This window comes from Bos javanicus, chromosome 19 (assembly GCF_032452875.1).
Source record: "Bos javanicus breed banteng chromosome 19, ARS-OSU_banteng_1.0, whole genome shotgun sequence".
NCBI lineage: Eukaryota > Metazoa > Chordata > Mammalia > Artiodactyla > Bovidae > Bos > Bos javanicus.
In genome coordinates, this window is record NC_083886.1 from 56,393,861 (window position 1) to 56,500,872 (window position 107,012).

General features: G+C 51.8%; 1 protein-coding gene and 1 long non-coding RNA gene across 4 annotated transcripts; one reads left to right on the forward strand and one right to left on the reverse strand.

The window, feature by feature from the left end:
• Window positions 1-2,539: 2,539 nt before the first annotated feature.
• MGAT5B (alpha-1,6-mannosylglycoprotein 6-beta-N-acetylglucosaminyltransferase B) lies at window positions 2,540-69,279 on the reverse strand. 3 transcript variants are annotated; one of them, XM_061392718.1, is made up of 18 exons: window positions 69,120-69,279; window positions 68,147-68,230; window positions 65,227-65,339; window positions 56,030-56,177; window positions 45,637-45,752; window positions 45,066-45,139; window positions 43,924-44,094; window positions 43,059-43,223; window positions 42,200-42,369; window positions 25,251-25,382; window positions 23,786-23,919; window positions 19,435-19,565; window positions 12,255-12,410; window positions 11,103-11,249; window positions 10,803-10,919; window positions 5,115-5,189; window positions 4,478-4,734; window positions 2,540-4,075 (listed from the first exon to the last, which is right to left on the reverse strand). In XM_061392718.1, exons 1-18 carry the CDS (start codon window positions 69,185-69,187, stop codon window positions 3,877-3,879), a joined length of 2,457 nt encoding a protein of 818 aa, XP_061248702.1. In that variant the 5' UTR covers window positions 69,188-69,279; the 3' UTR covers window positions 2,540-3,876. The 3 variants fall into 3 exon arrangements, with proteins under 3 accessions (XP_061248702.1, XP_061248703.1, XP_061248705.1); XM_061392719.1 differs by lacking the exon at window positions 68,147-68,230; XM_061392721.1 differs by lacking the exons at window positions 65,227-65,339; window positions 68,147-68,230 and having other exon boundaries at window positions 69,120-69,209.
• LOC133232825 (uncharacterized) lies at window positions 18,089-19,891 on the forward strand. Its single transcript, XR_009731480.1, has 2 exons — window positions 18,089-19,048; window positions 19,428-19,891. It is a non-coding gene; the product is annotated as an uncharacterized LOC133232825 (long non-coding RNA).
• Window positions 69,280-107,012: the final 37,733 nt, after the last annotated feature.

The following is a 107,012-nucleotide window of genomic DNA, read 5'->3' on the forward strand; positions in this document are numbered from 1 at the left end:
AGACCTGGTGTGCTGCAGTTCATGGGGTCGCAAAGAGCTGGACACAACTGAGCAACTGAACTGAACTGATCTTCTGTTTGCTTTTTTAAAAATCTCTATTTCATTTATTTACTCTCTAATCTTTATCATTTCCTTCATTCTGCTGACTTTGGGGTTTTTGTTCTTCTTTTTCTAAGTTCTTTTAGGTGGTAGATTAGGTTGTTTATTTGAGATTTTTCTTGTTTCTTGAGGGAGGCCTGTGTCTCTATGAAAGCTCCTCTTAGAACTCCTTTAGTTGCCTCCCATAGATTTTTGTTTCCATTGTCATTTGTCTCCAAGTATTTTCTGATTTCCTCTTTGATTTCATCGTCAGCCCATTATTTTTTAGTAGCATGTTGCTTAGTCTCCATGTAATCTTTTTCTCTCTCCTTTTTCTTTCAGTGGTTGATTTCCAGTTTCATACAATTGTGGTCAGAAAAGATGCTTGAAATAATTCCTATTCTCTTAAATTTGTTGAGGCGTATTTTGTGTTATACCTTGTGGCCTATCCTAGAGAATATTCCATGAGCACTTGAACAGGAAAAAAGTTATTTATTTATGGTTGTGCTGGGTCTTTGTTGCTGCTTGCAGGGCCAGGTCTTCATTGTGGTGTGGAGGCTTCTCACTGCGGTGGCTTCTCTTCTTGCAGAACACAGGCTCTAGGGCATAAGGACTTCAGTGGTTTTGATGCTCGGGCTCAGTAGTTGCTGCACAGGCTCAGTTGCCTTGCAGCGTGCGGGATCTTCCTATATCAGGGATCAAACCCGTGTTCCCTGCACTGGCAGGCAGATTCTTAACCACTGGACCACCAGGGAAGTCCCCATGTTATGTCTTTTGAGAGCATTTAGTCCATTGACATTTAAAATAGTTATGGACAAGTGTGTATTTGTTGCCATTTTAAACCTTGTTTTCTAGTTGATTTCATAGTTCTTCTTTATTCTTTTTCTTTAGTGTCCTGATGGTTTTCTCTTGTACTGGGCTTGAGTTCTTTCTTTCTAGTTTTTGGTGATTCTTTTGTATGTTTTTGCTCTCTGGTGACCCTGTGTAAACTGTGTGAATCCAATGTTTTTGGTGTGAGGGCTGTTTTTGGTGTGGGTGCCTGCTATGTCTTTCCTCAGGGTGTGCTGGCCATTGTCCTCTTGATGGGGAGTGTGTTTGGTGTTGGGGAGACCAGAGCCTACACTGGATGTTGGGTGGGGCAGCCTCTTTGCTCTGTGGTTGTCACAGCCCTGTTGGGGGCAGGGTCTGCTCCCCAGTCATAGGAGTAAAAAACCCCAGATCTGGCTTTAAGCTTCAGTGTGAGGTAGGCAGGAGTGGAGTGCTCCTACTGGGAAAGAAACCCTTGTGTATTCCTCCCCAGGGGCTGTCAACAGGGGACATGCAATTCTGTGATGCCACCACCAGTGTGTGTACCAACAAAGTCTGCTGCTGCTGGACCCACTCTGGACTCGCCTCTGCTGAGAGAATACTGATAACTGGCTCAGATGTCAGCCCTGCCCCTGCAGTGTATACTCTCACAAAGCCCATGGCCACTGTAGCCATGCGCTGCCTGAGCCAACTGACAGTGGAGGGTCCTGTGGCAGACTCATGGCCCATCTTATACGCGTTAACAGAGGTGGCCTAGACAACATTCTAGGCCCTTTGGGCTGTTTCTGCACAGCTAAAATGAGCCTTCTCCCTGGGTCCGTCAGCTGAAACCCCATCTACTGCACACCCTGTACATACTGGCAGGAGCGTGTTTCAGGCTGGGAAGTACAGCGATGTGACAGCTGTCAGTGCTGGTCTCCCTCTGCCCTGCCTGGCAGCAAGGCAGTACCTGCACAGTCTTCTTGAGCAAATACCAGGCCATTCCAGCTCCCTGTCTGCCCAGCAGGCCTCCCAAATGGCAAAGGGGGTTCCCAGGATGAGGGACCCTTTCCTTTTTCACAGCTCCCTCCCAGGGGTGCAGATTCCATCCTGCTTTTTTCTTTTCCCCTTCCTACCCGGTTACATGGGGTTCTTTCTTGCAGCTTTGGTTGTGAAGGATCTTCTGCCAGCTTTCAGCTGGTTTTCTGTGAGAATTGTTCCACGTGTACATGTATTTTTGATGTGTTCGTTGGGAGATGAACTCATCTTTTTCCTCTGCTGTCCTGACCTCCCTCCCCTAGTCAGTCATCTTATCACGATCCAGCTCAGAGATTCTCATAAAAATGCATTTCTGTCCTCTGACCTCACAGCAAGCACAGCCAGCAGAGGCCAGACCCAGGTGGGCAGAACCGGGTACAGCCTGCTGGTCAAGCAGGGTCCCTAAGGTCACAGTGTTGGGGTGGTCAGAGGGGCCCATGGACTTCTGACACCTGCAGGGATTTCCTCTGAGCAACCTGACATAGCACCAACCTTGTAGATGGAGTGACAATATGGAAGAGGGGCCCACGGGCCCCAGATATCTGCCCCCAACCCTGGGTGTTCACACCCCACTCCTCCTCCAGGCCTGGGCATCCCAGGAAAAAGATGAGAAATAGCACAACTCCTCCTCTGCACCTCACATCCCAATAAAATATTTATTATTTCAAGAAATAAATCTTTAAAAAAAGAGAGAGAAAAGAGTATCTCTATTGCTTTCCCCCGACAGGTCAGGTCCTTGGTGACTACTGAGTTTCTGTGGCCACAGGGGCCACCCCGACCGAGAGGGCTCTCTGATGGGAGGGGTCCAGCCTCAGGCCCACAGCGGGGCTAATCCCCCCTCTCTGGACTCAGGGTCCTGTGGCTGCCTCCGCAAAAGGGTGGAGGGGCAGGCCTAGGTGGGTGGGGCAGGTTGCCAGAAAGGGAGTGGGATTAAAAACCAACTGGGGTTGGGTGGCAGTGTGTCTGAAGTCCTGGTCTTTTTCCTCAAGCAGGGCTCTGGGCTCAGGCTGAAGGGGAAGGCATGCCACACAAAGATGGACGGACAGCTGGATCCAGAGGAGGTGTGAGGCTGGAGGAAGCTGGAGGTAGGGACGCAGATGCAGCACTGATGGGGTGGGAGGGCACAGGGGGTAGCAGGCCTGGGGAGCCAGGAAATAGGCCAGATGTGCTGTGGGTGGGGCTGAAGGTCCATCCCAAGCCTGCGAAAGATGCCTGGGGGTGGGGCAGGGCCTGAGGCTTTGGAAGCAAGTCCACGGTCTGGAGTCGCAGTCATGCTGGGGGAGGTTTCAGGAAATGCCCAAAGTGAAGAGAGTTGGAACAAGCAAAAGGGAGACAATTCAACCCAAGGTCCAGGTGGTCCCTGCAGCCTCCGACCATAGTCCCCAAGGGTGGAAGGGAGAGGGAATTTGGGAAAGCTAATAGGAGGCCTCAACAGGGTCCCCCAGCCTGGCCTTCCCTCAGGCCCCCCACCCTTTCTGCCCACATTGCAAACAGCTCCAGAGGGACAAGGTTGACCCCTCACACATCACTCCCCACTCTGTGGACCGTTCAATGGGCCATCGAGCAAGTATCACCCTGCTTCCTCTGTCGTATACCCAGAGGGCCCCTCCTGGTCCCAAGAAGGACAAGAGCCCTCTCTCCATCTGGCTCAGATCTGGTCTTGCACAGAGCAAGGGACCTCTGACCACCTGCTCCTGGGCCACTCAGTGGGACCCTTGTACCAACCCCCAGCTGTTTGGCCACTGTGCTGCCATGCGCCCCTGGGAGGAGCATGAGGAGCCTGCCTGGGGGGGGCACCAGGTGCTTGGCAGAGTCTCCCCCCTCCCTAGACCTACACACCAATCTGCCCTGCCCATGTCCCGGTCAAGGAAGAAGGCTTCAGTTCGGGGGCGTCGAGGGGAGGGAGGGTCACTGGAGCTCGGAATCTGCTGGTGCTTTCTCCTGCAGTGGGGAGGGCCAGCCGGGCGGTCACCCTCACAGACAGTCCTGGCACAAGGCCACCTGGCCCTTGCGGAAGTCTCGGCAGGGGCAGAGCCGCCGATATTTCGTGCTGGAGCCGGCACAGCTGAAAAGCAGAGGTTCCTTCTGCAGGAAGCACTCCTGGCCGGGCTGGGCGAAGGCCGGGTACAGGTGGTTCATCTCTGACTCAATGCCGTCGCAGGGCACCTGCAGCCTGGGTGGGCACCACCGGAGGCGGTCACTCAGTGGGCACTGCCCATTCCCCCCACCCTGGCCCACCCATTCTGGACCCAGGGATGTTTCTAGGAGGCGCTGGGATAAACGCTGGGGTGGGCAGCTCCTGACAGTGGGCAGGAGGGCAGGGCCACAGGCTGATACATCAGGAGAAATCGGGCAGTTTCTGCAGCCTGGACCTAGAAGATGCCCAGACAGCCTGGGCAGGGGTGTAGAGCTGCAATGTGGAAACCTGCCTGGAAGGTCCCTTCCAGATCCTTCCTCTCTGGGAAGCACTGAGTCCCCCTCACCCTTGCTGGCAGGCCAGGGGGCAAGGCAGTCAAGGGAGTGAGGGGCTACAGGTGAAGTCAGCTGGGCCGGGTCAGGCAGGGGGCTCACTCACTTCTGGAAGGCGTCCTGGCTGTTGAGGAAAGGGAAGAAAGAGGGCTCGCAGATCAGCCCGTGGTCCAGGCAGGCGTCCGTGCAGGCCGTCCCCGCAGCAGCCAGCCAGGCCCGGAGGGAGTGCGCTGGAGGCCAGGCCCCTGGGGCCAAGCTGGCGTTCCGGGCCCATTCAAGGTGGGTGGCGTTGGGAGCCAGGATGAAGGGGCTCTGCGGGGCTCGGGTCCCAGGTGGGGCAGGACCTGGGGCTGCACAAAAGTCCTGCCGGGAGGAAAGCAGAGTTTGGAGGAAAAATGGGGCACCTCTCTCCCGCCAACTCAACCTACTCCCGACTTCCCCCTCACTTGCTACCAAACTTTTAAGCAGCTTTATAATAAAATGAAAAATAAGAGACTTTGCATTTCCGTGCTATGATATGGAGGCTTGGATGCGAGAACTGGGGGTCCAGGAGAGGGGCGCTCCAGGCCTGGTCTCTGAGCAGTACTGCTGGCCCCTCAACAGTCCATCTCCACCCTCCGCAGGGAAGGAAACAGGCTGGAGAAAGACGGGGGGGCTAAAGCACCCTGCACCCCGGGCAGAGGTGGGTCCTCAGACTCTGGAGCCGCCCCACCCCAGAGACCGAGAGTGGGGGACCCACACACCTGGTGCTGGATGTAGGCGTGGATTCGCTCCAGCATCCCCTCACACGTGTACTCGTAGGGCAGGTAGGGGTCCACCTGTGGGAGAGACAGGCAGACACATGGGTCAGGAGAAACCCTGGGGCTCCCCAGACCTGGCCGCTTGGCTCTGGGAGCAGAGATCTGGGGGCTCAGGCATCCTGCACCCAGCTAGCTGACCACTCCATCCACTCAGATGCCCTGCTCCCCAATGCCCCCCACAGTGGCCCCCAGGGGCTCAGGACAGCTCATCTCTCCTTGGCTCCTTTCCAGCTATACCAAGTTTTCCCTCTTTCCCTAAAGCTCATTGTTCTATCTCCACTTGGGCTGTGATGTCTGCTCTTTCCGAGCCAAACCCTGGATTCATCTTCCCCTTCCCAGGTGGCTCAGGGGTAAAGAATCCACTGACAGGAGACATGAGTTCAATCCCTGGGTCAGGAAATTCATCTGGAGGAGGAAATGGCAACCTTCGCTAGTATTCTTTGCTTCCCTAGTCGCTCAGTTCAGCTGGTATAGAATCCGCCTACAACACAGGAGACCCCAGTTTGATTCTTGGGTCAAAAAGTTCCCCTGGAGAAGGGATAGGCTACCCACTCCAGTATTCTTGGGCTTCCCTGGTGGCTCAGTTAGTAAAGAATCTGCCCACAATGCGGGAGACCTGGGTTCGATCCCTGGGGTGGGAAGGTCCCCTGAAGGAGGGCATGGCAACCCACTTCAGTATTCTTGCCTGGAGAATCCCCACAGACAGAGGAGCCTGCGGGGCTACAGGCCATGGGGTCACCAAGAGTCAGACACGACAGTGATCAAGCACAGCATAGCTTAGATGTCACCTCCTCCAGGAAGCAGACCCAGAGTAACACCTCCTGTTTAACTCCTGTTAAAAGACCACTTTCCTTGGCCCTCACCCCAGACCTCCCCAGTGTAGAACTGGCTCCTGTGTTATCATTTCTGATGTGTCCCTTGTCTCCCTCAGGTTAGGAGCCCCATGCACTCTGGGACCATGACTTGTTCACCATTGAATCCCTGATGCCTCACCCACTGCCTGGTACCCAGTCGTCACTGGGGAAGTAGTCGTAGAATGGAAAAGCATCCCAGCTCTGCCTGTGTCCTGCCCAAGATGCGGAAGGTTCACGCAAAGGAACCCAGAGCATCTCTCAGCCTGATGGAATGAGATCACATTTGTGAAGCTTCCTGCCCAGATCAGGCACCTGGGAGCTCTATGAACTAGGTGCCCCAAACAGAGACCACACACCGTCCATCTAAATATCAAAGTTACAGAGCAGCGCACACTGGGGCTGATGGGAGCAGATGGATTAGGCAGCTGGGGCCCGAGCAGTGAAGGGAACAAAGGGAGGAAGCGATGAGGGACCTGCCTCCTGGGAGTGGGGACCCGCACCTCTCCTCCACTCTTCCTGCCTGGCCACCCCTGCCCTGTTCACACCAACCCCCCGGGGGCCCAGCACACAGCCAGCCTGGAGGAAAGATCGGCCAGGTGGGCAGGAGGCAAGATCAGGCTGACATGGGAGACAGTCCATCTCAGACTCAGAGAAAGATGTTTTAGCCTTCAACACCCATGCCCAACTCCCCGTGTGTGTGTGTGTGTGTGTGTGTGTGTGTATGTGTGTATGTGTTGGCACCACACCCAGCCAGCCCACCTCCTGTTAATGCCATTTTCCAGCCAGCAGCACCAGGAATCAGGTAGCTTCAGCCCTGGTAGTGAAATCCTGCAGGTCTGCTCGAGGCCACACTCCCCCTGCACCCGCCCTTCCTCATCATCAGAGGTGGGTGGAGTCAGAGCCCAATCCTGCCTCCAGGAGACCCCACCTCGAGGGGCTGCAGGCCCATCCTGAGCCCTCTGGCCAGGGGGATATGCCTGACATCAAGCTGAGGAGGGTCTTGAGAAGCAGCAGCCGCCACCAGGACCAAGTCTCAGGACAAGACCCCTCCCATCTGACCTTGCCCCAGTCCTCACTTCACCTGCACTGTGAGCCGGTGTCCTTAATCCAGGGGCAGTTCCGGGGTCCCAGAGAATTCCCTGGGTCCACACCCAGCCACATCCTTCACAGTCCATCGACCAGCACAGCTTTTCAGCCCTGAGCTCTGCACGGTCAGTCCCAGCCCGAGCTGCTGGCCCCCGAGGCCCCAGCCGCCAGCTGCTGCTCTAGCAGGTCCCCAGTTGCCTCGGGTACAAGGCTTCAAGTCCTGGTTATAAATAAACCCCCCGGAGAAGAGACTTCCCCTCCAAATGTCACTGCCTGCTCTAGCAGCAGCCACCGAGTTATCCCCCTCGTGGTTTGAAGCCCATCACGCGGTGATTCAAAGCCATGCACCCCCTGAATGAGGGGACATTTCAGAGCAGCCACGTCCCACCTGCCGTGAATCTCCCACCAGACGAGCCAGCCTGCCTGGAAATTACCCCCATTAGGTCTAATTACAGGTGTGCACAGTGATCCGTCTCACAGAATGGCAGGTGCTGGTCCTGCTGGAATTACCGGCCTGTGATAATGAGAACGGCGGGCGGGGAGAAAGCGGGCGTCCCTCCCCCCACCTCCCTGTCCCTCCTCTCCCTCCCCTCACCTCGAATGGCCTCACCCTGGACAGAGAGATGCTTGAAGGGCAAACCCAGCGAGGCTGAGAGGCCTGAAAAGAGCCCCCACCTGGAGCCTCCTCGCTGCCTGTTGTGGGGGTGGTGGCAGGCAAAGGGTGGGGGCCGCCGGGCTGATGCCTCAGGTCCCTCTCGGTCCCTCCCCTTCCCTCTCCCCGCAAAAGGCCCACGACTCGAAGAAGAAGCTGTGTCCCCTGATGGCGGCCCTCATTCGCTCTCTGAGCTCCTGCCAGCTATCTCTGTTTTTTAAACTAGGATGATCAGATTTACCCAGGGGGCTTGTTTAGAACGCAGACTCCAGTCCAAGTTCGATGCAGGAAACAGGGCACTCAAAGCTGGTGCTCTGGGACAACCCAGAGAGGTGGGATGGGGAGGGACGTAGGAGGGGGGTTCAGGATGGGGGACACATGTACACCCGTGGCTGATTCATGTCAATGAATGGCAAAAACTACCACAATATTGTAAAGTAATTAGCCTCCAATTAAAATAAATTAAAAAAAAAAAAGTAAAACGCAGACTCCAAGCCACACCTGTCCTTTGAAATCAGAAGCCGGGGACAGGCCCAAGAGTCTGCCTTTTAAACACCTTCCAGGCTAACTGGGAGGTGGGGTAGGAGTGGGGGTGGTTAAAAGCAGAGGGGCCTCGGGCTGGTTTGGAGTCCAGCTGCAAGAGTCAGCCTGGTGAATCTGCAATACCTTAGTTCCCGGACCCTTACGTTCTTGTGATTTTTAATTAACTAATTAACACAATTAAACAGATGTTCATGTTTTTAAAAAATCAAGAGAAAACAAGGCAAAGGAAGTTTTCCTCTGACCCCAGATGCCCAGACCCCGCCCGGGGGCAGCCACGTTATCAGTTTCTTGTGTGTCCAACCAGAAATAATGTGTGAATAGATGAACGGGCTCACACGCACAGACCACCCCCACCCCATTTTTATTCTGCAGCTGGGAACACCATCTCCACAGGGCTGGGATCTCACTGAGTTTCTCTCGAGGGAGGGATCCTGGAGGTGGGGCCAGGCCTGTGGCCTGGAGGTGGACAAAAGCCTTCGGAGGTCCCCCTCTCACCCCTGCCTCTGTCCCCACCTCCAGGTGGAAGCCTCGGATGACTGATTTGGCAAGGGGTGGGCAGAGGGAACGGGAAGGGGGTGGTGGTTTCCTCCAGGATAGCATCCCACAGCACCCTCCCCCATACCTTCCATGGAGGTACCTCTTCAGCCCAGTGTTGAGAGCTGACCCCCTCCCCCACCCCTCACCCATCCAGCGATGGATGGAGCTGGGGGATGAACACCTCGATTTCCTCATTTCTCAGGTAGGACAATTCGGGATCTGAGTACCCCACCTCTCAGAGGTCCCCGTTAGCACTGGACACCAGGTGCCTGCAGGCAGGGGTAACCTCCATAACACACCCTGACTCACTGTCCCTCTAGAACCTTCCTTCTTGGGATCACCCCCCAAATAAACTACTTGTCGTCAAATCCCTGTCTGGGGTCAGCTCCTGGAAGAACCCAGTCTCAGTCTGTGACCTGGAGGAGCTCCCAACAGAGGAGGATTTGCTTAAGTGGATGCTTCAGAAGGGGCAGAGGGCTCTCCCCGCACCACTGAGGGAGGGTCCCGAAGTTCAGCCACTTCCAGGTCAACCTGGCCACGTCTGCTACAACTGGAGGTGTACCTAGGCCGTAACATGGCAGTTTCCTGGGCACCTTCTCTAAAGAAACAATCACAGCCGCTCAGGAGGGAAGGACGAGGGTGTAGTGGGTAGGGGCAGGGAGCGGGTGCGGGAGGCAGGGACTCTCTGAGGCCATTTGCTGAGAGGGTGGGCTAAGTGGGGAGAGGGCTGAGTGGGAGGGGACTGATCCATGGGATGCAGGAGAGTGTTAAAAAAAATGCCAACCTGGCAGTCCAATGGTTAGGACATGGGATTCAATTCTTGTTTAGGGAACTAAGATCCCACAAGCCACATGGTGTGGCCCCCCCAAAAAAGGAAAAAGCAAACAAACAAACAAACACAAACCTGCCTATAGTCAGGACAACCAGGCAGAACTCTGGACCCAGAGCTAAACATTTAAGACCATAGGGGGATCTATGCCTGCTGGCCTCTGTCCCGAGCCTAGCAGGGCCCCCAGCTCCCCGGGCAGCTGGGCGTCCTCCTGAGCATGACTCTCCCTTGTAGAGCCCCTGCTCCACATGCTCTGACTCTGCCACAAGCCCACCCTGAGCTGCACATCCCCCCAGGGACGGCACAGGCAGTGAACAAATAACATGGTATTGGGCAGGGAAGAGGACCCAGCAGGAGTGGTTATTTTGGCTCAGCCTGGAGTCTGAGCTACTGCAAGAAGTAGGTCCAGAGGGCCTGTGGCGAGCAGAAAGCCCCCACCCCCACCCCGTTCACACAGTCTGACCTCTTCTCTATATACAGGGACCATGAGAGCACACAGGGGGCTCTCAGATGCCAAAGGTGCCAGCAGAGGAGGTGAGCTGCACAAGCCCCTCCCTGCCCCCTCCCATACACAAGCGCATCCCCCCCCACACACACCAACACTTACTTGCTGGAGGAAACACAAATGCTCCACCCACTTGCTACCCAAAGGTGGCGCCACCACCAACACCACAGATCTGGTTTGAAAGGCAGGGCTTCAGCCCCACCCAACCTGCTGAATCTGAACCTGTGCTTTTAACAAGATCCCAGATGATCTGTGGGCCCTGAGATGTGCTGCCCAAGGCCACAGAGACAGCAAGAGTCCAAAGAACCTTCACACATTCATCCTGGAAACCACCCTGCACCTAACTTGTGCTAACAGGACCTGGCCTCCTAAGACACTCAATAAGTGATTCCGGATCCAGGGCTGCCATGTAAGGTTGTGCAGGCTGCCCACTGCACAAAAGCATATTTCCGCCTCCACTTCCTTGACAAACACACACACATCCAAGTTGGTGAGTGGGGCCCCTGCACAAATTTGCCAATCCAGGCCTGCAAGTCTGAATTCACCAAGAGGAGCATCTTTTTCCAATTATAGCAAAGACCCAAAGTATAGGATATTGGCGGTCCTGACTGGATCCGAGCCTCACCTGGGTTGTCATGATGGCTTGGATGGCTGCTTCAAACTCCTCTGAGTTGTTGTAGTCAACGGTCCACACGTGGGGCTTGCCAATGAAGTTCTCTGCATAGGGATGCTGGGAGAATACCTACCCAGGGCACAGAGACAGGCGGCTTCTCCCTGTGCTGCCAAGCTGGGCTGGGTGAAGGGGAGGTGCCCCCACCCATCTGGGCCATCTCTCCTTCACCCCAGGCTTCATGCTTCTCCTTCCAGGAACTTTGGGGTCCCATCTCAGAGCCCCTGGATGTGGGCTCAGGCCCTTCCCACTCACCTCTCTGGAGGTGGGCTTGCCCCGGAAGAACTCGTGGTTGAGGGAGCTGTGGGGCGGGCTGAACCGGGACTGCAGGAAGACACAGCCGTTGGCGATGGCCTCCAGCGGGGCAGGGCCCTCATAGGGAAAGCCAAACCCTATGAAGAGCTGCAGAACCAAGGTGGCATGATGATCAGGGAAGGTTGGGTATCACAGCCCAGGAGCCCCGAGAAGCTGGGGGTGCGGTTGGGGTCAGGACATTCACAGGAGGCAACTGGGGCAGTAGAGAGCACAGGCCAGCTGTGTGCCTTGGCCATCGTGAAGTGAGGAGGTCTAATTAGGTAATATCAATGGCCTCTTCCTGCTCCAAAGACTATGCCTTGGAGAGGAAAAGAAAGAGCAAGGGTTCCCAAGCTTACAAGGCTTCAGGCCACTCCTACAGTTGACCTCAAAGGACCTTTACTCACTCACCCAAAAGACATTCATTCTGCACCTGACTTGCACTAGAGGAGTGCTCATAGGGTTGGCCCCTGGAAGATGATATAAGTGATTCTGAATCGGGTTGCCACGTAAGGTTGTTTGGGTTGCTCACTGCACAAAGGTATCCTCTTTCTACCCCAATACATACACACCACACATACCCAAGATGCCTAAAGAAAGGAGCTATGGTCAGATTAGGAAAGGACCTAGCAGCTGGAAAGAGACCCTTCAGGTTCAGCTGACACTTCAGGGCCCACAGCAGGATCATGCTCCAAGGACACAGTTCAGGAACCTCCAGAAGCAGTCAGATGGAACTCTAGCCTGGCTGCTACTCCTCCTTTTGCCCCTGGCCTGTCTTTCTACCCACTCAGTGGCTCTGAAATCCACCGCCTGACCCAGAAGTCGGCTGGACTGGTGTTACGGGGCAGCAGGCGGGAAGCCCAACTCTTTTTTCCCATCACTGAACCCCATCCAGCTCCCTTTCCCTGATGGGTAGCTCTATCTCTAATCTTGGCTCCGACCAGCACGTAGGAGGCCTGGACACGAGGTTCAGGGCAGCAGAGCATGCTGGGGCATGTCCACACGTAGAAGGGGGCATGAGCGACAGTGGCAGATGTGGCAAGCATGAATGGGCAGCCTCCTGGGCGTCTATGGCCAGGCTGGGGTAAGGATGGAGGAGGGGGTGGGGCTCACTTTGGCCTTGCGCAGCAGCTGCTGGAACTCAGGCTGCGGCAAGAGGCCGTGGTTCTTCACAAAGGCCGGGACTTCGGGGGGCCGCTGGCTCTCGTAGTACACGGTGCCGTGGATCTCCATGTACTTGTTCAGAATGCTCAAGAACTTCTCCTTCCCCTGGAAGAGGAGGAGGAGGAGATGGGGGCCTTGCTCTGACCACAGATGGCAGAGCCCACTGAAGAGACATCACTGGTCGGGAAATCAGAAAACATGGGCCAGTTTCAGATTGGTCCCTAATCAGCTGTGTGACCTTGAAGACGCCCCCTCTCCTCTCTGGACCTCAATTTCTTTATCTGTGAGTTGCCGAGGTTGGACTAGACCAGGGGCCCTAGGCCTGTTTAGCCATGGACCTGTTATCTTCCAAACGTCTCCCATAGAAACCAACATCCAATTGCATCCAAAAGTTTGTATTGTCAAAGCTATGGCTTTTCCAGTAGTCATGTTTGGATGTGAGAGTTGGACCATAAAGAAGGCTAAGCACCGGAAAACTGATGCTTTTGAATTATAGTGCTGGAGAAGACCCTTAAGAGCCCTGGGACAGCAAGGAGATCAAACCAGTCAATCCAAAAGGAAATCAACCTTGAATATTCACTGGAAGGACTGATGCTGAAGCTGAAGCTCTGATACTTTGGCCACCTGATGAGAAGAGCTGATTCACTGGAAAAGATACTGATGCTGGGAAAGATTGAGGGCAGGAGGAGAAGGGGACAACAGAGGATGAGATGGTTGGATGGCATCATCAACTCAATGGACATGAGTTTGAGCAGGAGACAGTAAGGACAGGGGAGCCTGGCGTGCTGCAGTTCATGGGGTCACAAAGAGTCGGACACACTTAGTGACTGAACAACAAATGGAGCTACTTGGCCTCCTCTGAACCCTGATGACCTCTGCAGTGGTGTGCAGCATGGGCGAGTAGATCACACCTCAGCGCCTGGGCGCCCATCTGACCCTACGGCTCAGGCTCTGAGCTGGGAGCTGCAGTCAGTGTAGGATCTCAGTAGAAATAAGCATGGGATTGGCTGCTGGGTTCTATTTTTTAGTTTTTTTTTTTTTTTTTTTGAGGCTTGCAGAAGAAAGGAAGGGATAAGTTGAAGGGAAAGTAGCTACAAGATCATGAATCAGGGTAGGGCTTGGAGCTCTTTTCAGGGAGTGTTGGTTCCCAGCAGATCAGTGGGTCAGAGGAAAAGAACCCATGGTTCCCCATGTCCTACCAGCCAGCATGAAGTCAGACCACCAGAAGCTCCAGCCCAGATTTAGTTTATAAACCACAGCTCTTGAAGAATGTTATCAACAAATATTAAAATAATTAACAATTCACATTTTGAAACTCAAAGTGCATAAATTTTTTACAAAGAGGCCTTTCAAATTGGGTAATGCAGATCAGCCCTGTCTCTGAGAATGATCAGGAAATACAGGGAAAACACCTATGATGGCCCTGAAAATCTAACAAAGAATGAAAAAATTTGAGGCCAAGACCTGGGAGAAAGAAGAAAAGAGATTGTTGAGTCCAGTGCTGGGTTTGGTTTTCCTCCTGGGGGGCCCGCCCGCTGATTCCAAGGGCAGGATCCAGGCAGCGGAGCAGACCTGGGAGAGGAAAGTCTAAGTTCAAGGCCTGCTAAAGATAGGAAGCGTTGATGGAAACTATACTTTGGGTTGGAATTCTGAGGAATTACATCACGGATGAAAGGGTGGACCAGAACTAGAAACACTCTTGCTGCTGCTGCTGCTGCTAAGTTGCTTCAGTCGTGTCAGACTCTCTGAGACCCCATAGACAGCAGCTCACCAGGCTCCACTGTCCCTGGGATTCTCCAGGCAAGAACGCTGGAGTGGGTTGCCATTTCCTTCTCCAATGCAGAAAGTGAAAAGTGCAAGGGAAGTCGCTCAGTCGTGTCCGACTCTTCTCGACCCCATGGACTGCAGCCTACCAGGCTCCTCCGTCCGTGGGATTTTCCAGGCAAGAGTGCTGGAGTGGAGTGCCATTGCCTTCTCCGAGAAACACTCTTAACAGAGGCTAAATTCTTTCAAAATGGTCTCAATCACTATCACTGATTAAGGTGATCTAGGGGACGTCCCTGGTGGTCCAGTGGTTAAGAATCCACTCTTCCAGTGCAGGGGGTGTAGGTTCAATCCTTGATTGGGGAACTAAGATCCCATATGCCATTAAGCATGGCCAAAAAATTAAAAAAAAAAAAAAAAAAAAAGACGATCTGGGATTGCAAGATCAGTTCTAAGCCAAGAATAAAAGAAAATCCTCTCTGGAAGAAGAGAACATTATTCTTGACCTCAAATTATTTCTACAATTTTTCATATTCACTTTCCAGAACCACCCCTAACTCAAAAAGAAAAAAAAAAAAAAAAGGAACCAACGAAATCCCGATCAAAATCCCAGCAGGCATTTTTATAGAAATTGACAAGCTAATTCTAAAACTCATTTGGAAATGTTGGAAATGCAAGGACGTAGAACCGACAAAATAACTTTGAAAAAGACAAAGAAAGTGAGCAGACTTATCTGATCTCGAGACTTATTACAGAGCTACAGTAATCAAGACTGTGATGCTGGCATCTAGTTAGACAGATAGATCAATAGAACAGAAGAGAGAGCCCAGAAACAGACCCACACATGTGGGGTCAATTGATTTCTGACAAAGACGCAAAGACATTTCAGTGGAGGAAGGGACAGTCTTTTCAACAAATGGTCACGGATCACTCGATATCCACATGCAAAAAAAAAAAAAAAGGAAGGGGAAGGGGAAGAAAATACAAATTAAAAAAACATTTTTTTTAAGGAAAGGGGAAAAAGTACTTCAATCCGTACTTCATATCATATATAAAAGTTAATTCAAAATGGATCACAGGGAATTCCCTGGTGGTCCAGCGGTTAAGACTCTGACTTCTAATGCACGGAATGGGTTTCAATCCCTGGTCGGGGAACTAACATCCCACAAGCTGTGCAGATTGGCCAAATTTTTTTTTAAAGAGGAGAGACATTGGGGCAGAAGCTATATTTAAAGAAATGGTAGCTGAGAATTTTCTAAAATGAGTGAAAGTTCAAACTACAGAGCCAAGAAGATCTACAAACTCCATGCAGGATAAAAAACCAAACAAACAATGAAAACCACGGAGGCTTCTTTTAGTGAAACTACTGAAAACCAAATAAATAGAAGCCTCAAAAGCAAGCAAAGGAAAACACACGCACACAAATCACCTTTAAAGGAACAATAAGACCCACACTGACTTAGCAGAATGACAGAGGGCAGAGGACAAGCTAGAATTTGTACACGATGAACATAACCACCAAGACATTTTTAGAAAAATCAAAAACAGCAAACCCAGACTAGGGTGTTTTCTTCTAGAGAAGGACAATGATCCTAAATGGAATCTCAGCGACGTAGGAAGGAACACAAATCAATAAAAAGGACAGATGTGAGTAAATGTAAATAAACACTGACTTTATGAAACAACTGTAATACTAATATATTGTGTGGTATACAATATTTGGACAGTATTAAAATACCATAAGAGTATATCAGCTGGGGAGAATAGAAATAAAACATTTAAAGATTCTTTTACAACCCCATAAAAGCTCTAAAGTATTGACTTATATTAGGCTTTGATAAGTCAAGGATGTATGTTATAACCTTTACAGTAGCCTAAAGAATATAAAAACATTAAGAAAATCAGAACCTAAAGAATATGAGAACATAATTAGCTAAAGAAAGGTGGATTTTAAAAAGTACATCAATGTAAAAGAAGGCAAGAAGTGAGGGGGGAAAACATGGAACGGCTGAGAAAAAGAAAAAGAGGACTTCCCTGGTGGTTCAGTGGTTAAGAATATGCCTGCCAAAGCAGAAGACACAGGTTCGATCCCGGGTCCGGGAAAATTCCATGTGCCCCAGGGCAACCAAGCCTGCCTGCTGCAACTAGAGAAAACCCTTGCGAAGGAACAAAGAAACAGCCAAAAATAAGTAAATAAATATGTAAATTTTTAAAAAACAGAAAAGAAAAAAGAAACCAACTAATAAAATAGTAGATTCAGAGTCAAATAGTATCAGTCATCACACCAAATGTAAAAAGGATTACTTATTATAAATCAACTCATGCCCCCAGAAAAATATCAAATCAAGGATGTAAGGTGTGAAGAAAATGTCTCTAAGGCCCCTGTTCAACTTTCTGACCCCATTACCAGAGCAGCTGTTGTTAACGGTTTCTCCTGTGCCTTCCTCAGATCTTTTATGCACGATAAGCGGATGTACATTTTCTTTAAACCACACACATACATGCACAGATGGGTTCATGTCACATGCATTGTTCACCAACTTTTTCTCACCTAATAATATATATATACACATATGTGAGTATTTATGTGTGTAAATGTAAAGTTTTACAAAACAGTACTTACCCTCGATACATATAAAGTCCTCTGATATCCTTTTATTCTCTTGTTGCTATGCTATCCCACTTCATTTAGAAAGGCTAATTAAGACTCAGAAAAAGAGAAACTGTAGGATCTCACTAATCTCTTGAAGAGAGTCAATCTCATAGAAACAGTAGAATGGTTAGTGTCAGGGGCTGGGGGTGGGGGAAACGGGATCATGGGGGTCAAAGCGGACAAACTTTCAGTTACAAGATGAATAAATCCAGGGATTTAACGACCGGCCTGGTGACTACGGTTACTCAAACTGTACTGTACACTTGAAATTTTCCCAGAGAGTCGACCTTAAGTGTTCTCACCACACAGACACACAGCATATAAGGTGATGGACGTGTAAAGCAGCTTGATGGTGGTACTCATTTGACAATGTATATGTATAGCAAGCCATCATGTTGTACACCTTAAATACACACAATTTCTCCTTGTCAATTATACCTCAGTAAATCTAAGGAGGAAAAACAAAACAAAAACAAAACAAAGCCAAGTTGCAGTTTGAAAAGCCGAGCTTAGGTCCCCCACGTGGCACTTTTGATGTCCGGAATGATTCCTCCAGCAGCAAGGCTGGATTGGCCTGCACCTGGATAAGCAGTCTTTTACCCATCCTCTCACTCCCAGTCCCTGGGACAGACTCTCATAAAATAGCAGTATCTAAGCCTTAGCCTCCAGCTCTAGGGACCCAGGATAAGACAAACCTCCTCGACACAAAAGTCATCAAACCCTCGCCCTGATCCCGGCTGCCGCTCCCCTAAGGATGTGACAACCGCGCCTTCTCCTTCCTCCTCCGCCTCTGCCACCTGGTCCCCTGAACTCCGGATGGCATCTGTCCTAGGATGCTGCTGTCATTCCTTTCTTCACCCGGCCGCCTCTGCCTGCCTTTGGTCACAAAGACCAGAGCACAGATGTCTTTTTTTGGAAGAAGCTTCTTTGAGGTCTCTTGCTGTACAGCATTGCTCCTGGCTATCCCAGAAGCTCCTGAGCCTGAGATAAACCCGTTCTCTTCCCAGATCTCATGACCTCTCATTCTCTTGGGGCAGTCTCTGAACAGTGTTCTCTGGCACAAGCAGACACTGTCTGTGCTCACTCCCTTGCCCAGTGCCCCAGGCATCCTGGCAGCCAGCTTGTCTGGCATCATATGAAAATGGGCCCTTGCTTCTGTCCGCACACCCCATGGTGGGCAGTGACATCTCAGCCAGGTCTTGGACCCTTAGTCCAGCCTGCAGAGCTTCTCTCTGCCATCATCCAAGGCATCATAAAAAAGGAGGCTATTAAGAGTCTTGGCCCTAGACTTAGATGTGGGTTCTAATCCCAGCCCCGCCCACTTAACTAGTTGGCCACACTAACCTCACAGTTGATGGGCAAGTGAGAAAATAATGTGAGTACCTGGCAACAGTAAGCTCTGGCTGGATGAGTATTAACCATGGCTGCGACCTCAGAGGGTTGTCTTGGCACAGATCACGAGATGTCCCTTAATTCCTCCCCCTTACTCAGTCACAGAACTCCAGGGCTAAGCTGGGCACACATGGCTAGAGCACATCTACTTCCAACGTCCCCTAACTGTGGCTTTGGCCTTGGGACTGAGACCGAGCCACGGGGCCATATGGCGCAGAGCTGTGTGTAACCTTCAGGAGATATGCTAAACCTGGCCTTCCTCCTCTTCCTCCTCCAAAGCCCCCGACCCAGCACCACCTGCTGAAGGGCAGATGTAATGACTGCACTCTGTGGTCATCTTAAACCACGAAGCAAGACTGCAGATGGCAACTAAATGCAGCGAGTCAACCAGGGGAGAAGAGCCCCAGGGGTCAACCCAACACTGACAGCTCCAGGGCTTGTCAACAGGAAAGAGGACACACTTCCCTCTTGTCTCAGTCACGGTTAGTCAGGGCTTTTCTTTGACAGCTGGACCTAATCCATACAGCGTAAGAATCAGTCATTAAGATGGTCATGTGACAGCTCGACACGGAGTATGGGGGCTGCCCGATGGTTCCCACGATGGGCATCTTTATTATTAACCTTTAACCTCATGTCACCTGCCTTAGGTCAACTGTCCATCCTAGGAGCTGCCCTGTTCCACACCGAGCTGGACCCTGACTTCCAGGGCCCAGAAAGAGCCCACCTGAGACCCCATGTCCCCATCACCCTCCTCCCACCTTGGTCTGGTCATCTACAGTGCTACCAAGCCCAGAAAGCCCAACTTGGGAGCATCCCCCGGGGAGACCCTCTGGAGCACAGGGAGCAGCAGGACGTGGAAGGAACATGCGGTAGTCACCATACCTGGAGCTGCCTCGTTGCCAGGGGGGCAGAGAGAAAAGAGGAGAGAGAACAGGTCAGTGGCCAGGTGAGCGGTAACATCCCACACAGACGGTGCTTCTTGGAGGGACTTTGCCCTGAAGCTGGGGTCCAATCCCTAGTCCTCTCTTATTTCTCCCCTGCCTCCCACCCCCCAGAATCCCCACATGTAGCCTAAACCCCTTTGGTGAGTTAGAGTGTTTGTGGATCCACCCGAGCAAGGGCGGGGGATGAAGCCGTTTGAATTTGTTGCAAAGAGTGGAGGCAGGGAGGGGAGTGAGGCAGGAGTCCCTGGCCGGTATTTCCAATGGCATTTCTTTTTTGACCACTAGTGGGGGCCGTTTCCACCTTCCAGGGCTGGGGGTTGGGAGCTTCCTGGGGGCCGAGGGTTGGTGATGGGGTCTGGGGGCCGGCAGGTCTCACCTTCCAGATACTCGCCTCCTTGCCGTACACCACTGCCATCTTGCTGGCCTTGCCATCTTTGATGAGCTGCTTCTCTGTCTCATTGAGCTCCTCGGACACGAAGCCCATGAAGGAGTTGTCCGGGGTGTGAGCTGCAGCCAGACCACGAGGTCAGGAAGGGGCATGCCCTGGTCTACCCAGACTGGCCCCATTGGAGGGGACACCCGTTTGGCAGGGAAATAGAAGGGGGTAGGAGGTAAGGGGTGCGGTTTGGGTTGGGCGGTGGGGAGAGCATCCATCCATCAGGGCCCCGGCCCCCTTCCGCGGCATCTCTCACCGCCTCCCCTCTCTCTTTCCATGCAGATCTGTGCTCACAGGGCTCTGCTGAGAGGTCTTTCCTGACCCCAGCCCCTCTCCGTCTCCTTTCCCTGCTTTATCTTTTGCCCCAGAACTCACTGATCAGACACGACAGTACATAGTGATTTGTTCGTCTGTTACTGTCGGAATCTAAGAGGGAGGGAGCTGTCTGTGTCCCCGGCCCCTGGGAGCTCCTGGCCCGGCTGGTTCACGCATGCGCGGACCCATCTCCGCGTTCACACCTGCAAACTTCTGCCCCTGCCCTTCGCTTAAGCGCCCACCGCCCATTTCCACGATAAGAAAACCATATTCCGCTCCAGGGCCCCACTCGCACGTCACCTCCTCTCCTCCCAAGAGCCTTCTCTGGTGCCCTCCCTTTGAGGGCCTGTCTGCCGTCCTTAGGTCTCCGGCAAAGCGCGGATTCGCACCCTGACTCACTTCCCAGAACCCAGAGCACCAGGGTCAGGATGTGCGTTTCAGCTGCGTCTCCAGTTCCTCGGCCAGGCTCCAGGCATGATTAGCTCGTCTGCCGCGGCCGGCTAAAGGAGTGGGCACAGGCGCCATCCATCTGCAAGGAACAGGGTCTCTCCTTTCCATGCAAAGGACCTCGAGCAGAATGCCTATGGAACCCAATTACACCTACTCTGCCTTCCTGGTGGGAGAGGTTGCATGTGGGAAATAGGTTGGCAGCAGCCATATGCCCTTGATTTCCCAGAACAACCCTGAGGCCAAACACCCCGTTTCTTCATTTCAGATGCACGTTTTTCATATTTTAGCATTTCTGTAATCGGGATATACTTTTTTTTTCCCCCCCTTTTGGTGGTGCCACCTGGCGTGTGTAATCTTGGTTCCCCCACCAGGGATCTAAGCCGCGCACCCTGCCATGGAACCACGGAGTCTTAACCGCTGGACTGCCAGGGGAGTCCTGGGATGTATACTTTAATCAAATGTGTAGATGTGACATGGTATGTCCACCCAACCCCCTCAATACCCACAAAATTCTTAATCAGTATCTGGTGCATCTTAGAAGAGGTGGTGGTTTTCTATCCAGAAAGCTCATGGATTCTTGAGTGTGAAAATCTGACCATTGTAAGGACAAGTCTTTGCTGGCTGCAAAACAAAATGATCTCCCCTCTGGGCTTCCCTGGTGGCTCAGCTGGTAAATAATCCACTTGCAATGCAGGAGACCCCGGTTTGATCCCTGGATCAGGAAGATCCCCTAGAGAAAGGATAGGCTACCCACTCCAATATTCTTGGGCTTCCCTGGTGGCTCAGATGGTAAAGAATCCACCTACAATGCGGGAGACCTGGGTTCAATCCCTGGGTTGGGGAAGATCCCCTGGAGGAGGGCATGGCAACTCTCTCTAGTATTCTTGCCTGGAGAATCCCCATGGACTGTAGCCCGCCAGTCTCCATTGTCCATGGGGTTGCAAAGAGTCAGGTATGACTGAGCGGCTAAGCACACACTAGGGTTTCAGAGGCTTGGGGGTGGCGGTGGTGGTGGGGGTGGGGGATAGGGAGGGGCTGGAGGCCAGGAGTTGTTTCTGTGATGCTCAGAGCTCAGGAAGCTCTCCTGTCTCAGGAGGCTCTGCCCAGGCCGGGGAGAAGCCCCAGGAGGGCAGACAGACTCTTCTCCCTGACTCAGTTTCCCTACCTAGCCCCACCCCTGCCTCTGTACCTACTCTCTGGCTCCAGCTGGGGCTGCAACCAGGCCTCTCTCCTGCTCGCCATTTTCTCCCATTTTTAAGAAAATCTCATTCCGCCAACTCCACAAGAAGTGACAGGTTTAGAAAAATTAGCTAAACTAGTAGACAAGGGACAGGGAAGTATTGCAACCAATTAAAATAACAGGGACCATGAAAAAGAGCTCCTGGGGGCAGGGCAAGGTGGGGAGAGGCAGCCAGCCTCCCAGTTGCTCTTTGGATAAATCAACCAGCTAGATGTGGAAAGAGGTCTGCTCATGAATTCCTTCCTGGACTTAGGATATCATTAAGACAGGCAAGTTTGTGTTTCGTTCTCTTTCTTTAATTTATTCAATCAATTAACATTTTCTGAAGACCTCAATAGGCTCCAGGGAAATAAAGCTAAATCAGTCAGTGGCTCCTGTTTGAGTGTTTCCTAATCTATCAGTGGAAATAAATGTATAAGCAAATAACTCATATTTCAATATATGCTTTAACAGAATTAGGTTTAAGAGTTATAAACACATTCTGCCTGGAATAGATAAGGTGATTAGTGAAAGTGTTGGCAAAAAGAAGAGACATTTGACATGGGGTTTTGGAGGATGAGTAGGAGTTTGCCCTGGTTGGGGAACTAAGATCCTGCGAGCAAAGCACAAGCTACATGGCATGACAACAACAACAAGTCTTCATGACGTTCCCTAGCGCAGGAACCTACAGTGACTCTCAAATTACCATATCCAATGTAAACGTGGGAATCTTTGCTAAAGACCCACCTCTGCTCCCGGATCCTGTGTTTTCCCTCTCTGCTGTCACATATGCTGTTGCCATAGTCCAGAGCATCGCCACCACTACCCACCCAGCCCACTCCGATCTCTTGCTGGGAGCACATTGCCACCTGATGACCTGTTAGGACTCTTCTCATGGAGAAGCCTCATACAACCCTGCAATGGGCCCGGGGAGGGAGTCTGGCACCCACAGAACCATGTGACTTCAGACAGGACATTCCACCTCTCTGGGCCTCAGTTTCCTCATCTGGGTTCCAAGGAAACTTCCCACCTTCCCAATCAAGCCATTGGTGGTGGTTTGGTCGCTCAGTCACGTCTGCCCCTTGTGACCTCATGGACTGCAGCCTGCCAGACTCCTTTAACCATGGGATTTCCCAGGCAAGAATACTGGAGTGGGTTGCCATTTCCTTCTCCAAATCAAGCTCGTGTATTATTCAAAAATCTCATCTACCTCTAATGCAGCCTAGAACCTAAACAGTAACACAAAAGAAGTCACTAAACACCCAGAAGGGATGCAGTCACTTGACGGGCTGAGTAAAAATCAGCTACTTTACTTATAAGCAAATTCCTCGGGACCCTGCTTAGAACCAAAGTCACTCTTAACTTAGAGACAATCCTGATGAGGATGCTTGTCTGACTTTCTGACCCACAGCCTTCAAAGAGCCGCCAATTAGACATGCAAGATGCCACGGCAGGCAGATAGCCTAACAACGATTAAAAGTGACAGCTGACAGCCTCCCATCTAGGAGAAAGAGCGCCACATCACACAGCAACAGGACAAGGGGCCCCTTGGCAGGGGACAAGGCTCTGCACACCTCTGCCGGCCCTGCAGGGCAGGCTTCACGCCAGAGAGATAGAGCATTGACCCTGAGTTGTCAAGAAAAGGTTAAATTATTTTCAGCATGCTGCATGGAAGAGGGGAGGTCAGTGTGTACACATTTTAAAGTCTCATTAAAAAATCTTGAAAGCTCAGCTCAAATGGCCTCCCTTGCCTGAAGCGGCTCCAGCCCCCACCCACAGCCTGACTTCTCATCATCCCCAGTGTTGGAGCCTCCTGGAACACTTGCATTTCCAGAACCTTCCATTCTTTCCATGTCCATCTTCACTACATCTGTTTCCTCTGCTTAGAAAGCCTCACTGTGCCGCCCCTCACCACTCATTAGGTCTCCATCACTTTGGAATGTCTCCGGAAGGCCACAGAATCCTGTTTGGTCCGGAACCCTGTGCTCAGCTACTCTCTGAGAGCAACCTATGCTCCAGGAGGACAAAGACTGCATCCTCCAAGTGTTGAGAAGGTCACCACGCCGCCCCACCCCCACCCCAGGCCACCCCTCCCCACGCACACACCACCAGAGGCTCTGTGGTTCACACCTTTGCTGAGAGGGGATCGAGGCTTTCTTAGCCAAGGCCGATGGTTGGATGCATCTCTGTCCTCACACAGACCCCAAAAGGAAGAAAGGAGAGGACAGAACGGGACCTGCCTCCTCCCCACCCCTGGGAGAGGCCCCACCCATCCCGCCCCACTCCATGGGGCGGCTGGACACTCACGGAACATGGTCATGAACTGCTTGGGGTTGAGGTTCCAGTAGCCCCAGTTGGTCCGGTAGCCATGCAGCGTGGCGTATTCTTCGTGGTTGTACGCAGGTTCGGTCCCAAAGGTGTCGATGACCCGGATGCGGCACCTGCCCCCACCCCACGCCCCAGGAACCCAGGTCACCAATCTCCCGGTGTCTCCCTGGGCTGGGGTGGCCCCAGCCATGGGCTCTGGAACCTGAAGCTGGCTGGTCAGGGTAGTGCAATGTGTGGTCAGGGCTTGGGCTCAGACGCTAGCTGGCTGTGTGACCACAGGCAAGTGCCTTAACCTCTCTGGGTCAGCTTTCCCATCGATCAAAGGGGGATAACAACTGCCGAACCATCTCAGAGTCTTACCTGAACCATGGACCACTAACTCAGAAACTGTTAGTTTTTACAGCTGCCCCAAGGGAGCCTAGAAAGGGAGGCCCTTCCTGGAATGCGGTCCCTCCCCACTGCCCAGGATTCACCAGCACAATTGCACTTCCGTGAGCAGGGAGTCCACAGCCCCTCTGCCCAGGAACCTGCCGCCCCCAGGAAGTGCCTGGCCTCTCTGGACTGAGAAGCAGAAGAGAAGGGCCCCAGGGAACCAGCTACCGTGTGCCTCAGAGTCTCCTCTGCAAGAATGGCCACTGCGGGTGGGCCTCCCAGCTGGTGGGGGCTCTGTCCCACCCTGAGGCCAGAGCCCAGAACCTCTCCCTGCATCTCGGCCACCCCGGGAACGGGCACCTAAAGAAAACTGCTGAGTCTCAGACGCCCCTCCAAGGCGCTCCCCCACCCAGAGTCCTTCCAGGTGACCCAGAAGTGTCCGGACTGCTGAGGTCAGCACTCCTCCCCACCCCAGAGAAGGGGCAGGATTGGGAGGAGGAGGCCCCGAGTGCATGGAGAACACGCATTAATAATAAAAGCAATAACGCTGCCTGTCACTTTTTTTCCTAATAAAATCATGTGGGATAGTCAATGAGACTGGAGCACACGTAATAAATAGCAGGGCTCTCTGTGCTAAATTAAACCCCATATCCTGCTGGCTGCAGAGAGATGAAGCGATGGCACTGGCCTTCCTCCCGCCCAAGATGGGGCCGGGCGGAGGAGCGGGTGGGGAGGGGGCTGCTGGGTCCTCACACACAGGGCTCATGCCCGGCCCTGTGCCATGTTCCCTCCACCACTCCCTGCTGTTCCTCTGCCCTCTCCAACGGGGTCAGCTCTGACCTCATCCCCTCCACCCTCTAGCCTGCCCAGCAGCAGAGAGGCCCTGGAGCGCCTGGCTGTGGTTTATTAATTGTCATCCGAGTCAGCCGAAGCCAGGAGGCAGAGCTGTCTGGGAAGGAAGGTGGGGGGTGGGGAGTGGGAGGTGAGCCTTCGCTCTGCCCTGGAACCCGGGCAGTGTAACCCCCGCCTTGGGGACCAGTGGGCAGTCACCACCCTCCCGCTGCCCTCTCACCGGTACTTCCTGAAGGAGAGTCCCATGTGCTGCTTCATCTGCTGCAGGCCATGGTAGTCGGTGTAGATGAGGTCGAACGGCAGGGGCATGGTGAGCGGGCAGTTCCCCCGGCCTGGCGGCACCCCTAAGTTACTGAGAGAAGAACCCTTCAGAGTCTGAGCCCTAAGAGGGACCCACAGACCCACTTTCCCATCCAGCCTTGTGTTTGGGGGATCTGGACCTCGCCCTGGTTCCTACAGGTCAGAATAAAATGGGGAGGGGGGGACACTGTAAAGGAAAGTGAGGTCAGTGCGTGAATCCTGGCAGACTCTTGGAGAGGAAGCCAACAGGGCCTCCACGCACAGTAGCATAGGTTTTTCACTGCACAAGAGGCTCCAGCGAGGGGTAAATGGGACTGAACTCCAGCCTGGGCTACCTTGCCAAGCCTGCACCTGGCCTGGGCTACCTGCCAGAAGGAAGAGAACCTTCTGTTAATTTGCACAAACCTGATCTCCACAGAGCTGTGTCCACCCAGAGGGGGTGTGGACGTTCATTCACAGAGTGCCATGTACACCGTAAAGGTCCTCAGCACAGCTTCAGCATTTGTTTGGAGCCGAAGGGCCCCCAACCCCAAGTCCCAGGAGATACAATCCTGCTCTGCTGGCCACAGAGAAGCCCAGCCCTGGCGCACGGGGGACCCTGCCTGCTGGGTCACTTACTCGCACGTTTTCCTCTGGGACAGGGCTGCCTCTGGTGACCCAGTTTGGAGTCTCTGGGTCATCACACTGGAGCCTGGAGGACATGGCCTCCCTTCTCCCAGGTCCACCTCCCTGGAGACAAGCTTAGAGGCCCCTGCCTGGCCCCCACAGTGCCAGCATGAACTTTGTCCTGCTCACCCCTGCCCACCCTCCAGGAGCCCCTGCTAAGCCTGCCTACACTCCCCCTACAAGGATGATGGGGTTTTTAGATCAGTGACTCACTAAGTCTGTATTGAGTGGCTGAGTCTGGCAGGGAGTAGTGTTGGCCCCCAGGGAAGCCCTCCTTTTTTGGGGGCCCCCAGCAACCTCTCACCTCCCCCTGATTCCTGCCTCCCTTGGATTCGTGGTCCAGATGCTGGAAGGCATCTGCGAGACCTCCCTCCCAGTGAGTCCCTGCAGGGATCCACCCGGCAAAGGGGCCAGGATTATCATCTGTTCCCTGGGTCACATCCCGGGATCCTTGAGACAATTCAAGCAGGCAGAAAACCAGCACCTGGATGTCTCTGCACTCTCCTGCTCACACTCAGCAACACACCAACAGAGGCTCTGAATGCACCGTTCCCCAGAGCAAACTGCCCTAACGCAGCCTTTTCAGCGATGTTTATGACAACCTGATGACAAAGCCATGATGGAACGATGTCAAGGGAAGCTTTGGGAGACGAGGATCAAGGCATCAGGTGGCCTGTGCCAGCAGAGAAGGGCAGCAAGACGGAGGGCGATTTCTCTGTACTGCTCCCCACCAGCCAGTGTACCCCAGCCTCACTCAGCTTCCCTACACTAGCGCCCCAAGTGTGAGAACCTTTGCTGCTAAGTGGGGAGAGGGAAATGCAAAAATGTTATAACTGTTTTCTCCCCATTTCTCTTGTATGTGTGTGAATATGCCATAGTTTATTCATTCAGTGGAAAGGCAGACAGATTGTTTCCTGATTTTTGCTCCTGTTGCCCACTGTCAATATAAATATCCTTATACATACACCTCTTGATGTAAATGTGCAAGAATTTTGGGGGGTATATAATCAGAAATAAAAATTCTGAAGCTCTCAGGTATTTATCCAGGAGTAATTGTTAAATTTAATAGATAATACTCAACTATTTTGCACAGTAGTTTATCTTTAAACTTAAAACTGGCCAAGCTCCCCTACTCCCCACCCATCCAATCTCCAGTGATCCCCCAGACGGCCATAGGCAGGATTCTCAAAGCCAGGACTTCTAAGGCAGGGCCCGCCTCTTCAGCGTTTTTGTTGAAGTACTCAGAAAGTCTAGACCTCAGAGGTCTGGCACTATCACAGGAAGCAGCTCCCATAACCTGGAGACTTTATGAAATGTCTGGCGGTATTTTTTAAGTGTCAGGCAGGTTTTATATTCTACTCTGTGGGAATCTTGTTTTCTTTCAAGGATAGCTGTCTCTCACACACACACCCCCAAACTCCTCCAGTCAGATGGAACATCATTGTTGTCCTGGGTTATAGAAGCTCTGGGTTTAGGACAGACCCTGGTCCCCCTCCCCACTGCCTCCACTCAACTGAGAACCTCAAATAGAAAGACAGTCTTTCAAATAGAAAGATGCCTCTTGCAGAACTGAGGAAGGGGGTGGCTGCTCCTCCCTCATGGAATCTGGGTCTGGGAAAAATGAAGACGATTCTGAAAATATAAACCGTAGGTGGGTCTAGTTGCTGCTACCTGCACCAGTCACATGATTTCCCCACGCTGCCTTTCTGGCTGGTTACCAGGCAACATGTCCCTCTGTAGCCATGAGTAGTACCACAAAGTCATGGGGGGGTCCCTTTGGTTGCCTCGACCCTGACCCTAGCCCCAGCCCCAGACACCAGGGCCACTGGGAGGCCCGATGGACAAGTCAGGGTCCTCTCCTGGGAAGATGACGCCACACTGATGTTCCGGAGCCTCTGTCATCATCTCCGTCACCTTCGTGGCTACCATTCTGAACACAGGCACCATTCCACACGCTTTCAACTCATTAACTCATCAATCCCTTTCATCTGGACAACTACCCTATGAGAGCAGACCCATTCCTAACCTGCTCCCCTCTTTACAGATTAAGAAACAGGATCACAGAGCCAGGGAGGAGGAGAGCTGCGGTTGGAACCCAGGCAGTAGGCTCCAGCACCCACACTCCCACCGGCCGAGCTCTCCTTTCTCCCCAGGCTCACTGGGCATCAGACAATACAGCGGTGTGTCATCAGTCCACGGTAACATCCCGAAATTGAAGCTGCAGGCTACCAGTGGAGACTGGCCCCAGTCCTAGTTTTGTTGCTAACCTTGGAGGAATCATAGCCTCTAGGAGTTTCATTTTTTTCATTGGCAAAAGACAAAAAATGCCTACCTCACCAGGTTCCTGATAAGATCGAGTGAGGCAAGGAGACTGAAAGTTCCACTGATTGTTATGACTTCAGTCATAAGTTTCACCTTCTGAATTGCCAAGTCTGGAAACTCCTGACTCCCACCCCAACACACACACACACCCCTCATCTAAGGCCCCAGTCGTGTTTCAGCTATCTTGAAATCATTTCATTTCTCTTCTGCCTCCCTCTAGTCTTGCCTGACTCTTTTATGGAGAGATCTTTCCACAGCGTCAACCGGGCCAGTCACCCCTGGTTGCATCTGATCCTTTTCACAGCCTTCTTACCTCCTGCTCCTTGACGCAAACCTTGCCTCCTCCTCCAGGAGGGCTTCCCTGGTAGCTCAGCTGGTAAAGAATCTGCCTGCAATGCAGGAGACCCTGGTTTGATTCCTGGGTTGGGAAGATCCCCTGGAGAACGGAAAGGCTGCCCACTCCAGTATTCTGGCCTGGAGATTCCATGGACTGTATGGTCCATGGGGTTGCAAAGAGTCAGACAGGACTGAGTGACTTTCACTTTCCTCCTCCAGGAAGCCTTCCTTGGACCTGTGGACAGAGTGAGATGCCCTTCTCCTTTGATACCCCTGCCCTGGCATCCCACTGCCCTCTCTACCATCCTTCTGCACTGCCCTGAGTCACCTCCTCACAACTTGGGCCCCCCCAGGGTAGGGCTAGATTACCTTTGAAAGCACAGAGCTGGGACAGGATCTGACCCAATAAGTATCAGGTTCATGAATGAATTAACAAAGCAATGAACCCGGTGAACCACCCCCCCTCCCCCCGAGAAAGAACTGTTTTAAAGGTTGAAAATATCAAGAAAAGCATGTTAGGAGAGAAGGGACAGGTGAGCGAGAGGAGCCCAGGGCTCATGTGGGCATCTCCACGGTTTACCAAGACCTCCTGGTCTGTACTGGACACAAGTGGCCCCACGGGTCCCCAAAGGACATCATGGCAGGAAGAAGAGGAGGAGAGACAAATCAGCCGAGACAGCAGGTCCCCTTCCCAGGGGGAGTTAACGAGGAGCCCCACCGCCCCCACAGCCACAGAAAACAAAGATTTTCAATTTACAGTGAGTGCACTGGAAGTGCGTCTGCAGTTTCTTCGTTATTCTCATCAGGAGGAGTCTGAGCTTGTCCAGAGAAGAGCTGAGAGGGTCAGTCGAGGGGAGAGGGGCTATGGTTTTATCACTTGTAATTTAAGTTTACTTTTATGGGCAATTTTACGCTAAGTGGTTGGTTGGAGCAGCGACATGAATTGAAAAACACTCTCCTGACAAGCCTTCAGCCAAAGGTGCCAGGGAGGCTCAGTTGTACAATTCCACCTTACCCGCTGACTCCTCAAAAGGCCCCTGTCCAGACGGTCCCATAATTCCAACCTCAAGTTCATTTCTCTTCTGACTCTTACCCAGAGCTGCGTCGGGAGGGGCTCGGGAAGCCACCGCACCCCCATGGCACTGCTGAGACGGGGACAAGCAGCATCTCAGCATGAAGGGACTTCAGATGCACCCACCTAGTAGCCCCCGTCCGCCTGCCCACGACCACCCCCAGCGCTTGGGAAGTTTCCGTGGAATTGCTAAACTGGGCAGTTGCAATGAACTTCCAAATGTCCCCAGGCCACCTGCGTGGGAGTCTCAATGCAGACGAAGGGGATGGGGGAGGGGTGATCTAGGGACATGGTCCTTATACTGGTCACCCAGTCATCTGGTCCATGTTCCCAACCCAGACTAATCCGTCTATGAAAGCCAACCGGGGGCGGGGGGTAGGGGTGATGGGGAGTCAGGGTTTTCTGGGGACAGTTTCAGTCTGGGAAGATGAAAGAGCTCTGGAGGTGGATGGTGGTGACAGTTGTACAACTGTGTGAATGTATCTAATGTCACTCAACTGCACGTGGTTAAGATGGGTAAACTTTATACGTATTTTACTAAAAGTTTTCTAAAAACCCAAAACCAGATTATCCACACTCACAATGTCCATGTACAGCCCCACAAACACACGCCCAGCACTCTCCCTCCCAGAGGCACGCCTGCCCCATCTTCTACAGGGCCCCCCACAATGGAAGGAAGTGTTAGTCGATTAGTTGTTTTCGACTCTTGGCAACCCCATGAACTGTAGCCCCCCAGGCTCCTCTGTCCATGGGATTTCCCAGGCAAGAATACTGGAGTGGGTTGTCATTTCCTTTTCCAAGGGATCTTCCTGACCCAGGAATCCAACTCATGTCTCCTGCGTAGCAGATAGATTCTTTACCAACTGAGCCACCAGGGAAGCCCCCCCAACAATGGAGAGGGTCAGCAAATAGGCGGAGCAGGATGTATTAGCCACTCTCTTGGCCAAAAGATCAAAAGATGGTGGGACTTCTCCGGTGGTCCAGTGGTTAAGACTCCACGCTCCCAATGCAGGGGACGGGGCTTAATCCCTGGTCAGGGGACTGAAACCCACATGCCTCAACGAAGATCAGAGAGTCCAAGTGTCAAAACTAAGACCCAGTGCAGTCAAATAAATAAACATTTTTAAAAAGAAAAAAGATCAAAAGGTAGGATGCAACAAGGTGGAGAAGAAAAAATACAACCCATGCCCAATAGAAGAAAAAAAAAAAACTCTCAGCTCGGAATCAAAAGGCTGAGTTCTGTGCATATAAATTTTTAAAAGAGATGAGTGAGAGAGCTAACCCTTATCTGTAAGTTTTGAATTTATATTGTTTCTTCCCATGTACCAAAAAAAGAAAAAAGTGCCAAGTTCTAACAGTGAAGAGGATCCCTGGGCGTGAGCTCCAGCATGAATTTGCTGGGTTGCCTTGCACAGACGTAGCAGTGCTCCGGAGTGCACCTCCACTTCCATTCTGTGATACGCGGGCAAATCTCCATGGTCCCTCCAAGGCTAAAAATTCTTCAGGTTTATGTCTCCCTGTACTTGGTCTGTGGCTGGAAATAAGCTCTCCAGGTAGCGCTCAAATTCTGGAACAGACTATTCTCTCTCCCTGTCTGTCTTCTCTGTGTGGGAAGGACCTAATTAAAAAGCATCTTACAAAGTGCTCAAAGATCTTTGCCTTCAAGAGCTAAGAGAACAGGGTAACTTCAGCTTCCCTGGATCCATCTCATTACTGGGAGCACCTGGCTGGGCAACCCGGGACCTCTGTCTCCTCTGGGGTCCGCTAGCCCTCTGATGCCATCCAGTGCCCACCCCCCGAGCACTACGGCATCGACCTTGTTGCTCTCCCAAGGTCCATTGTTAAAGCACCTGCCGCCCCTTCCCCAGAACAGAAGGAACACAAAGAAGCAAATGTAGACAGTTAACTGGGCATCTAACGAGCTGCTGTGGAAGGCAGGTTAGCATCACTAACGAGAAAGGAATTAAATTCTCCTGCAGGTTTTCCTCTCTTGCCCAGCATGGGCTGACCTTCCTGAGCCCGACAAAAGCAGCCTTATGATGCCCTCATGATGGGTCCACCCACAGCTTCCATCTCCTGACAAGACAGTGTCCTCAGAGGGTCAGGAATGACAGCTAAAGGGAATGGCCAGGTCCCCAGTGGAGTCAGGGCTCAGAGGAAGCAGGAATTCAAAGGAAAAGCAGATCGGAGCTGACTCCAGCCATACTTTAGCCAAAGCCCAAAGGAAGTACAGGTGGGAAGACGCTGAAAGGGAACTGGGCAGCGTGCATCAGGCCTGTGGTCCAAAGCCGACACTTTCTTCCCCAGCAGTCCTTCCTAGTGAGCAAACTCAGGGCTAAGAATAGGGCTGCCACTCCCAGGAGAGGTGGCTGAAACCACAGACTCGTTCCTCCAGCTCCCGGGGGGCTGCAGTGCCAGGAACGCATCCCTCTGGCTGTCCCCTGCCTCCTTCCCATTTATGTAACCATGCACGTAAGTGCTGAGCAGGAATCCAGGCTCCTCTCGCCAAGCCAGCCTTTCCGTGAAGGTGGCTCTTGGGCCCAGGCGCAGGTTTGGATCACCGAGGTCTATTCTGGCTCCTGATGGCCAGGCTGGTCCCAGAGGGGCCGCCTCTTCGCTCTCGGGTGGGGCCTGCCCTTGGGATGTTGGTTTTCAGTTTTTCTGGGGATTCTCACATCCTAGGCGCTTTTGCTGTTCTATGCTTGCTGCATGGCTAAGTCGCCTCAGTCGTGTCCGACTCTTTGCGACTCTATGGACCGTAGCCGGCCAGACTCCTCTGTCCACGGGATTCTCCAGGCAAGAATACTGGAGTGGGTTGCCATACCCTCCTCCAGGGGATCTTCCTGACCCAGGGATTGAACCTGCATCTCATGCCTTGGCAGGCAGGTTCTTTACCACCAACGCTACCTGGGGAGCCCACAGACATTCGTGGAAAACCAACCCATAGAGGAAACAAAGATAGGGTGAGACGCTGCTCTCAGCCACGCTGGAACAAGTCCTGTGGGGGATGTGGGTTAAAGACACAGCCCTGAGGTGCCAGCCATGAATCATGTGGGGATCTGAGTCCATTCCAGAAGACCCAGGAAAGAACAGCCTGGTTCCAAGAAAGTCTTCTCTTTACCAGAGCCCTCTGACTATTTTGGGGAAGTTAGAAGGAGCGCTAGGGGTTATTCAGACCATTCTGTCTTCTACCAGCACCCCGACCTGAGCTGGGAGCAGCAGAGTTTTATCCCTCCCGTGGGGGGCATGTCAGTCTCCAGGAAGTTCATCCCACCATCTGCCTCCCTCCTCTCCTGCTGCCATGGGAGAAGACCTTCTCCTGCTCAGGATGCCCCCCTTCCTTTATGAGAACCCATGGCTCCTGAGGTTTGAAGGTGTACTGATGCGTTCCTCCCCACCCCCAGAACAAACCCCACCTCCTTACTTTTCCTTCAAAAGCCTGCAGAAGCCAGCCCTCCTCTTCCTTTCTTCTCTGACTCCCCCCAAGCTCTCCCCAACCCACTGGGTTGCATGAACCTTTCCTGAGAGCCTGTGATTTCTTTTAAATCGATCTTCCTTTGCAACATCCCAGTCCCAATGTGGACCAGACCAGAGCTGGAAAAGGCACCTTGGCCACTGCATCCGTGAGGTCAAGACTTAGGGAGGGGCCTCGATTAGCAAGAAACAGACTCCCACTCTTTGAGGCTCGGAGCAGCATGGAGTGGGAGGAGCAGGGAATCATCTCTCCTGGATCCCTGGGAAGGATGAAGGCTGGGGACCAGGGAGACTTTGGGCCTCCAGCAGCAGAGGTCTCCCACCTTCTGTGGTATCTAGCTGTGCTAAACATGATCCCACTACACAGATTAAAAGGCCTCCTTGGACGAGAAGGAAGGCAAAAGAAGGGAGAGGCAGGAATTCTCTGTGGATCCAGTAGTTAGGATTCCTAACTTTCAGTGCGGGGGGCACAGTTTGATCCCTGGTCTGGGAGCTAAGATCCCACAAGCCACGTGATGTGGCTAAAAACAAACAGAAGGGAGAGGGGAAGGAGTGTTTTATTGTAAATTAGCCATTTGCCTCTTATGCCTCCTCTAGGAAGAGGTGGGGGAGAAAGAACCTCTGTGTACAGGGTCTGCTAAGTGCCAAGCAGAAGCTGGACATGGCTCTTCCTCCCCTGTTCTGATTGAACAATCAAATATTTCAAGCATCCAGAAAGTTATAGAAAATAGTACGATGACATGATGAATATCTGCACTGCCACTTCCCAGCCTCGTCAAGTCATCAGATTTCTGCCATATTTGGTTCAAGGGTTTTGGGGAAGGGTTAACACATTCGAAGTCCAGGGCAGCCTTCGGGGTGTTCCAGTCTCGTCCACTCTCCTTACACCTCCTGCCCCCTCCACCTCACTCCCAGAAGATGCTCATTCCTCCTACATCAAAGATAAAATAAGGAGTTCCTTGTGACACAGTAGTAAGAATCCACTTGCCAGTGCAGGGGACATGGGTTCAATCCCTGCTCTGGGAAGATTCCAGTAGCTGGCGGACCAACTAAGCCAGTGAGCCTCAACTACTGAAGCCTGAGCCCTGCGGCTCCTGAGCCCACATGCTGCAACCACGGAAGCCCGCGCGTACTAGAGCCCATGCTGTGCAACAAGAGAAGCCACTGAAATGAGAAGCCCCGGCTCCGCAACCAGAGAATAGCCCCTGCTGGTTGCAACCATGGAAAGCCCACATGCAGCAACACAGACCCAGAGCAGCCAAAACAAGAGAATGTTCTAAAAGATAAAATAAAAAGCATCGATGGGAAGGCCCCATCCTGTAACCCCATTGGCAGCCCCACTACATCCTGCTCTCTTCCGCTTCCTCCTGGGGGTCACCCATGATAAAATCTTTCCTCCTGGAGCTTCCAACACTCCCTTTTCTGGCTCCTTCACACCAGCATTTAAACATGCTCACAGGGACTTCCTAAAGCAAATCAGTCCTGAATATGCACTGGAAGGACTGATGCTGAAGCTGAAACTCCAATACTTTGGCTACCTGATGCAAAGAACTGACTCCTTGGAAAAGACTCTGATGCTAGGAAAGATTGAAGGCGGGAAGAGAAGGGGACAACAGAGGATGAGGTGGTTGGATGGCATCACCAACTTGATGGACATGAGTTTGAGTAAGCTCTGGGAGTTGGTAATGGACAGGGAAGCCTGGCATGCTGTAGTCCATGGAGTCATGACACGACTGAGTGACTGAACTGAACTGACAGGGACTTCCCTGGTGGTCCAGTGGCTAAGACTCTGAGCTCCCAATGCAGGGTGCCCAGGTTCGATTCCTGGTCGGGGAACTAGATCCCACATGCTACAACTAGTTAGCGTGCTGCAACCAAGATCCAGTGTAGCCAAATAAATAAATATTAAAAAACAAAAACAACCCTGAGGCCTGCTGGGACTGGCAGCTTAGAGGGTTTACTGGCTACAGCTTGGTCAAGCTGGGCTGAGTACAAAGGACAGGATGTGGTCCCTGCCTTCGTCATTCTCCAGGGACCCTCCCCAGCATTTCCCTTGAACAAACATTGAACAAACAGAAAGGCCAAGAGACCAATTTCCACCAGGGCCGGTTCTTGACGTCTAAGAGTCTCCCCTCCTCACCCTCCTTATTTAAACATTCTCCTCTCAAGCTTTCATCATTTGCCAGTTAAGTCAACTAATTTTCTACTAAACCCAATTTCACTCATGGAGGGAGGAAGAGCTCAGTCATTTTTCCTCATGCCATGTACTATTAATGATGCTTGAAATTATGCAAATAAAATGGATGAGCACAGCCGATCCTGGGCAGGCGGGAAGGGGAAAGGCTTCATTTTAAAATGCCCACCATGGATCCAGACATCCCTGGGGACGTCTCAGATGCAGCCAACGGGGGCTCTGGCTTCGTGTCTCCTCCCGCCACATGTGCAGGGCACGGGCAGGACTGCCTGACATCCCTGAGCTGCAGTCTGATCAGAGCCTGTTGTCCTCACGCGCCGCCGGCGCCACTGCCGTCACCCCGGAAACATCTTGCAGAAGCAAAACCAGATGTGGATGCCGTGCACTGCCCCAAACATCATGCCAGTGCATCGGTTAATTAAAACACCAAAACACGAGGAGCAGAGAAAAGCGGTTCGTCTGTCCAGCCTCGTTGTCGAGTCAGTGACCAAGACATCTGCCGTGAACATCTGTGAATAAACTACGACAAATGTACGGGCAGCACCCCCATCCTGCTGCCTTCCCCACGCGCGGCGTTTCGCCGGCCCAGGGAGACGTTTCTGTGGCAGGAGCCCAGCCGCGACTCTCAGAATTCGGGTTATCTGCACATCCTGCTGATCTATTTTCACAAGACCCTGGTGCCTCTTGTGTAGCATGGCTCCGCCAGGCTGGGAGACGGGACCGCGGATGATCCCACCTCCCACGGAACCCACAGCAGCACCATGCCGGTATTCAGTGATCTCTCTGCCTGTGACCCCTTTCTAGGCTCAAACGGTCACCAAATTGTTACAGCTTGGCTTGTTGTCCCCCCACCAAACATATGTTGGAGTCCTAACCCCAGAACCTCAGAATGGGACCTTATTTGGAGGTAGGATTCTTACAAAGGTGACCAAGTTGAAATGAGGTCATTAGTAGGTCCTGATCTCATACGACTGGTGTCCTTATACGAAGGGGAACACTGAACCCAGACACATGCACAGAGAGAATGCCACGTGCAGAAGAAGGCAAAGACGCAGCTGATGTTTCCACAAGCCAGCAAACACCAAAGATCACTGACAACCAACAGAAGCCTCCGAACCAATCAACCCTACCAACACCATGATCTCAGACTTCCAGCATCCAGAAGCAGGAGACCACCCGCTTCAGTTGTTTAAACCTCCCAACCTGTGGCACTTCGTTACAGCAACTCTAGCAAACTGAATCACCTCTGTATGTTAGCGTCCAGTCAAGGAAAGGCCTGCATGTATGTAGCATTCGGGTGGTTCCGGCAGAGAATGAGTTTGGGGAGCTCATAGGCTAGGCCCAACCAGCAAATGTCACCAGGAAAAAGTATATCCAAGAGAGGGCGTGGCATGAAGTATTGGGCTGGCCAAAAAGTTGATTTGGGATTTTCCATACGATGCTACGGAAAACCCCCAAGGAACTGTTTGGCCAACCCAATACATTCCATGTCAGCAGGTTCACACAATGTCCCCGGAGGGGCACAAGAGGCCCTACTCCCCAGCCACCTCTGGGGGTTACCTCCTTGGCCTGCCTCCTCCACTCGGCCCCTGCCCTGCAGCCAAGGGGTAGCACGGGTGCTTTAAAGTGTGCAAAGGCAGGCTCAGGAGGAATTCACACATCTTTTCACAAATTCTCTAGGGCGCTGAGCCCCTACCCTAGGCCTGTTCCTCGGTAACCATTCACACACTGCAGTATCCTAACCGCACAGCTATCCTGCTAAACAGACTGGGAGGTGGGGGATGCGATGTCAAAAACAACATCCTCAACTTTTCTAATTCCCAACCATCACTGATCATTAGATCATAGATCACCCGGGGGAGCTTTGAAACCTTGATAACTCGGCCCCACCCCAGACCAATTAAATCAGAGACACCAAGACACCCGAAGGCCGATAAGTTTCCAAGGCAGTTCCACTACAGCTAGGGTTAAGAATTCCTACCTGAAATGAATTTCAACACAGCGGAGGCTGTCAATTTTATAGACATAACTGTACTATGTCTCCTGGGGAAGGAGATTTTCTTTTTTTAATTTTTATTCTTTAAGTTGTCTTAAATTGTACCTGGTATCGGATTTAGAAAAAACTTTCCTGAGACTGTTCCCTCGGGTGGCCAAGCTGTTTACACAATTCTGCCCCATCTGAGCAAGAGCCTTTGTGGCACCTACACCCCACAGGGAGCCCAGGGCAGAGCTGTCTGGGCACCGCCTCGGGCCTGCCTGCTTAACAAACTGCAAAGTGGAGATGGGGTGACCTCTCTCTAGAGCTCCTGCTCCAGGGAGTTTCAGATCTGCATGGGTGACACATTGGTGGATATGGAAAATACGGATCCTCTGTGGGGGGTGTGTGTGTGCATGGGGGTTACCTGTGTGCATGGATATGCACAAGTGTGCCATGGGCTCAATATCATATGTATGTGTATGTCCATGTGCAAGGGTGTGTGTGTGCAAGTCTGTGGAGGCATGCACCTTCGCTCAGGGGTGCACATACATACAAGGGTGTACATATGTGGTTGTGAACAAGGACATGCGTGCACGCATGAGGGTGCACGTGTGCAGTGAAGGAAATGGCAGCAGGGGTGTATTTCAGGTGTATTTCACAAGAGCCTCACTTTCAGGACTGCCCAAGTGCAGTGACCCCCATCTTTACTGCTCTGGCCCTGGAATGGACATCAGCAACCTCACTGATCACAGGCTCAGCTCCAGTGGGGCCCAGTGAGTGGCCAGAGGAGGAGGAAGTACTCTGGGAAGGTAAGGACTCAGGGTCGAGGTTGGAAGAGGAGACATCCCAGCAGGGGCTGAACAGAACAACTGAGTTAAAAGTCCTGCCTCTTGGGCTTCCCTGGTGGCTCAGTGGTAAAGAAGCCATGTGCCAGGGCAGAAGACACGTGCTCAATCCCTGGCCTGGGAAGAACCCACATACCACAGAGCAACTAAGCCCATGAGCCAGGACTACTGAGCCTGTGCTCTAGAGCCTGTGTGTCACAACTACTGAGCCCACATGCCACAGTGATTGCAGCCTGGGCACCCTAGAGCCCATGATCCACAACAAGAAAGACTGCCACGATGAGAAGCCCACACACTGCAACGAGAGAGCAGCCCCTGCTCGCTGCAACTAGAGAAAGCCCACATGCAGCAACGAAGACCCAGCACAGCCAAAACTAAATAATAAAATAAATGAATACAATGTTTTTTAAATTCCTGCTTCTTAGGGAGACTTGTCAAATAGCTGCTCTCTCACGCAAAGATGGTGCTCTAAGTGTGATGTTGGGCTGTCACAAACGCAGGGAGCCTTCCCATTCCCTGAGGGAGCAGTTAGGAAAGGAAGTTCTCACCTCTCTGGCCCCAGAAGATGCACAGTCAGAAGGGAAGAGTCCAGCTAATGCTGATAAACATGAATTCATCTAACCTAGAGCTGGAGCAGGTGTTGATAGAAGGATGCTTCACACTTGCAGGGGACTTGTGTGAGGCAGCACCTGAGATGCATGCTCTGGACAGTCCCCAACCCCAGGATTCTTCCCACTGCATCTTGGGGTCTCTGGTGACCTGGGGACAAGGGTCCCCAAAGCCTTGTTTACTGCTCTGCCTGAGGCAGGTCTGGCTTCCCACAGCACTGGCTGTGCCATCCTAAGTTGTCTGAGATTTCTCTGACTTCCTGCACCTCAGGTACCTTTTCTCTTTCCTCCTCCTCTTCCTTCGTCCCATCTGAGTTTCCTGTAGGAAGATCTGAGGCCAGGAAGAGAAGCCTCTTTTCATTATTTGCAAATGTCAGTGGCTTCTGCAGTTCTGCTCCACAGTGTAGATGCGTCTCCCCAGCTCTCTGTTCAGAGGGAGCAGGGGCGGGCACAGCGCGGTGAGCAGCAATACGTGCTGGCGGGCAGCAAGAGGGCACACCCAGCTCTGAAGTGGCCCGCACAATGGAAACAGCTTGTCTGACAACAAAATGCCACAGGGTGAGAGCCAGCATGGGGGACGTGCGGCTGGTTCCTGCTCCCAGCCCTGGGTAGCTAGTTTGACAGTTCAGCACCAGCCTCCGGGACAGCTCCCAACCTAGCTCATTCCCACTCAGGTGATTCAACCAGACGGGGCGGAGCTGCTGTTTCCAAGTGGCACCTCCTCCCCCAGAACTCGCTGCTCCTGAGCTGGGATGTGTTTCCAAATGCTGCCATAACCATGCAGCCCCTTCGCCAGGCCCTGTCACCTTCTCCCCCTACAAAGCAGACCGTCTTCCACATCCACACTTACACGTGTCTCTGAAGACACTTTCCATCTTTCCTAAGCCTACTGAAGACAAGCACATCAACTTAAAAGGATGATTCTAGAGGGATGAATTTCAAGCCACGGTGATGAAAACCTTCAAACTACTAGGTCCTTTGGTAGCCTCACAGCACACCCAAGTCTCAGCCTCCTTCTCCCCTGACTCTCTCTGACAACCTGAGTCACTGGCAGACTCTGAGTCACTCACTCTGAGTGGCTGCCCAATGCCAGTGCTCCCTGGGCCCTGTTGACCAAGTATTGTTGATGCTTGGTCCTTGGCAGTATCCTCCTCTATCCAACACTTCTCTGCTACAGAGCATCAGCATTTGTGGTCAGGACAAAATGCCCATTAGAAAAGGAAAAGAGAGAGAGAGATCTAGAACTAACAGACCATCCAGGTGGTGGTCAGGCTCTAGACAGGAATTACATTTTAAAACCACCTGAGAGTAAGTTCATGGGCTGATGAAGAAAAGTCAATTTGCAGGCAAACAGTTTGGGGGCCTTCCTTAGTTATGTGCTTAGTCATTCAGCTGTGTCCAACTCTTTGTGACCCCATGGACGGCAGCCCTTCAAGCTCCTCTGTCCATGGGATTTTTCAGGCAAGAATACTGGAGTAGGTTGCCATTTCCTCCTCCAGGGGATCTTCCCAACCCAGGGATCGAACCTGCATCTCTTGTGTCTCCTGCATTGCCAGGTAGTTTCTTAACCAGTGAGCCACTTGGGAAGTCTCCTTAGTTAGACCCTGAGACAAATTAGGACAGTCTCATTTCAATGCCAGTGAAAGGAATAGAAATTCACCAAGCACAAAATCTCAGGCCAGAGAGAAAATGTTTTGATAACTTTGAATATATTAAAATTAAGACCTTCCGTTCCTTAAAAAAAAGACATAAAGAAATCACAAAGACAAGCCACAAATTAGATTGGGAGATTTTCAAACATATATATCTTACACAGGATTTATACCTATAATATATAAAGAGCTCCTACAACTCAATAAGGAAAAGATAAACAGGAAATCAGAAAAGTGACAAATGACATGAATGGGCATGTCATCAAGGGGAAATAAGGAGAGCCGAGCATATGACTAACTGCTCAGCCTTGTCAGTTGTCAAGGAATGAGAGTTAAGACCGTAACAAGATACCACGATACCACTCAACACCCCCAGTGAGAAAGCCCAGTAACACCAAGTGTGCGGAAGGATGCAGCCCCCGGGGAACCTGGAACATGGAAGGACTCGACTGGTGCAGTCACTCAGGGAAACAACTGGCATTTTCTTGTCAGGCTGACTTTTTAGACACCCTAAGTCCCAGCAATTGTGCCCCTAAGTCTATACCAAAGAAAAAACTCAGTCTTTACCCAAGAGAAACTCTGACCCAGGGATACCAGGTGACATGTACAAAAATGTCCACCACAGATAGTATCATTCAAAATAACTTGTAAAAACATAGGGAAATGTCCACAGATGGGAAAAATGGATAAATAATCGTGGTATATTCACACAATGGAATATTATACAGCCGTGACATGAATGGCATAGAGCTACAGGCAGCAACATGGAGGAATCTTGGAAATCTAATAATGAGTGAAGAAAACAAATCTTGGAGGCTACAATCAGTAGGTAAAATTTTTACAAAGCTCAAATTAAACCAAAATAAAAACGAAATCATATATTGTTTATTGATACATGAATTTGTAAAACAACAACAAAAGAACAAATTTATTTTTTAAAGCAAAAGAATGATAAACACAAAATCCAAGTTCCAGGTTTCCTCCAGGGCTGGGTGGGGTCGAGGGCAGAGGGATAGGTGAGAGAAACTCCCAGGTGAACACAAGAGTCCTGGTAATATCCTCATTCTGCAGCTGGGTGGCAGAAGCATAGATCACTTCATTCTTGTGCTTTCTGACATGTGGTACATATATTTTTGTACGTATCAAATATCATATAATAAATATTGACAGATAAAATAAGAAATATCTTACATATTTCTATGCCCCACAAATATAGTGGTTAAAAATGAGCCTAATCATACACACACACACACACAATCCTATCCCCTCTTAACCACCAGTCTCCCACCTCAAACAGCATCAGAGGGACCCTGGGAAAGGCAAGCACTGGAAGGGATAGCACTGGCCCACCTCCCCCCATCCCCAGGTCTTCCTGGCCCCCACGAAGAAGCACAGCCCTAGAAGAGGACCCCTGAGGCTGCACCAAGTCACCCAGGATGGGAGCAGCGGGGACCCTATCTGATGACGTGGCTCAGTTCCACAAACCAGTATCTGTCAGCCCCTGAGCACATACAACAGGGCTCCCCTTAGGTCCAAGACGGAGAACAGGACCCTGTTTGAACAGCACTGAGCAAATACGATTCCTGGTGCATCCCCCAGAATGACGGGGGGGATCAGCGCTGAGGACAGGAGGGTGGGAGGCAGACTGAGCAGGTGGAGAAAGCTATGGGGAATGTCGCCATCTGACAGTAGCTCCCCTTCCTTTCCTCCCCCCGCACTCACCTCTGCAGCTCCTTCAGGGACACTGTGATCCGGAGGCCGTGGCCCAGGACATAGAGAGCAGCCAGGATGTCTGCCCACTGCACCATCTCCCCCAGAGGCCCGCCCTTCAGCACCCGCGGGCTGAACACGTCCCCAGACTCCTCAGTCAGGAAGCCGATGTGGACGAGGATCTGGTGGGGCGGGGGTGGGGGGACACAGAGGGTCAGCTTGGAGGAGCAGCAGCCCCCGGCCCGGCCACCCCCAGGGACACCCGGCCAGCGGAAGACACGGTCTCCCTCCCGGCTGTGCTTTCTGGCACCAGGGCGCAGCGGAGGGACCAAGAGGCAGGGTGACCTCGCTGGAGACACAGGTGAACAGGACGGTCACATCCTGCCCTGAAGGCGCTTATGGTCCAGATGAAAGAGGCAGACAACAGTAAACACAGACAAGAGGTAACTCATGAAATGACAAGGACTCTGAAAGAAATAAACAGGGTGAATGAGAGAGTCAGGTAAGTATTTATTGCATGGATGGATGGATGGACAGACAGATGGAGGAACCAATGGGCCGAGGAACTCCCCCAAACAGGCTACGTTATTCCCAGCATTCCAGGCAAATGACACGACTTTTCTGCCTGATGAGAACAAGACGCCCACAGAATGTAGGATTCCTAAAGGGGAGAGGGTGTCACTCTGCCCCAAAGTTGAAAAGCGTCGACCGACACACGCATCTATCCTGACTCTGCCGCTGCACCACCCCAGCTCAAATTCAAATAAACACAATAAAAGTCTTTTAAGGGTAGACCCAGGGTGCCCTTGGCAGCCTGAGGCCCCGGGCTCACTAAGCTCAGCTCCTTGAACACACTGGGAGGATGAGGTACCTGCTTCTGGTCCCTCCGGACGCCCCCCAGTTTCTGCGCCAGGCGCTGGGCGGCCAGTGCCCACTGGGCTGTGAACCGCTTGGTGCGTTTCTTCATGAAGATTAGCGATTCCTTCCCGCTGCCCATCAGCTCCAGGAGGTGGGACAGATTGCTCCGGAAAACTGCCTGGAGTGGGGGGTCCAGACCATAGTTCTCTAACTTCCGGCCAGCAGCTACATCACCACCATCACCCGCCACCCAGGGTATCTTCCCTGTGAGGTTGGGTCTGTTCTAGCTCTTCCCATGAGCCCCGCTCTCATCCCCCCAACATTCACTCCCCAGCCGCGTCTGTCTGTCCCAGCCCAGCTCCAGTCAGCCACTGGTCCTGGGCCCTTCAGGAGGGGGTCAGCTGTGACCTGTTCCCAGGATCCCAGCTCTGACAAGGAGGCAGTGAGGTCGTGGTCAGAGCCTGGGCTCCAAGGGCAGAGAAGCCAGGCTGCCTTTCAGCGGAGCCAGAGTATCTGTATGCCTTAACGAAGTTAACTCAGCTCTCCAGACCTCAGATCTGTCATCTGTTAAATAAGACTGTGTAAGGACTGCTGCGAGATTTAAGTACAAATAAAGTGTCTGCCACACAGGAAGCCTTCAATGAGTGACAGCTATTATTACTATTATTCCAGTCCATTAAGGGAGGTGCCTCCAGGGCCCCAGCCTGCCCCTCAAGTAGTTTCAGCTTCGCAGCATCCCACAGGAGTTGGGATGGGCACCCACAGGCTGGCAGGCAAGGACCAGCCCACCCACCAGGCAGAGCCAACTGGCCTTATCTTACCCAGGGGCAAAGTGTCCCCTGCTCCCCAAGCATGACCCAGCCACCTCCCATGCCTACCTGGACCTTGGGGAGGGGCTTGGGAGCCCTCCGGGTGGCCGTCTGGTTCCTCCAGGGCAGCGGGGGGCAGAACCACTCGACCTCACTGAGGTAGATGAGGAAGGAGCACTCGGTCCCGTCCACCCCGAAGAAGGCGTAGCAAGGGTCAGAGGTCCAGCGGGCGCGCATCCACTGTGGAGAGGGCCAGCCTGCGCCAGGGGGCCAGTGCCAGTCCCTCATGTGCCCTCGGGGCCCCCGTGCGTGCATGTCCTTGGGGACCCCTAGGTCCCCCAGGAGAGGGTCCCTGGGGCCCATCCTAAAGGTGCAGCAGGGCCAGAAGCAGAGAAGAGAGACTGGACCAGGGGCCTAGGACCCAGCCCTGTGTCTCGGCCACTGAGAAACTCAGGGAAGGCCAGACTGGACCACCACCCCCCAGGCCCAGAAAGAGAAGGACCCGGCGGGAACGAGGCCAGGTCAGGACACATGCGGTCAAACAGTGGAGGTGCAGCAGCTGCAGGCCTGGCGGGGCCTCATCATTTGTTCTCCATCCACAACCAAGAGCCGCATTTGGCTGACGCCTAGGTCAGGTCGCAGGGCTGTGGCCAGGGCAGGACTCATCCACAGTGGCCCCCACGTGGTCCCCAAGAAAGGGTCTGCAGTGCCACTGCCCCCACTCTTAGGGATTTCAGCACCAGTGAGGGGCTGGCTTTTATGCCTGTGAACTGGCTCCCCAGATAGACAGGCTCCATGCAACCGGGGTTGGGGGGGTCGCCCTGGGCAGTGGGGAGGGATTCTCTCAGTCCAGCTGGGCTAGAAGGGATGCGGAGAGAGAGTGAGGTCCACTCCTTGTGTGAAATTGAATCAGACTGCTGGGGGTGGCATATGTATATTTAATAGCTTGTCTGCTGTAAGACAGTACTGAAAACCCCAAAATATGACCCGTTCTGGGAAATTCAGTTGGTGGGCCAGGCAGAGAAGTAGTTCCTCTGGGGCTGGCTTCTGCTAGCCAGTGCCAGTGTGAGGGTCCAGAGCCTGGGTGGAGAGCCCCTTGGTGGTGGATATTGCAGCTAGCAGAGCCCCAGAGCTAATCTGGGCCACAGCCCCTGCGGAGGGGCCCACTTCTCCTGGTCACCCCACCCCCACCCCTCAGCCCCAAGCCTCACCTCCACCTTCCCTGAGCAGTCAGGGAACTTGGGGTCACTGGGTGCCTCACACTGGTCCCGCCGGCCTTCAGACACTGCAGAGAGAGAAGGCCAGCTTGCTGAGGACCTGGGCCCAGGAAGGAGCCCGGCAGAGAAAGCGCAAGGCGGGTGGGAAGGGGAAGCGTGGGCACACACACTGCCCTTGACCTGAGTTTTCTTCCCTGAAAGGCCACCTGCCAGCGGTGGCCTGGGCCTGAGTTGCCCCCTCTGCCACCATGCCCACCCTCCTTAGGCGATTCAGGCCAATGAGGAGCTGGCCTGAATGCTTAAAGACCAGTTCTCTGGAGGGGCAGACCTCAGGCACACATCTGAATGTACTCCCGACTTTTTGAGGGGGGCTTCCCAGCCTGATGCTCCCCACATCAGAGGAATGGAGGGGCCACCCAGGGATGGTGGGGTCACCCCACTGAGAGCCCAAGGCAGGACCCCCCAGGAGCCAGAGGAGCTGCTGTGGGGAGAAATCAGGCCCCACCCCAGACTCCCACCACCCTGTACTCTGTCCTGGAGGTCGTGAGGCGCCCCCGGCCCCCACCCTTGCTGTGCAGGAGCAGGCTGTGGCGCAGGATCTGGTCCACCTTCACAGCAATGTCCGAGACGTTCTGGGCGATGGCCTGGATCCGCTCCATGAGGCCAGGCTCGGCAGGGAGCCTAAGAGGGAGAAGCCAGGGTGAGCCTGCGGGATGGCCATCCCGGGGGCAAGGGGAGGGGGGCCCAGCCTTCCCGCAAAGGACTGCAGGGCCCCCAGCACCCAAACGCCAGCCTGCGCTGCACGGAAATGCAGCAACCAATAGTCAGGCCAGGAAATGGAGCCGCTGCTGTCTCAGCCTGAGCTGATGGAGCTCGCTAACTAACCATCAACGTACCCACCTGGCACACCTCTGGGAGAACCCACACCTGCAAGTGCCAGGCCAAGGGCAGCGCTCGGGCTGACATGGGCAGAGGAATTCCCTTCAAGAGCCTGGACGGGAGGTGTTTGGGGAGCCCCAGGTGACGGAAGCCCTTTTCCTGGGCTCAGCTGGCCGCCTTGAGTCTTTTTCTCTATTTTTCTCCTGGGGGGAGGGCTGTATCTTGCCAAAATAAATTCCACACAAAGTGGCCTGGGGACTTGCCAACTATTAAAACCTCTAGTAAAATTATTGCTGGATTCCCAAGAATGAGTTCTCCCAGGACCCTAAACGAGTTCGCTGCCACAAACATCACAGCCCTCCGACTCACCACCAACACTGGCACTGCCTTAATTTCTGGAGAATTTATTCCCTGGTGTTGATCACCACTCCTCTCTCGGAGGAGTTTATTAGACATCAGCTGCACTATTTATCTCACAGCAAAAACTTCTATTGAGACAGATTCCACTCGGCTGGCACGTGGGGCTCACAGCAAGGAGGGCTCTGGGGGCTCCCCCTCCAGAAGGCCGCTTCATTTTTTCTGAAGACAGTAATTCCATTCCCTTTGATTTTCACCACCTCCTCTGGCTTTGCAGGCCATGTTTAAGCTCCATTTATCCCTTTACAAGGACTGGGTCTTCCTTGCCGCACATAATAACAACTACACGAAGGAGGATTTTTCCAACCTGGGCTCCTCTGGGATTTTCAAACCCCACCTCCCACCAGAAAAGGCACAGCGCTGCCCCTCCTCGGCCACCCGCCCCCTTAGGCCACCCTCCCCCCCCACCATTTTCCTTTTTTAAAACTTTGGCTGTGCTGGGTCCTCACTGGCTTCTTTGGTTGTGGTGTGTGGGCTTAGTTGCCCCTTGACATGTGGAATCTTAGTTCCCCAGCCAGGAGTCAAACCCACATCCCCTGCATTGGAAAGCGGACTCTTTTTTTGCCGGCGGGGGGTGGGGGAGGGCGCTGTGTTGGGTCTTCATTGCTACATGGGCTTTCCTCTAGTTGCAGCAAGTGGGGCTACTCTATAGCTTGTGTGCTTGGACTTCTCCCTGCGGCGGCTTCTCTTCTTGCGGAGCACGGGCTCTAGGGCGTGCGGGATTCAGCAGTTGTGGTTCCTGGGCTCCAGAGCGCAGGCTCAGTAGTTGTGGTGCTTGGGCTTAGTTGCTCTGCGGCACTTGGGATCTTCCCGGACCAGGGATCCAACTTGTGTCTCCTGTATTGGCAGGTGGATTCTTTACCACTGAGTCACCAGGGAAGCCCTGGAAGGCGGATTCTTAACCACTGGACCACCAGGGAAGTCCTCCCTGCTCCACTTTCTGTAAGGAGAGGAAGGGCGTGGGGACAAAAGGCAGAGGCGGCAGGAAGCGGGGAGATGAGCCCTCCACACACACCTGTGCACACACATGTACACGCGTGTGCACACACGTACACAGGCAGCCCAGTCCACGCTCTCCAAACTCTCCTGGAAAATGGCATTGCCTTTCATTCACTTTCGGTGGCTGCTGTAACGAATGACCACAGACTGGGGGCTTAGAGCAGTACAGATGTCTTCCCTCACACCCCGGGCACCAGAAGTCTGCAGTCAAGGTGTCGGCAGGCTTGCTCCTCCTGGAGGCTCTGGGGGAACACCTGTCCTGGCTTCTGGGGTGCCAGCGGTCCTCAGTCTCTGTCTTTCCTCTCCCTCCTTCTGTGTGCGTCCAAATTTCCTCTTCTTAAAGGAACACCAGGCACTGGATTAGGGCCCACCCTGATCCAGTATGACCTCATCTTAATTTGACTGCATCTACCAAAACCCTATTTCTGAACAAGATCATATTCATAGGTACCATATCCACAGGCCCAGCGTTTATCCTGCTGCTTCTTTCATGGGAGATGAAGAGCAAACGGGGCAGGGGGAGCCTTTGACTCCTCGTGCTTCTGGGTCCACATTATTTGGAGACTTATTGGAGGGCTTCCCAGGTGGCACTAGTGGTAAAGAACCCTCCTGCCAGTGCAGGAGACGTAAGAGACATGGGTTCCATCCCTGGGTCGGGAAGACCCTCTGGAGGAGGGCATGGCAACCCAGTCCAGTATTCTTTGCCTGGAGAATCCATCCCATGGACAGAGGAGCCTGGCAAGCTACAGTTCATGGGGTCGCAAAGAATCAAACACAACTGAAGTGACTTAGTATGCAGGCATTGGACTGAGAAAGGACCTCAGAGTCAGAGGTCCTGGATTCAAATCCTGGTTCCACTGGAGAGCTGTGTGACTTTGGGCAAGTAACCTAACCTCTCTGAGCCCCAGGGTTAGCTCATATAAAGTCTGAATAATTTTAGCTCCCTCACAGAGTGATGAACTGCAAGGATTAGACATGAAATTGACTGTCAAGGGCTCAGTATACAGTAAGTGCTCAATAAATGCTTGAGACGCTCTCACTCCCTACCTCCAGGAGTCACCCCATCCTTGAGAGGAAGTCTCATAAGTCTAACTTCAGAGCAAAGTACTTCACTTTGGGGGAGATTCAGCAATTTTCATATGATAAGCATTTTTTTTTTTTTTTGCATAAAACATATCACCAGCCTGGGCTTTAAAACAGCGCAGATGGCATCTGTCTGATTTAACAAGTTCAAGTTGTTCAAAACAGAATTACTTGGCGTCACTATTATTATACTGGACTTAGCATTTGCACAGCACTTTCTATTTTCAAATAACATAGGATCAGGCTTCTTTCCCTGGGAAGTTTTTTTTTTTTTTAAATGACAACAAAAGTAGATGTTGTGAGACTTCAAACCACAGCACATCTGTGACCTGGGAAATTTCCGTGGAAAAGAGAAGGGGGCATGTGGATTGGGGACAAGGTGTGCGGCTGCCCACCACTGATAGTGTTGTCACCGTGGGATTGGGGCGGTGGCAGGGCTGGCTTCTCCATCAGGCCAGGGTGGTGCACTGTCAGGGCCACAGTGCTTTTAGGGGTCCACAAAAATGTTTCCATTCCTCTAAACATCAGGACAAAATTGTAGGTCAGGAAAAGACTTTAATACGTAATGTTACTATAAGCATCTTTATGCCAATGCAGTCATAAAATATAATTTTGCTATTGGTTAAATATGCTCGGGCATAAGTGGCTTCCTGGAGCCAGCTGCCCTCCAAGGCTGACCCTGGTGTGGCCAGCCTCTGAACACTGGCCCAGGGTCCCCTGAAGAAGCAACCAACACCACAGGCCACCCACTGATCTCAGGACTCTCTGCCCCTCCACCACCCAGAGCCAGGGGCCAGAGGCCAGAACAAAGCAGGGCACTCTGGCTCCAGCCGGTAGCCACTTCCCCCCAGGACACCGGCTCCAGGCATCACCTCCCATCAGGCCAGGCCCCCAGAAGGCCCTCTTGAGCCTTGGCCCCCTCATTCCAGCCTCATGAGGCCATTACTGATTCCAGTTCTCAGTCCCCTGGCCCCAGCACGAGCGCTCCAGGAAGCCGCAGGAAGGAGGTTTAATTTTGAGTTCCACCCATGATTTATGAGGGTTGCATTCAATTAATGAGATATTGATTTCTGCGCAGCTGGCCAGCGTGCTTGCTGGGAGTTGTTATTTTATTATAAAACTGATAGCTTCCCTTTTAAAACAGAGGGACTCGCATTCACAGGTGCCTGAAGACACATGTACCAAGACACAAACGCTACAGCCAGAAACACGAGCACCGCGAACAGGAGATGGGTTCTCTCCAGGTGTCTGTCTCTCTGTCTACTTCTCACACACACCACACAGAACATAGGAAACCCCCATCCCTGGTGTCCAGTCTTCCCTGCATTTTTTTTACTGCTCTCCTCCTCTGCTCCCCCCTCTTCATTGCCATCAGAGGTCTGATGCCATCAGAGTGCTCCCAGCACATGATCAAGGACCTGCCTGCCCCTCCCTGGTTAACAGCAGAGAGGACGCCTTCTCTCCTGCCCTGAGAAATACATACACACATACATGCACACGTATGTATCAGAAAGATAGGATAGCTAGATGATAGATAGATAGATAGATAGTCTTCCCACTGTTGATAGGAACAGAGCTGGAGTTGGACTGTAGTTTCATCACTTGGGGAAGGGACTGGTACCCCATGGGTGGGCAAAGCCAGGCTATGAGGAACAGAGCCCCCATCCCCACCCCAGAGCCCAGTGTTTCCCTGAGGATTTTCTTTTCTAACATCTCATATGTCTTACTTAGGGCTTCCCAAGGTGGCAGTAGTGGTAAAGAGCCCGCCCGCCAATGCAGGAGATGTGAGAGACATGGATCCCTGGATCGGGAAGACCCCTTAGAGGAGGGCATGGCAACCCACTTCAGATTCTTGCCTGGAGAATCCCATGGACAGAGGGGCCTGGTGAATTATAGTCCACGGGGTCGCAAGAGTCAGACAAGACTGAAGTGACTTAGTACGCACTCATGTTTATTTAAGACACACTGATATCCCGCTATATATGCCTGGTTTCTTGCCTCTTTTACTTGGACTACATGATGAGTAAATACATTGCCAGCCATTAAATATTTTTAATGTATTTTTAGTGGTTACATTTTATTCCATCATGCGTGTCCATACTGTATTGACCTTTTCCCCACTGATTTCTTTTTTAATATTTACTTTTATTTCTTTTATTTATTTGGCTGGGCCAGGTCTTAATCGCAGCAGGCAGGATGGTTAGCCGCAGCCTGTAGGGTCTAGTTTCCCTGACCAGGGATCAAATCCCGGGCCCCCTGCACTGGGAGCGCTCGGAGTCTTAACCACTGAACCACCAGGGAAGTCCTAATAGTAGGACTCGGAAGTATCTTAAAAGTAATGTGTCTATTTGGCTGCATCCTCAGTGATAAAAATCTTATAATTAAAACATATTTCCCAGTTTGATAAGTTAAACAGTTCCTTAAGTGTGGGATTGTTATCAATAATGAAGGAGAATTATTTGTTCTGTTACATGTTCTTTTGCCTCAAATTCTGCTTTGTTTGGTATAAATATTGCCATCTCCACTTTCCGTTTGTGTGTCCTGGATACATTTCCTTTTATTTTTAATTTCTGAGTCACTGGTTTTGAGGCCTGTCTTACAAATGGCGTACAGTGGGATGCTGAGAACCTTTGTCCCTGTTAGGGATGTTTAACCTTTCACATTTATGTCACATTTGACAGGTGCCTGCCCTGGAGTGACTTTCTCAACCAGTCACCAACATCTCCCCCCACCCCCGTATCAGTCCGGCTTCCCCCAGCCCAGAGGCCAGACACACTCCCAGATCTGTCGTGTTAGGAAGGGGCCAATCCAGAGGCTGGACCCAGCACAGGGCCTGTGAGAAGTGGGGCATGTCCTTTAAAACTGAGCCCCAAGTTATCTTAACTGGTAGTATGTCCCCTGTCCTACACCCCACCCCCACACACAGAAGCTATACTCCTGGCACCTGGCCCTGCCAGCACAGAGATGGCCGAGAATGTCTAGAAGCTTTTTATTATTATTATTAGTTTACTTATTTACTTGGCTGTGCCGGGTCTTAGTGGTGGCACACAAGGTCTTTGATCTTGATCTTCACTAAGGTATGAGGGATCTTTAGTAGTGGCGTGTTAGACCTAGTTCCCTGACCAGGGATGGAACCTGGGCCCCCTGCTTCAGGAAGCCAGAGGCTTAGCCCCTGGATGACTGGGGAAGTCCTCAGGAGCATTTTTGAGTTTTTAAATAAAGCTTTAAAAAATTGGGGGAAAAAAAATAAAACTTCAACTCCTTACTCACAGACGATAATTCTGATGGATCTTCCTTCCTGCTATCCCTTCTCCACAGGGAAGGGTTGCTGGCTCCCTCTTCCTAAGGAGTTCTGACACTCTTTGAGGACAAGAACTCTGACTTCTGTCTTCTGGGTTTCCTCCATCCATTCCTGACACCCCAGCCCACAGCCTGCACCCAGTAGGCACTCGACAAATACAGATTGGCTCGAACGCAGACAGCCTCAAGTCTCAGCTGTCTTTGCCACTGCAGAGAGGCCTTATAGAAAATTCAGAGATCACTCTTTGGTTTTAGGATACATAATACGATGCCATTTGCAATAAATCGGCAAATAAACCTGTATTGTGTTTTCCTAGGCTGAATAAAGCAAATTTGCTTTCCCTAAGGATATACCAGCCATGAGTGAGAGGCACAGCCGAGAAGCTTCCAAAGGGCAGAAGCGGGGCAGTGGAGGTTGTTCTTTTTAAAGCCACAGATAATTGCAAAGTGAGAAATCCAAGTGCAGATAACTGAGAGTTTGCTGGAAACACAGCGGCGACAGGGTTCTCACCTGCCAGCTCCATGCTGGACCATCCGGAGTGGGGTTAGGGTGGGGAGAGGACTGCAGGGTTCGTGCCCATGGGAAGGGTGAGCAGGTAGCCTCTGCGCACCCTGGACACACCCACTGCTTCACTCCCTGAAGCCAGAAGCAACAGTGTCCCTGAAATTTATGGCTCTGCCTGTGGGGTTTGATGGGCTCTGCTGGTCATGATGGATTGTTGCTATTTCCTGGGATGAAGCTGGAGCGGGTGGAGATGAAGGGCAGAGCAGGGGAGGGAGGGCGGGCTGGGACGGGAAGAAACCGGAGAGACACTGAATGTGCTGGCAGTAGCATTCCCGGCCCCAGGAGGCAGGCCCGGCAGCCCAGGAACACTTGACCCTCTGCTCTCACCCTGGTGACCAGACCAGTGTGGAAAGAGGGTGGATCTGCAGCCCGGATAGGGGGGAGCACAGCTGGGGCAGCTGGGAAAGTGGAAAGGATGAGAGGCGGGGCGAGGGGCTAAATCAGAGGGGACACAGCAGCATCAGAGAGGGCCACCCTGTGCACACGGAGAAGCAGCAGCCTCAGACCCCAGGGGGAGTCCAGGGGTGCCCAGCACCTTTGCCTCCATTTCCCGTCTCTGCCCCCTGGAGGAGGGCATGCCAACCCACTCCAGCATTCTTGCCTGGAGAATCCATGGACAGAGGAGCCTGGTGGGCTACAGTCCATGGAGTCGCAAAGAGTCAGAAATGACTTAGTGACTAAACCATCCCCACCTGTCTCTGCCCCAGCCCCTCTCACACCCCCCTCATCCAGAGACATCCCTCAGCTCTAAGAATGGGGTCCCAACGCCACCTGCCATCACTGACAAAGCTCTAAGCCACCTGCCCACTGCCCTCTCCCAGCCCCCACTGCGCTCTGCCAGGTGGACCTTCACTGTGGTTTCTTTCTTTCAAGACACCAAGCTTGGGACTCCCCTGATGGTCCAGTGACTAAGACTCCGCACTCCCAATGCAGGGGCCTGGGGTTCGACCCCTGGTCAGGGAACTGGACCCCATATGCTGCAACTAAAGGTCCCGAGTGCACCAACTAAGACCTGGGGCAGCCAAATAAATGAATATTTTTTTAAAAGACACCAAGCCTGCTCCTTCCCCAAGGCCTTTGCACTTGCTGTTCCCTCTACCCCAAATTATCTACTCCCCAGCTCCTCACGTGGCTGGCTCCTCCCGCTCATTCAGAATTGAGCTCACATATCACCCATTCCCACGCGCCTTGACAGACCACCCTGTCTGAATAGCCTCTTTCCCAGTCCTCCACTTTCTCATGCTTAGAGCTTGGCTCAGGATCTCTACATTATCTCATTTTGTTCTTTTTCTCAGTTACTGTCTGTCTTCCCTGCAGGAACGGGGACAAGGCTCATTGCTGTGTCCCCAGCACCGGGAGCAGTGCCTGGCACTTCGGTGGTGCCAAGACGTATTTCAGGAGCAGAGAGATCTCTAGTTTCTTCTGTCAGATGCTCAGTCTCTGGAGAGCCACAGCATGTAACCAGGGACCCCGAATTCCCAAGGGGGAAGAGCTCCCACCAGGAGCTGGGCACTCTGGCGAGCTCCTCACACCCACCGCTGTGTTTAATCCCAGGCTCCAGAACTGTAATTTAATTTATTTTTTAATTAATTTTTTTGGAGTACAGTTGCTTTACAGTGTTGTATCAGTTTCTGCTGTACAACAAGGTCAACCAGTTATCCCTTCTCTTTTTTGGATTTCCTTCCCATTTAGATCACTTAGGGCATTGACTAGAGCTCCCAGTGCTTTACAGGAGGTTCTCATTAGTTATCTGTTTTATACACAGTATCAATAGTGTATATATGTCAATCCCAGTCTCCCAATTCATCCCCCTCCCTACCCGCCCCGCTGTGTCCCTCTCTGTTCTCTACGTCCAGTAATGTAATTTTAGTGCCTACATTTCCCAAAACAAAAAAATTAAAGCAGAGGTCTAACAAAGGATTTGTGTCTCCTGAGCTGCGAATTATTACTAATTGATATGAAAAATCTTGCAAAGGGATAAAAACAGACCCCAAGAAACTGCATATTTAGTGAATGGCCACCAAGAGCTCGGTATTTAGAAGGTGGGCTTCCAGTGGGGCCAGCTGACCTGTACCCTGAGCCAGGCCCAGCTCCTCAGCAGCTGTGCCTAAACAGCTCTGTGCCTCCGTTTCCTCCTCTATAGGATTAAAGCCCCCCGTAAGGCACTGTGGGATTGACGAGCTCTCGGCGGTAACACGATAAGGTGAGCTGTGAGTATCACGCATTAAGAGGACTGTGCTGTGCTTAGTCACTCAGTCGTGTCCAACTCTTTGCAACTCCATGGACTGTAGCCCACCAGGCTCCTCGGTCCATGGGGCTTGTTGCCATGCCTTCCTCCAGGGGATCTTCCCAACCCAGGGATCAAACCCAAGTTTCCCACATTGCAGACGGATTCTTTACCATCTGAGCCACCAGGGAAGCCCTCATGAGGCCAGGGATGATGATATTGGCCGGCCTGACTGGTCACCCAGAACATGCAATCACAGAGGTCTGCTGAAGTAGGGACCCAGGGCCAACTGTCCAGCCCAGGCGGCCTATGGGGCCGAGGATCCCCCACCAGACCAAAGGAGCGGGCTGTGCTTCAGGCTCCCCAGGCCGCGAGCCCTTAAGGACCAGCACTCACCTTTGATCTTACCCAACACCAAACTTCAGAAATGGCTTTGACTTTTACGTACCACACATTGGCTGAGGTATAGCTTTTCCCACAAATTATCCAAAAGTGTGGATTTCAAACACATTTTTCAGCAGCAGAAGAACACTTTTAGCAAATCACATTGGCTGAGGTATAGCTTCTCCCAAATTGTGTAAAAGTGTGGGTTTCAAACTAATTTTTCAGCAGTTAGAACATATTGGGGCTTCCCTGGTGGCTTAGATGGTGAACAATCTGCCTGCAATGCAGGAGACCTGGGTTCAACTCCTGGGTTGGGAAGTTCCGGTGGATATGGGAACAGCAACCCACTCCAGTATTCTTGCCTGGAGAATCCCATGGACAGAGGAGCCTGGTGGGCTACAGTCCAGGGGGTCACAAGGGTCGGACACGACTTAGTGACTCACGCTTTCACTTTCAGAACACACTGAACAGCTCCAGCTCATCGAGAGCCCAGTATCTATTAACAAAAGGTCAAGTGCAGCTTGTCCCCTGGGATGGGTGGGGTCGCAGCCTCGTCTCCTCCACATCCGAGTCTGGGGGCCAGGACTCCCAGCTGGGCCAGCCCTGGCTTCATGCCCCCTCATTCTCAGGGGATCAGGAGAACCTCACACCTCAGACCACCACCTGGGTTCCCAGGGACAGACAGAAGCACGTGGGGCTGCCGCACAAACCCTAGGGGAACTCTGCATGTTGTGGCCTCAGCAGGGGAATGTTTAGAATGCATAAACCCGGCAATTCTTCTTGCAAAGATGGCCCAGGTCCATGGGAAGAAGACAGATGATCACTGAGGTCATTGCATCCCATGCACAGTCACACATGCTGGTCAATACGGACGGAGCTCAAAATTGTCACAGGTAACGTGCCACGGGAAGCCATTTAGGGAAGATTTGCAAAAACCACACACTTTGCATGTACTGTGTGTGTGTGTGTGTGTGTGTGTGTGTAAAATGCACTCTGAGGCGGTATCCCGGGCCCCATCCCCGGTATAGTGGGTACCACTCCTCCCTGATTCCAGGTGCCCCTCCCCCACTCCAGGAGCCCCTCCCACTCCTGGGTCCCCCTCACCTGTCCAGGGCAAAACGCCCCTCCCCGGCAGCCCGGTGCAGCTCACTGCTGTTCTCCAGCCTGGCCAACGTGTCCATGCGCTTCACCATCAGCTCCAGCAGGTCACTCATCTTGCGGAGGACACCACGGGACTCCGGCCCACCCATCACTGCGGGCAGAAGGTGGGCACAGTCAGGCATGGCCCAGGCAGCCCCGAGGCCACCTGAGACCACATGGTGTCTGGTCGGGGGTGGCTCAGACCCCAGCCCCACTCCCTTCTTCTCAGAAAGAGGAGGGATGTATGGCAAAAACCATCACAATATTGTAAAGTAATTATCCTCCAATTAAATAAATAATTTAAAAAAAAAAGAAAAGAAGGAGCCAGGAGAGTGAGCCTGCCTCACCCCCCACTCCTGCAGGACAGGGATCCAGAGAGCCCTGGGCTCACCCTGCTCCCTACCAGCTGTGTAACATCGGGATAATCTTTTAACCTCTCTGAGCCTCGGTTCTCATCTCTGGCAAAATCGAACTTTAGACATACTCTCAAGCCTGTGAGATGACAGGGAAGGCCCAGTAGTGGGACAGGAACCCCAAAGACCCTCACCAACAAGTTCCACACAGAACTCGTGGATCAGGGTTTCTAAAAGTATGGTCAACCATCCAGCCACAGGTGAACCTCCAGCCCAAGTGAAGTCTAGATTCCTGGGCCCTCGTGTAGATCTGCTGATTCAGATCTCCAGGGCCTGGGGCCCCAGACTCTGATTCTGCTTACTCCTCACATGACTCAGATGCACAGGAGAGGCTGTGAGCCTGTGTTCAAAGGGGTGGGGGCCCTGGCCACCTCCCTTTCCCAGCCACTCCCCCAAACCCCACTCTAGAAGACCAGCAGGAATGTGTCCTCTCAAGCCAGCCCTTGGGTTCCCAGAGATCAACTCCAGGGTTGAGGGGCCAGGAGACCTCGTGAAGAATAAAATTAAATGAAAATGAGGTGCTTCAACCAAGATCTCGTTAACCAGCCTGAGACTTTCCACAATTTCCCATCTAATCATTCCTGATCATTAGCACCACACGTGTCAGCATGGGACAGCAGCCCTCACCTTCCTTTTTAATTAGATTTTGTGAAGGTTTTAAATGGCCCCTCCAAACCATTCATTGGTACTCGGTTCCAGGCATGACAGCCCACACCAAGACTGCCTGCAAACCTTAGTGGCCAGGCTCTGAATCTCTGTTACCAACTGACCTGGGTCCATAGAGACCCGGATGCTCCCAGGGATTCCCTAGGCTGCTGGTGGGGGTCGGGTTGTCAGGGGGCACCTTGGGTGGGGATACCCAGAATCAGACCCCCCAGATAAAGTTTTGAGGGCAGGTCATTATGGAGAAGTGAGCCAGGGAAGGGGAGACAGACCAGAGAGGGCATGTCATCACCCTGGGGAAACCAGCTGGTGCAGAAGCAGCCTCACAGTTCTCTCCCTGCGGGGGCAAGGGGACCAAGCATGTATATACCACCTCCTGCCAGTCACTGCTTGAGGGCTGCTCCCTGGGACAGCTATGATCTGGTACTTTCCATGGGATGGCAGTGTCGGCTCCAGCATGTGACGGGACTCTTTGAGGGCTGAGCACCATTAGCATCTGCTCCTCAAGAAAGCCAGGGTCAGGGCCCCGTGGACTCAGAGGGGCTGGGGTGGACACCTGGACTCTCACCTGCCTCTGACAGAAACCCCTCAAGGGGCCATGCGGCCAAGGGCATCATCGTAATATTCTCAGCCTCAGTGTCCCCAGTTCAAGGCAATAAACGTTAGGTTTCATCTGCAACCCAAGTTCAAGGTGCCAGGATGCAGGCAAGAGGGACTGCAGCCAGCCACAGGGAACCAGAAGCAGAGACAAGAAGTCAAGTGGGGAGGGGGTCAGGCAGGGGCCAGTCTCCTCTGCTCCATGCTTGGGACTGAGCCAAAGGGGGACCTAGAGAGGCTAGCTGTCACCCAGGCTACTGGTGACATTTCCATTGTGCCTGTCCCTGTATCCCCTGGTGCCAGGCCCATTCCAGTGGCTGTGGCTGCCTTCTCATACCAAGTCACCTTCTGGCTGGGTTCCCCTGCTTGCTGAGCTGGCATGAGCCTAGAAGGGAGGCCTTGGGGGGCTGGGGGCTGCAGGTTACTCAAAGAGCCTCAGTCCCTGGCTCCAGAGAAAAGAGCGAGCATGAACGAAGGGGGAATGATGTGGGGAGCAGAGGAGAGACACGAAGAGGGGTTGGGTGCTGGAAAAACGGCATCAGAAAGAAGGAAGGAGACAGTCTCCACCCCTCCCCACCTGAGTAGCTGGAAGAGCTAACGGTCTCCCCACCTTCCCCTCTCAGAAAACTGGGTGGATTTTTCCACCAGGATCAGGAAATTTCACTGTAGTGTTTGATGAAGCAAAGTGAGGTCTCTCCCACCACTCAGCCCCTCCCCGCTCACTCATGGCCTCAATCAGTTAGTCCCTCTGCAAGCAAGATATAAATAGCTCCTTCTTTCTTTCAACTCCACAGAGTTGGGGACAGTTGACTCTTTGAAAGTACTCTCATCCAGAGACCTCCCACCCAAGCCTGTCATCCAAATGCAATACCTCACTCTCAACCAGTGCTTGCAGCACAGAGTAAAACAAGAGGGGAGTTTCCATCATTTCAGCTAGAAAAATAGGAGCCCATCAGATGACTGAACCTGGAGCTGCTTTGCACAGGCCCATGGGAGCCACCCATGTTCAGGTTTACCTGGTGGATGTCCTGGAATTGTGCAGTGCACAAGCTGGCTGGCCTCCCTGGGCTGCCCTGATCGCTCACACCAGGGGCTGGGGTGGCCCCTTCCCCAAAGGAGTCAGATGAAAACTGGAAAGTGAGACCACGGCTGGGAACACTCTCAAGCCAGAGCCTGTTATCTGAGGCCGTGCACTCAGGCCCGACTGGACCACAGAGCTTGGGCGGCAGCTGGAACCTGCAGACACAGCACTACAGCAATACTGAGCCACGTCACAGCCCCTGGGGCCGTGTGGTGTTCCCTGCAACGCCTCAGGCCTGCCACCTGCCCTGTCACTTCGCTGCCCTCTCTCCAGGCTCATCCCAAGTGTCCTTTCCCCTCTGAGCTCACTGTCTGCACCCCTCCCAAGATCTCACTGACAATGCCTACCCCTCCCCCACCCCATTACAAAAGCTGCGAAACAGCTGATGGAGCCGATAACCGCAAGGGTCGAAAGAGCCAGACGGAGCTGGACCAAGCCTGGGGGGCAGCACCAGGTCCCAGGAGAGGCCTTGACTCCAGACCTGCACATCCTCCCAGACGGTGGGGGGAGGGGACAGGTCACTTGTCTTCTCTGGGTCTCAGTGTCCCCTCCAGTAAAATGCAAGGGTCTGACTTACTGAGACCCGAGGGTCTAGAGGCTGAGACTCCTATTCCATCTCTTCCCCTAGCTGCCTCCAGAGAAATGGAGGTAATGGGAAAGAAAGGACGTGTTCCTACAAAAGCCTGCAGAATCTCCTTAGGGAGAGAGCTGTGCTTTGTTTTGCTAAACCCCTGGGTGGGCCAGAGCATAGTCTTGATGCCCAGAGCAATGAGACAGAGAGAAAGAAAAATGACTCTGCATATTCAACTAGGTAGACTAGAGTTTCCTGGCCCAGCCTGGGAGACCAGGAGCGAGGACAAGGCCTGGGGACACAGGCAGAAGGCAGGACGATGACTCAGAGGGGCTGGACAGGACAGCAATGCTCCACTTCCAAAGGGATGACCTGTGGGGAAGGGTTTCGGGGGGCTCTGAAAGGCAGGGGTCCAAGAGAGAATTGTCATCTGCTCACTGTGCTGAGCAGTGGTCCGAGCCCCATCCCCAAATCCCCCCAACCATGTGTGAGAGTTTAGGGGTAAGGGGTGTCCTTCCCAATAGGTCAATGTGGGAGACATCCAGGAGGATAATTCAATAGAAGCAGATCAGAGCAAGAGGTGTCCAGGGAGACAGACATAAGCCCCCTAGAGTCCTTGGAGATACCTGAGGGTTCTGGATTGCCCTTCATATGAAGGACGAAGACATCCTGCTTTAAAATTGTCAACAGAGGGACCTCCTCGGTGATCCAGTGGTTAGGACTCTGTACTTCCACTGCAAGGGACACAGGTTTGATCCTTGTTTGGGCAACTAAGATTCAGCATGCCACGCAGCATGGCCACACACACAAAAAAAGTCAACAGAGTGACTCCAGACCAGAGGGCTTTTAAATTGGCTCTAAGAAGACTTTTGAGAGTCCCTTGGACTGCAAGGAAATCCAACCAGTCCATTCTGAAGATCAGCCCTGGGATTTCTTTGGAAGGAATGATGCTAGCGCTGAAATTCCAATACTTTGGCCACCTCATGCAAAGAGTTGACTCATTGGAAAAGACTCTGATGCTGGGAGGGATTGGGGGCAGGAGGAGAAGGGGACGACAGAGGATGAGATGGCTGGATGGCATCACTGACTCGATGGACGTGAGTCTGAGTGAACTCTGGGAGTTGGTATGGACAGGGAGGCCTGGCGTGCTGTGATTCATGGGGTCGCAAAGAGTCGGACACGACTGAGCAACTGAATTAAACTGAAACTGAAGGAGACAGAGTCCCCTCTCGGATGAGTCTGAAGGCCACCTCCATCGGACTGGACGAAGAGCCCAGGATACCCTCCCAGCACATCGAGCATCTACTCTGAGCATCTACAGATGATGCAGGACTCCAGAAGCTCCCCACCCATCGCTTCCCAAGGAGCTCCAGGGTACTAAGCACGTCTTCTGCCCTGCAGGAGGCAGGGGGCAGGTCCCAGGAGGGAAACAGGCCAAGCAAACAGTCAGTGGGGTTGGCAGGCCCTGCCACGCGATGTGCTCCCTGGATGCCGCCGGCCGGGACCGCAGGCAGAGCAGGCTCCCAACGCGCCTTGCCCCGGGTCACCTCCCTGCTCTCAGCATCTGCCAAATTGAAATGTATTTAATGTGAGGTCCCTGGCGACACATCTCAGAAGTCACACATGTTCCTTCCATATTTCCATATCAATAAGGAAAGCTGCGATGCTGAGAGATGCAAAGGGGCCTCACATTTACCGACAAGGGTGCTTCACTGCCCACCGAGGCCCCATCCCTCCCTGATGTGTGCTCTTTCTCCCTCCTGTCCGCCCTTGTCCCCTTTCTCCTCCCCACCCCCACCCTTTCCCACTGGTTCCTGAAAACTGAAGGAGCCCCCACCTCGCCAGATGGAAGAGACCTCCCAGGCACTCGACATGGGAGCCGTGACTTGGTGCTTGTGCAGCTGGAGAAGGGCGTACATTTGTCTCTCTGCACACGGCCACCAAGGAAACCAGCTGGGGCCACGGGAGCTCTGGGCAGCGTGGGGGACAAGGGCAGGCCCTGGCACACCCACCCATCACCAACCTCTGAGAAGAGAAGCTCCGTTAGCACCGAGATCCTGGGCCAGAGACAGCTACGGAGCAGGGCACTATGCCTCTGATATTGAAGTGAAGTCGCTCAGTTGTGTCCGACTGTTTGTAATCCCATGGACTATACAGTCCATGGAATTCTCCAGGCCAGAATACTGGAGTGGGTAGCCTTTCCCTTCTCCAGGGGATCTTCCCAACCCAGGGATCAAATCCAGGTCTCCTGCAGTGCAGGCAGATTCTTTACCAGCTGAGCCACAAGGGAAGCCCTGAGGACTGGAGAGGGAGCATTAAAAAAAAAAAAAAAATCCTCCCACCAAACGGGGCCCAACCACAGCAAGAGGGAATTAGGTTAGCCCTCCTCCCGAGTCCAAGTCTCCTCCGCTCAGCCTCCTGCTTCCCTGCATGTGAGGATGAGTGTGCAGAATAGAGAATGAGATGTCTGTCACACTTCTCTTCCCAAACTAGAGAACTTCATCACAAAATAGGAACTGGCCCCCAGGGGAACCCAGAGCCTCCCCAGGGAGAGGTGATGGAAGGCTCCCCTGTCTTTAGGGAAAATCCTGCACCCTGCCCCTCCCCCAGTCAGGTCCTCGTGGGGATGCGCTCCCCTCACAGGCTTGACAGGCAAGGAGAAGACAGGCCACTTCCCTATTTGTGCTCAGATGGTGTTATTGACCAGAGAAGGGCTTTTCTAAGTTATTTTTTCTATTTTTTTTCTAACCCTGAGTGGACTTCCTTCTTCTAGTTCTGCCTTGGGCCTGCACAGATCCTCGGAATAAACACTATCTAACCCCCAACCCCCACCATGACCTCGCTCCCCAGACCCCTTCCAACCGTCCCCCACTTCCAACACATCCTTCCCCGGGCAGCTCCTGGATAGACAGGCTGGCACCTCCTAGGTTGTCTGCGGGGCTGCCATAAGCCCGGGGTCTCCTCTGAGGTGGCATCTCTTACAGGATCGGGATTCTAAACCCCCAACGCAAACCTGGGGCTCTTCCGAGTCCCTGCTACGGGTCTCCCCAGGCAAATCAGCTCAAACCAAGGGCGTGGAAGACACTGAAGGGACAACGAGAAGGAACAACGAGACCTGGGATGGGAAACGGGTCGGGGTCACCTCCCCGGGGTTCCCAGAGGCCCCCGTCCTGGTCCAGCTCCCCTCTCAGCCTTTCCTTCCGTATTCCAGGCAGGAAGTTCCCAGCCCAGGGGGCCTGGGAGGTGTGAAAAGACTTGGATACATGTGGGTCTGAGAACTGGTGTCACAACACAGAGGAGACCTGCAGCTCCACCCCCAGGTGGACCAGACAGAAATGCCCATGTGTGTCCACCACAGACACATGCTGGAACCTTCACAGCAGTGCAGTTCAGGAACGTCCCACGCTGGAAACAGCCCAGGGTCCGCCCCGGGCAGAGTGGATAAATACATTGTGTTGTAGTCACACGATGGATGCTGCGCAGCAGTGTCAGCAACCACACGCCAGGAGAGGGGTGAAGCTTACAAACGCAATATGGAGAGAAAAAGGCGCAGGCAACTGAACACCTGCCAGGGGGTGCCATCCTCATAAAGTCCGAGGGCGACGCCCCTCTGTGTTATTAGACGACAGGTCCCAGCATCCGAGGGGAAGTGCAAAGTGGAAGGAAGCCTGAGGGTGCTTCTGGGGACGGATGACGCTCTGTCTCTGGATCTAGGTTGCTGAGTGCCTAGACAGGTTCAGTTTCTGAATACTATACTCTGATAGAAAAGGGCTTCCCTGGTGGCTAGGACGGTAAAAAATCCGCCTGCAGTGCGGGAAATCTGGGTTCGATCCCTGGGTCAGCAAGATTCCCAGGAGGAGGGCATGGCAACCCACTCTGGTATTCTTGCCTGGAGACTCCCCATGGACAGAGGAGCCTGGCGGGCTACAGTCCATGGGCTGCAGAGAGTCAGACATGACTGAAGCGACTAAGCACACACAGCACATACTCTGATGGAAAGTTTAAACATGTGCAACACACACACACACACGCCTCTAGTCTAACTGAGGGACCCTGGGCAAGTCCTTTCCCCTTGGTAGCTCTGCTCTTCCCTTAGACACAAGATCTAGGTTGGAGCTGGGCCCCTTGTCCCCATGCTGGGCAAAAATGCATAGCACAGAGCAGAGCAAGACCCTCACAAGCCCTGGTCCTCTGAGCACTGCCAGGATGGGGGCCACCGTCAGGGAGATGAGCACACCCACACACCCCTCCTCCAGCCCCTGATTCCCACCTCCTGGATCCCTGCCCTTTCAGAGGTCAGCTTGCCCAAGCCCCCTGCGGTAGCCCGCCCAGACAGACACGCCCCCTTGCCCACAGTGGCCCCCAGGTAGCCTGAACATCGCTCCTTATACCCCACCCCCGACTCTCAACCTCCCCCCACCCGTCCCCAAGCTACCCCTCATGGGCACCTTCACAACTGCCTCAGCCCCTCCTCAAATCTCAATCCTCAGGAGTCTCCCACGCAGAGATTCCAGGTTCTAGCACCTCCTTGGTCCTCTTCCCTAAACATCCTCTCCTGCATCTCAGACTCAGCACATCCCATAAATGTTTGCAGAGCTCACACTCTCTGCCAGAAGCTGCTCAAGACCCTTCATCTATGTTATCTTCATGCCCCCTCATGCAATCATGGGGAAGTGGGCATTGTTAGCCCCGTTTACCGGAGGAGAAGACGGAGGCTCAAAGAGACCAAGGGACCTCCATGGATCAGAGTAGGGACAGATTCACTTACATTCAGGTTTGAATGACTAATAAATGTGAAATTCCTGCTGGGAGTGTTTTGCAAGTTTAGAGAAGTACATGTTAAACTGAAGGCATGAATCTAAAGAGGAGACACCAGATGGCAGAGTAAGTGCCCCTTAGAGGACCCACCCCAGACAACAACCCGTCCTACTGGAAGGCTTACCAACATCACTGGGAAGAGGGGAGTCAGAAAGATGAGGCCTAGGGATTTGAGAAGGTGGATGTCAGACGAAGACTTCCTGGGGAGTGGGGGGAAGGGGAGAGTCCACAGAGCAGCCCCCTGAACAGTTCCAGAAACCCCCCTTGCCTCAGTTTCCCCACTACGTCCCTCCTTCTCACAGTTACTGGGAGAGCCCCCGTGACACACGAGCAGGACCTTCTGAACCGCTCTCCATTCTTCCTTGAGCAGGATGGAGAGGGGCAGGACCCACCTTCAGGAAGAGGTCTCCCAGACCGTCACCCGGTCACACCCTGCGCCACGTGAGCTCATCCAACCTGACCCCTGAAAACAGTCACTCCTCTCCTTCTCCACGAGTGAGTTAAGTGACCTGGCCAACGGCACACAGCTGGTAGGTGATGAACCAGGTACAAACCAAGCCCATCTGGTCCCCAGAGCCCATGCTCTGAACCTCCATTCCCCTGCCTTGCAAGTATCACGTGGGCAGGGACGAAGGACCACAGAGCTTGGAGATAAGACACATGAGCCCACGGCCAGTCTCCCCTGTGCTGTGGCCGCAGCCTGGGCCAAAGGGGCAGACAGCATGTGTCTCAAAGAGACAGGGGTCATATCCAGAGACCCCAAACTGCCCCACCAGTGGAGCAACACAGGCCGCCCCTTGTGATGCCGGGGAGCTCCTGGCTCAAAGGCCCTTCCTAACCTGGAAACCTGGGCCAGAAGGAGGCTGATGAGTACAGCCAGGTCAAGAGCTAAAGCCCCGACCATTCACACGTCCACCAACAAGGTGGCCAGACCCACAAGACAGAACCCCAGAAAGACTCCTGCAGGGTGAGGCTCAAAGGACCCCAAACCCCTACATCCCTTTCTCCACCAAGATACCTTCTGTGCGGATGGTGAAGGGCGAGTCCCCCGGGCGCCGGGCCGAAAACTGGCCTCCCAGAGACGTCATCAGGAAGCAGAGAGAGAAGAAGCCGATGCCCAGGACAAAAAGCCTGCGGAGAGCAATAGGGCAGGTCAGCACATGCACTCCAATGCCATAAGGGCTTCCTACAAATGAATGAGTGAGGAAGGGATGGATAAATGGAGGAGTAAAAGATCAGGGGGCTGAGCTCCCGGGCCAGTAGGTCTCCCATCACACAGGATAAAGAAAGCTGGACTACAGAGAAGTGACCATGAGCCACACACGAAAAACCACGGAGGACACTGAGACATACAAGGTATGAGGTCGGGCAGCTCCTAGCCTCCAGACAGAAGCTGGCCCCTGACAGCAGAGGTCCTCACAGTGTGGTCCCCAGGCCAGCAGCATCAGCATTAGCTTGGACACATTAGAAATGCTCGTTCCTGGGCCCCAGTCCCCGGCTTAGGGAATCACACACTCTGGGAGGGGGATAAACAGTGTGTTTGAACAGGCTCTCCTGGTCACCCAGATACACGCTCAAGTTTGAGGACCACTGGTATAGGTGAAGACGGCAGAACCTGATGCCCGCTAGAGGGCGAGTAATTGGTCCAGACAAAACCCACCTGGATCCCATCAATCACCTGGAACATGGTCAGCTCCTGCGCACACAGGCCTTGCTGCTGCAACCAGTCATAAGCTCACTTGAACACAGCCTTGTCATGTTCAGGGTTGGGGTAGGGGTGGAGGGGAGGCTCCCGTTACTACCAGATGGTAAGGTCTAGAAGGGCAGGGTCATGTGGCCACCCTCTGTGTCCAGACTCTCCCTAACCCACAGCTTCACCAGGCAGGCACACGGGACCTTGCACCATAGAATGGTCAGAGTAAGTCAACCCCTGTGTAAGGAGTGTCACACAAGTGTGTGCTGTCACAGTGTTCCGGGGAGTTGACCAAAACACAACTGTTTATACTTCAACACATAGCACTTGATTACATGCCAAGTGGCACTAGGGAATCTCCAAGGGGACACCCAGCAGGGAACCCACCCTCACGTCTGGTCAGGCTCCTGCTGCTTCTATACTACATTCTGGGCCAGTCCGGCCTTAGGGCAGCAGAGGTGGAGGCTGTTCTGGGACCTTGAGTCTATTTGAAGACTTGACGAGCTGGCAGAGCTGAAAGGGGAGCTGCCTCCCTCCAGGTCAGGGTGAAGAACCCCACTTCTGGTGGAGCCAGTCTCACCATGGGGAACCCCACAAGTCACGCCAGAGACCTCCATCCCCCCACCTCCACCCCCATCCTCAAACCCCACATTTGTTTGTATCTCTTTATGCATTTTAATCTTCATTATCTGAAACTGGCAGAGCAGTATTTAATTAAAATTTGGTCCATTAAAGAAAACACATAATTGTGGAAGAAAATAAAAGCACAACAAAATTCCCAACCCATATTTAAAGGAAGCTGTTAGAGATTAAATCAGAGAGGGGAGCAGAACGAACCCCAGAGCAGAGATGGAAAAAGGGAGCTTCCCCCAGCTCCCTCACCTCCCAGAGACCCCTCACTGAATTCCACCAAGCCTGGGGGTGGGGCCCTGGCCCTTGGATCCCCAAGATGAAGCCAGGCTGGTCTCAGGCTAGCAGTCAGAGGGACATTGTAGGGGGAGGGTGGTCACACACCCAAGAAGATCCTGGAGAAAAGCAGTTTGTCCCCCCAGCTTGAGGACAAGGATGGATCTCTCCAAGTTTCTTGTTCCCCATCCCTCCCTCCCCTTCCCCAGCTGTGGGGTACTCATATTTAGAACTGGACTGCCAGGGTCCAAAAACCTCCTATGAGAAGGTACCTAGGCCTTTAGCACAGAACCTCAATCCCCAATACCTCATCTGCATCTCTCTGTGCCAGACCCCAGTCCTGGGGCCATTTACAGTAGGTTCAAATTAAGATGATTTTGTCCACCCTCGTATCTATTCAAGCAACATTCCAGAAGTAACTAGGGAGTAAGGACCCTGCCAGAGACTCTGGAAAACCAACAAGAGCAGTCTGCCCTGGAGGATGAACAAATAGAAGTGATATGGTTGGAGGCTGTAAACACACCACCACCACCCCCAACCATGTGAAACGCATTTGAAGACTTCACTGGTGGCTGCGGGTCTCTGGGCAGCCTAGGATTACCCTGAGGTGAAATTACATAACCTGAGGGGGAGGGAAGGGGAACCTAGGCAATCCCACCTCTGAATCCTGTTTCTAGGAAAGAGCCAGAGAGAGCCACAGGGGCAGGACTCCAGAGGGAAAGGAGCTTAAGCGAGCTGGTGCTGTCCGTGGTGCTGCGGTCGGCCACCACCTTCAACCGTGCTGCAAAATGTCCAGCCAAGCTGGGGTCAGCAGCTGGGCTTCCCATGGCCTGGAGGGATAGGCCAACATTGGGTGGGAGAGACAGGGCTGAGGACTGTCTGGTTGGCTAGGAATTTGAGGATTTCCCTGGAGGAACCAAGTCCTTTCCAGAGATGATAGCTTCCCACCCTGCTTTGCAGGGGAACTTTAGTGGGGTGGGGGCTTTTGACATGCCCCATCACCTGCCCAAGGCTCTACCCTGGAGACCCCCGGTTCTACAGTCTTTTTGCATCCTCTGGACACTGTCGGTCCAGCTTGATCCTTATTGCCCTATAGGCTGTCTCCTCAACTCTGCACAATAGGCCGGGGGTGAGGGGTGGGAGCAAGGGGTGGAGGCAATGGGGAGGTGGGAACCACGGTCTCCCCATCTGGAGTGGGGAGCATAGGAGGGGTCCCCTGTCTCCGCCTCAAGTCTGGAGCGGAGGGGCTCAAATCCGGCCCCTCCAGCACCCCAAACTTCAGGCATCTCTGCCTGTACAGTTCCCACCCCCACAGGCTCCCTCTGCACCCAAATCCCACCTGTGACCACATCCGGAGTCAGGCCACCCCCTTCTCCGCCCCGGTCCCGCATCTCCCTCCGTCGCGACCTCCGCCGTCCAGCCCCTGGACGAGATGACACCCTAATTCTGCTAGGCGCTCATCGCTTAGCGCCCCAACCCTGGCTGCAGGCCCAGCTCCGACGGCATTTGGGAGGAGCGGCAGCTGCCCGGGAACCGCCAGGCTCTGAGGGTCCCTGGGGTGGGACCCGCAGAGCCCAGCCAGCCCCTCAGAGTCCATAGCCCTGCCTGGCCTGGACCGCCCAGGTGGGAGTAGGAGGTCGGTCTTGTCTTCCATCCTGCCTCCACGCTCTGGCCACCCCTCCACCCTTCAGTGCCGCCCCTGCCCCAACCTCTCCAAGGCCCGCGATCGGGCATCGAATTCCCAGGTGGGGGGGGGGTGTCTTTGCCACAGTCTCGGGGCCCTCCCGTGGGACAGAGGCCCGCACCCCGCCGAGAGAAAAGGAGTGCGAGCAGGAGGCGGGGTCAAAGAGGGAGGCTCGGGCTGAGGGGGTGGGCGGGCCGGCCGGGTCCGGGTGCCGCCCCACTCCGAGTGCTAACTTTGCCGCGGGGGTGGGGCCGATCGCGAGGTGGGGAAGCACCGGAGAGGCAGGGAAGGGGCGCCCTGGCTGGGGCAACTTCCCCGGCCCAGGACCACAACATGGGTGATTTCTGCCCCCTTTCCCACCTTCGCACCCCGAGTCCGAATCTAGACCAAACTCGGTCCACGTTCCAGAATCACACACCCTCCCCACCCGAACCGGGACCCCAGCTCCACGCCTTTCCCAGCCTTGCTGGCCAGCATCAAGGGTGAGAGCACAAACTGCCCCGCTCTGCTACTGGGACAGTCACAGTCACCCTAGGGACAGGCACCCTCGCAGAGACTGACCTCGCCCACCTACCCCGCGCCCCCTTGGAGAAAAAGCCCTCCCAGCGCCAACGGGAAAGAACTTTACCGAAAGGGTCTCAGGGTGACCAGGCATCTTCTGACCATTATCTTCCCATCGGGGTTGACTGTGATCATTGTTCAAACTTGTCCGGGCTAGAAGCCGAGGGCGAGGCCAGCAGGACGGTCCCGAGCTCGGCTCTGGCCACGTCCTGGCCGCGAACCCTCTGCGGGCCGAAGCCGGGTCCGAGCGAGGCGAGGAGGGGGCGCGGGGGCCCGGCGGCTTCGCGGCCCGCGGGGTCGGCGGGGGCTCGGCGGGCAGGGGCCGGGTAGCGGCGCGGCTGCCGGAGGCTGGTGAGGGCGCCTGGCCGGGCCGTCTCTGCGTCTCCGCCCTCCCCGCTTCACATTCTGGAGGCCGGGAGGCGGCGCGCCCCCAGACCGCCGGCCGCGCGTCTGCCTGCTCGGGCTCTCTCGCAGGGCGGGACGGCGCCGCGACGCGCAGACGGGCTCCCCGCCGCGGGCGCCCTCATCCCCGCCCGGGCCCGCGCCCTCGGTGCCGGCTAGCGGCGGCCCCGGCCCCGCGCCCCGGCCCCCCGCGCCTCCGGGCCGCGCCGCTTCCCGGCCGCGTACCGCGCCGCGCCCATGGCCCCCGGCGAGGGCGCCCCGCGCCCGCGCTGCCGCCCGCTCTCTCCGCTGCCCGCGCTCGAGTGTCCGGTGTCCAGCCCCGCGCTGCGTTACGCCCGGAGGCGCCGCATTGTTTCCTCGGAGGAGGCGGCCGAGTAGCGGCTGGGGCGGCCCGGGAGCGGCCGCCACGCTTCCTCGGCGCGCCGGCGCCACCTCGTGGCCGCGGCCCAGCGGCGCTCTCTCTATGCCCGAGGTGGGGCGCCGGGGTGGGAAGGCGGGCGGCGGGCGTCCCTGAGCCTCCTTCCAGCCCTGCAACTTCCCTAGGCCCCGCTTTCGGAAGCATGCCGGGTGCCACCAGCTCTGAGGGCCGAGGTCTGCTTCAGGATCCTGCAGAGCACAGAGGAGGTCGGCGCTAGGAGGAGGTTGTCCCCTTATGCCCGGTGCCAGGGTCCTCCCTTGGGTCGCTGCCCCTGCCTCTGCGGCCACAGGGGTTCTGCATCGGCCCCTTCACACCCACGATTTCGCTTTGCAACCTTCACCCATCCTTTGGCTCTCTCTGGACAGAGACTGCAGCAGGTCTCCTTTGCTTCCTTTTTTTGAACACGGCCTGTGACACTGAGGCTCTTTCTCTGAGCCCAGAAACAGGAGCAGGTGGGTGCTCTGTAGGCTTGGGTTCCAGTCTCAGACCTTCCGTTAACCAGTGGGTGATACCTGAAAGTCAAGGGAACTCCTCGGTTTCCCTCATCCTGCCCCACCCCACCACATGGCTCAGCGGTAAAAAATCCACCTGCAATGCAGGAGCCGCTGGAGACACGAGTTCGATCCCTGGGTCAGGAAGATTCTCCTGGAGGAGGAAATGGCAACCCACTCCAGTATTCTTGCCTGGAGAATCCCATGGTCAGAGGAGCCTAGCCAGGCTACAATCCACAGGGTTGCAAAGAGTCTGACACGACTGAAATGACTTGGCAGGTACACGTGAGGTTCACTAAAGCTCCTTCCAACTCCAGGAAGCATGCATGTCCTCCCTTCACCCCCACCCACCCTGCCTCCACTTCTTGACCCTGGAGAGGTGTTTGCCTTTGCAGAGAGGGGTCAGTGGCCCCTGTGAGCACCCCGAGCAAGAACCAAGCCTGGATCTGAGGATGATGCTCAGGCAGGAAGGGCACTTGCCAGACCAGCTTGGCCAGGCACAGCCAGGGAAGGCCCAGGCTGGGAAGAGCCCAAGGCCTCAGGCCATGTGAAGAAGGACATGGATGACCCCGAGGGCCTTTCCAGAAGAGGAAACCTCTATATTGGTCCATCCAGTCCTTGTCTGGTCCAACCAGGCCCCTGCCTCCTCCCCTCACACGCCCCGCCCCCTTGCTGCTTGCCTAGCCCACCCCCAGCCCCGATCAGGGCCATTTCTCACCAGCTGTGACTCACAGTCTGCCTTTCCTGCTCCTTCCTCATCGAAATTCACCTGTCCAGTGTTCCATTACCTCATCGCCTTGCTCGCCACTAATGTGAAAGCCAATGATGAATTGGTGTTGGCGGATTAATGTGTTAACTCCAGCTAGGTGACAAATTTGCATTGAACAAGGACGTGCTGACCGGGCCTTGGTGAGGAAGAATGACAAATGGTGGCAGGAAATTTGGGCATCACGGCAGGCTGGCCAAGGAGATCTCTGAGGGCAGGGATCTAAATCATTTTGTTCCTGGACCCTTACGTCTGCTGTGCACTCAGGCAACAACCAAAGCCTTGAATGTCACGGCGAAAGCCACAGCCACACTCAGGCATGAAATGTCCTGCAGATTGTGTGCAAGCTCCGGGCACTTGGTTGGCATTTTAGGCCACAAGGCACAGTCATGCCTGGTGTGGCTCATGGGAGGAAGTGGCCTTCTCTCAGTCAGAAGCCTGATTTCTGAAGGTGACAGAGGGTACCCTCCCACCCTGGGTCTTGCCCTCTTGGACATGGCTTCAAGATGGGCTGTGAGAAAGCACCCACTGCCTTTACAGGCTCGAGCCAGGCAGGGAGGCTGGGGGCAGACAGTGAAGGACACCGAGCCAGACCACCCTGCTGCCTCTTCCTTTCAGAGTCTGTGTGCCCTTTGTCAGCCTCTGCAGCGTAGCTCAGTGTATGTGGCTCGGCTTGCTGTCCACCGTGCTGCAGACCTTCGGAGAAAACTTGTGAGTCCCCACACAGGGGTCACCGGGCACCTCGGAGCCCTCCCAACCGGTTGGCTATGACTTTTCTTGTTATTGTCCACCTGAAGCCGCCACCACTGGTACCTCGGGCTGTTCCCCGGGTGTTCACCTCTACATGCCAGCAGGCACATCGCTGAGAATACATCCCGTGCTGCCTGAGGCTTTCTTCCTGGCCATGGGAATATGCCTAAACATAGGCCAGGTGGAAGTGCCAGGGAATTCCTGCCCCAGAAGCAGCCTTCAAGGAATAGATGCCCACTTCCCCCTCTCAGGTAAGTCCACATTGGTTCCCTGAGTTCCAGCTGCCTGAAGTGGTAGCCCGCTCTGTCATGCACCCCATGGTGCCTTCCTTCCTCCCCTGCCTCACCCCCACTCCTTTTTCCTGGGGTCACTTCCTAAATAAATGTGTGACTCCTTCTCTGGCAGTCCAGTGGTTAAGACACCACACTTCCACTGCAGGGAGCACAGGTTCCCTAATCAGCAAGGAGACAGCAAGGAGATCCAACCAGTCCATCCTAAAGGAAATCAACCCTGAATATTCATTGGAAGGACTGACGCTGAAGCTGAAGCTCCAGTACTTTGACCACCTGATGTGAAAAGTCAACTCATTGGAAAAGACCCTGATGCTGGGAAAGACAGAAGGAAAAAGGAGAAGGGGGCAACAGAAGATGATATGGTTACATAGCATCACCAACTCAATAGACATGAGTTTGAGCAAACTCCAGGAGATAGTGAAGGACAGGGAAGCCTGATGTGCTGCAGTCCATGGGGTCACAAAAAGTCAGACACGACTTAGTGACTGAACAACAAGGGCCATGCAAAGAAGGGAAGGAAGCTATGTAGTCTCCTAGGGATGCTGTAATAGTCTACCACAGACTGAGGGGCTTCAAAGCATGTATATTTATTCTCAGGAATCCCCTGTGGTCCACTGGTTCAAGACTCGGCACTTGCATTGCAGGAGGCCCAAGTTCAATTCCTGGTCAGGGAACTAAGATCCTGAATGGTGTTCAGTGTGGCCAAAGAAAGAAAGAAATATATTCTCTTACAGTTCTGGAAGCCAGAAGTCCTAAATCAGGTGTTGGTAGAATCAGTTCCTTCTAGAAGCCCTGAGAGAGACTGTCACGTGCCCCTCTGCTGGCTTCTGGCAGGACCCAGGAGTCCTTGGCATCCTTGGCCTATAACTGCATCTCTCCAGTCTCTGCCTTTGTCTGTCTCCTTGAAAGAAAATCTCTGACAAACCTAGACAGCACATTAAAGAGCAGAGACATCACTTTGCTGACAAAGGTCCATCTAGTCAAAGCTATGGTTTTTCCAGTAGTCATGTACGGATATGAGTTGGACCTTAAAGAAGACTGAGAGCTGAAAAATTGATGCTTTTGAACTGTGAAGCTGGAGAAGACTCTTGAGAGTCCCTTGGCTAGCAAGGAGATCAAACCAGTCACTTCTAAAGGAGATCAGTCCTGAATATTCATTGGAAGGACTGATGCTGAAGCTGAAGCTCCAATAGTTGGCCACCTGATGCAAAGAGCTGACTCATTGGAAAAGACTGATGCTGGGAAATATTGAAGGGGATGACAGAGGATGAGATGGTTGGATGGCATCACTGACTCAGTGGACATGAGTTTGAGCAAATTCTGGGAGATGGTGATGGACAGGGAAGCCTGGTGTGCTGCAGTCCATGGGGTCACAACGAGTCGGACAGTAGCACCTGCCTGGCCTTGTCTCTGTGTCTGTGCCCTCTCCTCTTATCAGAAGGTCCCCAGTCATTGGGTTCAGGTTCACAGTAATCCCGAATGACCCCATCTTAACTATTTACATCTGAAAAGAATTTATTTCCAAATAAGGCTATCTTCTCAGGTTCCAGATGAACATGAATGGGGGCTGGGTAAGGGGGTACTGTTCAGCCTACCTCAGGGACCTAATAGAAAGGGGCTGGAGTGATTAGAGACCACCAGAAAAACAGAAGTCCCTAAGGAGGGACGTGTCACCATCGCTTTGTGTGACTGTGGGCTGTTATTTCAAGGGGGTTAGAAACCTGGGCTTCTTTTGTGTAGTCACATCATTTACCAATGTAGATCAATATTTTTAGTTTTTGTTTTTTTGTTTTTGCCACACTGAGAGGCACGCTGGATCTTAGTTCCCCAACCAGGGATCAAACCCCAGCCTCCGTCTTGGAAGTGCTAAGTCAACCTCTGGACCACCAGAGAAGTTCCTCAATATTTTAGGTGAAAATGAAAGTGAAAGTCACTCAGTCATGCCCAACTCTTTGCGAGCCCAAAGGACTATTCAGTCTGTGGAATTCTCCAGGCCAGAATACTGGAGTGGGTAGCCTTGCCCTTCTCCAGGGGATCGTCCTATCCTAGGGATCAAACCCAGGTCTCCCGCATTGCAGGCAGATTCTTTACCAGCTGAGCCACAAAGGAAGCCCAACATTTTAGAACATTGTACAAAAACGATAGGATCCATCGGAGGTCTGATGTCAGCATCCCCCTGCAGATGTCACCTGAGGGCAGAGCAGGCAGCCTGCCAGCCCTGCCCACCCCTCAGTCCAGCTTCCCTGAGGCCAGGGCCCCAACCCCAGCAAAGACACAGTTCTGCCCCAGGAAGGACAAGAGTCCTAGTGGCTCTAGGGGCTCCCTGGGGGCTTCCCTGGCCCATCATGGACCCCCCCGGAGCCTCCAGAGACATCACAGCTTTGACCACATACCCACCTGTTCAAGGCTTCCAGGTGGCTTCTGGGAGCTCACAGGGGCCTGGGGTGGAAAGAGAAGAGAAAGAAACGCAAGGTTTGTGGTGTCTGAAATCCCCATTTAATGTGCTCTGACTGCCGCTGCAGATAGCACATTAAGAGGCAATAGGCCATTGTCCTTTGCCGGGGAGCAGAGCATTAATAATGTCATAACACGTTTACCGACACCCTGCACAAATCATCAGCTGCCTTGCCAGGCAGGAACAAGCAGCCGCGAGCCGGCCAGGGCGGCCGAGGCGCGGGGAGAGCTGTTGCTCCAATGCATATTTCATGCTTTCTGTTTCACAACATTTAGGTTAATCCTCCGAAGGAAAAGCAGTGTCTGGGGTTTATTTTTATTTATGCCGGAAGGCCATTCTGCCGCACAGCTTGTGGGAGCCGGGAGCACAGCTATTCTATTTTCTTATTCCTCAGGGAAGTTCACGGCTATGTCTATGTCTGTGCATGTGTGTGTGTGTGTGTGCATGGACAGGCAAGGAAGCCTGGGATGGACTAGACAGGGGACCCTCCCAAGTGGACCCCATCCCAGCACTGGAGACAAAGGCGAGCTGGTCATTTAACTTGATCGTGAGATTCCATTTATTGAGCACCTAGTAGTGCCTAGAAATGATTCAGGGATTCTAAATCTTGTTACCATGGCTGAAAGTGAAAGTGAAAATGTTAGTCATTCATTTCCAACACCTTGCAACCCCATGGACTCTAGCCCACTAGGCTCCTCTGTTCATGGGATTCTCCAGGCAAGAATACTGAAGTGGGTTGCCATTTCCTTCTCCTGACCCAGGGATCGAACCCAGGGCTCCTGCATTGCAGACAGATTCTTTACCATCTGAGTCACCAGGGAAGCCCGTTACCATGGCTACATGGCTATTTTATTTAAATCTTCTTTAGTAGGGCAATTAAAAAAAAATAACCCCTTTAAAAAAAATAGAAAAGGGATTTCTTTGGCAGTCAGTGGTTAAGACTCTTGAGATTTCCCTGCAGGGGGCACAAATTCAATCCCTGGTCAGAGAACTAAGATCCTGCATGCCATGGGGCATAGCCAAAAAAAAAAATGACCCCTTTTCTTTCTGGACAGGTTCCCCAGATGCATCACAGGTCACTGTAGGAATATGGGAGCAGTTATCTGGGGTGAGTAGAATCATGGTCTCTGAAGATGACCATATCCAGATCCCAGGAACCTGTGAATGTGTTATGCTACATGGCAAAAGGAGATCAAGTTGCAAGTGGAATTAAGGTTGTAAATCAGGGATCCTTAAAAAAAGGAGGTCATCCTGGATTATCTGGTAGGCCTAATGTCATCACAAGGGTCCTTAAATATGTTAGAAGGAAGCAGCATGAAAAAGACTCAACCAGACACTGATGACTTTGAAGATGGAGAAAGAGGCCACAAGCCACAGAATGCATGTAGCCTCTGGAAGCTGAAAAGGGCAAAGAAATGGATTCTCCCCAGAGCCTCCAGAAAGAAGACAGCCCTGCTGTCACCTGGACTTTAGCCCCACGAGATGCATTTTGGACACTCAGTCTCCACAACAGCGAAATGATACATCTGTGTAGGTTTCAGTCACTACATGTGTGGCTATTTGTTATAACCACATACTGTCTAAAAAGGGCCACCACTGCCAGATACTGCAAAGCTTGATGCTCGCCATGCATACACTCCACTTCACTGATGGGGAAACAGAAGTTCAGAGAGGTAAAGTATCTTGCTCAAGGGTTCACTGCAGATCTAGCTTTCAAATTCAAGCCTGGCAGACCTCAGAGCCCAGCTCACTCATTGCTTTCAAAACCCTGGTCCAGGGTCCTGGGAGACTAACTTGAGCAGGCATCCTTCAGAGAATGCAGCCCCCAGGAATAAAGCTCCCCACCTCCGAGAGCTGCTTGTTGACACAGAAAACCACCCAGCTGCTTCGGTTTTCCCCTTCTGCTCCCCAAACACCCCTGGATCATCTCAAAAGAACAACTGCCCAAAGGCTCCTCTCTCTGGTTTCTGCTCAGGCAAGGCTGATGCAGAATTTCATGTCTCAGAGGATTTCAAGTTCTGTCTCAGACCAGCTTGGAATCTGTCCCCTTTTAGCAAGATCTCCTAGCATCCAACCCCACGTGAGATCATCCCCTTGAGAGACAACGACCTCTCAACACCTGGGAGTGCGGCAAGGGGTACATGCCCCCTCGTGACTCCCTCCCCACTTCATCAGTCCTCCTCCGCTTCTGCCTCCATGCCGCAGCTTGTGGTGGGAGAGCAGTGACCCTTTCTAGATCCCTGAGAGGTGTGAGGAGGCGGCAGATGTGGGAGGGTAACGATGCACTCCTCCCAACCAGGAGAAGGATTTTTTATCTCTTTGTTTCAACAGTGTGCCCCAAATGTCCTGGACAGTATCTAATACAAGTTACATCCAGTAGAGAAGGGTTTTTTGTTTTGGCCAAGTGTAGCAAGTGGGATCTTAGTTCCCTGACCAGAGATCTAACCAAAGTCCCCTGCTTTGGAAGCTCGGAGTCATAACTACTCACTGGGCTGCCAGGAAAGTCCCTACATCCAGCAGAGAAATTTTGAATGAGTGAATATGTACAGGGACAGGGAAGTTTCTAAGCCCACCCTGACATGTGATCAGCTGGAGCCATCTCTCATTTTGCCTTCTGCACCCCACTTTTACTTTACAGGCCCCCTTCCCTTCATGAAATAGTCACTCCCATGCCATCCAAAGAGTTCCCTCCCCATCTGGTTTCCCTGTGCAAGTCCCCACTCACTCTGAGTATCACCCCCAGGGTCAGCCTCCCTGTGCTGTGTGCATGCTCAGTGACTTCAGTCATGTCTGACTCTCTGCGACCACATAGACTGTAGCCCACCAGGCTCCTCTGTCCATGGGATTTTCCTGGCAAGAATACTGGAGTGGGTTACCATGCCCTCCTCCAGGGGATCTTCCCGACCCAGGGATCGAACCCTCCACTCCTGCGTTTCCTGCATTGTAAGCGAATTCTTCATCAGAGAAGCCCTCTCCCTGTGCTATTCCTGGCTACAGAGAAGGCAATGGCAACCCACTCCAGTACTCTTGCCTGGAAAATCCCATGGACGGAGGAGCCTGGTAGGCTGCAGTCCATGGGGTTTCGAAGAGTCGGACACAACTGAGCAACTTCACTTTCACTTTTCACTTTCATGCATTGGAGAAGGAAATGGCAACCCACTCCAGTGTTCTTGCCTGGAGAATCCCAGGGACAGGGGAGCCTGGTGGGCTGCGATCTGTGGGGTCGCATAGAGTCGGGCACGAGTGAAGCGACTTAGCAGCAGCATGCACACTTATAATGCAGAGTACATCATGAGAAACGCTGGGCTGAAAGATGCACAACCTGGAATCAAGATTGCCAGGAGAAATATCAATAGCCTCAGATATGCAGATGACACCACCCTTATGGCAGAAAGTGAAGAGGAACTAAAAAGCCTCTTGATGAAAGTGAAAGAGGAGAGTGAAAAAATTGGCTTAAAGCTCAATATTCAGAAAACGAAGATCATGGCATCTGGTCCCACCACTTCATGGGAAATAGATGGGGAAACACTGGAAACAGTGTCAGACTTTATTTTTTGGGGCTCCAAAATCACTGCAGATGGTGACTGCAGCCATGAAATTAAAAGACACTTACTCCTTGGAAGGAAAGTTATGACCAACCTAGATAGCATATTAAAAAGCAGAGATATTACTTTGCCAAAAAAGGTCCATCTAGTCAAGGCTATGGTTTTTCCAGTGGTCATATACGGATGTGAGAGTTGGACTGAAAAGAAAGCTGAGCACTGAAGAATTGATGCTTTTGAACTATGGTGTTGGAGAAGACTCTTGAGAGTCCCTTGGACTGCAAGGAGATCCAACCAGTCCTTCCTGAAGATCAGTTCTGGGTGTTCATTGGAAGGACTGATGCTGAGGCTGAAACTCCAATACTTTGGCCACCTCATGCGAAGAGCTGACTCATTGGAAAAGACTCTGATGCTGGGAGGGGTTGGGGGCAGGAGGAGAAGGGGACGATAGAGGATGAGATGGCTGGATGGCATCACCGACTCGATGCACATGAGTTTGGGTGAACTCCGGGAGCTGGTGATGGACAGGGAGGCCTGGCGTGCTGCAGTTCATGGGGTCGCAAAGAGTCGGACACGACTGAGCGACTGGACTGAACTGACGCACACAGCATGGCGCATGGCCTGGCTCCGGCCCGCAAGGGGACAGGCAGCTCAGGGAAGCAGTGAGTCTGCTCACCTGAAGAGCAGTCTGAGCACCTAAAGGGCAGCAGAGTCTGCAGGTTGGGGGCGGTGGTCTGCTCAGTCCCAGATCGCAGCTGCCTCGTTCTGGGAATTCCTTGGCAGTCCAGTCCAGTCGTGAGGACTTGGTACTTTCACTACCATAGTCCAGGTTCAATGCCTGGTCACGGAACTAAGATCCCACGAGTTGCCCCCTCATTCACAGTGTGAGTCTGGAGTTAGAGGGGCCTGTGCTCCAAGTCTGCATTCACAGCCCAACTGTGATCCTGGGCAAGTTACCCTCAGCTTCAGTTTCCTCATCTCTACAGTAAGAATTGCACCTATTGGGCTTCCCTGGTGGTTCAGTGATAAAGAATCTGCCTGCCAATGCAGGAGACATGGGTTTGATCCCGGGTCCGGGAGGATCCCACAAGCCATGGAGCAACTAAGCCTATGCACCACAACTATTGAGCCTGTGCTCTAGACTGCTGCTACTGAAGCTCATCCTCTGGAGTCTGTTCTCTGCAATGAGAAGCCCGCGCACCGCAACAAAGAGTAGCCCCCACTCTGCACTAGAGAAAAAGCCCTCACAGCAATGAAGACCCAGCACAGCCCAAAACTTAAAAATTAAAAAAAAAATTGCATGTTCTATGTAATACAAGGAACTGTATTCAGTATCTTATAATAATCTATAATGAAAAAGAATCTGAAAAAGAATATATATATATGTATATGTACATGTACATGTATATACGTATGTATACAGGCTTCCCTGGTGGCTCAGACGGTAAAGCATCTGCCTATAATGTGGGAGACCTGGGTTCGATCCCTGGATTGGGAAGATCCCCTTGAGAAGGAAATGGCAACCCACTCCAGTACTCTTGACTGGAAAATTCCATGAATGGAGGAGCCTGGTAGGCTACAGTCCATGGGGCTGCAAAGAGTGAGACACGACTGAGCAGTTTCACTGGTTCACTGGTATATACATACATGTGTATGTCTATATAACTAAATCACTTTGTTTTACACTTGAAACTATCACACCATTGTAAGTTAACTACACTTCAATTTTTTAAATGGTTCGACAAATAAAGTGAAGGTTACACCTGAGAACTTCTCACGGGGCCTGATACACAGAAAGTGCTGATCTCTTGTCTGTCTTATTAATATTTTCCATTTCTTGGGCACCCACCTTGCACCAGGTATATATCTCATCCATTTATATGAAGCCTGCAAGGTCACAACTACGATTTCAGGAACAAACCAACCGAGACTCAAAGGATGAAGTAATTTCATTCCTAGGGCTATTCCCAAGAGAAACAAGAGCACACAGCCACACCCACAAGCCAGTTCTCAAACTTTCATAGCAGTGCGATTCAGAACAGCCAAGGATGGGGGACAGCTCAAGCTTGCTTGTTGATGGATGAATGGATAAACTGTGGCATATCCATGTGATGAAATGCTATTTATTCAGCCTTAAGAAGGAATGATCCTCAAAAGATTAAAATAGAATCACCACAGGATCCAGCAATTCCATCTCTGGGTATATACCCCAAGGAATTGAAAGTAGAATCTCAAAGACTAGTGTTATTCACAATTGCTAAAAGAAGCAGCCCAAACATCCATCAATGGATGAATGGATAAACAAAATGTGGTCTATACATACCATGGAATATTATTTGGCCTTAAAAGGGAAGTTCTGACACACACCACAATGGAGTTGGACCTTGAGGACACTATGCTAAGTTAAAATAAGCCAGTCACATAAGAAAAATCTATAGAGACAGAAAGTAGATTAAGGACTTCCCTGGAGATCCAGTGGCTAAGACTTCAGGCTTCCAATGCAGGGAGCTCAAGTTTGATTCCCGGTCAGGGAACTAAGATCCCACGTGCCACAGATTAATGCTTACTGTGGGCTTGTGGGAGGGGAATGGGAGTGGCTGCTGATGGGTAGGGGTTTCTTTGTAGGGTGATAAAAATATCTAAGACTGGATAATGGTCATAGTTGTGCAGTCTTACGGATATACTAAAAACCCTCTGGATCGTATACTCAAAAGAGGTGATTTTGACGTGAATCATACAGGGAGGCCTGGCGTGCTGCAATTCATGGGGTCTCAAAGAGTCGGATACGACTGAGCGACTGAATGGAACTGAACTGAAACCTCGATTTTTTAAATGAAATAAACAGCTTGCTCCCAACTACACAGCTAGTAAGATTTGAACCCAGATTTCGTCTTCAAGCCCGGGCCACTGGTTCCTCCAGGCTCTTGTATATTTGTAGACACAGCACAGAGCAAGCTGTGGACCAGACACCAAATAAATGCTGCTCTGATTGGCAAACACTGAAGAAGTGGAGGATGGGGACCGAGCCCCAGGATTCCCAGCGTGAAGACAGCCCTTGACCCAGACCTGTGACCCACCAAGTCCCTGTGAGGGCCTCTAGACTGTTATTGTAGGTACTTAAAACTTTCCTCTTGAAATATGGGTCATAAGCCTTGTCTCTTCCCCCATCTTCTCTTCTCCAACTGCTGAGAAAGAATCTTAAGCCAGTGCCCCTTGGCTGCTGGTTTAATTTGATAAATATAAAACTAAAGCAAGCTAATAAAGCCATCAGTCATCCCAGAGCCCAACAATTCTCCGAGCTGAGGGCCCTTTTTTTTAATATGTACAAATCAATGTGTAAGATGATAATGAATTGGGTCTTGTTTGGAATACTCGAGAAAGCGGTGGCCCAGTGAGCTGACACTGAGGAAAGAGGAGCTTGTCACCTCTGCATGAAGTCTCTCACAGGACCCTGGAGGGCACACATGTGCCCCCACACCCTGTGAGGCCCGGCCCCCACCTCTCCTTGGGGCCCCATCCCCTCAGCTCGTTCCTTCTTGCAGCTGCCCTGGGGCAGGGTGGGCATGGAAGTGCGCCCCCTCCTGGTCTCTCTCCCTCACATCATGGAAGTCAGAGACATTTTGTGAGACTTTCCAGGAACACGTTGAGCCATCTCAGAGAATCCCGCCCTGCTCCTGAGCTGCACTCAGCCCCACCTGTTGGCACCTGTCCCACAGGTGTGACCTGTCTAGTCTCAGCCTTATCCTCACATCAGGGACGGGGGCTTCCCAGGAGGCTCAGTGGTAAAGAATCTGCCTGATAAGAAGGAGACTCAGGTTCATTCCCTGGGTTGGGAAGATCCTCTGGAGAAGGAAATGGCAACCCACTCCAGTATTCTTGCCTGGGAAATCCCATGGACGGAGGAGCCTGGCAGGCAGTCCATGGGGTCCCAAAGAGTCGGACTAAGTGACTAACACTTCCACTTTTCACTTTCATGACTCTATGTATGCTATATGTGAGTGAACTGATCACTTTGTTGTACACCTGAAACTAACACAACATCGTAAATCAACTACACTTCAATTAAAAAAAAAACTGAGTGAATAAAAACCCCATTTATTTTACTCTAAAAAAAAAATAGTTGGTCTGAGCCAGCTTCTGGGCACTTGGCACTTGAACCATCCCTTCTTCCTTGGCTGAGAAGGCGGGTTCACTGTGCCTGCCCTGCTTGTCCAAACGATGTAGTTTGTGATGACCATCTGCCATGCTCAGAGGACTCTGAAACTTTGATGGTTGCTCAGCATGGACACCCCTGTGACCATTCCCCAGTGAAAACCCTAGGGGCTCAGTCTGTAATGGGCAGACACACTGCGCACATATTACTGCATTTATTGCTGGGGAAGGAGCATGGTCTGCACCCCCACCCCTATAGGAGGAAGGGGCCATCAGAAGCCTGTGCATGGATTTCTCCAGACTCCACCTGCGTCTTTTCTCCTGGCTGATTCAGTTGTGTGTCCTTTTGCTGTAATAAGCCTTGGTCATGGGTACAACTCTATGTTAAGACCTGTGAGTCCTTCTAGTGAATCATTAAATGTGGGGGCAATCTCTGGAACCCCCGACACAGGGGAACCACAAAGATGGGGATTAAGTGGAAATCCAATAAAAACTGTCTCCATCCAAAACAGAAATCAGTTTATGCAATATTGATGGGTTCCCTTGGCAACAAATTGTCTAAAAACTTAGAACCCCTCTGGCAAAATAGTCACGGGGCTGGCTTGGGTGAAGGTTGCAGTGTCCAGATGGGTCAATGCCCAGAGAGGCCTTGTAGGCAGCCAGACCCTCAGAGAACTGTCCAGCGTCCCAGGAGTCAGGCAAGGACTAAACAGTCTGCATAATCCACCCAGGATGGTCACGATGGGGGCGCCCCAGAGCAGAAATCCTGCTCCCCACCCACAGTAAAGTGGGCACGCCAGGCCCTGGGGGCCTGACCGCAGCCGCTGTCTCCAGGCCTTCCCTTTTCCAGGCCTGCATATTCCAATCTGTCCCAAAGGATGTCTTTCTGGTGACTTATCTCCACATCCCGGCTTCTCTGGTGGCTCAATGGTAAAGACTCTGTCTGCGATTTGGGTTCAATCCCTGGATCGAGAAGACCCCCTGGAGGAGGGCATGGCAACTCATTCCAGTATTGGAGAATCCCATGGACAGAGGAGCCTGGCAGGTTACAGTCCATGGGGTTGCAAAGAGTCAAACACAACTGAGCTGCTAAGCACAGCACAGCACATGTCCGCATCCAGCCCCCATCTCTCCTCCCCATAATACAGTCCAGCGCCCATGACTCCTCCTGAGGGTGGCTTCCCTGGGCTGTGCCCCTCCCAAGGGGAAGACTCACCTTGCTTCTCATCTTGACCCACAATGTATCTAGGACATCACGACTTGGCAGTGACCTTTTGAAGGTCTCTAACAATGAGCGTGGCCGGCGGGCATGACTGGGACCTGGGGGGGTGGGAGGGCAACAGCATGACTCAGAGGCCCAGAGACCTGCAGGCGCCGGAAGCCAGCCATCGGCGCCACAGCACTCTGCCCCTGTCTCTGACATCACAGAACAGATGACCCGGGACGGCCATGCCCAAGGAAACACGAGCCGAGTGCGGCGGCTCCTGCCCTGACCCGACACTGATTGATATTCTGACATCCTGCTAGAAACAGCACGCTGCAAAAGCGAAAGGGACAGAAGAGAAAATAAACAAGCGGAGCGATGTCAATCTGAAAAGCTTCTACAAATATAGAACAACTTCTAGACAGCCAAGGAAATCAGCAACAACATGAAAAGGCACCCTCTGAGACAGGAGAATATATTTGCAAACCATGTATCCACTAAGGAGTTAAAAACCAAAAAAACAACAAGGAACTCATACAACTCAATAGCAAAAAAAAAAAAAAATTTTTTTCTTTTATTTTTTAAACTGTGAAAATATGATAACACATTTACAGGAGATTTGGAAAATACAGAACAAGGTTACATATGGTTCCACCATATATTACAATTTTTTCAAGTAGACAAATTAAGATTTTTCAGTTGGAATTTCAGTATCAAGCTCTCAAAAATTAATAGAACGAATATACAGAGAATTAGAAGGATATAGCAGACCTGAAACACACTATGAGCCAATTCAACATAATTAAGATCAAATAATCCAATTTTAAAATGCGCCAAGGGGGACTTCCCTGGCAGTCCAGCAGTTAAACTCCATGCTTCCACTGCAAGAGGCATGGATTCCATCCCTGGTCAAGGAACTAAGATCCCATGTGCCCCATGGCTCGGCCAAAAATAAAAATAAGAAATAAAATAACAATGAGCAAAGGACCTAAATGGACATTTTCCCAAAGAAGACATACCAATGGGCAACAGGGACACAAAAAGAAGCTCAACATCACTAACCATCAGGGAAATGCCAAGCAAAACCGCCGTGAGATACCACCTGAAACCTGTTAGAATGCCTAACATCAAAAAATCAACAGCCAGACTTCCCTGGTGGTACGGTGGCTAAGAACCCACTTGCCAGTGCTGGAGACCCGGGCTCGATTCCTGGTCTGGGAAGATTCTACATGCCTCGGAGGAACCAAGCCCATGAGCCACAACCACTGAAGCCCGCGTGCCCTAGAGCCCATGCCCTGCAACGAGAGGCCACCATGACGAGACGCCCGCGCACCGCAGTGAAGAGCAGCCCCGCTCACTGCAGCTAGAGAAAGCCCACACTCAGCAATGAAGACCAGTGCAGCCGAAAGGAAAACTGAAGAAAGCAAGGAAGGCGAGGCGAGAGCTAAGTGCCGGTGAGGATGTGGAGGAAGAGCTTCCGTGCACTGTTGGTGGGAAAGTAAGCTGGTGCAGGCACATGGGAAACGGCACGGGGGGTGCCTTGAAAAAATAAAAATTTCCATGGGATCCAGCAGTTCCGCTTCTGGAGATACACATGAAGGAAATGAAATCACTATCTGGAGGAATTATCTGTACTGCCATGTCCATTGCAGCCTTATTTGCAATAGCCAAGGCCAGGGAAACAATCTCAGTGTCCATTGACAGATGAAGGATAGAGAAAATAATACATATGTAATGGAATATCATTCAGCCTTTAAAAAGAAAGAAAGCCTGGGAATTCCTGATGGTCCGTCGGTTAGGACTCTATACTTTCACTGTCGAGGACCTGGGTTCTATCCCTTGTCGGGGAATTAAGATCCCACATGGCACTCGGTATGGCCAAAAAACAATCCAAAAAAGAAGGAAATCCTGCCATTTGTGACAACATGGATGAACCCGGAGGGCACTGTGCTAGGTGAAAGACATCAGACAGAAAACCACAAACGGACTTCCCTGCTGGTCCAGTGGCTAAAACCCTGTGCTCCCAGTACAGGGGGCTGGAGTTTGATCCCTGGTCGGGGAATCAGATCCCATATGCCACAACTAAGCCTCAGTCCAGCCAAATAATTAAATATTTCTTTTAAAAAAGAAAGAAAACAAGTACTGCATAGTATCACTCATATGCAGAACCTTAAAAAAAGGAACTCATAAAAATAGAGTGGAAGAGTGGCTGCTGGGGCTGAGGGGTGGGGAAAACAGGGAGAGGTTGCTAAAAACAGTACAAACTTCCAGTTACAAGATGAAGAAGGCCAGTAAGTCTGAGCATCTCACAATACACTGGGATTAGAGCTGATAATCAGTGGTAAAGAATCCACCTGCCAATGCAGGAGACATGGATTTGATCCCTGGGTTGGGAAGATCCCCTGGAGAAGGCAATGGCAACCCACTCCAGTATTCTTGCCTGGAAAATCCTATGGACAGAGGTGTCTGGCAGGCTACAGTCCATGGGGTCCCAAAAGAGCTGGACACACTTAGCAAGTAAACAGCAACAATAACTGATAATACTGTGGTGTATAGTTAAAATCTGCTAAGAAAGTAAAACTCAAGTGTTCTCACACACACACAACAATTAAATATGTAAGGTGATGGATGCACTAATTAATTCGATGGTGGGAAGCCTTTCACAATGTGAAGTGAAGTGAAAGTCGCTCAGTCGTGTCCGACTCTTTGCAACTCTATGGACTGCATAGTCTATGGAATTCTCCAGCCAGAATACTGGAGTGAGTAGCCTTTCCCTTCTCCAGGGGATCTTCCCAACCCAGGGATCAAACCCAGGTCTCCTGCATTGAGGGCAGATTCTTTACCAGCTGAGCCACATACGTATATCAAATCACCATGAAGTAGCATATAAAAGGGCTTCCCAGGTGGCGCTAGTGGTAAAGAACCATCGCCGATGCAGGAGACACAAGAGTCCCAGGATCTGGAAGATCCCATGCAGGAGGGCATGGCTACCCACTCCAGTATTCTTGCCTGGAGAATCCCATGGACAGAGGAGCCTGGTGGCCTACAGTCCATAGGGTTGCACAGAGTTGGACACAACTAAAGCAACTTAGCATGCACACACTTTAAAAATGCCAAAATTTTATTCAACAATTACACCTCTATAAGGCTGGGGGGGGAAGTCTCTATATCTTGATTCTAGTGTTGATGACAAGGTGAGTATGTTGTTGGTATACCTAAAACATGCATTTGAATTTTGCAGGTGATACTTCAATAAAGTTGATTTAAAAAAAAAAAAAGAAAGAAAGGATACATTACATGCTTCATGGGAAGGAGGGGGATTCAGTCTTGACACTCAGTCTTGATACTTGATCCATCTTTCCCGTCTGTACACACCCAACACCAAACACGTAGAGGAGCAGGTATATGGAATGTGTCCTCATGAGCACATGTTACACCTGCATGCGTAGACCGACCGAGATACATAACTGAGCCCCTCCCTCCAATGTCACTGGACTGGGAGGCCAGGCCAGAGGAGAAGGCCCAGCTCTATGTGACCAGCTGACCACAGGCGGGGCCTGGAGCCTGACATCTCTGTGGAGCCTCCTCAGACGGAAGGAACGCCCTTCCTGCTTCACTAGCTGTAAGGTTGTCTCCCCTCCTAGGGCCTGGATCAGGCTCCCAGAGCTGTTATAAAACAAAAGGCCGGGGTGGGGTGGGGTGCTATGCGTGCTCAGTAGCTTCGGGCATGTCCAACTCTTCACGACTCTGTGGACAGCCATAGCCCACCAGGCTCCTCTGTCCATGAGATTCTCCAGGCAAGAATATTGGAGTGGGTTGCTGTGCCCTCCTCCAGGGGATCATCTCAATCCAGGCATCGAACCTGCATCTCCTGTGTCTCCTGCACTGCAGGCAGATTCTTTACCCACTGAGCCACCTGGGAAGCCCAGGGTGAGGTGTTAACCAATATTTATCTTTTCACAATTCTGGAGGCTAGAAGTTTGAAATCAAGGTGTGGGCAGAGCTGATTTCTTCTGAGGCCTCTCTCCTTGGCTAGCAGGACCCTCGGCCGGCGGGGGGGATCTTCCCTCTGTGTCCATCTATGTTCTCAGTTCCTCTTCCTATAAAGGATGCCAGTCATAGTGGGTTAGGGCCCACCCTGATGACCTCATCTTATTTTATCATTTTTAAAATTTTATTTAATTTTTTGGCTGCACCACACAGCATGCAGAATCTTAGTTCCCCGGCCAGGGATGGAAACCATGCCACCTGGAGTGGACTAGAGGAGCCCTAACCACTGGACCGTCAGGGAAGTCCCCATGACTTCATTTTAATATAATATAATCACTGTAAAGATCAGTCTCCCAGTAGTCCCATCCTGAGGTGCTGGAGGCTACAGTTTCAGCATGTAAACACAGGGAGGGGGGCACAATTCAGTCCCCAACAGGTGCCCGCTCAGAAAACTGCCCCCCCACCCCCCCGCCTCCAGAAGCAAAGGGGTTAAAGTTAGAAACTGAGGTGGGGGAGGGGTGGGGAGTGTGTGTGCATTGAGCAGATTAGTGTGAATGCTCCTTGGAGCCTCAGCTATAATTAGAGATATTGAAGGCAGGGCTGAGGCTCTCTCACCTCATAATTAGGGTGGTTCTGCGCTGAGGCTCCCAGGGAGGTGGGTTTGCTGCTGCTGCTGCTCTGTAATAAGGGGAGGGGGCAGCGAAGTGGGCCAACAGCAGCCCAGGTCCTCACATTTAGCTCAGGACAGACCCGAGCCAAGGTGTAAGTGCGTGTTCAGTCGCTTCAGTCGGCTCCGACTCTTTGTGATCTCATGGACTGTAGCCCACCAGGTTCCTCTGTTCATGGGATTTTCCAGCCAAGGATATTGGAGTGGGTTGCCATGCCCTCCTCCAAGGGATCTTCCCAACCCAGGGATAGAACCTGTGTCTCCTGGGTCTCCTGCATTGCAGACATATTCTTTACCACTGAGTCACTGGGCAAGAGTCAAGGTGAGACCATCCTGAAGGCCCTGGCTGCACCCTGGTCAGAGCTCACCCCAAATCTCCCCGCCACCCTCTTAACAGGGGCCAGCTGGCCGCCAGCTCCTACTCATGAGGGCCCTCAGCCCCTTTCCCCAGGAGCAGCTTCATTTGCGCCCTTCATTTGCATTTGTTTGAAACCTAAAGGTACCAAAGGACCCATCCAGTCACTCGCCTGGGTCCAACAGGAAGTATTCCCAAGGATGCTGTGGATGGGATGGGGCCCCATCAATAAGGGAGCAGAGAGGGCCCACTTGACTCAATGAGGCCAAAGCAAGAGCAGCAATTCCCGATCCGTGTGACCGGCCAAATTCTCCTGCTCAAGAATTCCAGCTCCAGGACTTCCCTGGTGGTCCAGTGGTGAAGAATCTGCCTGCCAATGGAGGGGTCGCAGGTTCAATCCCTGGCTTGGGGAATAAGATCCCACATGCTACAGGGCAACTAAGCCCATGCACCACAACTATCGAGCCTGTCCTCTAGAGCCCGGGAACCACAAGGACAGAGCCCACACGCTGCAACTACCGAAGCCCAGGAGCCTAGAGCCTGTGCTCTGCAACAAGAGAAGCCACTGCAATGAGAAGCCCAGGCGAGGCAACAAAGAGTAGCCCCTGCTTGCCGCAACTCGAGAAAGTCCGCACCCAGCAACGAACACCTGGGGAAGCCAAAAATATAAATAAATAAATCAAAATAAAAGAAGGAAAAAGACAAACTCACAGGCTTCATGAGGACCCCACTTTGAGAAATGCTGACTTATATGAAGCCCCTGTCCCCTAGTCTCTGGCACAAACAGGGACTCAATCAACATGCATCCTCTTCCCTGGGCACAGGGCTGGGCAGAGCCCCTGGTTTGGGTTCTCCAGGGACACTGTCAGACTTGTGCCATCCATCCTGTAACTGAGCAGCACCGGGGCAGCCTCGCCCCAGGTCCTAGACGCAATGGGAAGTGACAAGACCGGATGCCACAGGTTGGGAGGTGGTGATGAGAGAGGAAAGAATTGACCCAGAAAAGCAAACTTCGATTTGCTAAAAATATCCACCCGTTAGGCAATCCCCCAGCACCCCCTCCACTGTCTCTCCCAATTCAAATCCACGAGATGCCAAACGCAAGACGCCAAACCAGGACTGAGATCAGACAATTAGACCGTTTAAGATGAGCTTTCAAAGCTCAGACTCCCAGACGTTTCAGTCTCACAAAGAAAATGTGCATTCTGTGGACACAATGAGAGCAAATCAGTTTCCCTTTTTTGTTCCCTTCTCCGCCCCTGCGCAGAGGCAAGTGGTGGAAGAAAATAAGCATAATTGGACACAGACAAGGCAGAAATAAGTTTAGCAACAAAGGGAACATCTCTGAGGGAGGTGCAGTGCTGATGTGTCTGTGTGAGGGTGGGGATTGATGTCCCCCAGGGCTCAGCAGGCTGGGGGGCTGCCTGGCCCCTGGATCTTCTGAGGCCCTAGGATAACAGGGGCTGGGCAGTGCTCTGGGGTGCAGGGCCAGAGCCTGGACAGACACACCACTCTCTGGGGGTCCTTGCTGAAGCCACAGGGATCAATGACGAGGGCAGCACCCCCAGGCTGGGAGGACTTCTCCTCGAGATGAGTGGCCATCCTCTGTAACTGAGCCCCCAAGAGGCCTTTAGGACTCTACAGGGACAAAACCTGCAGGTGGCCACTGAAAGAACATAATCCAATCAGTGCCCAAAGACTCCTGTATCTGACCTCACCCTGGGTCTTAATCAACTTTTGTGCCTTTCTCCCAATCCTGGGAGGCCGCCAAAGGACTTGGTGGCTTAGTCAGTAAAGAATTGCCTGCAACGCAGAGGACCTGAGTTCAATCCCTGGTCTGGGAAGATCCCCTGGAGAAGGAAATGGCAACTCATCCCAGTATTTTTGCCTGGAGAATCCCGTGGACAGAGGAGCCTAGTGGCCTATACAGCCCATGGGATTGCAAGAGTCAGACACGACTTAGTGACTAAACCAACACCAAATGTCAGGGACTATGACCCAATAGTGTCTCCTCACCTCCTACCTCTGCTGAACAACAACCTCTCCCTAAGAAGGATGCATCCTCGTCGATCCAAGGGTCCCAGCCTCAAGCAGAAAATGATACCATGTAATAGTACTGATAGCAGCTGCCACCGGGCAAGGCAGAAGCTCCCAGAGGGGCCATTTGGAAGGCTCTCTGCTCAGTCACCATAACAAAACCCCATAGACTTGGGGGCTTAAACAACAGAAATCTATTGTCTCACAGACCTAGCGGCTGGAAGTCCGAGGTCAGGGTGCCAGCATGGTTGGGGTCTGGTGAGGGCTCCCTGCCTGGCTTATAGACAGCCGCCTCCTTGCTGTGTCTTCACAGGGTACAGACAGGGAGCAAGCTCTGATGTCTCTGCTTGTAAGAACACTGATCGCATCATGGGGACTCCATCCACGTGACCTTGTCTAACCCTAATTACTTCGAAAAGATCTCATCTCCCATTATCATCACAGGGGCATTGAGGCTTCAACTTGTGAGTGTGGGGACAGGAACACTCAGTCCATAACACTCTGTATGGCTCCTTTGCCACTGTGCCCCCACAGGGGACCAGGGAACCTGCTTAGGGCTATTCCAGGGAGGGGATTTCATCAATGTCCTGTATCCCTAGCATGTCACTTGCAGGGAGACATTCCTGGAATGAAATGCAAATCAGAGCAGCGCTCTGTCCTTTCCTTCTCCTAGCGCCACTCTCCCAGCCTCACCAACACACACACACACACACACACACACACACACACACACACGCGTGTAACCTTCCTGTGTCCCTCACTTTCCACACAAAAGAAATGCCCCTTCAGGGACTTCCCTGGCAGTCTAGTGGTTAAGACACCATGCTTCCACTGCAGGGGAGACAAGTTTGATCCTTGGTCGGGGAACTAGGAACCCACATGCTACACAGTGCATTTAAAAATTAGAAAAAAAAGAAGAAAGAAATGCTCCTCCACAATAAGCCCAAATGAACAATCAGCATTCAATATTAGAAGAGAAGTTCAGGGTTTTGTTTTGTTTTGTTTTAGGGGGTAGGAAAAGGGAGGGGAAGCTTGATACTTCACACGTCTGTAATTCTGCCAGACTCTTTGTGTAAATAACTGAATTTTCACACAGTTTCACAAAATAGGCAATATTGTCCTCACTGTATAGAAGGGAAAACTGAGGTCTGACCACTGGCAAGTCATGAGGCCAGAATCACAAAGGGTCTGTCCTGTCCCACATCCATGTACTTTCTACCACATCACATGCCCAGAAGAGCCAAGGGGAGTGGGGCAATAGATGATGGGAGAAGCAGGAAAAGATAAAGAAGCAGAAGTAGGGACTTCCCTGGCAGCCCATTGGTTAAGACTCCGCACTTCCAAGGCAGGGGGCGTGGGTTTGATCCCTGGTCAGGGAACTAGATCCCACATGCCGCAACTAAGACCTGGTGCAGCCAAATAAACAATTTTTTAAAGTCGTCATTTTGGAGAAGGCAATGGCACCCCACTCCAGTACTCTTGCCTGGAAAATCCCATGGACGAGGAGCCTGGTAGGCTGCAGTCCATGGGGTCGCTAAGAGTCGGACACGACTGAGCGACTTCCCTTTCACTTTTCACTTTCACGCATTGGAGAAGGAAATGGCAACCCACTCCAGTGTTCTTGCCTGGAGAATCCCAGGGACAGAGGAGCCTGGTGGGCTGCCGTCTCTGGGGTCGCACAGAGTCGGACACGACTGACGCGACTTAGCAGCAGCAGCAGCAGCATTCTAGTGAAAGTGTTAGTCTCTCAGTCATGTCCAACTCTTTGCAACCCCGTAGATTGTAGCCTGCTAGTCTCTTCTGTCTATGGAATTCTCCAGGCAAGAATACTAGAGTGGGTAGCCAATCCCTTCTCTAGGGGATCTTCCCACCCAGGGATCAAACCCGGATCTCCTGCATTGCAGGTGAGTTCTTTACCATCTGAGCCACCAGGGAAGCCCAGTCATTCTAGGGCTCCCTTTAATTGAATGGAATGGGACTGAGGGCCCTGTAAATTCCTGGGATTCTAAGGTGCTTTAAAACATGTCTTTGTTCAGGAAAGGGAAGACAGTAGCCTTATTCCTGCTCACCCTCCCCCAGTTTCCTTCCCAGTTAGGCCAGCTCAGGGGGGTTGACCCCTGTGGTCAGAGCTGAGCCTCGCCAAGTCATTTTTACCAGCACTGGCAATGGAGAGAACCCTCCGTCTAGAACCTTGACGTCTCCAGGCTGAGCACCATCCTGTGGTTGCATTCATGAGGGTCTGGCTTAGTTGCCCTGGGGGTGAAGTCTCACCTGCCCATCCTTCAGGCAGAGCTCCCATCTACAAACCTACAATGGTTGGCAAACAACGCTTCATCTGATGTTTCAGAGCTGGCATTTTCTTATCCATGCTGCAACCTCCCATTTTACAAATCTGCAATTTGTGAATTTTAACTGGACGCCGTATCGCAGGCAGAAACAAGTTGTTGGCAAAGTGTACAATATGATAAAGTCAAATAAATTAATGGGCCACTGAGCAGGCCTATCTCTTTCAGATAGCCAGAACGCTCCTGACCTATAAATCTGCGGGTGTTAATAGCTCCTGCAGAACCAAACTCCCACGCCCCCAGACACATATACGTTCCCATAGGCAGGCAGCCTCCATGGTGGCCCTGTGATCCTCACCTCCATGTCCTCTGGGGTCTCCTTCCCTGGAGTGTGGGCTGCACCAGGGGACCTGCTTCTAATAAAGCACAGAAGTGATGGGATGTCCAAGATTGGGTTATACAGATTCTGTCCTTGGTCTTTCTGAGGGAAGCTGCCCTAGAGGAGGACCCTTGTCTTTAAAAAAAAAGAATATGAGGCTGTCCATTCCACATGGAGGGAACTTTCTAAGGCGTTTCCGTACAGACCTGCCCCAGAAAGGCACTTCTCTTCTGGTGTTAAGGACTAACTCCACACATCTGATGAGACAGGGAGCATCCCTGAGGCTTCCTGAGATGAAGCCAATCAGAGCCATCCAGGGCCCCACTTCTCCCCAACAATAAACCCCTAGGATGAGACTTCCCTGGTGGACAGTGGTTAGGACTCTCTTCCCGTGCCGGGGGCCCAGGTTCGACCCCTGGTCAGAGGACAGTAAGTGTGAAAGTGTTAACCGCTCAGTTGTGTCCAACTCTTTGTGATCCCATAGACTGTAGCCCACCAGGCTCCTCTGTCCATGGGATTTACCAGGCAAGGATACCGGAGTGGGTAACCATTCCCTGCTCCAGGGTATCTTCCCTAGCCAGGGATCGAACCTATGTCTCCTGCATTGGCAGGCAGATTCTTTAACATCTGAGCCACCAGGGGGATCTTAGGGTTTGGCCAAAAGGAAAAAAAAAAAAAAATCCCCTGTCTTGGAGCATGTGCCCACCCCTCAGAAAGAGGCTCTGATATTCCATAACAAGATCCTGCATTGATTGTTTTGCTTTCTGAAAGCTGGAGAAGAGTTCAGGAGAAACACTTTCCCCTGTTTTCATTAATCTGCGTAGAATTTCATCAGCAGAGCTGCGCCCGCCCTCCAGTGGGCGTGGCGCTTGGTTCTCCAGCACTGGAGATTCCCAGGAAGAAACCTCAGTCACAGGGGAAGGGTGAGGCTGTGCTGAATAAAAGACCCCAGGGCTTCGGGAACCTGGGGCCTCGTTCCCCACCCTCTGGTCTCATCCTCAAGGCAGAATCGGAAGGGACTTCCCTGGTGGTTCAGGGGTTAAGAATCTACTTTGCAATGCAGGAGACACAAGGAACTAAGATGCCCACATGCCTCAGAGTCTGTGGGCCACAGTGAAAGATTCCATATGAAGCAACAAAGATCTGAGTGCTGCAACGAAGAACTGATGCAGTCAAACAGATAAACGTCAACGAAAGAGCAGAGGCGAGAGGAAAGGGAAGTCCAGCTCCCCTTCCCTGGGAGGACCCCCTAGCCATAAAAGTCACAGCACACATGTTGAACCCCACAATCTGATGGTCTCCACAGCCCGCGAAGCCCCCAAGGACCAGAGAAGAGGTGAAGTCGCTCAGTCGTGTCCGACTCTTTGCGACCCCATGGACTGTAGCCTACCAGGCTCCTCTGTCCATGGGATTTTCCAGGCAATAGTACTGGAGTGGATTGCCATTTCCTTCTCCAGGGGATCTTCCCGACCCAGGGATCAAACCTGGGTCTCCTGAATTGTAGACAGATGCTTTACCGTCTGAGCCACCAGGGAAGTCAGAGAAGAGGTACCTTTCTCAAAATCGACAGGTAGCTGGAGAGGGGTCAAGCTGAGAGCCACTCTCCCCAGTACAGACCCCTGGTGGTCCACGTATTCCCAGTGGGAATCTCTTCCACGGCCAGAGGGCAAGGAAGCCTCCAACCCAGGAAATGTGGTGAAGAGATGGAGAATCCCAGGGGCTCCATCCAGCAGCGAAGGTCATGGTCACGGGAGCCCCTCAGGAGGCAGGCCCAGACTGAGACGGTGCAGAACCCAGTGGGAGACCAGGGACACAGACCGCCTTTCTGAGCGGAGGAAAATGGATGGTGTTCCAGGGAGAGTGGTCTTGAGGAAAAGGATCTTCGGTTGGTTTTGTGTTTAAGACTGGGAGTGGTTTACCAGGTGAGGAAGGAGGCTGTAGGTGGAGAGGGAGCCTGCAGGTGTGAGAGAAGTGGTCCACCGTTCAGAGGGTCCTGGGAGGGAAGATAGCTCAGAAACCCAGCTGCAGCTGCACCCCAATGCACACTCTCCAAATGGTTCAGTTCAGTTCAGTCGCTCAGTCATGTCCGACCCTTTGTGACCTCATGAATTGCAGCACGCCAGGCCTCCCTGTTCATCACCAACTCCCGGAGTTCACTCAAACTCATGTCCATCGAGTTGGTGATGCCATCCAGCCATCTCATCCTCTGTCGTCCCCTTCTCCTCCTGCCCCCAATCCCTCCCAGCATCAGAGTCTTTTCCAATAAGTCAATTCTTTGCATGAGGTGACCAAAGTACTGGAGTTTCAGCTTTGGCATCATTCCTTCCAAAGAACACCCAGGGCTGATCTCCTTTAGAATGGACTGGTTGGATCTCCTTGCAGTCCAAGGGACTCTCAAGAGTCTTCTCCAAATGGCAGTCCCCCAAAATATATCTGTCCTCTTCTTGAACCCTGTGCAAGTAACCTTATTAGGAAAGTGACCCCTGGAGCCAGCCTAGGGGTACGTACGGTGCTCATGGAGAAAGGCACAGGGGACCACAGAGAGCACAGAGGACTGGGGAAAGGCACTGCGACCGCCCTCCCCTCTGCACCCCCAGCTGTCACTGCTGCACAGTAAGGAAGTCCCGTGAGGATGCACTGGGGCCCCTTCTCTGCGCCACCATTTAGACCCCAAGCCTCCCTGTAGCAGCCAGCAGCGATATTATGGATAAATGGTTCTAAACCCATATACAGCTTCCATGGAAGCTCAGTCAGTCAAGAATCTGTCTGCAATGCAGGACACCTGGGTTCAATCCTTGGGTGGGGTAGATCCCCTGGAGAAAGAAATGGCAACCCACTCCAGTATTCTTACCTGGGAAATCCCATGGAGAGAGGAGCCCGGCGGACTACAGTCCATGGGGTCACAAAGAGTTGGACACGATTTAGCAACTAAACCACCACCACCAAGGCTATATACATTCCTATTCTACTGTACTTCCTAGGAATTCTAAAGCTTGGTTAAAAATGAATTTATGTATTGGTTTTAATTGTTACTCCGCAGTCTTCCTGTGCGTTTTCTTCTTAGGTCAAGGGCAACAGGGCCAAATGAATCTCTCCTCCTAGAGCTTGTATGTTATGTTTTGAGGCAAAGCCACTTTCAAAAGAGTAATAACTGGAAAGCTTTTCTATTTTCCATGAATCGAGTTCTCAGTGCCTTTGAAAGAGGAGATGAAAGAGAGGGACCGTTTGCAAATGCAGGGACTTAAATAGGAATATCACAGAATGCAAAGCATAGCCCACAGGACAAGGATGGATGTCTTCGCAGCTCAGAGGAGAAGTGCACGAAGAGGAGAGTCAGTGCAGCAGGGGCTTCGTTCAAGGGCTGAGTCCAGGTTTATATGGCATCAGTTCGAGTCCTCTCACATCCCGGGTCTGGTCTCCAGCCACACAGAAAAGAGGCAACCACCACCAGGGTGCATTTGCAAGAACAGGACGCCCTCTGCAGGGCACGAGGGGACAGGAGCACAATCTCCTTGAGGTTTCTTTCCTTCAAGACTGAAACCAGCACAGTAATTCCTGCACACTCCCTATCTGGAAAGAGATGCATTCCACCTGGAACTTATGAATGTGGCAAGCAGTAAGAACTAGGGGGCCACAGGGCCATGGCTGAAACTTCTGACCAAGCATTTGGAATTCACCTGAAGCTCTAGCTAAGGACTAGGGGTATTTGGCTGACAAAGGACATGAAAACGAACTGAAGTGGACCTGGTCTTATAGGGCCCCCATCTTCATGACAAGCAGAATCTGTACTGGCAGGGACTTCCCTGGTGGTCCAGTGGCTAAGACTCTGCACTCCCAATGCAGGGGGGCTAGGTTCAATCCCTGGTCAGAACTAGATGCCACCTGCCGCAACTTAAGATCCCGCATGCTGCAACTAAGACCTGGAGCAGCCAAATAAATAAGTACATTTTGTGTGGGTTTTTTTTTTTTTTTTTTTTAAGAATCTGTCCTGGCAAATAGAAATCCCAGAGGCCCTTGTGTCCAAACCCTCCTTATCAGATGAGAAAACCCTGTCTGGGAGTGCCAGTGGCCAGCCTAAAGACCCCCAACAGGAACCAGAACCTGGGTTTCCCTTTTGTCGTTCTTACTCTCCTACCCGTAGGGGCAAGCATCAACCCCAGGAGGGCAGAAGGAAGTTTGGAAGAGGACATCTGCCCCATGGTCTGGCATCTGGAGTTCTGCTCGGACTGGTTTATTGTAGGGCCTGCTAGGACCTGCAAGCCAAGTGCATCCTCTCATAAGAAAGTTCTGTTGTATTCCATGGGCAAATCCTGGCTTACCCCTTGTCTGTAGTTAACACGTGCCCCGATCTCTAAATGATGCTCTGTAGACTGAGCAATCTAGGAGGGCAGCACTGTGACTTTTGCTCCTTAATACACCATAGTGTATTGGTGTATTAATACACTGTAGGTGGGGGGCGGGGCGGGGGCGGGGCGGGGGTGCTTTTTGGTGGCTCAGTAGGTAAAGAATCTACCTGCAATGCAGGAGACACAGGAGATGCAGGTTTGATTCCTGGGTCAGGAAGATTCCCTGGAGGAGGGCATGGCAACCCACTCCAGTATTCTTGCCTGGAGAATCCCATGGACAGAGCAGTCTGGCGGGCTACAGTCCATAGGGTCAAAAACAGTCGGACATGATCGAAGCAACTCAGCACAAGCACACATACCATAGTGGGTGCTTGGTAGTTGCTGAATTTATCTCAATAAGTGAGCATGACTTAAACATTTTTCATACAGCTGGGAGGATTTTACAGTGACCTACTGCAAGTCTCTCACTTGTTCCGCCTCAGAACAAACAATGTACATTTACTAGACAGCTGACCAGGGACGTCTCTGATGATCCAGTGGCTAAGACTCCGTGCTCACAATGCAGGGGGCCCGGGGTTTGATCCCTGGTCAGGGAACTAGATTCTACATGCCACAACTAAGAGTTTGCATGCTGCAACCTAAAGTTCCCGAACACCACAACTAAGACCCGGCACAGTCAAATCAATATTTTTTTAAAAATAGATAACTGACCAAAGTTATAGATGCTGGGTGAAGCTGCATGGAAATCACACCAAGCTGATCCTGACATGAAAAGTGTTCCCCATGGTCTGCAATCTGCATTAAAAAGTAAACTTCAGCAAAACTGCTCTATATGATATGATAGTACTGGATGCATGCCCTGGTACCTTTGTCCAAACTCACAGAGCCACCAAGAGCGGCCCCTGGCGTAAACTGTGGATTCTGGGGGATAAGGTCAGAGTTTGTTCGTAAATGTCTCACTCTGGTAGAGATCCTGATAGTGGGGAAGGCTGTGCATCTGTAGAGGCAGAAGGCATATGGGAAATCTCTGTACTTTCCACGCAATTTTGCAATCAACTAAGACTGCTCTTAAAAATTAAGTCTATTAGGGACTTCCCCTGTGGTCCACTGGTTAAGACTTCACCTTCCAGGGCAGGGGGTGTGGGTTTGATCCCTAGTTGGGGAGCTAAGATCCCCCAAGCCTCACGGCCAAGAAAACCAAACCATAAAATAGAAGCAATATTGCAACAAATTCAATAAAGACTTTTAAGATGGTCCACATCGAAAAAATAATAATAAAAAAAAAAGACATGCTTTCAGATCACCCAGGAGACTGAAAACCATGGTGACAGGGACACACGAGGTCAAGGCTCCCAGCGACTCTGAGGCCCCCCACAACTGGAAGACACAGTGAACCTCTGTGGCACTGAAGTCCCCAACTTGGCACAGACCCTGCTCCCTCCTCTGATTTTTCCCAACACCTGTGAGTCTGGCTTATTTGCCCAGTGCAGGCACTTGAAGGTACTTTATTGCCTCGAAATATTTTAAATCTCATTTTTCTTTGCATGGAATGAAATTCACTCTGCAGTCCCCTCAAGGCCATTTTTCATCTCTTTCCCCCTGGTGACACCGGTAAAGCGTGCAGTGAGACCTTTCGGCAACAGGCTCTGTCACTTTCCCCATTTTCGAGCATAAGTGTTAATGCTTGCAGGCTCGACTGGGTTTAAATCGGCTTAACTGTGGATGCTTTGCCATTTCCAATAACACAGAGAGACAAGTGGTGAGAAATCTGCACGGAGGAGCAGGATATTGGAGAGAAAGACAAACGAGTTGGAGTCAGCAAGTGCTGGGACCCGCAGGCCACTCTACCCACTTGAGCATCTCAGCCCTGTGCTTTAATTTCAGATGCACTTGGGATATTTAAACAATTTACTCCCTCCTAGAGGTTTCTGAAATCTTCCTAACCTACTCTTCTCACCTGGTAATAAATATCCCAAACATTGGAACTTCAATAAACCCTGGCTGCATAATGGGACACTCCCCACGTCTTGATAAAGCAGCAATTCAACAAGCCACTCTGATGGGTTCAGTAACTAAATTCTCTTAGACCGGATCAAAGAAAAAGAGATACCTTTTGTGGAACATCCTGGGTGGTCCAGTGGCTAAGACTCCAAGTTTCCAAAGCAGGGGGCCCAGGTTCAATCCCTGGTCAGGGAACTAGATTCCACATGCCGCAATTAAGAGTTCACATGCTGCAACTAAGACCCACCACAACAAAATAACTAAATAAGATGCTCTGTGCCTTTGCAGCTTGTGAGATCTTAGTTTCCTAATGAGGGATTGAACCTGGGCCCTCAGCAGTGAAAGCACAGAGTCCTTAACCACTGGACCACCAGGGATGTCCCAGATACGTTCTTAATTCAACTTGTAGAATTCTAGTTAATCCAACTAGAATTTAGTGAGCACCTGGGCAAAGGCTCTGTTGAGAGGCCATGGGGCCGAGTGCAGTTGTAAGAAGCCTTTTATGAGCTGGCTGTGCCACTTCCCTGCCCTCCTGGGCAAGCCTCTATCTCTCTGAATTCAGCTCCGAGTCACAATATTAGATGCTGATCCCCTCTCTCCTAACTTCTGTGCTGAGTTCTTGGGAGTCTCCATGAAGAAGTGCTTGATGGATTTAGAAATTATCGTTCTAAGAGAAGTAAGTCAGACAGAGAGTGACAAATACCATACCGATATCACTTACATGTGGAATTTAAGAAAATGATACAAAAGAACTTATCTACAAAATAGAAACAGATTCAGAGATATAGAGAACAGATTTGTGGTTGCCAAGAGAGAAGAGGGTGGAGGAGGGAAGGACTGGGAGTTTGGGATTAGCAGATGCAAAGTATTATATACAGGATGAATGAGCAACAAGATCCTACTGTATATCACAGGGAACTGTATTCAATATACTGATAAAAAAATGGAGAAGATTATGAAAAAGAATGCATGCATGTGTGTAACGAAATCACTTAGCCATACAGCAGAAACTAACACGACATTGTGAATCAAGTATACATTAATTTAAATTTTTTCAAGCAAATAAATACATTTAAAAAAGAGAAGTCCTTGAAAGAGCTCTGCAAAATTAGGTCACATAAATGTGAATTCTTATTCTAGAGGTAAGGCTGCAGGAGGATAATAATTTTCACCCAGAGGCATAGAAATGGAAATTCCTTGGCAGTCCTGTGGTTAAGACTCCATGCTTCCAATGCAAGGGACATGGTTCAATCCCTGGTCAGGAAATAAGATCCCACCGAAGAACTGATGCTTTTGAACTGTGGTGCTGGAGAAGACTCTTGAGAGTCCCTTGGACTGCAAGGAGATCCAACCAGTCCATCCTAAAGGAAATCAACCCTGAATATTCATTGGAAGGAGTGATGCTGAAGTTCCAACACTTTGGACACCTGATGAAAAAGAGCTAGCTCATTGGAAAAGACCCTGATGCTGGGAAAGATTGAAGGGAGGAGGAGAAGGGGACGACAGAGGATGAGATGGTTGGATGACATCACCGACTCGTTGGATATGAGTTTGAGCAAACCCCAGGAGATGGCGAAGGACAGGGCAGCCTGGCGTGCTGCAGTCCATGGGGTCGCAGAGTCGGACACGACTGAGCGACTGAGCAACTAGGCACGGCCAAAACAAAAAAGCACAGACAACAGAAGTGGCTCCAGCCCCGGACCCACACAGAATTCAAGGGAGAGCATGCAGCCCACACCTGAACTTGGCTGAGCTGGCCTGAACCCTAACTGCAGTTTTTCTGAGTGGACCACCAGGGGAAGTCCCAGCTTTTTCTTTTCCAAAAATCTGTTTTGCCAATTCCAGGTCCTTTGCATTTCTCTATAAATTTTAAAGTCAACTTGTCGATTCACACACACATACACACAAATCCAGCTGGGATTTTGATAGAGATTGCATTGAATTTATCATCAATGAGGTGAGAACTGCCATCTTAAAAATATCGAGTCTTCCAATCCATGACTGTGGAACTTTGCTCCAGTTACTTACAGCCTTAATTTTTCTCCGCAACGCTTTGTGGTTTCCAGAAAACAAAAATTGCATTTGGGGGTTAAATTTATTACTAAGTATTTTATTCCTATTGTGATGAGAAATGCATTAATTTTATTTGCAGATTGCTCAGTATTAGTATGGAGAAGGCAATGGCACCCCACTCCAGTACTCTTGCCTGGAAAATCCCACGGACGGAGGAGCCTGGTAGGCTGCAGTCCATGGGGTCGCTAGAGTCGGATACAACTGAGTGACTTCATTTTCACTTTTCACTTTCATGCATTGGAGAAGGAAATGGCAACCCACTCCAGTGTTCTTGCCTGGAGAATCCCAGGGACGGTGGAGCCTTGTGGGCTGCGGTCTATGGGGTCACACAGAGTCAGACACGACTGAAGCGACTTAGCAGCAGCAGTATTAGTATATAGAAACAATCGATTTCTGGGTGTTGAGCTTGTGTCTTGGGCTCTGCGTAACGCATTAGTTCTAGTAGGTTTGTGTGTGTGTATTTACAGTCAAGAGTAACTCATCACTGATTGACAGTTTCGTTTTTTATCAATCTAGATGACTTTTTTTTTGGTCTTACTGCAGAAGTGTATTCTTCGCCTTTTTGTTTATTCGTTTATTTATGACTTTGCTAGGTCTTTATTGCTTGTCTCGGGCTTTCTCCGGTTGTGGCAAGTGGGGGCTTCTCTTAGTTGCAGCGTGTGGGCTTCTCATCGTGGTGGCCTCTCTTGTCGCCGCACGCAGCTCCGTCATTGTGCTGCAAGGGCTTAGTTGCTCCAAGGCATGTGGGATCTTCTTGGGTCAGGGATCCGACCCGTGTCCCCTTCATTGGCAGGCGGATTCTTATCCACTGTGTCACCAGGGAAGCCCTACATTTTTGCCTCTCTTTTTCTCCTGATCTGAGGAAAAGAACATTCATTTTTTCACACCAAATGTATTAGCTATGGGCTTGTGCATAAATGCTCCATTTATACCGAAGTTCTCTATTCTTACCTTAATGAGAGGTGTTTATTTTTTGTTTGTTTTTAAGTATGAATGGTGTTGGGTTTTGTCAAGGGCTTTTTCTGCAATGTGAATGGTCGCGTAGCTTTGTTCTTTATCCTATTAATACGATGCATTACTGTGGTATAATAAAAAAATATATCTATCTGGCCTTTGCCCTGGATTCCTGGCAGAGTTCTAAAATCTTTGGATATCGCTGCCTTTTAATACACTGTCTAGGTTTGTCCACCAAATAAAACATGATTCTCAATTTTTAGGTTGTAAGAAAAATAAAATTTAGGTTGTGCTTTTTTTTTTTTTTTTTCAGTCACTAAGTGAAAGGGAAGTGGAGCAGGACCCGATGAGGCCTTCTGGGTACAAAGGCCTTTCTTGTTTGTAGAAAAAGGCTTTAGTCTCCTGGGCCTCCTCGAATTCCAAAGAGCAAATTCAAGAAATTACTAATTAGGGAAGTGAGGAAATGCACGGATAAAGGAAAAGCAGTCAGGAAACAATAGCTCAGCGTAAAACAGAGTCCCAGTTCCTCCTCAAGGGATATACATCACCATCTGACAGGCGTCTTTGAATCCTGCAAGACCTAAGGCCCCCGGTCAGGCGGAGGAAGGTAACTATATGATCAGATCCCAGACTGATAGGAATCTAAGCAAGATGATGTTGACCTTTTTCTGACCCTCGTGACTTCAATCAGCTAAAGCTTGGACTCTGTTGACTTTTGCCCCATTCTAGGCTGAATTCTCCAGCCCCTTCATGAATAGCACGCACCCTTAGCTGAAAGGTTCGCAGATTTTGCTGTTCAGAGAAAAACAGCTTCAGGAAATATCCCTGGTGTTCTCCTTACTTGTTGCAAACAATAAATCCTTCCTTCTCCTACTGTTTGGCTTGCTTGTGTCTTTTGGCTCAACAACCAAGAGATAAACCTGGTTTTCGGGCAACAGAAGTTTGCTGCTGCCACAGGGATGACCTGCAGTCTTAAGTTTCGGACACAAAACAAGGCATTTCCCCACAGAAGCAGGCACCCAAGGCGTAGCTACAGGTGTTCCTGCAGGAGGAGACCCAGTATGAGGCAGGAGAGCGGTGGGCTCCAGGTTAGACACTTACAACTGGCCTCCTGTTTCTCTTTCTTGGGGCACAAAGACGTGGGCTTCAGGCTGGATACTTAACAACTGTTTGCATTTCCTGGGACAAGGGATAGATAGGCCCCCATTAAGGCATTCACAATCAGCCTCCCTTTGCCCACCGAAATGGAGATAACAACAGAAGCAGGGTAGATAGCCAGTCTTTGTCGCTTGTAAACACCTTAAGGTAATAGTCGTGGCAACAGTCAAGATAATAGTGAAACAGAGCGGGACCGTGCGGTGCCTGACCCCCCACCCCACCCCCACAGGTCTCTTGTCTGCCTTTTGTCTGTGGACAACTTTAGTCAAAGAGTAAGTTTAATCAGAGAACTGAGAAGTGCAGAAACAAAGGAAACCAAATAATAACAATGTGGTCATTATGCATCGTCAAGGGGATTTAGTGCCTTCTCAAGGATTACAGATAGTATTCTGAACCATATCCTGCGAGCTGTCTCATAGTGAAACCCTCACCAGGCGGAAGAAGTTAACTATATGATGACCAGGCTATAGCCGTGACATACAACTGCCACAATTCCAAGAATTGGCCTCAAAGTAATGGAAAACAAACTGACCCTGGAACTGAAGATTAACTGTACCTAAAACAATCAAGATGACTCTGGTCAGAGCACCGATGACCAATTTGAAGGTGACTGTCAGAGCTGACCGTGCTGTTCTTACACGTAACCCCTCTTTCTGTCCAGACACGCTCTTGCCCCACTCGTTGCCAGTGAGGAGGAGTAGGCCTTTGGACACACGTCCACCTACAGCCCCCCCGCTGCCCCCTACGCCCCCGCCCCTTGCAGTTGCCGGGGTCTGAAATAAAGCTAACTTTCCTTTCCACCAGCCTGGCCTGTTTATTGGCTTTTGAGCGGTGAGTAGCCAGACCCTGCACACCTTTTGTGACAATAGTCACGGTAAGGACAAAGAGGGGGCAAAACCCTGTTTGAGTAAAAGATTAAGGGATCTCCACTTCCCCTCTTTTTGGAAGAAGGGAGACACTACACATGTGCAGAAAGGCTCCTTGTGGGTCAAAAGTCAGGACATAACGCCAGGCCATAATGAGTCTTGCTCCTCCCATCAGCCTTCACTTAGGGTACCATCTTGGCTGATAGGTGTGTGCGCACCCAGGGATGGGCCCCAGGGTAGGTCAGGTGTGGAAAAATAAACCAGATAATTGGCTAAAAGTAAACAAAGGCCTGGAAGAACTGCCCTATAAAAATGACTTGCCTGGTACTTTTCTGTGCTCCTCCTCCCTAAGCGGGACACCCACACCTTCTCTCTGGGTGTCCATCTCTACATTGCTTCTATCTTAACTAAACAAACTCTTTTTCTGTGTGCTCTCTCGCATGTTGTTGTGCTATATCTCTAGTAATGAACTTTGTACCTGCATTTACAGTTTTTGTCTTGCTGCCTTGCAGAGATCAAACCCAGACCCCTGGCAGGGCTCCCTCTGAAAGCACCATCTAACCAATAATCTCCTTCCCCAGCACGTGAACTGAAAACATTTGCTACCTCCTCTTTTGTTCAAATAGTGGTAACCACACAAAATAAGTAGAGAAAAAACAAATCTGCTTCTTCCCTCCCAGGGTCTGTGGGATGACTCATCCAAAGACTGCTTTTCAGTTCATGTGACAATTATCCCCAAAGATCCTTTTTAAAATGTGAAATAGAATAAAATCATTTTTTTAAAAAGTCAAACAGACTTAGAATATAAACAAAGAAGACTGAAGAATTGGGATATATTTGACAACATTTAGGGAAGAAAATAAGAAAGGAGGACCAATGAATTGAAGTTAGAAAGAAATACCTAAATGAGCCTCTTGTGGATCTGATGTCTATAAAACAGCAGTCAGTTTTTCCTTAAAATTATCCATCTCAGCTCACACAGAGTTAGGGCAAAACTACTCACGATAAATACATCAAACCTTCTAGATTTAATAGCAGTTCAGGAAACCAACCAGTCACAACCAAATGCACCAGGGAAGAGGTGATGGCATCTTTAGACCATTTGTGCACAAATTTGAAAACACTCTCAGTTTGAAAGCCACTGTGAAACATAGTTTGTTGAGTTACCAGATCAACAAAAATGTGCTTCCCAGTAATTAAAATTTAGTGTATTATGGACCAACAAAAAGAAATAACTCTCAAGAGAGTGAGAAGATAAGCCATGAGCGGGGAGAAAATATAAAGATATACCTGATAGGGACTTCCCTGGTAGTCCAGTGGATAAAACTCTGCACTTCCTACGCAGGGGGCCACAGGTTTGATCCCTGGTCAGGTAACTAAGATCCCATATACCATGCAGCTCAACATCTGATAAAGGACTACTATCCAAAATATAAAAAGAACAGGAATTTAACAGACATCTCACCAGTGAAGATATACAAGTGGCAAACAGGCACCTAAGACGATGTTCCACATTTTATGTCATCAAGGAAAAGCAACTGCAAAGTAAAATTCATATTTTATGGCAGAACCAGGAAAATTTAAACATGAAAAATTTCCTCTGCCCTTGAACCTCCTCTCTCCCCGCTCCTGTGCATTGTGCATCTGCACTGGGCGTCAACCAAGCCTCCCCCAGCAGCAGGAGTACTTGCTCAATTCAAAAGAGCAGCACTCTCCTAGCATCAACAAGGCAATTCCTTAGAAGACAACATTCCTTCTCTATCTTATAAAATGCCACAGGAAGCCATCATGATCTGATGACACTCAGATCTGATTGTGTAGGCTGTCATTAATACATCATTTGAACTACAGCCCTTTGTGTCTGGAAAAAATAAAAATAAAAACAACTCATATACCTGTGTCTTGACTTCTAATGGGCAGAACTATTCTCAGAGCTTTCTGAGATGCTCTCTTGGGTTTTATAAAATCCTCAAATTTGGCTTAAATAAACATTTCCATTTTCTTTCTTATGGACTGATTTTTGTTGAAAGTGAAGAAGTGAAAGTTTGTGTCTGACTCTTTGCAGTTGTATCTGACTCTTTGCAACCCCATGGACTGTAGCCCAGCAGGTTCCTCTGTTCATGGCATTCTCCAGGCAAGAATACTACAGTGGGTTGCTGTCTCCTTCTCCAGGGGATCTTCCTGATTGGGGTCTCCTGCATTGCAGATAGATTCTTTACTATCTGAGCACCAAGGGAAGCCACTTTTGTTGATCCAACTGAAAACAGTGAGATCCCACTGCACACCTATGAAAACGACCAGAATCTGGAACACTGACAGCAGCAAATGCTGGCGAGGATTCAGAGCAAGAGGAGCCTCTCATTCATTGCTGGGACG

Coding starts and splice junctions, on each gene's coding strand:
- MGAT5B (XM_061392718.1), bottom strand. CDS start 69,187: ATGATCACAGTCAACCCCGATGGGAAGATAATGGTCAGAAGATGCCTG. Junction 19,566..23,785: donor GCAGTTCATGACCATGTTCC/GTGAGTGTCCAG, acceptor GTCTGGCTGCAG/CTCACACCCCGGACAACTCC. Junction 11,250..12,254: donor AGCTGCTGCGCAAGGCCAAA/GTGAGCCCCACC, acceptor TTGGTTCTGCAG/CTCTTCATAGGGTTTGGCTT.